Raw genomic sequence first — 107,872 nt, forward strand, 5'->3', positions numbered from 1 at the left:
GTAAATCAACAAATAAAAATCTTTTACAGTTTTTTCGTATGTTTTCATACTTTGCAGTGACTGCTTTTTGTTCCGTCAATTCCATTATAATCTTTGAACAACAAAAACATTTTGAAGGTGCTACGACCAAGTGTTTCATGGCTAGAGTTACAGTACTGTTTCACGGATGCCAATCCGATCATCAGACTCCTTTTATTCCATTTTGTATGTGGTGCTTAGTCTAGTAATTTTTCATTTAATTTGAAAAACTTTTTCCGTCACACTTGAGTATTGAACCTAGACCAAGCTTTTGTTTATCCTTAGCAATCATTTGCTGTTGTTTCCCGTGCAATTTTACTGAGCTAAGTACTAAAAAAAAAACCATTGAAGCTTTTGAGTTTTTATCAAAAGAAAAAAAGTTCGAGAAAAAAAAAAACACTTTTATTGTCTGAAACGGGTCTTGAAATTTTAACACTATCTTTTTAACATAACAACATACTTTTTTGTTGTCCTAGGATTAGGGCCGCGTGTGAACTGCATTAAATAGTTAAGTTAAATAGTGAATACAAAAATTTTAGCTGTATGGATTGTTGTTTAATATTTTTCTCTGCCTCTTTTCTGCCATGATACTCCTTTTTAATAAAAAAAAAATCAAACAAAACCATCTGCAAAAGAAATTTAACCAAAATTAAACCAGGCCCCAGAGCCCATTAAATTTTTAACAGCTGAAAATTTTTTGTTCACCTCAATAGTGACAACAACTTTACACGGGATTAACTATTTAACGCAATTCACACACGGCCTAAATTAAACAAAAAAAAAAAACTTAAAGGTATAATAAAAATTATTTATTTAATCATAACACTTCAAAGGGTTTAACAGAATCAGAAAATAGATAAATTCATAAAAAAAATATTATTGCCAAGAAAAATGACGAAAAAGTTAAGTTTACATTTTTTGAATTTTTCCTTTTAAAACCGACATTTTGACAAAGATCAAAATTTCGATTTATTCGATCGAAGGATCATTACCTGTTGTAGGTATTCTGAAAATTATTTTTTTTTTATTTCCGATAATTTAGACTACAGACATCTTCCTCCAGACACCTTTTTGTGGAGGTCCTCAGCAGTTCTACTAAAGTAACAACGGAATCCCTGTATTTTTTAAATATATGCATAGCGCATTCTTAAAATATGTACTACATTATGTATGTATGCATTTATTAAAAAAAATATTTTAATTTAATAAAAAATAAAAAAGGCCCTTAAAAAAAATTCACAAAAAAACACGTTTTTTCCTTACTTAAAAATCTTCTACCCAATCTTTGTTTTTCGACCAAATTGACCTGATATAATCTTCAAGACGTTTCGTTTTCATCCTTTTTTACTTGGGTACAAAAACATGAAAACAAATCGTGTATTGATATTGAATGAGTTTAGTAGTTTTAGTCAGGACTCATAAGGACCAAGACTTTCATTTCCAGGCAACGCAATATAAATTTAATTTGCAGAGCAACAAAATGAATAAACTGTTAGATCAATAAATTCATTAATCTTTTTACTTCAGAAGAAAGTGCATAACATTATTGAAATAAGAATTTGAAATATAAAAATCTTTAAGCCATGGAAGTAATGGAAGAAGGAAATTTAATGGACAGAGTTCCAATTCTTTTACAAAGAGATTTTCAATACTATCAGGTATAAATGCCAATTTGAAAGTTTTTCCTTCTGTTACACGATTATTATGATGCTTACATAAGGAACACCAAAGTGTCCTTCAGGAACCTATTTGCCCGGGAGTTGTTGGAGGCAAATTGGATTTTCCGCGTTTTGCTTCCTTTGCTGCAATTAAAATAGTCATATGGTAAATGTGTTCATTCCCATGGAATAAAAATTCTAATTGTACCTAACAATAAAAACTGTCTTCAAAGGTGGGAAGAAGAATTCTTCGCTGCATATCGAAAGCATTCCGGCTTATTGCATAGTGAAGCTGAAATGAATGCTGATGCTGATGTAAGTTTCTCTTAATGTTGAAAGTTATGAAAAGTAATAGATGTTTTATTATAATAGTCCTCTCCAGTTGTAGTCAAGAATTCAGATCCTGATAAATTCGTGAATTTGGTCACTAAATCAGCCGACCTCTTGCTAGAGCATTTGCATGTCCTTACTCAAGAATCATTAGATCATGCAGATTTGTCTGTACTGACAGCAACTATAGGTGCTGCAGCATTAATTAAAAACTGCTTGAAAATATATCTATCAGCTGCAACTACGAAGCATTGTCCTCCAAGAGGTGATGAAAAGGGTGGATCCCTAAAGGTATCTAAACTTTCAATGAAATTTTATTAACATACATTCATCACAGTGTCTTCATGTAATTTATTCATTATTCACATTTTATAAACAAAAAAAACGAATAAAATAAAAAACAGATATCGTATAAAGAATATTCCCAAATGGCGGAAGCACTTGCCGAACGTCTACTAGATCTCCATTGTCGTATTCTTTTACTCTACATCGTTCAAGATGCTGACTGCTTGCATTGGGAGGATGAACAGCCGTTCTTTGAATCCGAAAGAGGCTCTTATACTATACAAATGTGGTGGCACTACATGAGGGGCACCAAGGATGATCTATGGAATTCTGTACCCCCAAAGATGGCTCAACGCATTTTTGCTGGAATGCTTAACGAGACGCTAAGTGTTTTAACAGTTCGTTACTCGCATGTACACACTTCAATAATGTTAACGCACATGAATGCCTACCTTTAATTTAAAAAAATATGTTTTTTTTTCCATTTTTTGTATTTTCAATTTACACCTCAGATAATAACAAGCACAGCACGGTCTCAATTGCATTTGGTTGATATATGCAACTTGCTGTTTTGCATATCTGAGCTTTTGCCTCATGTAAGTGAAAGTGGAGAGGCATATGTTGGTAAGTTGATGATGTAAATGTGTAAAAGTATACATACGATGGTGTATAAAAATTGGTGTCAAATTGCTTTTTTTTTTGAGTTAATATTTTTGCAGTTAATAGGATTATTTAAATTAAGTGATATCTGGTTAAAGTTAGTTTAGATGATGTAAAAGAATGTTAGGGGATGTTAAACGAATTTTGGATGCAACATGTTACGAGTAGGTACTTTAAAGCTTTCAGTATTAAAGTTTTAGAAATGAAATTCGAATAACTTAAGAGTAAATAGAGTAAATGTTTAATTTATTAAATGATGGTACTAAAATACTAACACTATTTACTTAAGTAACATTAGTATATTTTTTTTTTCATGTACAAGTCAATTTTATAAATTTCATTAAAAGTTAGGAGTTCTTCATTAAATAAAATGCACGACTGGGTCGCACGAACTTGCTCTTAGAGTTCAAGTTGATTAAATTTTTAAGACTTTTTATATAGAAACTTGGGAAATGTTGGTATATAAAAAACAAAAAAAAAAAATAAAATTAATTTTTCAAAAAAATAAAACAATATCTGAAATCAAATCGCCCCAAAAAACAAGTATGCAGTTTTATTTGATATATAAAGGTGCATTTTTAGAAAAAAAATTTTCAAAATCGTTTGAGCCGTTTTTTAAAAAACTAATTTTTTATAAATAATTTTTTGAAAAAAAAGTTTAAAAATAAAATTGGTATGCCATTTTGTAGAAATCACTAATCAACATCTAAAAATAAAATTTCAAAAAAATTCAATGTCCCGTTTTCAAAAAATTGATTTTTCAAAAAAAAATTTTCAAATTTTTTTAAAAATCCAAAAATTATTTTTTTCAAATTTTATTTTTGGCTTATGTTTAAATTATATAAATGCTTTTGTATAAAAAATTTCGTTGAAATACAATAAGTAGTTTTGCAGAAAATTCGATTTGAAAAAAGCGGTCCTATGGCAGGTACCGTTAATAATGATTTTCAAAAAAAAAATTTTTCTTCGAAAGATAGACCTTGTTAAAAAACTAACACTTGAATTTTTTTATCAAAATCGTTGGAGCCGTTTTTGTGAAATTAAACTTTTCCGAAATTTTTGCATGACAGGTACCGTTATTTTTGGTCCAAAAAAATTAATTCCAAAAACCCCTCTGGAGAGCCTCCAAAAACTGCTACATAGCAAGTTTGGAGTCAATCGGTCCATCCGTTTAGGCTCTTGTTCCTTATACAGACAGACAGGCAGACTGACAGACTGACAGACTGACAGACTGACAGACTGACAGACTGACAGACTGACAGACTGACAGACTGACAGACTGACAGACTGACAGACTGACAGACTGACAGACTGACAGACTGACAGACTGACAGACTGACAGACTGATAGACAGACGGACAGACGGACTTCCGGGACCCACTTTTTTGGGATTGTCTATCATCGTAATGTCATGGAAAAATGTTATCTCAACTTTTTTTTTTTGTACGAATGCATAACTTGATATATAGTACCTATATCGCAAGTAAAAATGAACAAATAAAAACCCCAAAAAGCTTTATTTTCAAGACGCTACAGTCAACTATATTGCCAGTAGAAATTTTTGTCCAAAATTGAAATAAGTTTCTTGGAAAAATTCTAGTCAATTATTCTGATTTACTCAGATTCTGAAACTAAATATTTGATTTTTTTTGTTCAACGTTAATATATTGTATAAATACATTTTTATACAATGCCACACCTGTTACGTTTTTAGTTTTTTATAGAAAACACAGCTTTCGATTTCTAACGTTACATCCATTAGACCCTTTGTGGTGTTACAATACAGGTTAGAAAAATGTAATTTTAGAAATATATTAACAACTTAATACATTAGTCGTTGAAGCTAATAAATACTTTATTTAGTGAATTTTGCACAAACCAGAAACAAAACGTAGCAACTGTGTCACATCCGTTACAATGACAATACATTTTATTAATTTTTTAAAATTTGTTTTCCTAAAAGTTTGTTCTTGTTTATTAGTTTTTGCAAGACTTACAACATTTTTAAATATAGGTTTTTCTTTGAGCATTCTTTATTTTGTTTAAACACTCCCTTTTATTAACTACATAATTTAAATGAAACTTACTAACATTGTAAATATTTGTATAGTACCTAGGTACCTACTTAAATAAAATGCACGACTGGGTCGCACGAACTTGCTCTTAGAGTTAAAGTTGCTTAAATTTTTAAGACTTTTTATATAGAAATTTGGAAAAAAAAACAAAATTCGTTTTTCAAAAAAAAATAAAATAAAATCTGAAATTAAATTGCCCTCCAAAACAAGTATGCAGTTTTGATTGATATATTAACATGCATTTTTAGAAAAAAAATTTTCAAAATCGTTAGAGCCGTTTTTTAAAAAACTAATTTTTTATAAATATTTTTTTGGAAAAAAAGTTTTAAAATAAAATTAGTATGCCATTTGGTAGAAATCACTAATCAACATCTTAAAACAAAATTTCAAAAAAGTTCAATGTCCCGTTTTCGAAAATTTGATTTTTCAAAAAAAAAATTTCAAATTTTTTTTAAAAATCCAAAAATTATTTTTTTCAAAATTTTATTTTTGGCTCATATTTAAATTATATAAATGCTTCTTCACAAAAAGTTTCGTTGAAATCGAATAAGCAGTTTCGGAGATAATCGGATTTGAAAAAAACGGTTCTATGGCAGGTACCGTTAATAATGATTTTCAAAAAAAAATTTTTCTATTGAAAGATAGACTTTGGCTTAAAACTAACATTTGAATTTTTTAAACAAAATCGTTAGAGCCGTTTTTGAGATATTTCAATTTTACTAAAATCGGTATATGACAAGTACCGTTATTTTTGGTCCAAAAAAATTAATTCCAAAAACCCCTCTGGAGAGTCGCCAAATAACGCTACATACCAAGTTTGACGTTAATCGGTCCATCCGTTTAGGCTGTAGCTCCTTATACAGACAGACAGACAGACTGACAGACAGACTGACAGACAGACAGACAGACAGACAGACGGACTTCCGGGACCCACTTTTTTGGCATTGTCTACCATCGTAATGTCATGGAAAAATGTTATCTCAACTTTTTTTTTTTGTACGAATGCATAACTTGATATATAGTACCTATATCGCAAGTAAAAATGAGTGAACCATTTTGATCTTTAAATCCATTCATGTACCCCGTACGCAATGTTTCTTGTGGAAGATTACCATGGTGTAATGGTCAATTCAATAGATCTTCATACATATATTGAGTTTCTGAGTTTGAATACAGGAATTAGGAGTAGGTACTGCTTGTTGCAATTTCAATACATTGACAATATTTGGGAGCTCAGCGCCAAAACGGCCTAACCCCAAAAATTTCGTTTTGAGAAAACGAGTTTAAAGAAAATCATATTTCTGTGGCAATAAGGAAAAACAACATAAGTCAGTTTTTACAACTTTTCAGGAGAGCGTTTTGAAAGTTTGGCTTCCCATTAGAAGTCAATGCTAACGTCATTTTTCTTTTACCTGTAATTCATAAGCCGCTTAAGACAAAAATATGAAAAAAATATGGTAGATAGAATCGCTTATTGTGCATCAGATTTTGTGAAAATCTCAATTTCGACATAAGTTGACTTATGTTGTTATTCCTTGTTGCCACAGATTTTCAGGGTTTCTTTCTTATTTAATTCTTGGTTTGTATTTTTTTTTAGTTAGGAGTGTTGGCTATACTTTTGGGCTAAGGTCTGATATTTTTTTTATTCCGAAACTACATTTGTTATAAATGATTTGGGCAATTTTGTCGCCGAAGCCAAAATGGCGTCCACTAGAGTGACAAAAGTTTTTGGCTCTAATTTTAACTCTATTTAATATAATTTAATGGGAATGTATTTTTATATCAGTTTGATTTTTTTGAAAATGTGGGCTAGGCCGTTTTAGTTCTGAGCGCCTCATTTATTATTGTCAATTGTTCTCAATGAGCTTGTTGGGTCTTAAATTTAAAGTCAAGTTTTGGAAACGACCTCGGTGGGCAGTTGAAAAATTTTTATTTTTGTGATAAATTTGGCAAAATATACAAATTTTGTTTTTTTTTTTCAAGGAGGACTTTCAAAAGATCTTGGACTATTACAGCCCCAATCTTAGAACTACACATGAACAAATCTAAGGCAAGCTTTTCGGTAAAAACTGTTAATTTCGGAATGACTTGGTAAAAGACGTTGGCTCATTGTCGAAGTCTTTCAAAAAAAAGTTAAAAATCAGTTAGGCCACTATGACACCCAATCTCATTATGTATGTGTATTGTGTATGTACTGCCCATAATCTCGTAAAGGCCGTAACTACATTTTTCACATTTCTGAGTTATAAAGAGAAAAACTAAATCGCTTACCGCATTTTGTATACCTAAAGAAATTAAAAAAATTCAAAAAATATTTTGAAACAAAACCCCTAACTCCAAATATGCAAAAAAAAATCAAAATCGAAGTATACGAGTCCACAGTAAAATGTAGTACAAGTATCCTTTGAAAGGTTTTTGAATTTTATGTAGGAAATGTTCAAGGTAATAAGAAAGTTAAAGTGCAATAACAACGTAGTTTTTTTTATAATTTCGGATACAAAAACAACTTATACACTTAAATAAATTGTATATAACATTCAAAATTGTATTAATGGTATGATGTAATTTACTTGTCCGTTATTTTTTCGCAGCACTTTGTATTTATATTTTCTTCGACTTTATATTATAAGCATGTTAAGTCTATATATGTATGTAAGTTTATTCAATTTTTTTTCTTTTATTTTTATTTAAATCAAACAGGACTCCAAATTACTAACCAGAGCATTATTATACGAGATATCCATGCAAAGTGTCGAGAGCTCTTTTATTGTCTACTGCTTCGAGGAGCGCCTCTTGGGGTGCTTTCAAAGGTTTTTAAAATTTGAATTTTTTCGTATTCCTACCTACATATATATGTACATTCATTTGTATATTCGTTCATATAACTCGTACACATTCAAATTAAAAATTGTTGGTTCATATTTTTCTTTCTTAAGGTTTTTCGCAAGGGCTTGGCAAATATGGAAATGTTTTCATCGCGCAAAGGTTTACCAAGTGCTTGGATTATTTTTGTTCTACCTAGATTATTCCCAAAAGATCACTCCAGTCAATGGGTCACTGAATTTTTTGATTTGAATGCGAACACTGCTATTGCTTTGGAATTGAAAGTTCTATTGGCATTTCCAGAGGCGGATTGGTCTTTTCTGGTAAAAGTAAGTACAAGTAAAATAAAATGCACGACTGGGGTCGCACGTACTTGCTCTTACAGCTCAAAGCACTTTTATGTTAGTCTACTTGTAGATTTTAAAAGCTGGATCTAAGTTAAGAAACAAAACTGATATTGGGGAAGAGCCGACATTTAGGGCAACATTTTGTTAAATGAAAAAATTTTTTTTTTGTTATTTGACTTTTTGAGAAAAAATAAAAATGCAGTTTTATTGCCACTGCTTTAAATATTACGTATACAAAGTTTAATCAAAATCGTTAGAGCCGTTTTTGAGAAATTCGTAATATCGTATTTTTTTGTATGGGAGGTATACGTTCTAAACGAGATATAAAAAAACAAAAAAAAAACAACTTTCAGAATTCCATAAAAATCCATCTGTACCAAATTTGAAGAAAATCCATCCACCCGTTTAGGCTGTGGAAATGTGTACAGATGGACGCACAACCGCACAGACGCACAGACGCACAGACGCACAGACGCACAGACGTACAGACGTACAGACGCACGGACGGAATTGCGAGACCCACTTTTTCGGAATTCTCCATCATCGTAATGTTGGTTTTGATTAAAACCTCAATTTTTTTTTCGACACGAAACCAATACTTGCCCTATAGAGCAAGTAAAAATAATTAATATCCGTTTTGAAACGTACATATGTAGGGGAGAGTGGGGCAGTTTTGAACACTTTTTGCTTTCACTACTGCTTGAACGAAATATGTTCGTTTTCTTGATCTGTAAAGTTTACTAACATTGAACAGTAACATTGAACTTCGATTTCAAAGAACATTTGGTTAGTTAAACAAATTATTTATATTGAATTTTGATGTTTTAAAAATATAGGCTCTTATGTTCAAAAGTGCCCCATGTATGGGGCAGTTTTGAACATGGAAGGGGCACTTTTGAACAGCAGTATTAGTTTCGTTGTAATGAATAAATAATACTTATCTTTTTATTAGTTTTTTAATAAGAACATACAAAAACTCCAAATTGATTATTATATCATATTCAATTAACCAACAAATAATAAAAACTCAGAAAAAAATAAAATTAAAATTTAAATTATAGTTATCAGTTTATCACATTTATAAGTTCAAAAGAAAAACAAAAACCAAGAAAAATTCATTTAAAATATATCTTAGAAAAATGGTATTCATACCATTTATGCTTCTCAGAGTAAAATAGATTTATTTCAATATATATATAGACATTAAATCCAAATGTTAACAAAGCGGATGTTCTTCATGTACCAGGAGCATTAATTGGTGTAGGTAGCTTGACTTTAATTTCTATAACGCCTAAGAGGTATATAATCGAGTTCTCATCGAGAACAGTCTAGCAGAACTTGAAGAATTCAGGCATTTTTTTAAATCCTCAAGTATGGCGTACATATTCCCATTTTTTCTTTAATTTTGCTCACAAATGCTAGTTTCATTATTTTTTTTTATAAGAACATTACGATTTATTAAATAAAACACATTCAAGTGTCCTTAAAATGTCTGATACAAACTACTCGCGCGGTTTCGAAAATGTTCAAAAGTGCCCCACCATACTTGTTCAAAACTGCCCCAACTGTGTCAACGACATAATATGTTGAATAAATATTTAACATTAATATATTCATTCAAAAATTCACCGTCAATTAGTTTAAAATTTATTAACCATTAAAAAAAATTATATTGCGTTTTGAAATCACGTACCAATTATTTTTTAAACTCTTACAACTAAAAAACTGAAATAATGCAAAACCACTATAAAAATCACCTTCCACCTATAAATCTGAAAGTCAGCCGAGATAACGATGGAAAGTCATTGACATTTATGGATATCGTGTTGATGGGTTCAAATATCGAAATACTTCTAAAAAAGATTGATATACTAAAATTTTATATGCAGTGTTCAAATGTACCCCGTGTTCAAAACTGCCCCACTCTCCCCTACGTATTTAAAAAAAGATTTAAATCTCTCCATATGTCTCATAACCATACGAAATTCGGCTTACAGTTTTTCAAGTTCATTTGCTTGTCTTTTAATTCTTCTCTTGGTTTAATTAAGCCATATGCAATACAACGTTTTTCCAAATTTATTTCACAATTTTACTAAACCTTGGAATAAGTGTTAAGCTAAGGAATCTTTTTAAGTTTTCCCGTTTTTCTGTTTTATTGTCTTAAAGTTTCTAGGTTAAATTTTCGATCTTTAGTCCTTTTTGAAACTAGAAAACTACATTATGCGGTCCTTCGTGTTTTATAGAATATGGGGATCCCCTGCTGAAGATGTATTTAAGGTTATTTTAGCTTATCATTTAATATCAAAAATCTATTTTTTTCATATTTCACTAAATTTAGAAACTCTTTGGTACTTTCGTTCTTGGGGATAAAATCCATTTTGTCAATTGAATTCAAACTATAAAAGTTAGTTACTTACAAAATCAAAAAATTGACTCCTTTCATTTTATAGATGAAGTTTTAGGTATTGATTGATTATAAGTCATCAGACGAAATTTAAAATCTTTTTTAAACAGATATTTATACTACGGATAATTTAAGGAAAGTCCTACTGTGATGAAAAACCATCGCCAAACAAAAAATTGTTAGAAAATTCCAGTAGCCCTCTTTGCATAGAAGTAAATTTTTTTCGAACGAGTTTAGCAAAAAGTTCTTTACTTCAGCACTTGGCACCTAGAACTTGAAGCGAAGGGGTTTTGTTTGTGTGAAAGCACAAGAAGGAGTTTTGAACTTATTAATTTGGTCAAACTTAAGTTGTAAAGGTTTGCTGGGATAATTGCACCAGTTTACAAAATTATATTTTATTTGCTGTCGATTTTTAAACAAATCGCTTTTTATTTCAAAAGTAGTAAAAAAAAAACCCTTGGTTTTTGCATTTTCATGCATCTCGATCGGTTATATTTCGGAACTCTAAATTTATTTATTGAGTTCCTGAAGTTTGTTGTTCTTTTCTAAGGTTTGTTGCATGTTCATAAGTATTTGTTCTCTGGCTGATCCTCCTATAGTCAAAAGCCACAAATCGTTTCATAGAATCTTATATGCAACACTTAGCAGGAGTAAAACATAAGGCCGCTTTTTTTAAGGTGACCCTATCTCTCTTTCAGCCTTTAAAAAGTTGCTGGGAATTGCTATTTATGTATCTACTATCAGCCTGGGCTTCAATTAATAGCTTACATTTAATATTCATTCCTAATTTTGAATCTGGAAAAGGATGCAAAATTAATTTATTAGCGACAATGCTCTTAGTAAAAAAATTAAAACACCTATCCAAGAAAGTTAAACATTTGAGTATCCTAATAAATAAAATGGTTTACCCAATTCAATAAAAATAAATTACATTATTTTTATGAAAAAAAAAAAAAAAATCATTCAAGAATCGAACTTCAATTCATATAGGTCATCCTTATGCGGGACGCTAAATTATCATCAATAATTCTGCCCCATTTAATGAAATACCTGCCATCACCAGAGAATTTTAAAAATGTTACCAAATGGTCATTTACTCTATCGGAAAATCATGAAAAGTGTTCAGCATTTCTGTGTCGCCAAGAATGTTTCAATCCTGCCGAACTCATCGTTGACGAATTAGGTATCTCTGATGCTGATACATATGCCAACTAAAAATCCATAAGCAAATACAAAATTCATTCATTATTTGCAGACCCAGTTGGACAGACAAATAGTCAAATCGTGCTCTCGTTGACATACATCTTGGTGTCCATTGGAAAAGCAACTGACATCAAAGCATGCCTAATAAGTGCCTTGGAAAATGCTCCACCTAGTTGGTGTGAGTGTCTTGACAAGCGTCAGGTGAGAGATAGTATAATAGTGATTCAAATTGCACAAAATTGTCACGAAGATGGAGATATATGAGTTCTAGGTACATATTTATTGTCTATCATTGAAGGTGTGGAATCAAAAACGCCCACCATGGTTAGAAGCTATCATGCATTTGGTTTATCCTGTCCTCGATTGCATTGTTGAAATGTTGATAGATGCGGTTGAAACTGGAGCAAGCATGTACCAAGCCATGTCACTAGCCTTGACATGTGTATCCGAGATGTACGAATGTATTCCGGAAGGACTTTATAAGGTTGCAGTTCTGTTACAGGACATTATTTCTGTGTCAACGAAGCCCTTGAGTATATCCATCAAAAGTTATACCATTTGAAAGCTGGTGATGAATTTTGATTTTTTTTTTCTCTTTTTTTTAAAGGTGATTCTGTTTTATTGCAATTGGTATTTGGTGCATTGTATACGGAACTTATTAAAAAAGCAGAGACATTCGAGAAGGGTATTTTTATTATAAATGTAATATTGTGTGAATTGTTTTTGCTATGTATAATTGTATTGTTTACAGAGAAGAATGATGCTAAAGCAACTATTTGTTATTCTCTTTCTGAGGCTATTTGTTCACTCGATGAAGATGATAAGCATACGGAACAAATTGATTTGTTTTTAGTTCAAGCTAGGGAAAATATTTTCTACGAAGGAGATTTGCTATCGGAAGGTGGTCTAAGTGGTGCAAGTACGACAAAGGCTGACGATGCAAACGAAAGAAGTGCCTATAGTCCTCCAGTTAATTATCCTTTGGAACTTGATGTCGGAGCAGCCCATTGTATTGCTGAGGTATTGGCAAGTGATATTTTGACATGCAACATTGGAAAACAATCACTTAAGGTAAGTTAGGTATTTGGTAAGTTTTTCATAACCCTAGTACGGTGAAGTTTAAAAAAAGGTTCTGGTTTTTTTATTTGTTCCCTTATAACTTCTAACTCATTATACCTAATTTATCTCACGATGTTTAATTGAAAGCGTTTTAATTGTTCGCTGATGGTTATATGCTTTCTGATAACACATTTAAATGAATACTACACCCTGTCTAGAGGGCATAAGGCCATAAGCTAAACAATTTTTTTTTTTAATATTATCGGTTTTTCTTTTTTGGAGCAGTTAAACAAAGAAAACAATAAATAACAAAAATCAACAAGACAGTGACTCGTTCTTCTAATTTTTCCTTCTTTATCACAGTTGATTTGATTTGGCTTTGTAGGATGGGAAAGCAAAATCAAGTCAATGTGGTTGGAACAAACTCTTCATTTATCCAGGGGCGGATCAATTCACAATTACTGTTCAAAAAGTGTGGGATTTGCGAATAATCCAAATTCATTAGTATTTATCCCGAGCTTATAAAAGTATATTTTCGGAGAAAATTCCGATCAAAATTCAGTCTGATAGTGAAATTATTGACACCGGCGATTCTAATTTTGACATTCTTTTTCGGGTTCGCTTTTCTAGCCATATTATTATTGGATTTTATTAATTTGCTATCCTCCGCTCTCGGAGAAAATTCCGATCAAAATTCAGTCTGATTGCGCTTAGTAGGTACTTCAAATGAATCATTAAAGGATTTGACATTAAGTTCTTCAATAAAAAACACGTGCACTCGAACTTACTTGATTTAAATGCATAAAAAACTCAATGATGTCTTCAATATGTGTATATTGACAACCTGTTGTGGAACGATAATATACTATTAGAACTCTTAGATGTACGTTTTTTGTGCAAATTTGTTTTGAGCTTGAAAATAAAAAAACACACCTGTTATACACTGCTAGCCAGAATTACCGGAACCCTGACAAAAAGTGGTTTAGTTTTTTCATTAATTTAACGTATTTTTTGGATGAGGACTTGTAGCAATTTTTTTTTTCTTGGAAGAAAACTTTTGACTAGGAGGATCAAAAAGACCAAAAAAAGTGATATTTTGCATTGAATAATGGTTTTATTCTAATTTTACCTCAAGGCTCCGTCATAGTTAAGACAAGGGCATTGTCTTCCCTCCGATTGCTCTTAATACTAGGTACATGGCGTGCTGTTATTTAGCCATTGGGTTAATTGGTTTTATGTTCATTAGAGCTTCCCCAAAAGGTTTAAGCATTTATTTTTGTCTCATATATTTTTAGTACGCAGTCTTAATTCTTAAAGACAGCGCGGAAGGCTTTTTACGGTGTAATATCATATTGCTACTTTGCATTAGAAGATAACGGTCTATTTACTTTGGGTAACTAGGACCCAGAATTGTTCTTGATGGAGGTCCTTCACGTGCTACCGAATTTTTAAAGATCCTTTACATGCCTTCGATAACTCTTCCTACAAAGATGTCTGTCAGCCCAAAACCCATTACAGCGCAGCGATTTCAATCAAACTTAGAGTTGTGGATGATTTCAAAAATTTAATTTTTGTACTTAAATGTGTGTGTACTGCTCTAACTATGTATTTATAACAGGACTTTCACAAGAACAATTTTCCAAAATTTTCAAATAAAAACCTGAAATATGAAGAATTGAATATAAAAAACTATCTGTTACATTTAAAACAGAGCATGAGTTGATCAAATAACCAACACTGCTCTTATCTGTTTTGTATTAGATAGACTGCCTCAGTTTATAAACTTTACTCTCTGTTGAATATTTAAATTGCACACTACTTAAAGGCAAATGCCAGTTGCATTCCAACACCACCTCCATCATAATCTCTTGAAATAAATTCTCGTTCTTTCATCCTTGAGTCCATCTTCAATGATCTCAATAAAAATATTAAAAGAGTTTATCCATCCTTAGTTATTATGTAAAAGCATTTACACCCACCAATGTATCAGTATCTCCTTTTAAATGCCACCCACACGCTCTAGGTTTTCTAAGACAAACATAGTTCCTTGATAGTGTCAATATTTACAAGTAAAAAAAAAAAATAAAAAAAAACAATAAATATTTGAAAATGTTTTGCAGGTTGTATACAATTATATAAAAAACAACAAAGATTGGCTATTTCAACAACTCAATATAACTGACACTGAACCCAATGACTTTCAAGCTATCCAAGGTCAAAATATAAAGGAAATAAGACCTTCTATTTTAAAATCAATGTTTTACATAGGCAATACACCTTTTGACCAGGTAAATTATGTCATAATATTCACTGCATTGTGTGTCATAACAAAAATAATAACAATACAAAAAAAGTTATAACTATCAAAATATTTCCTTTTCTAGCTATTGACCGGATCGCTGAGAATAGATTATTCAATGTGGCTGCAAACGCCCATTTCCTTAAACACCGAAAGGGCATGGTTGCACATCGAACGTCGCACTGACTTTCAACCGGAAGAAAAACTGGCACTACCGGAAGTAACCATGGTTGCTGCAATAACAAAACTTTTAAAAAAGAAAAAGGACGACGAACTTTGAGAGTCTCTCATTTAGACAAAAACAAACAAACAAACAAACAAACAAAAAATAAAATTAAAAAAAATAAATTTTTTTAGTCTTTTAAATTTGTACAACACACACATTTTCACACCCACAATCCAGACAAAAAAAAACCGCCTTGTCTGATACAAAAAATAAAAAAAATAGAACCAAAAAAGGGTTAAACTTCGATGGTGGTGTGTAAATCTCAATAATGTTTGGGTTGTTGTACAATGTACATGTTTGTTACTTGTTTAAAAATGTGTCATAGGGGAAAAACCACAAATTATTTTAATCTAGGCAAAACATATCATATCTCAATGTACATAATATGGTTTTATAGCCAGCAAAGGAAAAGTCAAGAATCACCCTGCTTTTCATAAGTTACCCCTTTTCGTTTACAGCTCTACATATGACCCTAAACAACTTAACTTAGGTATAATTCAAATTTTAAATTAATTTTCTCAAAAAGACACCACCAGAAAACATACCAAGAACATATATTAAGATTTTTAAGATTGATTGACATCTCAAAGTCATACTCTTTATCACAGAGAAGGAAGAAAGAAGAAAAAAATTTAAAAAAAAAGAGTACGTATACGCCCCAGTGAACGTAATTAATGAGTTAATGTTATGATGATGCCTGATGTGTTTTTTTCTGCCATTATCTTTATCATACCACCATTCCAAGTCTATACACATATAAGTCTTGCAAATATACACTTCGCATTGGGTATTCATCATTTTATACTCGTTATAAATTTTCCATGCATTCATTTTTGTTGGAGGATGTTATATTAATTTTTCCTTTCGCATCATATCGTAATAATAAAAAGAAGAAAACAATATAAACATCCAAGAAATTTATTTACTTGTGTAATAGGACCGAAAAGTTCAACATTTATGGGGCTACAGATGATGACGATATGAGAATCTGTCTGTATTCATTTTAACCATTGCACAGATGACAGTGTGTGTGTGTGTGAAAGAGCGAGATAGATACTGTATGTGTTTGAAACATACGTTTGAAGCAGCTAAACAAGCAATTTAGGAAACATAACACTTTGTTAGAGATTTACGATTGTTAATGTGGATTTTATAAGTGCTAATCCAACTTTGACCCCAGTTAAGTGGGTAATTTTAAGTTGCAAAGTATAGCAAACAATAATTATATAGGTTGGAACTTAAGTAATCTATTTTCATCAAATAGTGTCTACGCTGCGATTTTCATGAACAAACACAATCAAATGCAAACCTATTTTACGTCATTTTTGTGTCACTGAAAAAAATTGTTATAAAATTCTAATAACTTGCAATAATGGGGTTATAAGTTGAAAAGTAATTAAGCTTACGTTTTCATTTTGTGATTTTTTTATACATATGGTTCTAAAACAATGAATATTATTTTACAAAGATTGTGCATAATTTATGTTATTAAAAAAAAATATACAGGCAAAAGTTGCTTATTGGTACAAATTTAGATAAAAGTTTTTTTCGTGACTGTAGGGAAATTTCTGTAGCAACTTGTTCTTTAGGTTTGTATGAAATAAACAATTAAATTTTAATTTTTTTTATAAGAAAAGTGAGTCGAAATTCAGAGAACTCTCGTAGCTGGCCAGGGAAGGTGCTGTTTTGTTAAAAAAAAACTGAAAAATGTAAAACATTATTTTTTATCATTTAACGATATTTTCTCACTTTAATATTTTAAATCTGTTCTGTAGAGACGACTTACTCTTATAGTTCTAGTTGTTCAAATTTAGAATTTTTTACAAACCTTGGCGAAAAATAAAAACAACATCTTAAATGAATTTGAGCTCCAAAAACAGTATGCAATTTAATTTCTTTTATTAAAATGCATTTTTATAATAAAAATTTTCAAAATCGTTAGAGTCCTTCTTTTAAAAAAAAACTATTTTTTTATTTCAAAATAATAATAATCAATAGATAAAACAAATTGAATCCCCATTTTTGAAAATTTGATGAAAAAAAAAATATAATCGAAAAATTTTTTTTCACAATTTTTATACAAAACAAATTCTTGAAATGGGATCTGTGGCTTGGGAGAAATACAGTATTAAAAAAAAATAGTTAAACGAGGGGACGAATTTCCAAAAATCAAGAATATCTTCTTCTTCTTCCTTTTTCTCGGCGCTGTTATGATCTCGATGTCGAGGGGATCATAACCTTCCCACGTTACTGCTTCACACTAGTGATCCGCCTGTGGGGTTCCCTTGTAAAAAAACTAACTTTTAATTTTTTTTATTTTCATGCAAATGAAAAAAATTTTGCTTTGCAAATATAAAATTGTCTGCATTGAAAAAAAAAAACAATAATTCAATGCAAAATGTATGCATTTTTTTTTTTTTAATATTCGTCGAATTTCTTACAATTTTGACTATTTGAAATAGCTTATGTATGGTCAAATAACCAAAATTTAATGCACAAATTTGGCAGAAATTTTTTTTTTAATGCAAATTATTTGTATTTGCAATACAAATTTTGTTTCCAGTGCAAATTTTGTTCATTTGCAATAAAATTTTTTAAAGCAAAATACTTTTAGTTGCAATATCTTCTTACTTGCGATATAGGTACTATATATCAAGTTATGAATTCGTACAAAAAAAAAGTTGAGATAGCATTTTTCCTTGACATTACGATGGTAGACAATGCCAAAAAAGTGGGTCCCGGAAGTCCGTCTGTCTGTCCGTCTGTCAGTCTGTCTGTCTGTAAACGAAGCTACAGCCTAACCGGATATACCGATTGATGTCAAACTTGGTATGTAGCGTTATTTGGCGACTCTCCAGAGGGGTTTTTGGAATTAATTTTTTTGGACCAAAAATAACAGTACTTGTCGTATACCGATTTTAGTAAAATTGAAATTCCTCAAAAACGGCTCCAACGATTTTGTTTAAAAAATTCAAATGTTAGTTTTAAGCCAAAGTCTATCTTTCAATAGAAAAATTTTTTTTTGAAAATCATTATTAACGGTACCTGCCATAGAACCGTTTTTTTCAAATCCGATTATCTCCGAAACTGCTTATTCGATTTCAACGAAACTTTTTGTGAAGAAGCATTTATATAATTTAAATATGAGCCAAAAATAAAATTTTGAAAAAAATAATTTTTGGATTTTTAAAAAAAATTTGAAATTTTTTTTTTGAAAAATCAAATCTGAACATTTTTGAAAATCTTCTTATAGAAAAAGTTATTGGAGAAATCAAATTGCCTTATCCTTCATTAAATATAGTATGAAGTTTGGCCCCATTACAAATTTGTACCTAAGAAAGTTGACAATATTAAAAACTATTTAATGCTGACATTTTTCATTGACATTATTACTACTTTTTTACTTAAAAAAAAAAAATCAAAATTCGCAGTAAATTAATTTTTTTTAAATTTGTAGAAATTCTATTTGCTGTAACTGATTTTTTCGGGTAAAATCCTTAATTTTTTGAATCCTTCTCATTTGATTCTTTAAAGCTTAAACCTTAAAGTATTATTTGAAAAATTCACTGACCGAAACTGAAGGATGCATTTAATGGTCTAATCCTGCATGGCCATTAAAAAATCGGGGAAATATGACACCTTTGTTCTAACTTTGTTCTAACCTTAAAAGGATAATGATATAAATTATTTTACACCCGCCTGGGGCCATGTCTAAAATCTATACTGGAGTGTTTATGTTATTTATAATTGTCTCAAGGTCCTTACAAAAATTATCATAATTTTTAACTTCCTATTTAGTAGGTTTGACTCATTTAATTCAAACAAAAGAAAATTATAATTAAAAAACTTTTATCTTTCTTCTTAATTAATAAAGTCCTTTATTAAAATAATGAACCAATACTTTATAACTTTAAATAATTTAATCAGTACACCTACAGAGCGTACAACAACTTTCAACCATAATAAAATATGTTCTCGTATTTCAATTTTATCAAAATTCTTTTTATCACCCTAAATATAATAATGAAGCATAACCTTTTTGCTGAAGATAAGGAGATTCGTCCGATTGCTTAGAAAACTTATTATCAAAGCACTTTGAACAAGTTACGGCCCGTACTTCATATGAAAACAGCATCAAAATCAACAACAACAACAAACAAAATATCTTGTTCATGCCGCCAATTTTAAAGGAAATGGTAAAATTTCCTTCTTAGCTGCTATTTTGTTTGTTTGTTGCCGGGAAAACATGAAGCTTTTCTTCTTATTTTTTGTTTGGTTTATGAGTGTGGGCACGAGCAATGAGCACCACAAACAATTTCCCATCAGAAGAGAGCGAGCCAACGACAACGAGAGATGCGCATTATAGGTATTCGTAGGTATAGAAATGTATTTCAACTGAAAAAAAAAATGATATACACTGCCAGAATTTACCATGCCAAGAATCTAGTGTGACAAACATCTACATTCGGAGAATTTTTAAGTTAATTCAAAAGGAAAAGGATGCTAATATGTGTTGCCATCAAAAACACTGTGGATGAATATGTTTTTTTCACTTTCATATAAAAATCACTCATACGCCATACATCATTTTGTAAAGGAAACTTATTAATAAGTCACAAAAGTGTGTTTTTGTACCATGTACTTTGTTGTCTTAGCCTTTTAAACGTTCATATCTTAACATAAATACATTTTTGACTAGAGCAAACCAAACTTTGAAGTGGAATCAAAAAAATTCAATCTAAAAATTGTAGCTAGTTGAATGGTAATTTTCCGCGTAAAAATTAGTTTTGTTATTTTAATTTGTACAAGTCAATGGAGAAATTTTGAAAAAAAATAACCTTTTTTATTTTTTTTTGTCAGTAATTGTAGCTTTTCAAAACATTTATTTTGTGCAAACTCCATATTTTGAAGATTTTAAAAATATTCAAGGCTTTGTTTAAAATAGTTAACTCAAAGCTACAATCAGTTAAAAAAAAATTCAAAAATGTCTTTTAAACTTTTTTCTATTGGTATAACGAACCGGAAGTAGCCTTTTAAAATTCAAATTGAAAGAAAAATTGGCGAAAGGAGCTACAAAATGTTGAATAAGATAAACAAATTTGAAAAAAATGTCATTTTAACCCTTACTTACGAGACAAACCTGGACTTTGACCAACTATATAATATGTAATTGAATTTAATAAACACCCAGCCATTTTTGGTTAAAATGAATAAAAATGGAGCTATTAAATAAAAACGGTACCAATCTCTTTTCTAAGATAGCGGCTGCTTATAACATCCTACCATCCCAACAAAATTGACTTTTATGATAAGGACATTCACCCAAACACATTCCATGAAAAAAATTTTTTCTCGCAAAAAATGCTACTTCATTTACTAATTTGCCTGGGCTATTTCTTAAAAATAAAAATGAATTAAAGAATTAAAATTCATTTTTTTAATTAATAATAATAATTTGGAAGGCACTAGCCACTATTAGTTTGCAATCTGTAAGAAAGTTCAAACCGTAACAACCCAAAAAATGTAGTTTTATTGATTTCCAAATGAAAATTGAACATTACAAACATTTTAGACAGAAAGCATCAGGAGATTGGGTGAGCGTTAAACAATTCATATTAATATTGAAGGTAGCACTATCAGTCATTGAGTATTGGCGTTTTTGCAGACTAGGAATCCATGAAAGACGTAATATCCGGGCCCTAACACCTGACAGACGAACCCGAAAACCCGACCCCGAGCTGGAAATCAGTCTCATTCTGTTGTCCTTTTTTCTATGATCACAAAATTGTACTTTTCGGTTAATAATTACTATCAAATTTACAATTATGGTCTCAATCAAACTAAACAACTAGGAATTCGTTAATAACTATTGAACTAAAGTTTTTTGAAATTGGTCCCGGTTTGAAAATATTTTAGGGATATGTAATGATTAGGCATTCAATTATTTTCCAAAAAATAATATTTACTAGATAAATCAACAAATGCTTTTAAATCCTATAAAAAAAAACTATTAAAAATAAATAAAAAAACATAGAAACATCCATAAAAAAAAAATAAAGCTAGAATGGTCACACTGAAAAGCAGTTAAATTGTTGAGCTTCTAGCTACTTGTATGAAATGGACTATTGTTCTGGCCAAATAAATACCATTCGCATCTCGGCTTCGGAAGTGCCAACATGGTTTCAGCGGAGTCCCTTAACTTATATTCACAAGAATAACGTGCCAGATTTTATGACGAACAAGTTACGCAAAATTCCCTTTATAAAACTATACTAAACGTGCCTATTCCATCCAACTGACGAACGAATGGAAAGAGTATAAATATTTAAAATTCCCTTGTTGTGTCGCGTTAAATTTTTGTTTTGTGCTAATAATAAAATTTATATAACACTACTCTTGTAAATCGTAAACTTTGCTGGGTATAAAGTCGAAGTTGGGTAGGCATACGGGAGTGTTTCAAATAGCAAATAATATAAGATTCGTAATTATTCGTAAAGTAAATTATTTTATGTTTAATGTACAATGTTGAAATGAATGAGTTCAAATGTACAGCGGCAGCGACGGCACGAGGCATCATCTGAATAGACCGACTTAACTGACAACGTAGGGTATCACTATTGTTACCAAAAGAGGATAACCATTCGTTTTTGGAGTGGATTTTTATGTAGTACATCCTTTGGAATCCTTGCCAAAGAAAAATAAACTTGATTTATATTCAACGCATGGTACCGAATGTCGGTAACTTATGATGAAAACTACAAATATATGCGAATTACAAGTTGGACAGGATACAAAAAATTGCAAAAATACATCCTCGGTGGTGGTTGGGGTAGGGGCTTGACGCTGAACTGAAACTGGCACTGCTCCTGGCACTGGCACTGAATCTGGGTGTCCTTTGAATTCTTGGCTATTGGTTTCGAATGTTGTCGTCGTTGTCGACGTCGTCCACAACGACACAAACTTTGACTTGGATGCCGTCGTCGCCTTGGTTGAAGTTGTTCAACTTTTATCGGTTGTGTCGTCCTGGCCGTCTTCATCTTCGTCCTTGCTGTTGTAGTAGTTGTTGTAGTTGTCTGGTACGGAAAACATATTGACTCGGCAAAGTCCTTTGCTTTTTTTGTGCTGATAATTCAAATTATTCAGTTTAGTGTTTGTGTGTTGAGTGAGGGTGGCGTGTGGTATATGGGGTTTGAGGCTCTGAGTTGGCCAGAAAAATAAAATAAAATAAAATTATATTCTCATAGTGTATAAAAAGATATCGTAAAATGAACCAGATAAATCGAAGACGTCGTCAAACTGCAGAGCCCTTTGACTGTCTGAGACCTGTAATACGGTTTTTTGGCATCATAACTGCTGTAGGTAAGTTAGAAATGATACACTCGTTTATTGTATGTATGTTTGGGATTAATTTAATTAAATCGAAATACTGCCAATAAACGTTTCGATTGAATATATTGAATCTATTATTTACACATTTTGCGTATCCTTTGATGTGCATGTGAGTATATTTACCTTTCCGGCAAGGATGTGGAATGATTATTTTTAAGCACACCTTTTGCAGGCTCTACTTTAATATTTATAACTCATGGCAACCTCAGATGTGATTAATTTTTAAAAACTGTTGATTTTTTTCTTGGTGCTGGAGATTGGTTTTATTTATTTTTTTTTTCAATTGAAATCAATGATTGTGAGGAGAAAAAGAAATAAAGGAAACCCCTTTGATTTGGGTTCATTTCGAAATGTTTACAGTTGAGTGCTTTATCTGAACATTTTGATATTTCGAATTCCACAGAAACTTATATTGTTTAAAGATACATAATTTATTAACGGATGTTTACAAAAATAAATGGGAAATCCTTACTTCAGATAGAAATACTAAGGAAAAACCTTATTTTTTCAAGATTTTTTCTGTTTAAATCAGAAATTCTTAAACTTTTAGTATATCAGTGCACACACAAACCTAAGAAAAATATTAAAATAATAAAAATTTTATTATTTTTAAAATTCATAACAGAATAATTTTAATTTGATTTTAAAAGAGTTTTTAGAAACAAAATTTAAAAATCCGTTATTTTTTATTAGCGAAAATTTTTAAGCATTCTTAAGCAAAGTATTCTTAGGAAATCATTAGTAAAAATTTTAAAAATTATTTTCTCAAAATAAAAAAAAAAAGAGGTAAACAAATGTATTTCATGGGAATTTTTGAAAAAAATTAATAAATGCTCGGTTTTGTATACAAAATTATCGGTTAAGGCAGCATCCGATTAATTAGAAATCAAGCAATCGCTTCTTAAATAGGTATCTTTTATAACAGTTCAAAGATAATTCTTATTTCAAAAGTACGACATTATACGCACATTTCTTAATTAAAATTATTTCATTTTCACCTCTAAGGAATCCTAGTATCCACTGATTTATTCTGTGTTTCAACAACCCGTCATAAAAATGTTACACATACACCACAGTGACCCAATTCAATAAGAGATAATATCATCGGTGGTATTTTTTATAAAATATTATATACATATACTCCAATGAGTTTTCAAGAAATAGAATTAAGGGCCAGTTTGTTTACACTCGATCATCTTTAATCAGGGATTGTTCCAGTTGATAATCGTAGAATTCGTTTCTTCACTAAAATTATACTCAAGGAATCTATGATTTGAGCAGTTAATTACAGATTTCGTTAATCAGTTTCCCATTAAATAAAAATATACAATTCCTTGGCTTTGAAAATTAATTTATTGGTTAAATAAAAAGTTGTTAACAGATTTTAATTTTCTTCCATTTTTTGGCTGCCATTATAAAATAATTCAATATAAGATATTTGATATTTATTCAAATTGTAATATACTTTAGCTGGAGTATAAAAATGCCTCCCAAGTTGCATCCTTTCTCCAAATGTATTTCTTCTGCAAGACCATCGAAATAGTTTTTTTTCCTCGGCCTTGGAAAAATTCCATCTTCTTTTCGGTTTTGGCGCTTTGAAATATTTTTGAAAACAGAAGAGTTTATATATACAGGATGTGTATTACACAAATGTTCATAAATAAAAAATAAAAAAAAATATTTTTAATGGTTGTAAATAACAATTTACTTACCTTCCTCGCTGTAAACGATCTTTTCAAATTAATATTCACAAAACGTCAACACAAAAATAACTTAATTCTTGATTAGGTTTTGAAAAAAAAAAAAAAAAAAAAACTGAGTGATAGACTGGAAGATGGAACGATTTGTGAAAAAACGCCCTTTGATTATGACGGATTCTTAATCCTTAATTGAGGGGAATACATAATAATCAAATCGACGATTTAACCCACTCTCAACAAACTGGCCCTAAATATTTAAATAAAATCTATTTTACGTGATCATCTCAACTACGTACAAGATTATTTGTCCCAGAGTAAACTTAGGTAAATTATTCGGACACACATTGTGGCGTAAAAAAATTTATTAAATCTATACATAATTAAACTACTCTCTTTTGTATAATTGTATGTACCCACGTACAGTGTTTTTAAAAGTGGTTTTTATATTTATTTTAAATACATAAGTGCAAAAAAGTTATTTTTATGATGATAAATTAATGTTTTGTTTATTTCTCTCTAAACAAGGTTGTAACCTTTTCAGACGGTTTCTAGTTTGTAGAACAAAAATAAGATTTTCAAGTTTATTATTAATTGACACACATATCAAAGTTCAATTTTTCTTCTCCTGGGTGTCATCATCAATATACCCATTTAAAATCTAAAAATAAAAAGAATAATATTTATTTTATTTTCTCAGAAGGTGAATATTGTGCTTTTTATTACGATCAAAGCTAATTTGTTGATGAAAAAAAAAAAAATAAATAAATAAATACAAAATTAAGTAAACAAAAATAAATCGGACAGTTCCAAGTCCAAAATCCATATTGACAAAACAAAGAAGAAAATTTACATCTGATGTGATTGCTTTGCAGATGAGAAAAATTAATTAGATAATATAAATTCTGACTTATATTTTCGAAAATCATATTAGTTTTCTATATACAAAATAATATGGCAATTTGTTAAACTCATTTTAAGTCTTTTTTTAAAACTAGAATGTCTTGCCAATTTTAGTTATGCAAAATTAAGATCAGCTCAGTTTCCCAAATAAATATGGAAAACAAATTCATAAAAAATAAATAAAATAAATAAACACAGTAGAACCACAGCCGTTCGGCGAAAAAATGCACGTCAAAAAGTAGTTCTTGATTATGGTGCGGCTGTGGTTCAGCGGTGGTGGCTTGGCTTTCAAAAAGACGTGTGGCGTTACTTAGGCGATTGTTGTTCAGCGGAATTAATCGGGTTATGAAAAAGTACATGAATTGTTTTGCCAATCCAAAATTTAAGCTTTCTACGTCATTTTTGTAAGTTCTATAGTCGAAAACCCTTTTCAAAATAAGTTTGAATATTGTCACATTTGTAATTTTGCTCATTTTAAGAATAATTATTTAAGCCTTATATCTAAAAAAAAAATAGCATAGTAAATTTTGACGTTGAACATTCCACACAGTTTATCGTCCTAAAATGTACCCTTCAGTCAAAACGGTTCAGTAGAGATGCATCTTTTTATGATAATTATACGGTTTTTGGTGGTAGAAACTGGGATTCGAACCAGAGTCCTCTAACCTTTGCGCCACGGAGTACTAGAGGCGAACAATGATCTTTCTAATATTCCAACAAGATCATAGCTAATTTATTTGTTGATTTAAAAAAAAACTAGATAATCTTCCTGAATTTTGCACAATAAAATCCTCAAGTGTGCCAAATTCTATTAATTTTGGTCAAAAAATTATTTTTGACACCAAAATCCATAAAAAGCACTACTGCGTGACAGATTCAGTAATTGAAATTATGACCAACAGATTTTCAGTCCCATTCCATGACATTTGGTTTTTATGGTAAAAATATAAAATGAATCTAAAATTAGTATAATCAAAATTCTATCTCCGTTGAAAAGAAATTAAATAGAAATTTGTTTTAAAGTTAAATATTAAAATAAAGCTGTCTAGTACTTCATCGCTTCAATGGATGAATTCAACATCATCAACAGTCAAAATGCTTCAGGCATTATAATACCTGAACAATAAAAAGTAGCTTAAGAAGGATTAGATAATTTAAAAACAATATTAAAGTTTAAAATCATAAACAAAAGGTTCTCAAGAAACCATCAGTATTAGGATTAACTCTATACAATCTCCCTTCACATACAAAAATTAAAACTTAGGTACACGAGCTTATGAATATGGTTTCAAGCTATAATTTACTTTAATTTTAAAGTAGGTATAATCTATAGCACAAAAACTTTTCTCATCCCATTTCCCCAACTCCCCCGTTTACGTGTGTTGACTAAACTTAACAACTTCCTTCACAAATCGAATTCCCTAAATGTAACCTTTTATCACACTCTGATGGTTAAATATTCTCTTTCGAAAAACAAGAAACTTAAGCAAAAACTTCTTGTAAATAGTTTTCCACCAAGGAGTCGTTAAGCAATGAATTTTTGGGCATAAAAAAATTATTAAAATATCCTGACAACAATGAAGCACAAAACTTCAATGATGTTGTTATGCTTTTGTTAAAATATGTATTTGTTTGGGAATAATAATTTTCACACCAAAAAGAAAAGTTACAAGGGAACTGGGTTTTCTTCCAAATCCAGCTCGGTTTCTTTGCGTTTTCTCTCAGTTTATATAACCATGTTATGGAAGTTATGGAATAATTCGCCTTGGGGATATATTATATGGAGTTCGTGCATTAACGAGCTTCATCTTACGTACATAATACATATATGTACAAAAGTTTTCCTTGGATATTGTAAGGATGAAAACAATATGAACTTTTTGTGTAAGGTACAAACACGCAATTATTTTGGATTTATGTGTTTGTTGTTTTTTTGTTTTTGTAAAGAAAATGCAATTCGACTGGTGTATAATGTTAAATATTATGCAATGAAGGGTGCTGCTAGATATGGCTGTTATGACTCTTATAAACCAAAGATGAGGTATATTTTATGTTTGGGTGAAGTAATTTGGGAGATGAGGTTTCAAGTTTTTGATAAATGTGTCAATTAAATTTAAGAAGCGTTAATTATTTTCCTCCTCAGTTAAAATTAATAACTGTGCATCGGTTTATCTTAGCTTAATGAAAAGCGGAAAAGGATTTATGTTCATTTAAAATTTACACTCTAGAACTCTAGGGCATTTCCTTTTTCATAAATGAGAATTTTAATGTTTGGTATCAAGCAGCATTGTAAATTGTATATTGTAAATTGTAAATTGTAAATTGTAAATTGTAAATTGTAAATTGTAAATTGTAAATTGTAAATTGTAAATTGTAAATTGTAAATTGTAAATTGTAAATTGTAAATTGTAAATTGTAAATTGTAAATTGTAAATTGTAAATTGTAAATTGTAAATTGTAAATTGTAAATTGTAAATTGTAAATTGTAAATTGTAAATTGTAAATTGTAAATTGTAAATTGTAAATTGTAAATTGTAAATTGTAAATTGTAAATTGTAAATTGTAAATTGTAAATTGTAAATTGTAAATTGTAAATTGTAAATTGTAAATTGTAAATTGTAAATTGTAAATTGTAAATTGTAAATTGTAAATTGTAAATTGTAAATTGTAAATTGTAAATTGTAAATTGTAAATTGTAAATTGTAAATTGTAAATTGTAAATTGTAAATTGTTAATTGTTAATTGTAAATTGTTAATTGTAAATTGTAAATTGTAAATTGTAAATTGTAAATTGTAAATTGTAAATTGTAAATTGTAAATTGTAAATTGTAAATTGTAAATTGTAAATTGTAAATTGTAAATTGTAAATTGTAAATTGTAAATTGTAAATTGTAAATTGTAAATTGTAAATTGTAAATTGTAAATTGTAAATTGTAAATTGTAAATTGTAAATTGTAAATTGTAAATTGTAAATTGTAAATTGTAAATTGTAAATTGTAAATTGTAAATTGTAAATTGTAATTTGTAAAATGTAAATCACATTTTGTTCCAGTCTTTCTCTAATCACAAATCCTTACCGAAATAGCACCAGTTTTACAACTGATGGAATTGCCTTGTATAAAACACTCTGTCGTTAGCCGTTTTCAATACAAATTTTTTTAAATTGTTGGTAGTCTTTCAAACTACTTAGAGAGTATTGTTATGTTAGTTCTTCAAATGGATGGAAACTTGCCTTACTGTCTTCTTCCTGAATACTTAGTTTGATGTTATTAATCAAAATAATCACAGTTTCGAATAAATCTTAGGTCTTACGAATTGACCGTTCCAAACCAACCTATTTGCATAAATCTCCAGCTGAACGTCCTCGCATCTTAAAAGGGTAGATCATTCAACAATAAAATCCTAAACGAATGTTAAAATTCTTTGTCACATTTTACATACATATACGAGTTTGTATGGTATTACCATGATGTATGATAGGACACGAACTTCTTCTTGAATTTCCATAAAATTTATTATTTATACAAAACGAATAAAACGGTTCAACACTTAAAGTTATTCTTCTTATTTAATTTCAAGGAGAATACAAGAAAACGTAGAAAAACTCCTTGAGATATCAAAAACATTTTCACCTAAGTAACTCCTCTGAGAAATACCTCATCTCCCAATAGTTTTCACGAGATATCATCCACGAGTGTGTCAAGCCAGGCCAGGCGAGTAGATATCCTAGTTGTTGCTCTGCCCGTAGATACAGATATAAGAGTTCATTTGATATGGAAGTATGAAACCCGGAAGGCGTGTCGTCCTGGTTGTGTGTTGGGCTTTTACTTGGTTATTCTGCTCATGTTTATGGATGGATGTCTTTTGGGTTGAGGGCTTCTTCGTTATTGCTTTAACAAAACTTTCAATATGAATGGTGGTTTTGAATTTTCAATAACAATATTTTTTTCTTAACGAAATCGTCCCGGTTCAGGGAACTATAGAAACTTGGCAAATTAGATTTTTCGTTTTTTTTGCTACGTATTGGATTTTTAAGTGAATCAATCTAGCTGTTTTTTTATTTTTTATATACCTACTTTTTTTTATGAATATGAAATTGGTTGTGTTATCTTTGTACTTGTTGTTTTTCAAGAATAGAATTTAAGATATTTTTTTTTTTGACTTGCTTCAGTGCGGACAAGGATTTTAATAACTTGTTCAATTTTTTTTTTAGAAATTGTTGTTAAAGTTTTCTTAAAATACTTCGCCTCTACTGTTCTTCGATTTAGTATTTCTCTACAGAATGGACACTAGGAGATGATTTATGGTGGGTCACATTTATCTGTTTGAGCTTACACAACGAAATTGAATTTAAAAATCTTGAAATAACTTGACCTTAAATAAATCGATGATTTCTTTTTACCATACAATTTGAGAATATAAAAGAGCAAAATAGCCAGAGAGGAAAAACTACAAAAAATTAAAACCAATAAAATCTTTTGAAGTACTGAATATGAGATCTTAAAGAAAAGGACAAACATATGAATAATAATAAAAACAAAATAAAACCCCGTATGTAATTAAATTTAAAACGCTTTTAAAACATAAAGAAATAAAAAGCATGACTGGGTAGCACGAACTTGCCCTTACAGTTGAAGTTGTTTAAAACTTTTAAGACTTTTTACATAACAATTTGGAAAATTTATATAAGAAAAAAAAGTTTATGAAACGTTACATTTGTTCGATAAAATTAACAACAAATTTCATGAAAAATAAAAAAAATGTAAAATCCAAAGAATTTTTTCAAATTTTTTTTATTTAAAAAAAAAAATGAAAATTGAATAAAATATCAGATATATGGGTATTTCGCATTTTCTGAAAGTCCATTAATCTGAATATCCATTATGATTTTTGTGTGTGTGTGATTTTTTCAGAGTTGATTTAATAATGTTTTCTGTTTAAAACACAATTTGAAATAAACGTCGTTCCATTTTAATTTTAAAATAAAATCTGTGAGGCAAAATTCTTCTGAAAAATACTTAAGTCAAAGTAGTTTTCGTTGATTTTAATTTATTTTTTTCCCTCAGTGCATTTTGAACATTTTAATACCAAAATTTATTAAAGGTACATACTCGTACATGTACTTATAAAAAAACGAGAATGGGCAGTTTCGTCCCATTGGCTTAACACATATCGACAAGTTATACAATGAAATGCAATTTTCTTCGACTATGTAGATATAATTCAAATCACCGTAGAACATTCCTAGTGCGAGATATACCCCTATGTTCATACAAAAAAATACTTTGTTCAAGCAGACCTTTCTGGTGAAATAGATCACTCTGTTTAAAAATTATGGGATGCAAGATGCAACCAATACCAAAGTGCTCATTCTCTTTTATATCAAACTGAATACTGGAGCATTCCTTTTGATGAAAATCAAAACAAAACAAAAAAAGTTTAAAATGAATAAAAATAAGGCCCCCTATTAAAACAATAAAAGAGTCATGCTTTCTAAAACTTGGTTTTCTGCAAAAAAAATCGACTAAGAATGATTTTGATTTTGAACCGCATGGAAAAAGAGTTTGAAAAAAGTTCGACATACCTACTGTAAATTTAAATATTTTTAAAATTGAGGTTAGCTATGTTAGTTGTTATATCTGGTTACATCTGTAAATTGTGTCAGCTTTTTTTAGATATATACATATCTTTCTATTTAAAGTGGGTCACTATGGTGTATGCGTAATATTTTTTTTATAGAAATATTAAAACATTTACATATACATATATTAAAAGCTTGATTTTTCTGATATTTTAAGTGATGGGCACACGATGTAACAAATTAATCATTAAACCTCTGCAATCGTGATATTCACTTTTTGATTTAATTTATTTGTATTCCTGTTTCGACTAGGACAAATGAGATAATTTCAAATTCTCATTTTTATGATATGAGCTATGATGAGGTATAATCATTTTATTTCGGTCACTTAATTACCTAGCTCATTTCATCAAAATAAATTGAAAATTATTTCAACTGCCTAAGGTTTGAAATTTGTACAAAATTGAAAAAAAAAAACGAGTGTGTGTACACATATACACGCGACTGAAGTTATACTTCTCACTCAGTATATTAAATGAATTGTGTTTTTTTTTTTAACGTACTGCGGCGTACTTCATTTTTAAATACTAAAGTAGTACCAACTCTAAAGGTGAAACGACAGCCCTGCTGCCCAATTGTCTTGGAGATGGCGATAACGTCATAATCCTTTTGACATTCTTGTCAAAAAACAAATTTTCATACCCACCGTCCCATAAGAAGTATAACTTCAAAAAAAAAAAAAAGAAATTGAAAAAAAATTCTTTCTTTGTTAACTCTTTAACTGCCAAGCTTTTTAACGCCTTGATATTTCACATAAGGTGTCGCTCAAAAATGATCGACATGGCAGCCAAAGGCTTAAAGCATTATTATTGTAATAGAAAGAAATCAAATACGTATTTATGTATGTATTTTAATTAATATTCAAGTTATGAATAAAAAACAAATAATAGGCAATAAAAAGCAATCAAAATTTTATATTCACTTGAAAGTTTTATATCATTTTTATTACCAAAGTATTTATGGGTTAACGACTATATAGCTTTTTCTTTAATGACAAGAAATAAAACGACAAAGAGAATAAACCACCATATTATAACATCTGACACCCTTGTGAATAATATGTTATACCTAAACCAAAAGACCAAAAGAGGCAGAGCGAGGATAGGTCTATCGCACGAAATGTCTTCATGCATATAATATCGCTTGTTTACCCATTAGGTGAAACATAAAGTGGATGCACATTATCTTAAGTCCATGCGAGTGGGCACAAAATATGGGTTGTCTAATAATTGTCTTAACACAATCCAGCTTCCGCCATCATCATATCCATCGCCATAAAGCCACCACCACAAACTGGAATATTGCGAATGCTATAGTATATTTGTATACGAGAAAATACACATATATTCTCGAAAACCGTATTTACACATCCTTTTTTGTCTTCTTGAAAAGAGATTTATAAGTTGCGATGGAGATAGAATTTGTCGTCATGAAAGCCTTTCCCTTATCACACTCTGGGTTTAATAATAATCGTTTGCGTTTCGTCGTCGTCGTCCTCAACGAAATGGTCACATCATAAAATACACACACACAGAAATATGCCATTAAAGGTGATATAAAACTTAAGCAACAGCATTCAATACACCCTCGTCGACACTCATAATAAGGGACCGCATATTATATTCCAAAGCATTCAAATATAGCTTTTGATACAGTATTTCATTAAACAGTGCCGCATCCTTGTTTTGGAAGGTATTGAAGTGTAGAAAAAAATGAGTTTTTTTTCAAAACTAACCTTCGAAAATAGGATCTTGGGCTCTTTAGCAGTTTCAGAGTCACATTGAGTTATAGGACTCTTTGTTTTAAGCTACATATTATACTATATTTGCCATTAAGCAAATAAGAGTTGCGAGCTGAAATGCCTCGTTGGGAATGAAAAACCAACTCCACCCCTGAAAATACCTAAATCAACCTTAAAAGCACGACGAAAATAGAATGGTCCTAGTCCTTTATTTCTAAACGAAAGAGAAATGTACACCCTTTGTAAGTTCGTCACATCCGGAACTTAGACAAGAAGCCATCACTTAAAGAACTTTTACATCCAACAATTAAGTTAGGTGGGTTTTTTTTTTCTTTGAAAACCCTGAAATGACTAGAAACTTTTAGTTAGTCACACGTATTGTGCACGTAACGTGCAAAATGAACACTCGTATCCTTATGAGTGTAACTTTATACTTTTCCTCTTTATTTTTATTTTGATTACTAAAGAAAAAGTCTCGTTAAAAATAAAAATAAAACAGTTTATTGAAAGAATGGGTATACCAACACTATACATAGAAATGTTTCAATTACAAAAGGTCATGTTTTCATTGGTTTTAAAGTACAAAAACACCCCAAAACGACGACAACACGTCTCTGTTGTGGATTTCAATTAAGTTCTTGATTTTGGAAGAGAGAAAATCTTTTTGATGATGAAGAAACAAAAAGAAAAACTAATTGGTCCTTCAAACAAATTGTGGCTTAGTTAAGCCGATTTTGTATGGGGAGGAACGAAACCATTTTTGAAGTTAATTTTAAAAGGACATTAAATGGTTTTGACAAAATATTTTGACGTTGATAAGAAGGATTTAATTAAAAAAAAAATTATCATAAGATTTTGATAATGTCAAGTTCAAGTTCAAAATAATTCTGTTCTATGATGGTTAGCATTGCCTTGAAAACAAAAAAGAATAAAAATAAATCAACCCTTTTGTTGTGTTGAAATGTGAAAGCTTCTTTTCTTAATGGAGGCTTAACTATAAGATTAAGGAATTAAATTAGGTACTTATTTAAAATCTCTTAAATTTATTTCTAATCCAGTCTTTGTTATAGAATTTTTTTTAATGAAATTAGGGGAACATATTTGTTACTGAATTGAAATTTAAATGCTCCTAATTTTTGATATTTTTTTAGTTTGTAAAACTACAAAATTGTTTATAGGTACTTTAAAGCAGTTATAAAAAACAGGGGTCGAACTACGGCATATGTTCGTTAACGTATTGACGCTTTATGTCTCTATCATTTTCTTCTGATTAAATAGAGAGAGCAAACGTTAACGAACGTATGCCGTAGTTCGACCCCAGATTGTTTTAGTCATGACAATGAAAGTTTTAATTTTCTGAATTTAAAAGTTTGAGGAGAGTAGGACACAGAGGACCACTCTGGCACATAGTAGGTTCCTACATAAATCCTTTTTAAAACTATAAAAAATAACTTTGCTAAAAAGTTAAATACAAAAACAAACGTTCCCATCCAGCTGTCCACTTTTTACTGTATACCGTTTGCATTAGTTTTCTCCAGAGAATAAAGTTAAATACAAACATTATTTTTTTTTTAAATATAAAACTTTGCGTGTTATCTACTTAAAATCTTTGCCAATAACAATTTTAGGTTTTTACATCGAGAGCTGTCAGTAAAGTGGTACTTATGCAATTTAAGTTTTTGTGAAATATTAATTTTCAAAGTCGTTGACATCTTTTTAAAAATAATTTGTTTTGGTGCACAGAATTCTGAGGTGATTTCCGTGAAAACAACTCTTTTCGTGCCTTCCATGATTAATTTTTAATGCAAATTGAATGAAAATGAAAACCGAATCAAAATGGATATCAATTAAAATGGAAAGCGAGAACGACAATGCAAAAAAAAATGGGGCTAGCAATTCTATCTGTTTATGGCAAAAGGTTCTACTTTTGTTAACAAAAATCCCTTTTTTTACTGTTATGGTACCAGTAATAGAACCGCTTTCTTGATTTCTGACATTCTCTTAAATGACTTAACCGATTAAGATTTTTTTTATACAAAAGCGTCTAAGTAGCCGTGTATAAACATTTTCAAAACCCTCAATGTTAGATTGAGCACGTTCAGGAAATATTAGGGACTAGTTATTTAGGCAACGTCATTTTCCGAACGGAAATTTGAGCAAATTGACTAAATTAGTTTGGATACGCCATTATTGTCAAATTTCGAAATTTTCTTGAAAATTTTACAGAGCGCATGGGGCAGACACCAATTTCAATTCACTTTAATATTAGTTACAACCGATAGTGCACTTTTCACTCGTTTTTCATACAAATAGATTTAATTCTGTTACCGTAATTCTATAATTAAAAATAATCAGCTTCTATAATTAAAAATAATCAGCTGTCATGTTGACAAAAAAACTATCCTAAATATTTAGGTACAATTTTCTTGTCTAACTTTCCAATCAGCTTTCCAATAAAATTACCTAAATTGGAAGGATTTTTTTTGACACCTGACCAATCAGAGACCGAGAAATTACCTAAATATTTAGTCCCTAACGTTTCTGAAAATGCCCATTTTCAAATAAAACATATTTCAATTTTTTTGTTTGTAGAAAGTCACTTTTTTGAAAACGGGTTGATAATTTTTTTTTTAATGTGTCGAATAATGCAAATTAACAAAAAACTATTTTTTTTTAAAATGGTTGCATTAATTTTCAAAAAAAAAATATAAAAAAATTGTTTTTTTTTTTTAACCCTCTGTCGGCACACGGGTGCGAATTTGGCAGGACAAAAATGAAAAGTGGTCACAGAAAAGTGTCTTTATAAAAGCAGAAACACAATGTCGATGTCGTTTTTTTGTGCAAAATCTATAATAGAGAAACAATAGTTTTGTAATAATTTATTTTTTTTTATTCACTTTTGGCCCAATAATTATGTGGGTGACTGTAACTATGTCTGATAAATGTCAGAAAGCGAGCAAAAGTTCAGTCTTATTGAACTTTTGCTCGCTTTCTTACGTTTCCTTACGTTTGTCAAAAAAAGCGTACGTAGAAAAAGCGTCATTGTGTAAGGTTACACAGATTTCGTATAATTGAACTTTTGGCAGTTGTCAAAATCGACGGCAAAGCGTGATTGTGTTTCTGCTTTATGGGTGAAAATACATTTTTTTGAAATTTTGAATACAGTATTCGAATTCCTCGGAAAATTTTACATCGATTTCATATATGATTCTTCATAAAATAGTGAGACCGAAAAAAGTTCTAGCGCCATGAAAAAGTATAAAACAAATTCGCAAAAAAGAGGTGTACCTACAGAGGGTTAAATTAAATGGCATAGTTAGTTTGGAGATGAGTACAGTTTAAAAATTCGTAGGTATTTTTTATTACAAAAAAAAAAAAAAAACAATTTTGAATCCTTTTTTACATTTCTTATAAAATTATTGATAACATTATATTTGTTTTAAATATAAACAAATTTTAACATTCTAAGCAACTTTTCCCTAAAAGCAATGACCTAGAAAGTGTAAACAGCTAGGATGATTTTAATTTAAAAAAAAAATTATAAATTAGCCATCATGTTATCTCACACTTCTTGGAACTAAGTATAATAAACTGCAACTAAATCTAATTTTATTTTTAGTCGGTTAAAAATTCATATGAAAATTAAATGAAGTTCACCTTAAATTTTACAGAATTGAAGAGGATTCCACTTATTTTAGGCGGAAATCGTATTGTCTTATTTTAAGATGTCCTTTTTCCCACCGTCTAAGAGTTGTGAGAATTTTTTTTGAAAAAAAAAAAACAGTTTTTTACATGCATTTATAAATTTTAAAAACATTTTTAAAATAAAATTTATTATGTCATTTGATCATTGATCCAATTTCCAAACAATTATTTTTCCCAAAAACATTGTAGGTAAACAATTAGGCTATTATTTATAAACGTTGCTTAACTTTAAACAACTGATTTATGAATTTGAATAAGTAATAAATTACTTTTTTTTGGAAACTATATGAGTTTTTTAATTAAATAAAAGATAAAGAATATTTTCTTATACTCATATATGTATTTATGTTGTTTATTAACAAACGTTTTCGAGAATTCTTCTTAACCTGAAGATGAGAAGAATTCTCGAAAACGTTTGTTAATAAACAACATATATTATATATATGAGTATAAGAAAATATGCTTTATCTTTTATTTAATTTAAACAACTGCTTAAATTTTTAAAATGTGTTCAAAAACCTGTTTGTTGTTGTCTTATAGCTGCCAAACTTGTGTCTAGGTTTAGATTGTGTTGACCCTGAATAGTGTGGTATTTATTTTTATTAAATAAAGCTTATTTCCCACTTTTTGAAAAAAGTTAATCAGTATCTAAGTAGACAAAAATCTAATAAATATCCCTGTTAAAGTTGACATGAAATTAAAAAAATCATGTGTGCAACTCACACGTGGCTGAAGTGAAAACTTAAAAATCATTTAAAAAAAATCGAAAAAATGTAACTTTTTTTTTATTCCATCACTTTTTTTATATGACAACCTACAATAAATTTTATACCATCTGAAAGCTTATTGTTTCAGCTCAAAATATTTATATCGACCATGTCTATACAACATCTACAAAAAGAGCTAGAATTTTTTTAACTCAATTAGTTTTCATAAAAAAAGCAAAACAATCAATCTCTTTTCTCTTCTAAAGCCATTAAATCCATTTTTTAAAAGACAACCTATAATAAATTTTATATCAATATTATTTCACCTTTTATATGACGCTTCAATCATATTTCTAACATGCCTACAAAAAAAGTAAGAATTTTTTAAGGCCAACCATGTTGAAATTTCAAACTGAAATTACTGTACTTCCTCTACTGCTGGCTGGTCATCGGCAACAAATCTTCACAGGTGTTTTGAGGTATTTTTCAAGTTTTTCAATTAAAAATTATATAACTTGTAGAGCACGTACCGTTATGTGTGATTTATTAAATTAAAGATAATATTATCAGCATGTGTATTAAAGTTAGATAAATTTGTTATGTGCTCTAGATCAAAAGATATAACGTGTTTAGAAAAAGAACATCTTTTCACCGTTATCTCAGAATTTTGAATATTAAATTAATTGAAATTTTGCACAATCATAATTTATTTAATTACCTATCTACTGTATAAATTTCATTGATCTATCTATTAAAACAAAAAAGTTATGATCTATTGATTTTTTGTGTCGCTTTTTCGTTTCATCTTGTTTCAAATCACTACGATACTAAAGAAGTTTTCACTTCAAAAATCTCTTCAATGTTCAATCCAACATATTCAAGCTTAATGAGTAAATTTTAAGCTATAATTGAATATGCACTACACTTACATAATCCTCTTAGCTTGATCATTGAATAAAATTAGGCCAACATTATTCTAATATGTTATTATAACCCATAATAGGGTCTGAACTTACATACACGTATATTATACAAATCGATGAAACGTTTGTAAGAAACATTTTAATTTAATATAACGTAAGTGCACCTCGCTCATAGCTCAATTGACACTGCCCTCGTATTTCCTATGGCCATTAAAGCATTAACGTAATTTCAAAGCAAGACTTCCAGATGGAATAATTTATTATCATTCATCTTCATTGGATAGGAAGGAACTGTTCAGTCAGAATTGTTCCGTATACCTAACGTTAAGTAAAGGGCATGTCATAAGTATGATGTAAGTAGGTATACACTCTCATACATATACAGCAACCATCAAAGTACCTATACCGTACCTATCTCTATAGATAGATTTAGATAAGAGTACAGCATGGCGAATTAATCAACTCTACCATACCACGCAGTGTACTGAATAAAGATGGTCCTGTTTCCTGTTCCTGTATAATCAATTAGTGATTTCACTTGAAGTGTAATCGTTTGTTGTGGTTCATTACGCATACAAATCATCTTGTTTATTTATGCTCTCCGAATTGTATTTCCGTATTTGCAATATCTAGATTGGGACCAACAACGCACCCAAACCGACCAGAATAGAACCGAACGAGGGTTACATGAAACATGATAATGTATACACCAAACCAGTACCAGCAGAGTGGAATGGTTTGGGTTGTTTTGGTATTCAATGCTTTTTGGACTTTGATTAGATTTTTGTGTTGGATTTTAATAAATTTGATTTGATTATTAAATTAGTTTGGGATCAAGTGCTTTTCTTTCTCTCTTCGAATTTTGCATTTCTTCTAAATTAAATTTATTATTATTTAGTAAAAAATTTAATTTTAATTTACGAAAGAATTTAATGCAGAATTGAAAGTGGATTTTGTAATAAACACAGAGCTTTTTAATTAATTATAAAAGTATGCGGTAGTACTTACCTTTTTTTAACTCTAGAACAGTTAAAAACTGCGTTTTCACGAATTACTAAAGAATTAAAAATACCATGTTTGAATACAAATTATTATTAATGCACAAATTTAGGTAATTTTATTGCATGAAATTGGCATTGGGTTGCATTTACATTTACATTTTATAAGGTTGCTTGTTGACTAACCTAAGAGGAGAAAAAACGTGTTTAAAAGTGTAATCTATTTGCCACCGCATACACTTGATGGAGATTTTTGTAAAAAGTGATTTAAAATAAAATTTTAAAAAATCAAGGCCAGTACTTAAAATAACATTTGATACATTTTTTGTAATAGTGAGGCGGCTTAGCATTAAAAACCAGCTCAATCGTGCACTTTGTGATAAAAGCATGAAATTTACATCGTTGGTAGTACTCAATATAAGAGTTATTTTGAGATATTGGGCCACCTTGTATTCCATCCGGAAGGGTAGATACAAGACTTTTTCTGTGTTGCACTCGATTTGTTGCATATCATAGTATATAGGCAATGAAACATTTTTATTAATATGATACATGATTTCGAGGTATTTTCTAACACTCGATCGATCAAAATCATTACCAAAATGTCTTGGCCATCATGTAAAAAGTTATTGGACTCTTAATGAATAGTCTTTTACTTAGGCCGTGTGTGAATTGCGTTAAATAGTTAACACCGTGTAAAATTTTTGACACTATTAAGGTGAATAAAAAAATTTCAGCTGTATGGCTTATTATTTGATATTTTTCTCTGCCTCTTTTCTGCCATGAAACTCCTTTTTAATAAAAAAAAAAAAACAAAACCATCTGCAAAAAAAATTTAACTCAAATTTAACCAGGTCCCAGAGCCCAATAAATTTTTAACAGCTGAACATTTTTTATTCACCTAAATAGTGTCAACAATTTTACACGGTATAAACTATTTAACGCAACTCACACACGGCTTTAAAGAACAAGAATCAGAATATTACCAATTGCTCTTTGAAAAAAAGTGAGAGGCTGATAAAATTTTGCATGGACGTTTCAAATACCATAGAAAAAATAATAAAATATTTCCATCAAAATATTTCGGGTGTTTTTTTCTAACGATAAAAACACTTTTGAAATGCTAACATTGCACCATATAGAAAATGTATGCATTTTTATGAAATGCATATAAATTTCATACAGAGTATGAGAACCAAAAATAAAAAAAGATTTAATTATATTTACCATGGAATATTTAATTTTCATGAAAAACTTATAGAGCTTGCTTTTTTTGAAGTTATACTTCTTATGGGAGGGTGGGTATGAAAATTTACTTTTTGACAAGAATGTCAAAGGGATTATGACGCGATCACCCTGGGTAGCAGGGCTGTCGTTTCACCTTTAGAGTAGGCAGTACTTTAGTATTTAAAAATGCAGTACGCCGCAGTACGGCAAACATAAAACACACAACACGTGGCAAGTTACATGTTTCATGTGGCAAGTTGCATGTGGCAAGTCGTATGTGGCAAGTTGCATGTGGCAAGTTGCATGTGGCAAGTTGTATGTGGCAAGTTGCGTGTGGTAATTTCCATGTGGCAAGTTGCCAGGGTTGCAAAAAGCTCACATTTCAGCTCAGCTCACAGCTCAGCTCAAATTTGAGCTAGGTACCATAGCTTAGCTCATTTGAGCTGAGCTGAAAGTGAGCGCCCCAATTTCCAACGCCTATATCTCGGAATTTTGAAAAAAATGAAAAAAAATTTTTTTGATGCCAAAAGGTAGCGGGGACTCTAACCTACATTTGGGTACAACTCTCATTCCTGTAGGTCCACGCGTTCTCAAACCGGGAGAACTTAAAAGTAAAAAAAAAATAGGCACGATTCTGAAAAAATAGGCATGATGTGGCGGTTTAACATGGAAGGCGATTTTTTAAAAATCTGACAATGTGCAAAGCGTAGGCCCATGACACAAGCTATCATTTGGCATCACTCCCAAAAATTGCTCTTAAGCGGTTTAGCTTCCAGGAGCGTTCAAAGATTCGGGGATTTTTCGAAAAAAAATTTTACTCCAACTTTCTAACGCGATTTTCTCGGAATTTTGAAGAAAATCGAAAAACCGGATTATAACACTATCAAGCTGAGAATATAAGCTTTCATATGGCACCACTCCACTGTCTCTAGATCAAAGCGTTCAGCTCCCAGAAGTTTTTTCGCGCCCCCAACTTCCAACGCCTATATCGCGGAATTTTGAAGAAAATGAAAATAAAATTTTTTTATGCCAAAAGATAGCGGGGACTATTACCTACATTTGGGTACAACTCCTATTCCTGTAGGTATACGCGTTCTCAAACTGGGAGAACTTAAAAGTAAAAACAAATAGGCGCGATTCTGAAAAAAAGGCATGATGTGGTGGTTTAACATGGAAGCCGATTTTTTAAAAATCTGATAATGTGCAAAGTGTAGGCCCATGACACAAGCTATCATTTGGCATCACTCCCAAAAATTGCTCTAAGGCGGTTTAGCTTCCAGGAGCGTTTAAAGATTCGGGGATTTTTCGAAAAAAAAATTACCCCAACTTTCAAAACCGATTTTCTCGGAATTTTGAAAAAAGTCGAAAAACCGGATTGTACCGGAATTTTTTTTTATGATAAAAAAAGAAATATTTTACTAAAAAATAGAAACATATTTACTATCAAAAACACCAAGAGAAAAGATCACGAAAAATTATCTGTCTTATTTATAAAAATATCTATGTGTTAAAATAATTCCATTAATAACTAGAACCAAACATCTTAAGCTAAGGTGTTTTATAAAAGTTTAAAATATCTTCATATTTCATTATACTTTCCAAATAAAAATCAATGTATCCTCTCACCCAACAGCTCAGCTCAACCATCAGCTCAGCTCACTTTCAGCTTAGCTCAAATGATCTGAGCTATGGTACATAGCTCAAAAGTGAGCTAGCTCAAAATTTGAGCTGAGCTGCGAGCTTTGTAGCAACCCTGCAAATTGCATATTGCTACTACTAGTGCTGAAGCACACACAATCCTCATAAAATTACCATATAGCATATTTTATGCGCAATTTGTTTACTTTCGTTAAGCATATACCGTACGTTCTGAGCCGCACAACATGAGTAAATTTCACAGATTAAATTGAAAACTACATGGACGCAAGGAGGATGAAAGAATTAATTTATTGTTCACTTGATAAAAATGTAAAAAACGAAATGTGGATTAATTAATTATTGAATAATAGAAATTAAAAATATCAAATGAAATTCATTTATATATGTATACTGAATGAGAAGTATAACTTCAGTCGCGTGTACATGTGTACACACACTCTTTTTTTTCATTGAGTTTTCATACAAAAAAAAATTTTGAAGGAGTGAGGTGCATCAGTAAAAGTATGAAAAATAATTATGCAGTTTGTGATAAAGGGGTCAAATTAAAAAGATTGTTAATACAATATATAAGACTCATTTAAAGATATTGAGCCACTTAATATTTTACCTAGAAGGGTTATAAACACAATGCACAGAAAGCATATTAAATGAATTTACGTAAAATCTTGTATATAAAAGAGAGTTCGTTAAGTGTGTGTGGCCGATAAACTTGCGTTTGGCTGCTACGATTTTGGTAATTTTTTTTTTGTTTGAAAGGTATTAATAAGAAGATGGTTTGTATAAAAAAAATTATACTTTTTCTACCATCTTTACATAGATGTCAATTTGTACGACAGAAAAAACACTCTCGCTTTTTAAAAAATTTAACTAAGCTTAATTTGTATAAGCAAATTTATTAAGACAGACTTTCAAAATAATGATTATCGTTTCAAGTCTGATTTTGAGTAAAATAAATATTTTTTAACAATATTCAAAGGAACTTATCGTGGTAAGTAGTAAAAATATTAACTAAGTCAGAGTTTCCAAATAAAACCCGTTTTCTTTTGAAGTGGGACTTTGAAAGAACTTACATATAGTTTTAATCAAAGGATTTTACCGAGGTAAAAGTGATTTCCGAGAATCGCTTAAAGCAAAGTGAGTATAGTATAGTGTATTTACCGTTGCTGTTTTGCAATGAATTTTTATGCGTACAGGTTAATGGTTCGCAGAAATGAACTAAACCAGATTTTGTTATGTCGTAGATTTTTTCATCAATATGTTGTGGATTGAGAAAGAACGGGATTCTCTAAATCAATACCACATATTTTTAAAGATTTAAAACTGCTGTTGAAAATTCAAAGGCGAAGAAGTTTTGACTCCTCGAATTCCAATGATGCCGTCAGATTTCCCATTTGATTTAAAGCGTCTTCTGTTTTAAATCTTTAAAAATATGTGGTACATATTGATTTTTCTGTTTTTTCTCATGGACAACTTTATATGTTGGCTGTTCGCGTGTAGGAAAACCATCTGGTCAATTTATATATGCAAAAAAAAATAAAAACAAAAAAGGTTGTATATCAAAAAGCATTGCAATAAATTGGTTAATGTTAACTATAATGGAATGCGAGCGTATTGGAATCCCGATTTTCAATATCGCGTTTTCTAAAATCCCGAAAAAAAAAAATTTTTTAATCCCGTTTTCAAAGTACTGTTTTTTTTTAATCCCGCTTATAAAAATCCTGTTTAAGCAAAATCCCGTCTCTGGAAAGCCCACTTTTTAAAACAACGTTTATACAGCAAATCCCAATTCATAACTGCTACTCAATATGGTACACTATCAGTATTACCTATCAGTTCCTCAATTCGAAAAAAAGAAAAAAAAAAATGCATTGAAAAAAAATTCAATGGAAAATTTGGTAGGTAAATATTTTTTTTTAATAAAGCTAATGTAAGGTCAAGTAGTCAAAATTGTAAAAAAAAATTTTTATGAAATCTACATATAGTAGAGAGAAGCTGACATAAATCTGTGAATAGATAACCGCTTACTCTTTTTACCTGCTCTATAGGGCAAGGATTGGTTTCGTGCCGAAAAAAAATTTTAGATTTTAATTAAAACCAACATTACGATGATGGAGAAGTCTGAAGAAGTGGGTCTCGCGGTGATTTTTAAAATAAAACACCTTGTGCTGATTCCAAAAGCGGGGTTATAAAAAGGGGAGTTTAGTAAACGGGATGATAAAAAACTTGATTTTTAAAGCGGGGTTTAAAAAAAAAAACAGTATTAAAAAAAATCCGGATATTAATGGCAGCAATTTAAAAAACAGGATTATGAAAATCGGGATACCGAACCCAACCCGATTACAATAAACAAGTTCTCTTTTTTCGGTTTTAATTTATTTTCAAACAGGTTCCATTCTTTTCAAAAGTGCACTCAGCAGAGCGGGTGGGGGTTAGCTAGTTTGTTATAATTAGAAGGCCCATATACATTGTTTTTATTAGATTTACAACAAAAGCAGGATTTTGTTTTGTTATTGTTTCGCAAATAATAAATTAATGATCTGATCCGGATCACGAGGAAAATAAAACACAGCTGATATTAGAATATATTTTTCTAAAAATACATCTCAATAAAAGAAATCAATTTCCGTACTTTATCTTGAACTATAATTTATTTAATTTACGTAAATTTACCAAATGTTTACGTAAAAAGTTTTACAAATGTAAGCAATTTATTTATATTTTAAGTCAAGTTTCGAGTGGAAAAAACTTCCAACTAATTGGAAGTGCTGTATTTTAAGAAATTTTGGACAATCTCCATTGCTGCGGTTTTACTGAAATTTTCCTCAACGTTGTCCTTTTTCCCTAGCACTTTGTCATTTTTTCCATAAAATTCGTCATTAAGAAATAAGAAGCTTAAAACTAAAAAAAGTTTCCGAAACTTCGCCCCACATTTAATAAAAATAAAGGTAAAGCGTCTTAAAAAAGGTTCACGATACCTAGTTTGCATTTTGTTTTTTAATTTAAAGGTTTAAAGGCATGTTTAAGTTTTCCTATAGAAAAAAATATTACTCATACACCACAGTGACCGTACATTTAACGCTCGTAAACACAGTGACAGTAATCGCTATTATTTATTATTAATTAATTGAAATTAAAATAGAATATAAGTTAATTATATCATTTAATGGCTGTTGGATTATGTAGGTTGTTGTATCTGCTTTCATTTGATAGTTCAGCCTTTAATATTTAAGGAAATTTGTTGTACTCCCAGTCAGAATAGATGAAAACTATTTGACGAAAAGACAAAAAATTTTTTGCCAATGCCAATGAAAGGACAAGATTTTTTCACAGATAACTACTTTAACACCAACTTGTATGCCAATAATCAGCCAGTAACAAATTTTCTATATGAACAAATTTATTGACCATATTTTGGCAAAAAATTAGAACATTAATCAAGAAGCAAAAATAAATAAATTAAAAAAATGATACATAATCTAAACTTGCACTTCAATTATCATGTGCTAATTGGATGGTTTTAAAAGAAATCTGAAAATGTGTCTTTTATCAACAAAAACAAACAAAGCTTACTCGTACATTAAAATTCACCAGATACTTCATCTTCTATCTTTTTTCACATGTTGACTACTTATATTGATTTAAAAAGAAACGTGAAATGATTAAAGATAACATTAGACACAGAGAGTTAATTCAATGAGTTCTCTACGAAGATGAATTTTATCAAAAACTTTGTCCTATAATCTCTCGCTGTATATAGAATTTATTTTGTATGTAACAAAGTAATATAAGCTGGATAAAAAGAAATCATCTTATATTTATCCGATCACTATTATATTCGTAGAAGTCAACATGACAAAGACATTTGATTTCAGAAAATCCAACTTTAAAGTTTTTACTCTCTCGTTAGATTTACCTCGAGCAACAAAAGGACAATAGGAAAAATTCTTTATCACCCCTTAAATGAATATCTGATATGCATAGTTTATATTTCAAAGATATTTTTATTCAAAAGAATATAAATTCTATAATGGTTGGTCTAAGGTTCATGCTGGTTGGTCTGCTGGAGAAACCATTCCGTTTTACTTACATTTGTCATTAACATTTTATCTTTCTGCTTTTGAAAGGCTATCGGAAAAAAATTATCTCAATTACTCGTAACTTCGGATACTTTATTATTTTTTTCTTTCTTCAAATCAAAGTTTCTCTTTTTTTCATCTATCTAATGTTATAAAAATAGAAAAGCTACGTTAATAGACTATTACGTCCTGCAAACTTGAAATCTATATATAAAAATGTATATGAAGCCAATTATTTCATTTATTTATCACATCATTATCTCTATCCCAATCAACCCAAATCCCGCAGACAATGTAACAAAGGGGCACTTTGTTAAGTAAAAAAGCAAAAAAAAAAATAAATAAAACAATGTGGCTCTCTCTACCACCCTCACCCTTAGTCAACCCTCGGGCTTCAGTCTTGAAACCTCAGTCTTTGTATCCTTATCCCAGGAATATAGAAGACAAAAAAAAAAAAAATGATTTCTCTAGTGTTTTTGCCATAGTTGACTTCATCTCGAGTAACACATAATGGCGGTATAAAATTAATGGCTTACGATGCTGGTAAACAACTTAATTTAGTGGAAGAATTTCGAAAAATTAATTGTTCAGTATGCGGCATCAGGAGAGCCGCAACACCAATGAACGCCACCGCAGGCGTTGTCGTCTACGTCGGTCGCGTATATATCCTTCTTACACATTGAGATGCTTTGTTTTGTGTCAAACCATGAAAAATCTTTATCCTGATTGCTGCGGTACCTACCTACAACATTATATCCTCGTAGAAAGAACAATTCATTATCCTCTTAATGTGGTGAGCTAAATGAGTGAATCCTTTTCCGTTGCCCGCCCCCTTCTTCCCATCCAACTGTAACTACTTTATTTTTCACTTCCTATATTGTTTGTAATAATCATCAACGACAGGCTAAGTATTTTGTGTAGGGTGCCAGAGACAACATAGAAAAAATGGGGAAAAAAACAAAACGTCTGCCTACATTTTTAACACACTTATGCCAGAAAGAAGAAACGTGCTGCAGTGCAGTGCATTTTGCAACGTAATCTCCTTACAACAGGATTCAAGAGTGGATACGTTGCACTGCACATCCTAATTTTTCATCACAACATGTTCTTGCTTTATGTTTAGTTGTGGATGTGGCGCCACAAATCCCTGAGTCCCTAAAGTGTGAGGATTTCTTTTTTTTTTTCTGTGTTATAGAGCGAGCTTTGTGAGCTCGTCTCGTATAGGTATATAGTTTGTAGAAAATCTATCTATCGATTTTTGCGCCATTCAATAAGTTTAATAAGTTTTTTTTTTTGTTTTCATTTTATTTTCTGTTTTTTTCTTGTTCGCGTACAGAGAGCCATTGTCTGATAGAATTATATAGGGCCGACGAGGGAGGCGTAAAATTAGATCCTTGGATGAAGGAAGTACCCAGGACATCGTTTGAATTTTGATAGCTCCTTTAATTTCCTTAATTGGCCGCTGTGCTGGGTGTTATGGTGTATATAGTAGCTTACTATACACTTGAGAAAGTCAGACAAAATCTTAAAGCCAGAGTTACCAATATGCCAAGGAGAAATCATAAGGATATTTCTCAACACTCACCAATTTGAGAGTTTAGATTTTGATAAAACGAATGATAAAAATCGTTTTATCGCAGAAGCCAATTTAAAATATACATTTTTTATCCTGGTTTAATGGTTTGGGAATTGGTATCTACTGATTCAACAACTCCAATCAACCATGAACAATTTAATTAATTTAAAAGTCCATTTGATTGATAAATAATTGCAAAAAAAATTAAAAAAGTTATTGGGAAAAAATCAATTAATATTGCGTCGTTCTCATAAAAAAATAATAATTAAAACAAAAATCGGAATCAGTAGTTAATAAATTAGTACATACAAATTGTGGTTTAATTAACATCGATTTCTGATTATTCTTGTATTTGGGAGAGCTGCAAAAAACCGTAGTCTTTTTTTTATTGAAGTCACTGCGGAGTCACATTTAATTGGCTGAACTATTGACTTCAAGTTAATTGTGAACAGGTGCTTTAAATGCAAAATTAGCACTATAACTTCTGACTGAAATTTTACAGTAAAAGTAGTTCTTTTGCAAGTTAAAAGACTTTTATCAGGGTTGGGGTCAAAATTCTGCCGGGGTCAAAATTCTTTTGTCAAAATTCTGCTTTCAAAATTCTGCTTTACAAAATTCTGCTTTCAAAATTCTGATTTTCAAAATTCTGTTTTTCAAAATTCTGTTTTTCAAAATTCTGCTTTTCATAATTCTGTTTTTCAAAATTCTGCAAAAAATTAAAAAAGGGTTTGGAAAATGTTAAAAAGCGCGCGCTTTTTAACATTTTCCAAACCCTTTTTTAATTTTTTGCAGAATTCTGTAAAATCATCTTCTTGAAAAATGATCTGCTTATTTGATTACTTACCTTAGTAATTTGTCATTCTTTGAATGCATATTAATTCTTGTTTTATAAATGAATAAATTTGAAAATATTAAGAAAAGGTTTTTAATACTAAAAATTTCCGAAAATAATTCAAAATTTTTTAATTTATCAAATAAAGATGAATATTCAAAAATTTGAATAAGAAAAGGAATATTTTGTATCAAACAACATCGGCTCCAATAATTTATAGAATTTATTTAAAGAAAATCAGTCTATGCATTTTAAAAAATATTTGCGACACTTAAACAAAAAAATTTAGGAAAGTACCAATGTTGAATTACATCGTATTTTTCTTTAGTCAAGTCATATGCTATAAAAAAAACAGAATTGGCAGAATTTTTTTAGTTAAGTATAATAATGGCAGAATTTTGAAAAGCAGAATTTTAAAAAGCAGAATTTTGAAAAGCAGAATAGAAAAAAACAGAATTTTGAAAAACAGAATTTTCGTTAAAAAAGCAGAATTTTGAAAAGCAGAATTTTGAAGCCAGAATTTTGACCCGATCCCCTTTTATCAACCTACTACAGTTCCGGGAAGATTGCAATACTTATAGAGAAAACAAAAATAAAATAAGTAACAAAAAGGTCGACTTTAAATCTCACATGCTTTATTTTAATCGATGCTGTGTTGGGTTTATCACACACATATTTAGACTTTCAACTTTTCTAATATAAGTGATTCAAAGCATAAATTAACCCATTAATTACTTTATTATTGAGAATCGCAGGAGAATTTTAAATTACACCTATGTACCTACCTATATAAAGATGGGTTACTGGGGCGTATGTTTAACATTTTACTCTATAAACAAAAATTAAACTGTTAATATGAAACTTTCTATAGCTGACGAATTAAGCGAAACAATTGATTGTTGTATGATTAGTTTTTGATTCTGTTAATGTTGTTCTTAAAAGTCATTAAAATCATTAAAAATTGTATATTATGATTAATAATAAATTACTTGAAAACTTGTGTGATCTATAAAATCTTTACTTGTAAAATTTGTTAAAAACGAAAATGAACCCAACAATAGGATTTTTGTAAAGTTAACGTAAATTTGAACTTTTATTTAAAACCCTTGCAAAAATAGTAATTACTTTTTTTTAGAATTGTATTTTATAGGAGTTTTTACTGATATGTATAATGATTTTTAGATCAGAGAAATGTGGAGTAACTAAAGCTCAAAAATTGGCAATATTAGGGAACCCGGCCGAACAGCTTAGATTTTGATGATCTTTTTTTTTCAAATGTCGGTAATTAAAAATACTTTAAAGTCTATAGATTAAAAATTGCCGGTGTTGCCGTATTGATTTTTTAAATTTAATTGAAGATTTTTGTAAACAAAAAAAAAAAATTTTTTTTTTAATTTCTTAAATTTATTGATGCCAAAAGATTGTCTAGGAAATTCAAGGAAAAAAAATATATGGGGGTGAGGGACAATTTTCCGTCGTTCAAGCGATAGGTGCAATTTTCTTATTAATTGACTTCAAACACAAAAAAAAATATTTGAACACAACGGCAACACCTACAATATTTAAAAATACATTTTTAAAAAGCTAAAAGCTTAGTCACATTTGTAAAATTAAAATTAAGTAAATTGAATGAAGGGCTTTTGAAATAATGGTAACTGAACTCAGATTTTTGAAAAAAAAAAAAATTATTGAAAAAATTTTAAAATGTCGTTTTTTATAACTTTTTTGTAATATAAAATGCATTTAGTTTCAATTTTTTTTGGCCACATTAATTATGATTTGAAATTATAAAACGAAATGTCAATATTTATTACGGTTTGTGAAAAAAATTAAAAAGTATTTCATTTTCGAAGAACTTTTTTTAATAAACTATTATTAGTTTTTTTTAAAGTTCAACATTTAAATATAAAGTTATTTTTTATTCATTTAATAACACTTAGTTGTGAAAGTTAAAAAGCAAAAGTTTAAAGTTCTTATTTACCAAAGTATTTGAAAAAATTAATTATTTCAATGCAAAAATTCAGTTTTTATCAAAAAAAAACTTATTGAAATTGAAGTAATTTTTAATTTTTTTTTTCAAAATTCGGAATTCAACTGATAATATTTATGGCCAAAAACTTTTTAAAAACAAATTGATATTTTCTTAGAAAAAGTTTGGAAAAAAGTCATTTTAACTTTTTTTAATGACATTTTTTTTTTTTAATTCTGATTTTGAGGACCATTTTTTCAAAAACTCTTCATTAAATTTAGTGGATAAAAATTTAAGAGATAAGAATGAGCTTGTGGCTTTTTAAAAATGTATTTTAAAATATTGTAGGTGTTGCCGTTGTTTTCAAAATATTTTTTTTGTGTTTGAAGTCAGATTGTGAGAAAATTGCATTTATCGCTTAAACGATGGAAGATTGTCCCTTACTCCCTTATATTTTTTTTCCTTCTTGACCTTCTTGAAATTGATTCAGATAAATGAATAACAAATTTGAACCATACTGTCATTTTATTTTATTTGAAAACCTTGTATTTTGACAACCATTATTGAAGAAAATCGATGATCATTAGAAAACAAAGGATCGAAAAAAAAACTAAAAAATTACTATGCACCATCAATGTCAGTTATAAGTAATTGCATCTGATTGTCAAAACTCAACTATTGATAAATGCATTCATTGATGCCACGGCATCAATTCGTTTGGGCGACCTAGAGATAAGTTTGAGATATAAAGATATAAAAGTCATGAATACAAATAAATGAAAATGGTGAAAACGCAAGATAACACAAGATATTCAGAAACATTGTCAAAATAAATAAGAAAGAAACTAAAAAATAAAGAAAGCTTGTACAATTTTAAACGATTGATTGATTAAAAAGAAAAAACTTCTGCTCAGTTTATTAAAATCTAGAGTTCGTTAAAAAGAAATATAAAATATAGAGGAAAATCTAACTTCTGGAATGAATTTGAGATCCGAAAAAAGTAAAAAACCAGATGTCTTTATTTTTGTTGTTTTAAAGAAAAAAAAAAAAATTGTTGCAAAAGCCATTTTGTAGCAGTTATTTTATCAATGTATAAGATTTGATTTCTATTAAAATTATATAAAAGCTTTTTTATAAAAAAAGTCATTGAAATTCAAAGAAAGTCATCAATTAAAAAAAATGTCCTAAATACCGGCCTTTATTATGATTTCCGAAAAAAAACCTTTTTCAAGATTCCGCATCCTCATCCTAATTTTCTCACATGTTTAGATATATAGTACATTCCTAAAGAATTTAACGACTGATGCTTCAACCGATTTTTCACTATGGAAAGCAGCCAAGCGCCTGAAAAGACCGCAGTTACTAAACTCTCCCTTGAAATCTCAAGATGGGAAATGGATCGGTAACCCAAAAGAAAAAACTAACCTTTTCGCGGAGCATCTTGCGAATGTTTTTAAGCCATACCCAACAAACGCGGCTGAAAATAGCTTACAGTTTGTTGATAAGATAGATGAAAGTGAAATACCAATTGTAAGATTAAAAGAAATAAAAAGTATGTGTTTACATCAACTAACAAATAAAAAATCACCAGGTTACGATCTTATTACTGCTCAGGTTATGAAAGAAATGCCTTTGAAAGCCTTCATAAAACTCCAATATATAATAAATGCATGCCTTAAGCAACGGTATGTCCCACACCATTGGAAAATTGCTGAAGTTATTGTCATACCCAAGCAAGGTAAGCCACTTACAGAAGTGACGTCTTACAGACCAATATCGCTTATACCAATTATGGCAAAAGTTTTTGAAAAACTGCTTCTGAAGAGACTTAGCAAAATTATAGAAGAAAGAAGGTTAATCCCAAATCATCAGTTTGGCTTTAGAAATAAACATTCCACGATAGACCAAGTTCATAGAATAACGGATGTAATAGAAAAAGCATTAGAAGAAAAACAAGTATGTTCAGCTATTTTCTTAGATGTTGCTCAAGCCTTTGACAAGGTTTGGCATGAGGGACTTGAGTACAAACTGCAAAGGGATCTTCCCAGAAAGTACTATGAAATATTAAAATCGTACATCTCAGACCGATTGTTTAGAGTAAGGTACGATCAAGAATATTCGGAATTGAAGAAAATAGAAGCCGGTGTACCACAAGGAAGTGTCCTAGGTCCTACCCTGTATTTACTATACACAAGGGATATCCCAGTTGGGAATCACACCATAATGGCTACTTTTGCAGATGATACCGCAATTTTGGTACCCGACAAATGTGTCTCTAGGGGAGCAGTATAGCTGCAAAATGCCGTCGACACAGTCAGAGATTGGACCGAAAAATGGCGTATCAAACTCAATGAAACAAAATCTTCACATATAAACTTTACAAATAAAAAGATAAACAATATTCCAATATTCATTAATAATCAAGCTGTACCTTACGCCAATACGGCCAAATACCTTGGAATGACTTTGGATGCAAAGCTAAAGTGGAAAGAGCACATCAAAAAGAAAAGAGAAGAACTAAACTTGAAATATAGAAAAATGTACTGGTTACTTGGTAACAACTCTTATTTATCAACCCAAAACAAAATAATGCTGTATAATCAAGTACTAAAGCCTGTTTGGACCTATGGTATCCAATTATGGGGCTGTACAAAGAAAACAAATACCGAAATCATCCAAAAATTCCAAAACAAAGACCTTCGTGGAATAGTTAATGCACCTTGGTACATAAGAAATAGCGATCTACATCGTGACTTACAAATAGAAACTGTTACAGAAGTTGTTAAAAAATACGATGTATCCCATAATCAGAGACTGCAATGTCATACCAATTCTGAAACCATGTTCGGAGATTAAGAAGAACCAAGCCTCATGAGCTTATGGTCTAAAAAAACATGGGAAAGTATTAAAAGTTTAAACTTCCCCCAAAGTGATTTTACAAAGTTAAGAAAGAAAAATCTGATGTCGATCTCTCAAGATTGGTCCTGATAAAGAGGTGGTTTTAGTGGTTAAGAGTCCCACACTACTTGGTGTCGAATACTGCCAAGTGTCTTTTGAAGATTTCCTCCCGTCAAAAAAAAAAAAAAAAAAAAAAAAAAAAATGTTTAGATATACGAAACGTTTAAGCACAGATCGACGGACGGCATGACGAAAACAATTTTTGTTGAAATCACAAATATATTTGGTTCAAGAATGATAGTAACTAGAATCAGAAAAATTAATAGATGAATTTTTATGATTTGTTTGTTTCGACAAAGAATTGTAGTATTGTACCCTCAACTTATTAGCTGCGTTCCTTTGGAAACATGTTTATCTACTGCTTAGTACTTAAAACTACTTTGAACTACTTTTGCTATATTGAAAAAGTAGTTCATAGCAGCTTTAAGTACTAGATAAATATTCCCAAAGGAACGCAGCTATTATTTCAGAAAAGTCTAAAATACAACATTTATTAAAAAATGAAAGAGATTTGAGAATGTCAAAAGTCCTTTTATTCAATGAACATTTGTTTAGAAAAACTGTTTTTTCGTTCCCCAAATTCAGATCTTAATATCCGAAAACCCTCAAAACCAATTCTGAAAATATTTGGCAAACATACCTATTAACTAAGCTCAATGCAAGCAAAAAATTGTTCATATCCTTTGAATTTGTAAGCGATTTGACAATTTTTAAATTTTTAATGGGGATGTATATTGAACTAACTGGGATATAGGCCCAGTTTATTCACACTCTATTTAATTTAAAGTCTCATTTAAAATGGCAAATTCTGGAGGTTTTGGTTAAGCATATCTCAATTTCAAAATATGATTTCGTTTATTATTTTTTTAGTTTTCTAAAAACAAAACTTATTAAATAAATATGCATGTTTTGCCACACTTTAAATATCTACTTAAAATAAAGTTCACTAAAAAAATTGTATGGCAACCATATTTTCATTTATATTTTATCATATAAAACTGATTTTCCATAAATTGATAGAGCTTTTACAAAAGAAAATTTTCAAATTTTTGCTTACGTTTTCCAATATTTTGATATCTTTACAGTTATATGCGGAGTTGGAGTGGATGTTTACGTACATGGCTATACATCGGGCATCTTTATATTGTAAGTCCCTTAAAACCTATATAAAGAACCATCATACCAGTTTCTAATAAATTGATGTTTTGTAATTTGTTGGATATTTCAGATTAGGATCTTTTTTGGTTCTGATTTTCGAGATAAAGTGGGTTATAACACTATTCCTGCATCTACTTTTTGCTAGGTAAATATATATCCGCTTACTTACTTATATAATATAGATATAGATATGATATGCATGTTAGTATAAAACAAAGCAAATTATATTTGATATTCACCCAAGTTGAAAGGCGAAACCAAGGCCACACTGTCACCTGAGGAGACATTAAGGATGTTTAGAGTTCAGAGCGTATGGTGTGAAGCTTGTACCATGTACTAAGGTTTGCATGTTGAAGAAGTGTCCTTAATGAAAATAAACTGCCGTTCGTATAAAGACTATGCAGGTATTTGAAATTGTTAAACAAAGGATTTCTTAATAGATTTTTAGTTTAAGTTTTATTGAAGAGCGCTTAAGGTGCATGGTTTGAGCAATTGCCTGTTAGACAAAGGATGCGAGGAACTTCATATACACATGTATGCATAACTATACAAAGAAGGGATTTAATAATTCAGTTTGCATTAGCTTTGAATTTGTTGTTTGGTAATTAGAAGCTTAGCGAAGATTTTCATAACAATGCACACATTATTTGCGTAATGATATCTAAATAGTTTTGGACTTTGAATAATTAAAAATTAAAAAAAGCACAAAGCACTCAAAAAATAATGATTTGATGTTTTGGTTCAGTCAATGCAGAAAAAAAAAATAGAAAAAAATTATTTAATCAGGGTTATCATTAAGCATGGAATACACGGTACAATTATCGTACCGATTACACTGGTCTACAAAATTTAATTTTTTTTTTGGTGCCGAGAATATGATATACTTTTCTATAAGTTTTTGATGTGCTGAACTCGAATCTGAAGTCAGAAATATCCTATCAGCTCCCGTTTTTGAAATATTACCGTTAGAAAGTTCGAAAAAATCGTTTTTTGACTTTTTTGGAGTTAACAAGATCTTCCCCACATGAACCAAAATATACTTTTCTGAAGGTTTTGGGTGTGTTGAACTCGAATCTGAAGTCAAAAATATTCTATCAGCTCCCGTTTTGCGTTTTTTTTACCACTTTTGATGTTATATGCCTTAATTTGAAGAATTTTTTTTAAATATAATTCATAACGGTTTCTATAAGAACTATATTTTCCTTCTTTCAAGACCTGTTTAAATCTTTGCAATATCTTTTTATCAAGAAGGAGATGAAAACGTGATATCTGTTTGATACATTACAATAACCCAAAAAAAACTGACGATATCTCGAACAATAAAAAAGATATCGAAAAGATTTAAAAAGATCTTGAAAGAAGGAATATAGTTCTTATAGAAACCGTTATAATTTATATTTAAAAAAAAAATGTTTTCACATAAAAGCATAACCTCAAAAGTAGTTTTTTTACATCTTATAACGGTAATATTTAAAAAACGGGAGCTGATAGGATATTTCTGACTTCAGATTCGAATTCAGCACACCGAAAACCTATAGAAAAGTATATCATAGTCTCGGCACCAAAAACCTTGTAGACCTGTGTTATCGTACAAAATTTGAATCGCATTCGATAATTGTATCGTATGTGTGCACCAAGGTATCCGCTGTACCCATATCGCATTGTCGAATGCTGAGGATGGAAAACAAGAGGTAGTATGCGATTGATTAGATTGGGGTTCTACGTTCTACCGTGTGTGCGCTTTCAATTCATCTTTGATTTAGTTTTTGAAATGATATAATTTTTTTTTTTAACAAACAACCAAATAGTGGATAAAAATGAGAAAAATTGTTTGACAGTTAATGAAATCGTAAATGAATCGCATGGTGTATGTGTTTTCTTTCGATATTGTTAACGATATCGGTACAACGCAAATCGTGTGCGGTGATTGTATCGTATATTCCATGCTGTAGCCCTACGAACGCATAACGTGTCAGCTTTAGGCAGGGATATTCCTTTTCTGGGTTTTTAAAATCAGCTTCAAATAAATAAAGAAAAAGTAAAAAAAAAATTACTCCAAAAGTCAACCAGAGTTTAATTGCATCTAAATGTTTATTTTTTTCGGAGGCAGATAACTTGCGACAAAAGTTTCGGAAAAAAGTTTTTGGTTTACAGATATGAGTCCACAGTGAACAGGGCTATGCATTCCGTTAAAAAAATTGAATTTTTTTTTCATATTTTTGAGAAAAAAATCATGGTTAACCCCTTGCCAAAAAAAAAAATCAATTTTTGTAAATTTCCTCCAAATCTATCGAGTGAGACATCAAAAAAGACGTTTCTTTTAGCTGTGTTCATAACTGCAAACAAAAAGTTTCTTGAAGGTCTGGTTCCTGAGATATTTCCAACGAAACATTTTTTTTCTGTCTCGAAAAAAATTTTAGTTTGCAGATATGAGTTCACAGTGAACAGGACTTGTCTTAAAATAAAAAAATTACAAATTAATTTTTTCCAGATTTTTGAGAAAAAATTAAGGTTAACCCTTTGCCAAAAAAATTCAATTTTTAAAAATTTCCTCCAAATCCATCGAGTGAGATATCAAAAGAAAGGTCTTTTTGAGCTCTATTTATAACAGCAGTTCCTAAGATATTTCCAACCAAACATTTTGGTTTCTTTCTTTTCCTTATATTCCGAAGCCGATATCTTTTGACCAAAGTCTTGAAACAAATTTTAGTTTGCAGATATGAGTTCACAGTGAACAAGCCTATATGCATTTGGTTAAGAAAATTACAAATTTATTTTTTTTCAGATTTTTGAAAAAAAATCAAGACTAACCCCTTGCTAAAAAAAAATGCTTTTTGGAAAATCTCCTCCAAAGTCCAAACCCATCGAATGATGTTTCAAAAGAAAGGTATCCAAACATTTTTTGGAGGGCTGGGCGGTATTCCACTTTCGGGAGACGGACAGAATCCCGAAATCCAAAAACTAGAAAGACCAAAATCCAGAAAACCTAAAATCCCGAAAACCCAGAATCCCAAAACCCAAAATCCCGAAAACCCAAAATCCCGAAAACCCAAAATCCAGAAAAGCCAAAATCCCGAAAATAAAACAGAAAAAATATAATATTCTTCAAAATTGTGTTTCACTGAAATTTTAACTGAAACATAAAATTAAAACCAATTAAATAACAATTTAAACATACAATTATTATAAGTTAAATATTAAAACTCATAATTCTTTTGAATAAAAGAGATATTAACGGAATCATACACTTCTATTGTTTTTTACGTATTAACACCTTAATTTCACACTTAGAATTGTATTCGAAACCGAAATCCCGAAAAATTATATAAAATGAAAAATTTGCGCAAATTCTTCATTTTATATAATTTTTCGGGATTTTGGGTTTTCGGGATTCTGGGTTTTCGGAATTTTGGGTTTTCGGGATTTCGGTTTTCTTGATTTTGTCCCCAATCCTCTACTTTCCTCTTCTAATGCTAACCTTTATCTTTTTAACACCTCTTTTGGTATGACAATTCTACAAAACCTTCCTTTTTCCTTTCTGTAGAGGTGACAAAGTACTCGTCAGTACTCAGTCCTTTTGTAAGCGATATGCTCAGAGGAAGTCAAAACAAAGGCAATAAATTCTCCGGTCCGAACACCGAAGGGTATTTTTTTCAGCTTATCCACCTTCAAAATAAAGTGGCGATAATAATACCGCCTCTTGAATAGAGTTTTAGGTTTCAATCTTAAGTTAACAGGTCCTTCTGCTAAAATTAGTCATCTGAAAATCTATGAAAACATTTAATATTTTTTATCCTAACACTCAATTGTACATTGTATAATATTTTTTTAATTTATTTTCATTTCAGTGATGGTGGATATTCGGATTGTGTTCAATGTTGGAGCGTTTGTAAGATAGCTGGAGGTTGGAGATTATCTCCATTCTATTTTGCCTTTGGTACTGCATTAATCATGTGGCCAAATAATCTATGGTTAAGCTATGTAGCTGGAATATTATTGATGTTTTTGGCCTCATTGAGACTCTGCACACTGTTTCGCCTTAGCAATAATCTTAAAGATGAGGGTCTTTTGCCACATTGTGAATTTGAAAAGTAAGTCTAGTTTTTGCATTTTTGAATATTTATTTTATATGCACCGGTAGAGTTATTCTTTTGATTTTCTTATACCAGTTGCATTGTATGTAAAATGTACATGTTAACATGGTTCATTATACCAGTTGCTTTATGCATATGATTTACATGTCAACATGTACTCTTGAAAATGAATATGCACTAAACTTAATGTTGTTTTTTTTTATTAAACAGAGTTGATGGTTTTGCGGATGTTGCAGATGATATAATGCAGGAAGGATGCCAAAGCCTTGAAGATGAAGAGCCCATAGATGATGTTTGCTAACTGTAAAATGTAACATGAAGAAGGAAAAAAAAAGTGTTTTTGTACAAAATTATCGACTATCAAATATTTTTATACCAATTTAAAAGACAATAAAAACCAAAAAGTTTAATAAAATGTTAAAATAATAAATAATTTGCATTAAAATTATTAATTTTAAAATACAGATTGAGTATAAGTTTATTGATCTAAAACATGATCAGAAAGTAATTTCAACTTTTAAGAATAGCAAATTTCTTTAAATTTTATTCATTAAGGCCCATTTGCTCATACGGATCATAAATTTGATTCATAGCTAGGTCGAACATAGCTCTTTTTTTTTGCTTAGTTTATTCCAAGTTTCTAAAAAATATTTATGTTCAACCTAGCAATGCTTTAGTTTCATGCTAGAAATCCCTGGGAATTTTAATTCAAATGTCAAATAAATTTTAAACTCAATTATTTTTCATGTTTTCTGAATTTTTTTGATTAAATAATAATAAATGTGGGTAAATATTGAATTGTTTGTGTGTTCTTTTATCTTTTTTGGAAAAATTACTAATATTTCGAAAATTTAAAAATTTTTATTTGACACAAGAATAAAATTTAAAACGTCACATAAACCTAAAATTTTGAATAAGTTGGATAAACTGTCAAATTTGTGTGCTGCAAAATCTTGTGTAGAAAATTTTACCCTCCACGGATGATTAATATGGAAAATATGTTTGCACGTAAGTTAAGTTCAATTTTAAGTAATCTTTTTTACTACCCGTTGCATTTTTTAAGCTATATTCCCTCGTATTTTGTAAAATAAATTTGCTTAGGTAAAACATAAACTGCTTAAGTTCTACAATTTCTTCCACCTAAGTTATGTTAAACTTAAAGGAATTTATGACACAATTTGAAGTTCGTGCAAACCATTATGTAGAACTTTAAGGTTTATGTTTCACAGAAATATTTAAGACTCGTTTTAGCAAATGGGCCTAAATGAATGAAAAGGGCTTTAGAAAAAATGAAAAATTCAACAAACTTTTATGTGATTAACAAGTTGTATTTATTTATAGGTACCTATGTACGTATGTAAACGGATTAATAGAGTTTTGATGCTGACTGCAGAATTGTTTGCCTACTAGGGGAAAGTGGCCTAAAATGGCACCCCAAGGTAAAATGGCCCCCTTGCTAGAAATCGTAGAATCGAAAATAATTAGAAAGTTTTATGAACGCGATTCTTTAGTTTATCTGGCAAAACCAACATATACGAAATTTCAGGAACTTCAAGCCATTATTTGAAATTTGACAGGTCAAACTGTCTCTATCCACATCAAAAAGTACACTCGTTAAAATTTTGTGAAATTTTTTTTGCAAAAAAAAGTATAAAAAACATTGTATTTTGGAAAAAGAAGTTAATGTGTGTACGCATGAAGTATTTCTTATTAATTTACTAAAATAAGTTGGTTTAAAACGATTTTAAATTTTTTGGTGTAAAAATTAAATTGAAAAAACTCAAAATGGGCAAAACGGCCTACTTAGTGCTCGGGTAAAATGGCATACCTATTTCACATGTCATTTTAAATTTTTTTTCACATTTTCATTTTTTTAAAGTGAAAATAGTTGCTATTTATGAACGATGTACAGAGAGGAAGTCCTGGACTGAGGAAAGCCCTTGATTCCGTCAAAAATCTAGAAAAAGTCTTCCAAAACACTCAAAGTTGCAAAAACTAAAAAAAAGAGACGAGCAACCAACATGAACTGGGTTTTGAATGACTCGATGAAAGATCTGGGGGGATTAAGCACCCCTTGTTCCAAGAAAATGGAAAAGAAGCCCTTTGATTCAATTTTGCATTTAAAATTACGTATGTTTGGACAGTGTGCCATTTTACCCGGGTAAATTTGATCAGTGAAATTTGTAGACGTCTTGAAAATTAAAAAAATTAAATACTTTTTGGAACTTTTTTAACTCGCAAATGAAAAAAATGTGAGAGTAATATATTAAACTTTGAAAAGTATATAGCATTTAAGTTTGAATGCTACTGTTTTTCGAGATATAGGACATTTTCCTTAGGGGGGCCATTTTAGGCCACCTTCCCATTGCCACTAAATTGCTCTCTTCGCTCTTGAAATTTAAATTTCTCTCATGATATGCAGATGCACAAAACCTTTAACCCCATTCATGTTGTTCTTTTTATTTTTTCGAGTTGAACTTGGTGCATTGTGTTTTTGTTAGTTCCATGTTCTAACTTCATTTCAATTGAGATATATTTTTTAAATCAAAAGTTCGTGTAGATACACAAAAAATAAGATATTTGTTAAAACATGCTAACGTTTTGATTAAAAACATTTTGCAACCAATTTAAATGCAACAAAAAAAGGTTGAAACAATAACCTAGTTTTTCCTGAAATTCACTACTCATTTTTGTTTACGTTAAAAAAGTTACGAATTCGCCACAGTGACCTAGTTTACCATAGGTCGTCTTTGTTAAGACTATGTAAAAAAAAGTGTGTTTGTTTGTAACAATACTATGTGGCATTTTTGAGGAAAAGTCCCCTGAGCTGGGAAAAATATTTTTCAGTATTTTTACTGTTTTTAACAGTATTCTTCCTCATATTTTAAAATCACAACAGATCCCGTTTCGGAGGAAATCATCAACTCAACTAAAAAAAAAATTAAAATTATGTTGGATTTTAAAGTACAATATTTAACAAATCAGGGACGGCAAGGCTAAGACAATTCTCATTTTTATATGGGAATTTTAACTGATCTGAACCACTCGAATAAAATAAGATATTTTGTTGTTTGTTAATTTCTTTTGGAACAAACGTTGTTTATTTTTTCTTTTTGCTTTGGAAAAGCCCTGTTTCGTTAAATTGAAATTGCAATATCTTTCGTTATAAAATCTTTGGATACTTTTATACTTTTTTCAAAACAAAAATAACGTCCGACCACCAAAAAATCAAAATTTTTTTAAAAGTCAGCTATTACACGAAGCCTCAATAGGCGCGCCTCTTTTCAAAACTAATGAGTGCAAAAGATGAAGAAGATAAAACAAAAAATTATCCGACCGGAGAGTCGTGGGTCGCAATTCTGAGACTCTTTTTTCACGTTTCTTTTTCCACTTTTTCTTTTTTCAACATTCCCTTAATTTTTTTTTGCTTTTTGGTGCAATACAACAACAACAAATTTTAGATCAAAAGAGAAATGTCAAATTTGAGTCTTTGACTCAAGAGGCATCGTGCATTGAATAAGAAGTACAGGAAGGGGTGTTTATCCAAATAAGTGAAGCCGCTTTTTATTAGTGTGAGTTGTACAGATGCACATGTATTGGTAAAGGGTCGGAGTGCAGATATATTGTTCACTCAAGGGGCGCCAACAGAAATGTAACTGGTCTCGTGAGAGACTTCCGTATAAATGCTATTTTTCATCATAATTATATATGAATTTTAAACTGTTTTTTTTTTCCTAAACTAAAAACAGACTGAAAATTGTTTTAAAATCATCAAGAGTAGCTGAAACATTGGCGGTCAATGATTGCATCGCCTTGTCATCACCAATAAGAGTGAGTTCGCCCCTGGAAAAAGAGCTCGAAATTTGACAGATTATATAAAATTTTTGACAGTTTATATAAATTTGTTTTTTTTTTTTAATTTTTTTGTGGCTTCACTCGCCAACTCTATAGGTGTGATATACACCCCTTCCTGTACTTCTTATTCAATGGCATCGTGTAATAGTATGCGCCTCACAGAATGATTATAAAAAAGAAAATTTGAAAAAAGAGTCAAGCCTCTTGAGGCTTCGTGTAATAGCTGACAAACCATCCGGCAAATCGGGCAGGCCCAGTGCCGGATTAACCATTTCATGGGCCTCTAGGCAAAATAATTCTTGGACTCTTTTCCGATGCTTTTTCAATATCATAAGCTATTTTTAAGTTAGGTTAGAAATTTGTGCAGGTAACTTACTAGAGACTAATCGGATATAATCTGGTGTCCTATCATGTCATTTTATAAATGTAAACTAAAAGTTTTGAAATAACTATAATAAATATTGTAGTGATATCTCAACAAAAAAATTTAAGCAACTTGATGGTTCACAGATAATTTTTATTAACGATAAGTTATTAGAAAATATATTAGATTCAAAAGGTATAAGTAGGTATACCTATCCCGACTTTTCACGAGTCGATTTTAACCACATGATATGCCTCACGGCTTAAGTCGACTAGGACTCTAGTATGGGGATTGTCACTTTAGTCGCGTGCGGCTTACGTTCACACGACTCGACTGACGCCAAAAAGCTTCACCGCACGGCGAAAATCGATCGTTATAAGTCGGCATTACGATTTCATTATAAAACTGGAAAGAGAAATCATACGAAAAAGTTTCAATTTTGATTTTATTATTATTATAGACAAGGCAAATTACTCAAAACAGAGATCCGCAAAACAGTTCCAAAGCCGGAACGAACATGGAACGGTTCTTTTTTCGGTCCGAACAAGTTCCTGGAACTAGTTCCGCGGAACTATCTAGAATTTAAGTTTTTTTTCAATAAAATGCATCAAAATAAGAAATAGTATGAATTTGAATATTTTTTCCTGATCCTGGAACTTTAACTATTAATGTAGTTCCATGTCCGTGAGCATGATTCATAAGAAAGTAGTTGTGGTTTTGGTTTGTGAATTTTTGGCGCTCAACTCGTTCGCATCCATGTGTGTTGGCTTTGGATGAGAATTCTATGACATGCGTGTGTGTATTGTGTATTTCAAATAGAGGCATTCGTTTTGTTTCTTGTTCCTCTTCTTCTTTCTTTCTTTTGTGTGTGGCTGTGTCTGAACGATGGAACTGTTTAAATTAATTTTGGGGAACTAGTGGAACTAGTTCCGAGTGAGGAACTAGTTCCAGGAACTATTTGGCTCCGGAACTATCCATCACTAGTCTGAAACGCGTCTGAAACGCGACTGAAACGCGTCCGAAACGAGTCTGAAACGCGTCCAAAACGCATCTGAAACGTGCCTAAAACAAGCCTGAAACGAGCCCAAAACGCGTCTGAAATGCGTCCGAAACGAGTCTGAAACGCGTCCAAAACGCGTCTGAAACGCGTCCAAAACGCATCTGAAACGCGTCTGAAACGCGTCCATAACGCGTCTGAAACGCGTCCGAAACGCGTCTGAAACGCGCCCAAAACGCATCTGAAACGTGCCTAAAACAAGCCTGAAACGAGCCCAAAACGCGTCTGAAATGCGTCCGAAACGAGTCTGAAACGCGTCCAAAACGCATCTGAAACGTGCCTAAAACAAGCCTGAAACGAGCCCAAAACGCGTCTGAAATGCGTCCGAAACGAGTCTGAAACGCGTCCAAAACGCATCTGAAACGCTTCCAAAACGCATCTGAAACGCGTCCAAAACGCATCTGAAACGCGTCCAAAACGCATCTGAAACGCGTCCAAAACGCATCTGAAACGCGTCTGAAACGCGTCCATAACGCGTCTGAAACGCGTCCGAAACGCGTCTGAAACGCGCCCAAAACGCGTCCAAATCGTGTCTGCAACGCGTCCAAAACGTGTCTGAAACGCGTCCAAAACGCATCTGAAACGCGTCCAAAACGCGTCTGAAACGCGCCCAAAACGCGTCCAAAACGCGTGTGAATCGCGTCCAAAACGCGTCCAAAACGCATCTGAAACGCGTCCGAAACGCGTCCAAAACGCGTCTGAAACGCATTCAAAACGCGTCTGAAACGCGTTCGAAACGCATCTGAAACGCGTCCGAAACGCGTCTGAAACGCATTCAAAACGCGTCCGAAACGCGTCCAAAACGCGTCCAAAACGCGTCTGAAACGCATTCAAAACGCGTCCAAAACGTGTCTGAAACGCGTCCGAAACGCGTCCAAAACGCGTCTGAAACGCATTCAAAACGCGTCCAAAACGCGTCTGAAACGCGTCCATAACGCGTCTGAAACGCGTCCGAAACGCGTCTGAAACGCGCCCAAAACGCGTCCAAATCGTGTCTGCAACGCGTCCAAAACGTGTCTGAAACGCGTCCAAAACGCATCTGAAACGCGTCCAAAACGCGTCTGAAACGCGCCCAAAACGCGTCCAAATCGTGTCTGCAACGCGTCCAAAACGTGTCTGAAACGCGTCCAAAACGCATCTGAAACGCGTCCAAAACGCGTCTGAAACGCGCCCAAAACGCGTCCAAAACGCGTGTGAATCGCGTCCAAAACGCGTCCAAAACGCATCTGAAACACGTCTGAAACGCGTCCAAAACGCGTGTGAATCGCGTCCAAAACGCGTCCAAAACGCATGTGAATCGCGTCCAAAACGCGCCTCAAACGCGTCCGACACGCGTCTGAAACGCATCTTAAACGCGCCCAAAACGCGTCCAAAACGCGTGTGAATCGCGTCCAAAACGCATCTGAAACGCGTCCGAAACGCATCTGAAACGCATCTTAAACGCGCCCAAAACGCGTCCAAAACGCGTTTGAATCGCGTCTAAAACGCGTCTGAAACGCGTCCAAAACGCGTCGGAAACGCGTCCAAAACGCGTCCAAAACGCGTCTGAAACGCGTCTGAAACACGTCTGAAACGCGTCCAAAACGCGTCTGAAACGCGTCCAAAACGAATCTGAAACGCGCCCAAAACGCTTCTGAAACGCGTCCAAAACTCAACTGAAACGCGCCCAAAACGAGTCTGAAACGCGTCTGAAACGCGTCCAAAACGCGTATGAAACGCGTCTGAAACACGTCTGAAACCCGTCCAAAACGCATCTTAAACGCGCCCAAAACGGGCCCAAAACGCGCCCAAAACGCGTCCAAAACGCGTCTGAAACGCGTCCGAAACGCGTCTGAAACGCGTCCAAAACGCGTCCAAAACGCGTCTAAAACGCGTCCAAAACGCGTTCAAAACGCGTCCGAAACGCATCTGAAACGCGTCCGAAACGCGTCTGAAACGCGTTTTATTTTGTTCAAGAGCTTGGTGATCATGTCGATTTGTTTGAAGACAGAAAAAAATTTGATAGTCATGGGAGATGTAAACATTGATGTAAAAGATGATAGAAATAGCTCTGTTTGTAGATAGCTATCTCACAAATAAGGGATTATGCAACTGCATACACTCATACACACGCGTAGATTTAATTCGCAATACAAAAACCCTGATAGACCACATTTTGGTAAGAGTAAAAGATGCTAAATTAAAATCAGCTGTTTTAGAAGTGTGTATATCAGACCATTATGCAATATATAGCGGCACTGAAACAACATCATCTATAACTAATGTAATACTACGTTTCCACCTACCCTAAATCCGAGATTTAGCTAAGTAGATTTAGCTTAAATCTCGAGATTTATTCTAAATCTCGGTTTGAGGGTAGCTGAAAATCTTGGTTTTAGGCTAGGTGAATCTAAATCCACCATTTAGCGAAGTAGATTTAGAATAAATCTCAAGATTTATTCTAAATCTACTTAGCTAAATCTAGGATTTAGGTCAGGTGGAAACGTAGTATAAAAGAAGAAGAACATCAAATTCTCAGTCACGTTGTTCAACAAAAGATAGGTGAATTTAATTGGAATAACCTGAATAACTGCACTGTATGAAAAATTATGCATGCAATGAACACGATAGTCACTTCGTCTACAGTAAAGGTATAACTACATTGGCTCAAAAAGTGAAAAAGTACAAAAGTGAAAATTTTCAAATGCATTTTTGTGTAGTTTTTCGGGCTGGAAAATTAAAACTAATGATGCAGAAAGCTTATTTTTTGGTCTAAAAAACAATTTGTATACTCTTTTTCACAAAACAATTGCGCTAGCGAGAAAAAAAATATTTTCACTTTTGTACTTTTTCAAAAAGTGGTGTATGTAGTTAAGCCTTAATAAAAAAGAAAAGAAGCACAGAACATAGCTGGATAAACACAGAATTAAAGAAAGACTGCATAGAGCGTGATAGACTTTACAGACGATTTAAAAACAATAGGCTAAATGAAGACTATCAACGAGAGTTCAAAAAGTTTCACAAATCGCAACGAACTTAATACTTAACTTAACAACGAACTTAAAAAAAAAAAAAATAGATCAGTGGTAGAAGTAGAAGATCATGTGGTAATTATAGTACTAGATCAACTCATGAGTAAACTACCACCTCCAATGGAACGGGGCTAATGTTTAATGATTTGCAAACGTTTTTTTATTCTTCTTTTTTCTTATTTTTACAAATACAAATGTAATGCTGTTTTTTATTGAAGGTACAACTCCAAGAAATTTTGTTTGTTCGTAGTCGGGGCGAGGGGCCCCTAGTTGAAGTGGGGCCCCTAGGCAGCTGCCTAGTTTGCCTTGAGGCTAATCCGGCACTGGGCAGGCCGTCGGATGTGTGTTCACATTATCAAAAAACCATCCGATCAGACCAAATAGCAGCTGGTCTGTCCGGTAAGTTGGTCAATCTGAACCCCCCTTATCGCTTCGCTGAGCTACAAGCTACTGTATTTTGTTGCCGATGGGTGACTTCCATACAAATTTCACATTTTTGACAGCTGCCATTTTAGTCGCCGAGCGACGCATTCTGTTCAGCTCTTAATTTGCACTTCTTTTAAATAATAAAAATAAAATGCACGACTGGGGTCGCACGAACTTGCTCTTAGAGTTCAAGTTGCTTAAATTTTTAAGACTTTTTATATAGAAATTTGAAAAAAAAAAAAATTCGTTTAAGAAAAAAAAAATTAAATAAAATCTGAAATTAAATAGCCCTCCAAAACAAGTATGCAGTTTTGATTGATATATTAACATGCATTTTTAGAAAAAAAATTTTCAAAATCGTTAGAGCCGTTTTTTAAAAAACTAATTTTTTATAAATAATTTTTTGGAAAAAAAGTTTAAAAATAAAATTGGTATGCCATTTTGTAGAAATCACTAATCAACATCTAAAAACAAAATTTCAAAAAAATTAAATGTCCCGTTTTCGAAAATTTGATTTTTCAAAAAAAAATTTTCAAAATTTTTTTAAAAATCCAAAAATTATTTTTTTCAAAATTTTATTTTTGGCTTATACTTAAATTATATACATGCTTCTTCACAAAAAGTTTCGTTGAAATCGAATAAGCAGTTTTAGAGATAATCGGATTTGAAAAAAACGGTTCTATGGCAGGTACCGTTAATAATGATTTTCAAAAAAAAAAATTTTCATTAGAAGATAGACCTTAGCTTAAAACTAACATTTGAATTTTTTAAACAAAATCGTTGGAGCCGTTTTCGAGATATTTCAATTTTACTAAAATCGGTATATGACAAGTACCGTTATTATTGGTCCAAAAAAATTAATTCCAAAAACCCCTCTGCAGAGTCGCCAAATAACGCTATATACCAAGCTTGACATTAATCGGTCCATCCGTTTAGGCTGTAGCTCCTTATACAGGCAGACAGACAGACTGTCAGACAGACTGATAGACTGACAGACTGACAGACTGACAGACTGACAGACTGACAGACTGACAGACTGACAGACTGACAGACTGACAGACTGACAGACTGACAGACTGACAGACTGACAGACTGACAGACTGACAGACTGACCGACGGACTTCCGGGACCCAGTTTTTTGGCATTGTCTACCATCGTAATGTCATGGAAAAATGTTATCTCAACTTTTTTTTGTACGAATGCATAACTTGATATATAGTTACTATATCGCAAGTAAAAAATTATACAGATGTCTTATTCATATGGAGAGAAATGATATGTATATGAAATGTAATTGACCAAAAAAGAGCTTTCCAAAAGCTTTAAAATATTCAGTAAATACACAAAATCATCTCGCTTATCTTCTTTCTTGAAAAAAAACCTTTTCTTCCCTATGAGAGTGAGTGAGAAAAAAATGTCCAATTGAAAAAGAGCTTTTTCAGCTTTATTTTTGAAAGCTCCTTGTCTGGTAAGGCTTGTCTGGTAAGGAAAAAAAAATGATTCATATTTTTCTGAGCAGACAAGCTGTGTTCACTGACGCTGTGCTGGACTGTCCCTTCAAGCAAACAAGTCCGACCTCGGTCCGAATCCGCTCCACAGCAGGCGGAGCTGAGTCCGACTTCAGCTCAGAAACGGGTCCGAAGTCGGCTCAAATTAGTATGGAAATTATAATCACCGCGGAACCGATTTTATATGTATTGGTTTTTTCACCACGATTTCTCCTTCGACTTTGTGTTCATACACAAAAAGTTGCAAGTGTGTGAGTGCAACCCCGTTTTTCTCGGTCGGAGGTCGGAGTGTCGTTTCTGAACTCCGTTTTCTTGCTTGAAGGGGTTCTAGGCAGAAAAGTACAGCTTTTCATTGAGTTTTTACTGTGCTGAACTGTTCTAGTTTGCTGTTCATTGACAAATCTAGAACAGTTTAGAACAGGATTTTCTGTTCTTGCTTTTGAGTCAGATCAGGTTAGAACAGATTCGTGAGAAGTGTCAAAAGCAAAGCTGTCATTTTTTGTTTTTGTTTTGATATAATTGTGCGAATATTTCTCGAGTGCTCGTGGTTTTTATAACTAAAAACAATTTTTAATTATATTTTTTCGCAGTAAAAACACAAAAAAATAGAAAAAATAAACTAGAAACGATAAACAAAAAAATCGTATAAAGACTTAACATACACCACTTTTTGAAAAAGTACAAAAGTGAAAATATTTTTTTTTTCTGTCCTGTTCTGATCTAGAAAAATCCTCGTTGAACATACTTAAGATATCTGTATGATTATATTATCTGTGCTCAAACGGTTCCAATTCCAATAATTAAAAAAAAAAACCAAAGAATTGTGTAGAAAAGCTCTCGTAATGTAACGCTACGTTACGTCAAAAATTTCTAAAGCTTTCCGTCAGTTGCATATGTCAAAATAATACTTTTCAGAAACGCCACTGATAAGAATTAAATTAATAGCGCTAGTGTATAATATATTTGACACTGACATTTATGTCATACGATTTATCTGATTCACCAAGCTCTGTTTTTTCCTACGGCTACAACGACCAAAGACAAAAAACGAAAAATTATAATTTCACCTACCTCCTCTTAAAGTAAACGTGCGTCGAAAGTAAAACAAAAAATAAAGTAATAAATAATTAATTCATTCTCCTTGTCCTCATACAATCACAATAATCACATATAAAAAAACATTGTCACAATACCAACGGGTTAACGTCTGGGATATCTTATTCTTATTTTACCCAAGAAAAAAAAAGTGAATTTTTAACGAAAAAAAATACGATAATTTAATAAAACTTAATAAAATTATCTGACCACTTAAAACAATTCATAAGTAAAAGTACGTGAACAGTGGAAAAGTTGACTGTACTTGTTAATAAGTTCATAAAAAGTGCGCTAACCATTAAAAATAAATATAAAGTCCAAATTAAAACTTGGTGTTTTGCTTTTTTTTTTGTAAAAAGTTTCAACGAAGATTTAAATAAAAAAAATGTCGAACGAGTTTCCACCGATGCGAGATGGAATACAAGTAAGAAGAGAATATCTATAATTTTTTTTGAGAATTATGCAAAACATGGTTAGATTATTGTAATTTCTCTTGTTTTTGATTGTGTGTTAGGTTTGTCTGGTTTTTTTTTTTTTGTTTTTTATTTGTGACTTGTGAGCTTTGAACAAAGTAAATTCCGATTTGCGCCAAAGCCACTTAAATGAAAGTTGAGATTTTTATTGATTTTACAATTTACCAACATCACATTCAACCTGCAACCTGCAATATTTTTTCTTTTCAAACAAGAACTTTTGAAGAGGTTTCGTTATGACGTCAGCAAAGGTCTCGGTCAATTTCAAGTGTTTTAGTACGCTAGGGTGACCAGACTTAGCAAATCACTTAAAATGATTGAGAAAATAAGTTTGTACCTTTATCATTACCTTCAAACATTATTCCAATGTTGTTAGTATTTCAAAACTGATGAAGTCAATATTCTTGTCCTATCTTTTCAATAAACAACGTAGTAAATTGAAAATTAATTCAAAATAAGTCTAAATGACTGCGTTTATTCCTAACAGCTCCAACTTCACCTCCTTAAGTGGAAACCCCACTTTGAAAGTAACATAAAATAGTGCCTTTGGTAATACCTACTTCGTCTGTCTTGTTGTTAGTTCATTTGATTTATAGGTAGCTTCCTCTTAGTTCATTTATGAAAGCCCTTGAATGTATTGTATTGAAGTTTATCAATATCAGGTGTTGCCACTACAATGGTAAAAGTGTAACAAAAGTATCACACTTTTTAAATATTGAATAATTTTGTTACGGTGCAGGGAACTAACTTCACGGGAACTACCTTCACGGGAACTACCTTCACCTGGGAAATAACTTCACCTCTAGTGGGAAATAATTTCAATTTTTCCTGGTGTAGTTATGCCCCACTTAAGGTGTGAAATAAGTTCATCGAGAAATTTTGTGAAGATATTTCCCACCTAAAACTGCATTTGAAGAATATAAGAAATTTGAACAATGTGCAAAAAACTAAGTTTTAAATGTGGAAATACATTTTGAAACTAATCATAAGATAAAAGCGTAAAAATTCTTTATATTAATAAAGTATGGAGGCTTCATAGCTGTACTGAACCGAGTCAGATTCAGAGAAAAAAATGCAAGGGAGTTTTGAATTTATAGATTTTCAAAACGGACATAAAAATGAAATGTGGAAACTTGGAACGTGTTTACCATAATAACCTTTTGTAACTAATTGTTATCATTTAAATTGGTGAAAATAAAAAATTCGCGCGAATTTTTTATTTTCACACCTCAAAATTGATTCTCCCGTGGGCAAATTTTTTTTCCGCTTCGCGTTTGCACTTTGAGATTAAATAGAGTTTACTATAGTAACCCCAGCTCAATTTATTTTGAAGGTAAATAAATTCTGTTGTTAATTACTTCTAAAGAGTAAGGATTCTGAAAAAAAGTAAAAAAAATTTTAAACTTTATTATTTCTCATTTTTATTTGTCAGTCCTCACAATTGCAGAAAAGAGAAGTTACCACATTGCTCATAAAATAAATTTTGTGGCTGCAATTGAATCTCAAAAGTTAATTACAACAGCCTATCCTGTATTCAAAAGTGAAATTATTTCCCCACTCCGTGGGTAATAACTTAACCCAAAAGTGAATTTCATTCCCACGAAAAAGTGAAATTGGTTCTCACATTCAGTGGGAATTAGCTTCACTAGAAAAATGTGAAATTATTTCCCACTAGAGGTGAAGTTATTTCCCATGTGAAGGTAGTTCCCGTGAAATTAGCTCCATGCACCTTTTGTTTCCATGTTACTTTTTGTTCCGTTTTGTTACACTTTTTTTCAAAAATAAATTTTGTATGTTTTTTTTCCGTTGAAATAGATTGAACAAAATAAAAAAAAAACATGTAGGTTAGGTTAGGCTATCATCAACAGAGCTGATACACTTAGACCATGATTGGTCCGTTGTGATACCACAATGAATCTTTGAGATTTTTTTCTTCCTATTCGTTGAACCATTTAGAGCTTCTAATAAAGCGAGCGAGACTACCTATGTCTATATTTCCTAGCTCACTAGGACTGTTATAGTAGAATTCTCCCAAATGGAGTCTACGTCTTTGAGATAACGCAGGACATTCACAGAAAAGGTGTGGAATCGATTCCACCTCCTCCTCATCCACGTAGCTTCTGCAGAAATCATTGGAATAGATTCCGAGGCGTTCCTCCTGGACGTTCCTCGGCCACGGCCAGCAATGAATTTGTTATTTTTTGATACAATTTAGTCTTACATACATTGTGAAGAAGTCTTGTCCTTCTGAAGTATTTCACAAACGGATAAAATGCATTTTTGCATTTTACACTTTATGTAGATTGTTTCAATGTTATAACTTTAACGTGTATTTCAAGTGCAAAACATGATGCTATGTCATTTTCCCTGAGTATGAAGATCTTTATCTTGGATGTTTAACCATTAGAACCCAAAATATTGGCTTTTTAATAGTTTGACAGTTTTTTCTTCAATTTTTTTTTAGTTTGAATCGTTTGAAAACTCTCAAAGAAAATCTCGAAGATGATGACATAGCATCATATTTCTCTGAAAATAAAATATAATTCAATTTTTCGGTCGCAAATTGAACGAACTACACTAATAAATGCAATATCTTCCATTCTAAATGCAAAACAACAAAAAGGCCATAGTAAAAGTTTTTCCTACGTTATAATTCTTTCTTTTGATGCCAATTTCATTTATGGCCGCCTAACGTCCAAAATGCCCATTACAGTTATCAAACTTTAAACGTATCGATATTTTAAAAGGTTTTGGGATTTTATTAGATCTTTAAAAATGATCAGAAAAGACAAAGTACTTAAAATATGGCGGTTTTTTTCAAAAAGCTTTAAATTTTAATAAATAGCTAGGTACATTACAGCAAAACGAGTTTTCTTAAACTTCATTAATTAAAACTTATACAGGGTGTCCCAAAAGTAATGGATCAAACGAAATATGCTGATTGGGGAACTTAAGGGCTCTCAGAATTTGGTAACTTGTTCATCCCAAATCCTTACGGTTTTCGATTTAATGCAATATTTGTGCAATTTCGAAAAATTCCTACTTGGCAACAGTATTTTGCTTCCTGCGCCCATTATTGATTTTTGTTTTTTTTTTTAAATTCTTTTACCAAAACATTGCCAAATAATTAGGAACCATTCATTTATCAAAAGATTTTTTATTCCATACGCCATTTGGCTGCAAATTAACTAACAGTTTCAAGTTTTATAAAAAATCTATTTCTAACTTTTATTTGAGAGCAACACCGCGAAAAAATTTTGTACGGTGTGACACTGGTTTATTATTTTAAAAACTTGTCCCAGTATTGCAGTTTTCAAAAAAGTATAAAAGTTTCCAAAGTTGAAGCTAGATCGCAAATTATTACAATTTTAATTCAACAAAACAGGGCTTTTCAGAGCAAAAAACAAATCAGAAAAATGACGTTTTTTTTTTTGTATTTTTTTTGTATTTATTAAAATAAAATATAACTTAATATTAAGATTATACATCTTTTAGTTAATTAAGCCTTGTGAATTGGAAAATTATACAATTATATTAACATTAACATGAAAAAATCAAAATTTAGAAAGAAGCGATAGTAAAAAGAGAAAATAGAAAGAGAGAGAGAGAGAGAAAAAAAAATAAAATAAAAAAGAAAGAGAAAAAGAGATAGAGAAGAAGAGAAAAGCAATTTTAATTAAAAAAAAGTTAAGTTAAAATGACACCCGCGCAAGTAGCACAGAACCATAAGATAGTTTGAACCTTAAATCGTTCGGAAGTTCATTTATCTACATGTATCAATTTTAATGATTTGAGAACATAAAAAAGGTACAATTTTAATGATTTGAAACATAAACTGGTTCAATTTTAATGATTTGAAACATAAACTGGTTCAACTTAATAAGTTGTTAAGTACTTATTTAACTTCGTCTGAAATATTTTCAGATTTTCTGTTCTTCTTAATTCGCGTGGAAGCAAATTCCAAACACGAGCCGCGCCAATGAAGAACTGGCGCTCAGATGTAAGACATGTAAACCGAGGAATAGAGATAAGGTTGGTTCTATTTGATGACAAAAACTGAATATTGTTGAAGAGCCCAGGTGGTTGCTTGTAATGAACGATTTTAAACAACATAGTCAGTGTTTTGAATTTCAAAAGATCGGTGAAATTTATGCCATACAAGCTTTTACTGTAGTTGGAAACATGCTCATATCTTTGCAGTCCAAAGACGTAGCGAGCAGTATTGTTGAAAACAACATTGAGTTTACTTAGAGACACAGAATCCAAACTGCAATAAACTTCACATCCATAAGTCAAGATTGGAACTACTAATGTTTTGGCTAGCATCTTTCTGGTTTCAATGGGCGTAATTTTTTTCGTGACGAATAATGTTCTTAAAGCGCCATACGCCTTCCCTACTGCAGCATTTATATGGTCATTCCATGTTAAAGTCCGATTAAAACAAATTCCTAAGTTTTTCGCCTTATCAACAAATTCCACAGGAATATTATTCAAAAGCACTGTAGGAAAGTATGCTAAATCAAGCGTCTTCTTAGAGATGACAAGGCATTTCGTTTTCAAAGGGTTAAGGACAAGACCGCACCTATTAGACCATTCCAGAATTGCATTCAAATCTTCGTTAAGATTGTATACACAATTTTCAATAAGACCAAGCTCAGTACTTTGGAGATACTGGACATCGTCAGCGAACATTTGGACATCTCCGTGTCTTATAAGATTAGGAATATCATTTACATAAGCAGAAAATAAAAGAGGTCCTAAAATGGATCCTTGAGGAACACCTCGAGACAAGGAAAGCAATTCAGAAACCGTAGTTCCTGATACAACTGCTTGGTGCCTACCGCTTAAATAGGATGATATGAGCTTAACTGCTTCGCGACTAAATCCAAAACTAGAATATAATTTTTGGCACAAGATGTTATGGTCGATCGTATCAAATGCCTTGGAGTAATCAAGAAGAACCAAGAACGTGACTTTATCATCATCCAAGGCCCTCCTTACCCGCTCAACCACGTCCAAGAGGGCAGTAGTACTGCTGTGCTGGGCTCGAAATCCAGATTGCTTAGATGACAACAACCTGTTAGATTTAAAAAATTGGTTTATTTGGTTATGTATTAATTTCTCAGCCACTTTTGATAAAAATGGAAGAATCGATATTGGGCGATATTCTGTTCCACTGCGATTTTTAGGTACTGGAATAATTTTGGAAAATTTCCATTGATATGGAAAAGTGCTTTTGGTAAATATAGTATTGATAGCAAACGTTAAAAAAGTTATTGTTATTCACTCATGTTTTTCTGTGCTTATTTCAACTCTTCCTTTTGAGGTGCTACTGCAAATACTTTACTAAAGCGATTTTTAAATGTAATCACTTTTAACGAAACCAATGTAATTCTCATCTACGCGAGCAGAAGAGCATGAGCAGATCTAGTATTAAATGTACTTGTTCATGTACTAAGTACTGAGTACTTACCATATCCAAAGCAACAAGATTATTAATTACTTTTATTCTAGGTAGTATTTTTGCTTTGCTGAGATTGCACACGCATTTCGTTGTCCGGGTGGAACCCGATGAAAATGTTTGTTTTAATCAGCAGCAGTCAACTAGGCTTCATAATAATATGGCTCTAAATAAGATAAAATTCGATTTGACATGGCCGTAAGTAATACACCCGAATTTGACAAAACTAGATTTAAACAAAAAATAGTAGTTATAAAACATACATCTCGCTACTAAACTAAGGATTTGCTTAGAAGCAGTTCACCTTTATATAACTAAGTCAATTTTAAAATGATAGCATTTTTTTAGTTAACAAGTGATAGATAGTTATAACTACTGACTTTTTGTTCAAATCGAGTTTGCGCTAGATTCGTGTCTATTACTACTAAGGGACCATGATTTTTATTACTTTTTTAAATTTGTTCTCATTTGTTACCATTTTAAAAAAGTCTGCGACAACACTAAACACAATTATTGACAACTTCGAGCCTAATTTTACAACTTTTCCTAATAGTTTAGGCAAAAGTTTGAAAAAAAAAACAAAATTCATTATTGTTTACATAGATCTCCCTATCATCTAGCTACTTTTAATTAATATTGTGTATTATTGAGTCATTTTCGAAACCAACAATAAATTTTAAAAACTTGATTATAAAATAAATGACACTCTCTCTGAATGTTTATTTTTAAACTGTTTTTATTTGTTTTTTTTTTTTTTGTATTTTTTTTTTCTAGTAATTAGATAATTTGTAATAATAAGCACGAGAGTAGTTTTATATAATTAAACCCTTTGCGCGAAATAATTGTTGCATTAAAGTAGCAAAATTGTTGTGAAATTATTATCAAGTTGATGGCGACAAAAAAAACTTTTATCATTTTTATTCCACACACCAACTAATACTTTTGCAAAAAAAAATAAATTATTATCGGCTTTCGCACACGACTACCAAACGTTACCTACATGTTTGTCTATAAAATTGTTTCTTGTCATTTTTATAATGATGTTTTTGATTTTTTGTTTCGGAATGTATTCCGGATGTTAATGAGAGTGCTTTATTGATTTCTTAGAACAGTTAGATATTTTTTTTTTGTTTACGAAAATAAATTTGTTGAATTTGAATTCATCAAAAACAGAATTCGGTACCAGGCATAAAGTCGCACATTTTGTGTTATAGGTATAGGTACCCATTTTGTTTTTGATTTGCTGATAAAGAAAAAAAATATTTTTTGCTCAAGTAACGGATTGGATTTGAATCAATTTTTTGTTCGTTCAACAAGTTTGAAGAACTAAATAGCAAATTTTGCCTTTTCTTTAGATTCGGTTGGTAGGTAGGAATGGTAGCTTCTAGAGCACTTGCTCAAAATAACCCAAAAAACGCTGATTTATGCCGTTTTGATAACATAACTCTTGTGACCTTAATTGTGTCCTAACTGGATCTCCAGGCCGTAAGACTAGGCGTAGTCTCAAATGACTTCTGCAGAAGTTGCTTTGATGAAAAAGAAGAAGAAACAATCGAACGCCTTCTTTGGTCAAAAAGTGATCTAAGTGTGTCATTTGTTTTCCTGACAGCCATTTCTACGTAACCTAACCTTATAATTGTTTGTGGAATGGTTGTGTCCAAGGAAGACAAAAACTGTGAGCAATGATATTTTGGTTATGAAAGACTGTTGGCCTTAACCTACCGTGGTCAGATACCTTTATGAGCTTGGTAGTGTAATAGATGTTTACTGGCTGGAAGGATGCTGGATATTTGCCTTTGCCCAGTATCACATTCATCCGCTTAACGGCTTGTCACTTTGACGACCGCCTACGTAGCAGGCTTTTTTCTAAAACTTTGGTTCCTATTCAGTACCGCAGCGAGTTCATTCATCAGAATACTCAGTATGCAAGTCTCTTACTCAAAAGGATAAGTTGTTAAGATATGCACATCAAATTTGTGTAAGTTGTTTTCCACTTGAAGATGCTGATTTTAGTTTGAATTGGCTAAAATAATGGGAGAGGATAGAAAGATTCAGTCTATCTGAGTGCAACCTCAAACGATATTTGTCAAGTCATTCGTATAAATCTCTTCCTCCCAAACTGATCTTGAAAGAAATCGACTTAAAAGTTTTTTTTTTTAGAAAAAAAAACGTTGGGTGACTTGGGAATAGTGGAAACAATTCAGGATGATTATGTGGCTAACAGGAATGATACAAATAGCCCTTGACACATATTTTAACAAAATCGATCAATTAACTAATTTAACCATCTACGAGATAAACAAGAGTAAAATATGGTAAACCAATAATAGTTTTACTTATTTTTAGACAAAATTATGAATGAATTGTGGACCATCCCATATAAATTTCAGGAAATTCAATACATTGGCATACCTAGAGTGGAATATTTTGCATACGTAAATGTTTATTTCTATTCATTGATTATTGTAAATCAGTATGAAATAACCATACTAACATGTGCAAAACCAAAGCCTTTTCAAACATGTAGCTGTTAATTATTAAAATATTAACAAGATACTAGTATGATAGTGAATTCATCAAGGTTTGCTTTTTTATCGTTCGCGGGTTTAATGCCTTTAAGCTGTAAATACTATTCTTTTTTTGCGATAGTGTAACTTTGTTTCCAAACTACTCCTTAATTATCTTTTTAATGGCTTTACTTAAAGCTAAATACAAAATAAAAGATTATTTTGGAATATTACAGACGACAAATTTGTACCTATCAAGGGTAAACATTATTCGATTTGATAAGACCCCAGACACGTACGAACATATCTATACAACAAATCAGTTTGTAATTATTTTTTTTTAATTTACAAAGAAATTGTAACAGAATCTTATCATTGGCAAATTTTTTAATTAAAATATTAGGTATTGGAAATCACTCATTGATTAAGTCGATATGCATGTATTTTTGTTTGAATATTCATGTTTTCTTTTTTTTTTTTTAACTATAACAAAGTTAATTGTGGAATTTTTTGTTTTATATTTTTTTCATTCAAAAATAAGTTACATAAATAAGAACAACTTAACAACAAGATAGCAATATGCTTTCAATAGTGTTTGTGCTTATCTTGTTTATTTAAATCAGTAAATCTTCAAGTTTCTACCTGAAATATACATAAGTTCTCTCTCAAGTAGTTCTTAGATAAGAAATGTTTTTTTTTTTAATTATATTTGTCTTTTTATTTAAAACTCTTCTTAGCTAGTTTGTTTATTTTAATAAGCGTGCCATATTGATTATGCTAAAATAATTGATAACAATGATAATTTAAAATGTATTGTGATATTCAAAAAATTCCCAGAAAACAGATCGTACAATGACATCTGTTGAGGGCAAAAGATTATCATTTATTGCTCACCTATCATCATTGACTCATTTTCAATAACATAGATCATTTCGTGAGAACTACCTATTAGACTAACTTTTATTTTTGTAATATTTAGAATTTAATTAAATTTACTATGTCATGTTTTTTCAATTATCATATTTATATTTATTAGAGAGTGCATCGAGATCAGACTGTCATTTATTGATTTTCACTAGAAAACGCAAGTATTGATAATGTTACAAAGCGTTGAACTTTCACTAATAATGTATCCTTAAAACCATGATAAATCTGTCAAAACATCATAACATGAACCAATTTTTTTCAGTTTTTTAAGAATTTATTACTTAGTTCCTTGCCTAGATGGCAACTTAAAGAGCGTTAAAAACTCTCCCAGTAAATAATCAATTTATAGTTAACCGAGCAAACTTGAGTCTTAATGCTTGCTACTAGGTTGAAGTGCTGATAATATTGATGCCATTCAAGCATCCGACGCAAACACATGTTGATTTTATTGCGTTATCAAGAATTGCTCATCATTACCACCAATGGGCATTTTGCGAAAACATTTTGTTCTGCCCTTAAGGTGAAGTTAGCTCAAGCATTACAGGTATAAAGCGATGTCGTTTTGGTCGCCTAATTTTAAAACATTGAGACTTACGTTTACATTTTGACTACCTATGTGTTGCACATTCCAATTTTATTAATTCCCAATTGGGATGTCGCGCCGTAGTCTTCAAATCTAGAATTCGACTGTTAAAAACGTCCCGCTGCTTAGATCTTTCTCGATATAGGTAAATGGAGGCGTAGTTAATATATATTAAATCATTTAAGATTAAATTTGGAAAATAACCCAAAGAAAAATGGTTGAAAATGATTATTTATTATCTCTCCAAAAAATATTGATTTTTTTTTAAGATTTGTTTAATCAAAATAACTACCTAGTCTTTGAGAACATTAAATAAAATATTTAATTTGAAGATACCTAACATTTAAAAGAACAGTTATTAATTATAAACTTTATCAGACTATGATCAATTTGAAACGTAGCTGCTGACTTGTTTACTTACGTTCCTATGTGTATTTTAAACCAAAATTATTAATCTTTCGGAATTTGTCTCGAAATCTTGTATAGAGAAATGTTCAATCAAATTGACTAAGGTCCAGATTTTCAGTGTAAGATGATCCTGATTAAGGTCAACTCGGTGTTTACTCTTTTTCAAAGACAGAAGCAAACAAATTAAAGGGACAAGAGGATAAAAATACGAAAGAGAAACAAAACGAGTAGCTAGAACATTTTTTGGCAATAGATAAAAAGATCACAATATACTTGCTTTTTGAATGTGTAGCGATACATTTTCAAACTCGAAAGTTTAGGACCAGTATTCATAAACCTCCCTTAAGTTATGATTTTTGCTCTAAAGGGATTCTGAGGAAACTTTTGTCCACTTGTTCTATTCATTTTATTTACTTTAGAATTTTCCCACTTCATACCTGACCATTGTACTTTTTTCAATGTGAAAGTTCTAGCGATCAAGAAAGTCCTACATTTGTAAAGAGAAAACTTAATATCCAACACGGATCTTCCCCGATAGACAAGCTGTTTTCAAATCTCTTTTTTCCATCTCTACAAAATCATCACGGTCCAAGATTGTCAGAAATATGTGTGAGAAATGTCACCAAAGTTCAACATTCACCTTTGGTTGAACAACAAGCTACCTAGGCTTAGAAAAATAAAAAAAGTCTAACATCTTCATTAATACCACCAGTGATTTAGAAAAAAAATCAGTTTCTGTAAAATTGGCAACCAGAGTTTCGGGGGACTCCCGAACACGGAAAATTGCTTTAATTTGACATTACAATGCTTAGAAATTTCAACAAACCTTAGTCAGTTCAATACACGTTGTGGTTGAGAATAGCGGACTGACACAAGCGAAAATATACTTTGTATAAGCTTAAGTCAACCTAAAGTGGCATCTACCACTAAAATTTTCCTTTTCATGCAAAACAATTTTTTGGATATAAATATTTAAAGATCTTAAAACCCACTCCTTATGGCATTCTCAAGGTAGCCTCATCCTACATTTAAACAAACAAAAAAAAAAAGAAGAAAGAAAATACAAAATCCAACAAATTACGTCTTTTCAAAAAAATCAAATAAAGAAAACATCTTCCGATAAAAAATGTATATTCATAAATTGAAATTCGAAGATTTTCCCAGTCGTCACAAGCCACACTAAGAAAAGAACTGTTGCTGCAACTGATGTCACTAAAGTGAAATAAAATTTAATGGATAATTTTAAAATTGGCCATCGGGTCAATGGCATCACCTTCGAAATGTTCTACATACTCGTACACACATTATACCATGCATATTGTGTTTTGTTATTTATTGTTGCTGCTACGTTGCAATAATAATATTTTTTTTATTATTATTATTATATTATTTTTTTAATTGAAAGAGTGTAGAATAGCTTTGTTTAGATTTCCAATGGAATGTACAAAAAAGAAAAATATCTTGACATGATTAATTTTCTAGTTAATTTGATTTTATTTTTGGTATAAAAACAAGGTTTCTCATATAAATATAAAAAAATTAAAATAACATTTACCTGGAAGTTTAATCAATTCATAGAAAAACATATTATTTGTGATATGATTTCATATCTTCTTCTCATATTTGATTGATTTTCAAAATGTAATGTCAAACAATGTTATTGTTCTTGTTGCTATTTTATTCTAACCTTCGTAATCGTAATTATTTATCAGTTAGTTTTAATGGAATAATTACAAAGCTTTCTTTTATTATTATTTTGTTTTTACATACATATTTGTGTGTTACATAAAAACATCTTTATCGGACAAATGGTTATTTTGTGTAAACAATAAAATATCACCCACGTTCCGTTTAAGTTTAATCACAGGAATCATTTTTGCGTTGTAAATTTGACTTCAATAAATTGATATTGAAGTGAAATAAATGGAAAAAATGAAATCATTAGATATTGACTTAATCAATTAATAAGATCTACGTTTTTCTCCAGGGTTAATATTTTTTATATCAATTATTGTTTTATATTTAATTATTTTTAAAATAAATTTAGCAGTCAAGATTAAAAGTTAAATCATTTGATGATTTAACTTTTAATCTAAAAAGATTGATATACTATTCCTCTTTAGACTAAAAAAGCAATTTTATTTACTAAGAAAAGTACATAAAGATAAAGCTCATGTGATGGCGAAAAGGCTTGTCAGATGAATTGATATTAAATTTGTAAGGTATCACGTACATCATTTGAACTTTACTTCTAAAGAGATGAGATCAACCGGGTAATACTACATGGCAAAATTTGTATTATTTTCAGATGCATTTTCGACTGATTGTTAGGAGTATTTACTATTATAGAGTTCCAAAAAAAGATGTTAAACAAAAACTCATGATTTTCCATTGCTTTAAAATGTACTGGTATACTATTTTGTTAGTTCATGGAAGGATAAATCTCTCGAAATAATTAGATTTTTAAAATTGTTTTGAATTAAAATAGTGGTTGCCCACGTTAAAAAAATGAAAACCAATTTTTTAACAGACTTAATCACAAATAAGGTGATTTTTTCACCTATGGAAAACCCCATTAAAAACTAAACTAACTAAAATTTATGTTTCTTTTTTTAAGCATTCACGTAAATGATAAGTAGCAAAAATAAATGATGAGATAAAGAACTATAAGTTTTAACTCGTGTACGCTAGTTCACACATGCTTTTTAAGTTGTTGAGATAGCAGGGATTAAACAATACATGTTAGGTTGACTCTTACCACTTACGTAAACTGTACAGGATTAAACTGACTTACAGGATTGTTTACACCATATAGGTTAAATTAAAAAACACATAATGAAAAAAAAAACAGAAAGAATAGGCATAAGAAAAGCCACAATGACAGATACTCTTCTGCTGCAAAAAAGCTATTGGAAATTATAGGGCACTGTTCCCAAAAATAACTCACTGGTTAAACCACGTTCATCATACTTACCCCGTAAGTGGACAGATTGGTGAACTGATTTGGACATAGCAACATATCGCGACATAACATAACAGATGTACGGTCGTTAGCTTCTACAGTACATCTTTCGGCCTACATGTGTATCAGCTGAGTCCTACTGGAAAAGTAATAGAAACACAGAAGGAGTTAATATATCTAGCTATTACACTAGATCAGTGTTTTTCAAACTTTTTGAGATCACGACCCCCTTGAGAGGAAAAGTATTTTGGCGACCCCTTCACACTATAATGTGTCTGTATTTTTAAATAGCTGAATACACTGTACCCGTTCAAGACTCCGGATTTTTTCCCGTGTTGGACATTTTATTTTGTTAAGCTCTTCCTTATTACACTAATGGCCAGTGTTTGTACCACATGTTTTTTAGAAAGCTGTCGCGAGTCGTGGCTACGAAATGGATTTTACAAACTGATTTTGCTTTTGTAGCAATGGTGCCAAAGCTTTGACCGGCATCAAAAAAGGACCAATTACAAAATTGAAACTCAAATGCAAAACTCTTCATGAACACACTGCTTTCTTCATCGACAAGTTCTTGCATCGAAGGTACAGCCTGCAGAATTAAATGATGTGCCTAAAGCTGTTATCAGAGAAGTGAACTTTATGAAAGGCAAGGCCTTGGAAAGTCGACTGTTTTGGATTGTATGCGATGAAATTGGTTCACTACACAATAATCTTTTTTACCACACAATTGGATGTCAAAAGAAAAAGTATTGACACATGTTTTGGAATTACGAGCTGAATTATGTTTTTTTACAACATTCAAAATCTGATTTTTTTTACCACTTAAATATCCTTAATAAGAGCCTACAAGAAAGAGAGGAAAACATTATAATTGAAAAAGACAAAATCAGGTGGCCTAGTTATTGACTTCTCGGAAAACTTCGGTAATGGTCCGTGTCTTTACAAGCAAACAAATTTGATTCTTTACCCTGCGTTCAAAAGATGCATAGAATCAATATTTGTTAGCTACCATATTCATCTAATAGTACAGAGTTTATATATGAAAAACTTTGATGCAGGCTCCAGGTCAATAATTGACCTGGAGCCTGCATCAAAGTTTTTCATATATATACTATTTGAAGAGGTCACTACAAAAATATAATAGTACAGAGTTTATTAAATTTTGAGATGAAAATTATGAGTTACTTTCAAGAAATGGACTCTGAAAGTGAAAATGGAACTAATATGGAATTGAAATACATATTTTTTTGAATAATTCAGTTGAACTTGCTGATCTACCGTCTGTAAAACTGAAACCTTATAGATTTAGCTGCCCAGGGGGTCGCGACCCACACTTTGAAAAACACTGCACTAGATAGTAAACTCCCTCTGGAACAAACACGTTGATATAAATATTGGAAAATCTACGAAAGCCTTAATGGTATGCAAAAATTAACAAGTTATTCATGGCACTGCAAACCACTTATCCTAAGTAGGATGCCGACCATAATGAAAACCTTGGTGCGGTTGCTTGTTGATCTTGCAACAACTAGAAAATCACTAATTAAAGTACAAGAATCGCATGTGTCTGCATCACCGGGGCAATAAGAACATTCCCAACCGCACCCTCAACTCAACATACCAATTGAAAGTGCTGCTAAGAGGGCTTGGATGAGATTTGCCAAGCAACAAACTGGGTCTGCAAAATGCAAACCACTGAGAAAACTGAGAAAAAGAAAACTTTCCAAGAGATTCCATTTCATATAAAATACACCTTAATAATAAAAAAGATTAGGCACGTGAATCTATTAACTATCCATTAAAAAAAAACTCCCAAATCGTCGGCACAACACCAAAACCGCGGATCTACATTTTTGGACATTTTCACTTTAATGCGTCATTTTACTTGTAATTGGTACCTCTTATTACTTCGTCGATCCAAATCCTCTAAAAAGCGGGAGCAGTTCCCCCTTTAATGGGACCCGAACCGTATTGCAGACCAGAAAAAAAACGAGTTAAAGACAACCTCAGGAAAACCAATGGTCTCACTCAATTTCCTGAAAGGAATTTAGTCAAAACCTAATTTGAAAGTCAGCTTCATTTTTGTGTCATTTGGGGTACCTCTGAAAATTCAATTAAGACCTTAAATTTGACTTTTTTTTCTTCGTAAATTTGATTAAGTTGTTTTTTACGTTTAAATCGCCAAAAATGTTGCTCATCTCCAGACTTCACAAAGTTTCATCAAAATCAGATAAGCCTTTTTAACTGAAATACCCCACAAACAGACAGATAAACAAATCTTTATATAGTAATATAAAATATTATATCAAGATTAAGATTAAGTTAAAATTTCGCAGTAAATAATACGCCCGTTTTTAATAACTTATCTATTGATAAGTTTTAACATGGCAATAGATTATGATTTGAAAAAAGATAAGGAGTTCACGTTCTAATGCAAGTGGTCAAATATCACTGCAAAAGTATTAAAGTGCAAGATTTTCTAAAATGTTCCAAAATGTTTCGACTATTTGACCAATGTTCCAAAAATATAAAAAATACTGAAAATATTAATTAAATTAATTTTTTTTTTTTACTTAAAAATATTTATTCCAAAGACTAAATATTTATTTAATTTTTTTTTCTAGGATGTCGAAACAGGAGAAGTCGAGTACATTTTTGCAGAACGTGATCCCCCTGCCCAACGGCAAAGTATTGAAGTTGATGCTGAAACTGGAGAGCCAGAGTGTTCAAAAATAACAGTTCGCTACTTGAAAAGAAAATCGTTTCAAATTCCCAAACAATACTTGAAAACTCCTCCAGAAGATGAAGATTTTGATGGACCATCCTGCTCAAAGAAGATTGCTGCATACAATCCATTCGATAAGGAGGCATTCATAAGAATGGAATGTGTAAATAAGGTAAATAAAATAATATTATTTTACAACTTGAAAAAAGTTTAATAAAAATTTTAATTTTTTTTTCTTTCAGGATATCGTTCTTGGATTCACAAAATCAAGCTACCTGCTCTTCTTAGTACCTTCAGTCTTCTGTTTCACAAAAATGACAGCTGTATTTATATTAGTTTGTGAATCAGTCCTGCACTATTTGGCACACTACAAAAATCGAAATAATTCAAATTCAAATATTTTCTATCGAAGTCCTTTACATTTGCTTACGTCACAATTTTGTCGTGAATGTTGTGCAGAGAATGAAATGGATTCAATAAGAAAACTACATAAAATCAGCACTTCAAGACTTAACATTAGCCTCAAAGATATGACAAAAGTTATTGGATAGTTAAGGGATTTTGCTAACTAATGTTTTAATTTTGTTTTGTTTTGGTTTTTGTGTATTTAGTTTAGGTTATTATTTTCGTTATTTCTTCTTCTGTGAAAATATTTCGTACGATTATTAATTTTAGTTTTCTATTTCTATATATTTTTTTTTTGTTTAAATAATCTTAACATTATTTATTTTGTAGATCATTTAACTGTATTAAGTTTTATTAATAAAAAATATGAGTAACAAAATAAACTTGTCTTAAGAACAAAAATATATTGTAATTTTATATTTTCAAACTCTTGCCTATTGTCATGTACAACATGAAAATAGGTCTGTTTAATGAAAAAAAATCTAGGGCAGAAAAGATCAGAGCAGTACAAGTTTGTAAATACTGTCAGAACAAGAAAGAACTGAAAAGTTCAACCTCGTATTTAACAAGATTGACAGTTGTCTATATCAGTTGCAAAATTTTTAATTCAAAAATCATTTCTTGAAATGATTTTTCACTAAAATAAATGATTTACTAAAACTTTTAATACTCCCGTAATTTGTTGTTACTATTAATCAGAAATTTTTAAGAAATTCACTTTTTAAAATCTTATTTTTTCACAATCAAACAAACATCTGAACATCTGACACTTTTCACTCACTTGCTCTACCACAAAAGTAGGAGCAGAAAAACTTGAACTTTTCTGTGCTGAACAACTTCATAAAACATAAAATGACAGATTGTAGAACAAGTTGGGCGAGTATTTTTTGTCATGAAACACAAAAACTTGTACTTTTCGGATCCTTTCTGTACGGATCAGATTCATTAAACAGACCAAATGTTTTCGAATATTATTACTTATTTTTAAACATGTATAAACTAATTCCCAACAATTAGAGTGAAAATATAGTCATTCTATCCATCCTGTAAGTACAGATCATAGTCAAAGGTGGATGGAAGGTGTCCAGTAGACAAGTCCAAGACCAAAAATTCTTGTTAGTTTGGTTCTTTTGACGAGCCTATTGGACAACCGTATTAAAACGAAAAGTTAAAATAGGTTTAGAAGGAAACGACAATTTTGAACAGACTGTCCAAAAGTGACGAGTTTAATTTTCTTACCTAAATAAAAAGGCCTGTTCACTGTGAACTAATATTTGTAAGCTAAACTTGTTTTGAGACTTGAGACCAATTCCAAGATATCTGCTTCCGAAACTACGAAAAATAAAATATTTGCATGCAAATAACTCAGCAACCAGACCTCCAAGAAACTTTAGGTTTTCAGTTATGAATAGATCTTAAAGAGACCTTTCTTTTGATGTTTTACTCGATGGGTTTGGAGGAAAATTTTCAAAATGTACGTTTTTTTTGCAATTTTTTTGGAAAATCTTAAAAAAATAAATTTGTATTTTTATTACCAAAATGCATAGCCATGTAAACTATGAATTCAAATCTGTTAACCAGAACTTGTTTTGAAACTTTGGCTCTAATTTATCAGCTTCCGTATGTTAAAAAAAAATATTTTTAAAAAGACCGTTCTTTTGATATAATGTATCACTTCATTAGCAGAAAAAAATTGTTTTTCCCCGGGGACCTCGCACCTCAACGTACGCCTCTAGTATGAACTTTCAATTGATTTCCTGATATGGGTTTTTTATTTGCTTGTGTTTTAGAAAGCTCGATAGGAGAGGTTGCAATCGGCGCTACAAAGGTATCCTCCGAGCGGAAAATTTTCCGATTTCATACGAATCATGCATCGATTTGTATTTTCGAGTGTATCTCCGATTTGTATGAAATCGGACAAATTTCTGCTCCAACGGATACTTCGCTTGGGCCGAATATAAATGAATCTATTACTTTGAAACGGAAATCTTCTCCTTAAACCATATTGATAAATCAGTTTTATGGTTTTCTTTTGTGTTTTGCGTACCCCTATAAGTTACTCTAATGTGCATCTCTAAGATATTTGCAAAAAATAAGAAAGAATATGTGAAATGTACGAAAACAAATTTGAAGAGTATTATTGTCAAGAAAAAGTGCATCTCTGCTTAGTTGTTCGAACTCGGCGGTGAATTGTAGTTCCCTTCCATTCTTGTTAGTCATTAGACCTTGCTCATTAATAGGGTGTTGCATTTTGTCTTGCAAAGCTGTCTTGTTCCATTCTCCCACATCAAAAGCTTAAGTCGTTTATCAGTAAATGAAAACTATCAATTCTTTTTTTTTTAACAAAATAAATGCATTTGATCACTTTAAACATTTTACAGTACAGTTAACACTTCCTTACCCTGAATTAGTAATAGAGAAAAAATTAAGTAAAATATAAATTCAACCTAGGAGCTTTGTTATATCATTTAAGTCCTTTGTTCCTTGCTAACATGCTTCATCAATCTGACCCATTTTCTTAACATTAGGTGAGACCTTGAATTTCGCTCCTGTTGATGCAATAACATCATCAACGGTCAAACCTTCAGCAACTTCTATCAATGTGAGCCCGACTCCTTTTTCAACTTCAAATACAGCCTGGAAGGAAAGAATACTTTAAAAATATGTAATCGTATTAACAATGACCTTGCAACCTTTTCAGATATAATCAAGTCGACAACATGTTGTCCCGTTAATGGTAAAGAACATTCTTGCAAGATTTTAGGTGATCCATTTTTCGTATTGTGTTCCATTGTAACAATCACTTTAGTTGGTGCAGCAACCAAATCCATAGCACCTCCCATACCTTTTACTAGTTTTCCCTTCAAATATTACAAAAAATTATATTTTTAATTTGAATTTTTTAAGAATTAATAATTCTTACCGGAATCATCCAGTTGGCTAAATCACCAGTAGCTGAAACTTCCATAGCTCCTAAAATCGTCAAGCTTACATGTCCCCCACGAATCATAGCAAAACTTTCATCTGAACTAAAGAATGAAGCACCTGGCAATATGGTAACACTCTCTTTGCCAGCATTAATCAAATCAGGATCAACTTCATCTTTTGTTGGGAATGGACCCAGACCAAGAACACCATTTTCTGATTGTAACATTACATTGATTCCATCGGGAATATAGTTTGATGCAAGTACAGGAATACCTTTAATTTAAGAGAAGTAAGTCAAATTGAGGAGAATACAAATATAAAGTTTATTTTACCAATTCCTAAATTAGCGTACATTCCATCGGTAAACTCCATTGCTACACGTTTTGCAATACGCTCTCGTATTAACTGAGCTGGGCTAATCTTCTCGTTAGATTCGTCATTTTCTTTTCGAATTTTAAGCTTTTCAACACGCTTGTTGTAGTTTGTACCTTTGACAATTCGTTGTACATAAATACCAGGAACATGAACCTCATCAGGTTTAATAGCACCAACAGGTACAATTTCTTCGACTTCTACAATCGTACATTTGGCACCTTTGCACATTGGTGCGTTGAAGTTTCTTGCAGCCTTGTTGAAAACTAAGTTTATTCAAAAGTTAGTGTTTTGTTTTCAGGAAAGATACAATATTTACTAACCAATATTTCCATATGGATCTGCTTTTTGAGCCTTAACCAAAGCATAATCAGCAAAAATCGATTCTTCCAAGACATAATTCTTGCCTTTGAATGAAGCCACTGGTTTAGGATTACTATAAATCTCTACTTTACCATCTTTGCCGTATTTTATGGGAGCACCACCTTTCTGAATCAGTGTAGCATATCCAGTGTGTGTATAAAAAGCTGGGATACCTTTTAATTTTCAAAATTATGATAAATATAACGATGGCACAATATAACAATGAAAATACCAACCAGCACCACCAGCACGTATTTTTTCGGCTATAGTTCCTTGTGGAGTCAACTCTATAGCAACTTCACCTTGGAGGAATTGACGTATCAACTCTTCATTTTCCCCAACATACGAAGCAATAAATTTTGCCAGTTGTTTATTTCTAATTAGAACACCAAGACCGGTGTTATCAACTCCTGTAAAAATGTTGAAAATATGAATTATTTTAAAAGAATCCATTTTTTAATTGTATTTTAAAGAAATTACCTCCATTATTCGAAACAGCAGTTATGTTTTTCACATTCTTCTTCTTCATAGCATCAATCAGCTTTTCTGGAATACCACAAATTCCAAAACCTCCGAACAGAATAGTTTTTCCATCTGGAATATCAGCAATGGCTTCATCGGCGCTAGCGAATATCTTTTTTGATTGAGTGACTTGTGTTGAGTAACTAACAATCACCTGGAATAAAAATGAAGACTTTTTGTTACTTTTTGATGTGAAACACTCACTCCAAACAGAGGTTTAACTTTCACAAAAAAACGGTTCTAATTTGATTGTATCATTTGACTTTTAAAAAAATTCATGTTCTTAAATCATTACTAGTTGACCCGATAGATGTAGTTTTGTTAAAATATCACTTTTGTTTAACGAACCGGTCTAATCGATTCAAGCCATATAAAAGGGGTTAACCAGAGTGCAAACATTTTATAAGTTAAACCCCAAAAAATGATTTACTACAAAAATTATTAACAAGACTTTCTTAACATTACACTATTCATTGAAATGTTGCTTTTATGGTAAAAGGTGCTTCGAACGTTAAAGCTTTTTTTCTATAAAATTAATAATTAGGAACAATTAATTAATAAAAAAAATTAGTTATTTCGTTAGCCATTTCGCTAAAAACTAGTTGACAATTTGAAGTTTTAATAAGACTCAGTGTCTTACTTTTATTTGTTAGCAATATGTAGGGTTGGACATTGGTTTATCATTTTAAAAACTTTACCGGGTTATCACACTTTTCAAAAAAGTATAAACGTTGTTTAAAGTTGAAGGTGGAACAAAAGATATTTCAATTTGAATTCAAGAAAACAGGGTTTTTTATAGTGCGTGTTCTCACGAGTTCGATTGTTCTTTTCCGAATCCCAAACTTGCCCTATTTGTCAAAGATATATAGCATGTAAATTTTCCCCTCTCTTGCCACCACTTCAATTTTTCAAATCGATTTATTGTATTAAATGTATTACGTGCGTTTGTGTGTATGATTTTAAGCCAAACTCGATTAAGGTAAACAAAAATCAGTTTTTACCTTATGCCAACTCTGGCTTCTGTCGCGGTTTAAAGAAGGAATCCGATTAGCGACATCGACATGGTTAAAAAGCTGAACAATATACGGTCTTGGATAAAATACACTACGACCCACTAACAAAAAGAAGCCCTGAGAACCTAATTGAAACGTCAATATAATACGAAGAAGAAGCTGGGTCAAAAACTGATGGAGAAAAGAAATGCAACGATAATTGCTTTCAATTTAACGTACATGGACCAATTCAAACCCGGAAGGCTCGCCGACGGACGTTTTCCGTGGTCAACATGTTGAGTTTTAAGATAAATCAGTAAAGGGGGTGAGGCGTGGTTCTATTCTAGATCATTACTGTCGTCGATAATGAGGAAAAAGAAAAATCAACTTTATTTCAATGTAAGATAAAAGTCACTTTTAATAGATGGAATATCGAGATAGTCAAGAAGTGCACCTATTTTGGAGTAAAAATCAATTCTAAGAAAGAAACTTTAATAGAGATTCAACAAAGAACTTGCAAAACGCTGCTTTTTCGGTAGTCAATGCATTCAAAACTTCTTGTTTGGAAGACTAAGTGTTTAATCTACCAGACACTGACTGTCAATCTTGCTTCATGGCCCCGAGTGTGGAAAACAACTAGAAATAAAAAGCTAACACTTCTTGCGGAAGTTACTATTATCATGAAACCTTTGTAAACCTTTGAAAAAGAAGGTGCTATGCACTTGAGATACAAGTTGTATGTGCATCCTCCAAAACAACATCAGCTTTGATGTTGTAAGTCAGTGACTATCAATCAGCGGCTAGCACAGGCTAAAACAACGACCATAGGCTGACTAAATTAAACATGTTTAATATGTTTAAAGGATAGGTAATTTTGTAATCCTATTTGGTTTTGTGTTCAATTTTTATTTGAAAACCTTCTGGGGTTTAAAACCAGCGATTGGAGGCCGATATCATCGCACCACCACCGCTGTCACATGATACACCCTAACCCATAAAAGGTTATATTTTTCTTCAAGCTCATCAAGTGTAACCTTGGTAGTCGAACCGGTGTAACATGTTTATTTCAATTGCAGACAATTTACCTATAAATATACATACTCCATTTATCTATTAAGAAGATTTAAGTGTTAATATATATAAAAAGTTGTTAGAGGGTCGAAGATGTATGCTATGCATATAATATATAATTGCATAATAAACTTGAAATTAATCATTTTTTTTCTTACCCTTAACGATTGTTGATTACCCCAATGTCCAAAACGTAACAGGTGTTTTGGGATCGCGGATAAGATCATTTTTAAACTATATGTTTTTAATGGATCAACAGATTATTGGAAAATTGAAAATTTTATATAAATAATTAGAGATGGAGCGTATAATAGACAATCCAACCGAGCAATTGCAACTGGTGGCTTTTTCAATAGAAAATTAATACTTAGCAAATATGTCGGACAGTCGGATGACAACTGTCTAACGTTTTAAAAAGAACTTGTTGTGATAGATACTAGGTTAAAGTGGCTCATTTGAATTAAAATATTTAAATTTTATTGAATTATTAACAAAACAAGATAACAAATCAAATCATAACAAAAAAAAAAAAAAAAAAAACAACAAAAGGCCAAAGAAAAGCTTACGTCACAACGGTAAAATTGACAGATGACAGTTGAAAAAGCTTTTTAAGTTCTTATACCCCGCCCACATTAGCAAAAGTCTAAGGCACATAATAACATCACACCTAGCTGCCCAGGGCCCCTGTTCTGTAACTGACGATAAACGCTTTTGAATGTCTAAAAAATCCACTTTCTTCTATAAATAAAGCAAAACTTCTTTCAAATTTCAAAATTATGATGAAAGATAATATGGTTTTGAACGAAATTTCTTTAATTTTGATGGTATAAAATGGATTTTAGAGTCGTTCAAAAATTTTATCGCCAGTGATAAAAGAGTTACAGAACAGGGGCACAGCAAACTTTGCAATGTACAGGTCCAGGAAATCATCTTAAATCAAAAAGGAATTTTTTTTCCGTTAGAACACAAAAAATTTGCGCTATAGTGAGAACAAAAATATTTTTCTTTCGTACTTTCGAATGTTGCTAACGGCCATATTATTCACTAGTTTAAAAAATACATCTGGATGTAAAGAAATTGAAATGTCAAAAATAATCGATAATATTCACAATCACACAGAGAAAAAAATAGTCATTTTTAACTATTTTCGTAACTTTTTCATAGTTAAAATCGGGATAACTATTTTGGATTTGGATTAATTTTTGACATTTGACAATTTTACATCCAGATCGTATTTTTTAAACTAGTGAATAAAATGGCCGTAACGCAATGTAGTTAAGGCTTCATTTTAATTATAATAGGTGTGTTTTTTATTACCACCGGTCTTAACTGCATAAAAAAACGCCTCGGATCTTACCGAGAAAAATTGGCAGCACTGCATATTAAATGATCCGAAATCAGCTGACACAAAAAAATATAAGGGGTATTCACGATCCGATGCAACTGGTCTTCTATCATTGCAAAAGTGTAAAATCTTACAACACTAAAACAACAAAATATACGGATTAAAATTTTACAACAGTCTTGCTTTTTTGCTATACCCTAGACCTATTGCAAAATAAAAATACAATAGAGTAAAATTATTTTTGACAGATGGCAGCTCACCGTCGCGTCGCCCATGATAAACAGTTTGTCTTTTTTATTCTGTTTATTATGGTTGTCGGCTTGTACTCATGTCCCGTAATTTAGTTTCTTTTGATGGAAAATAATTTGTGAAAATTAATAGGGGTATTCACGATCTGGAGCAAAAGGCCTAGTAAAATGTAAAATTTTATTTTTTTACAATAGATCGTGAACGCCCCTTTTCTATCTATAGTAAATGGGTGCGTTCACGTACGCACAGATACCCTATCCAAGATACCTAAGTATCCGCTACGTTTGTGAACACGAATCAGCTGTTCTTCAAATCTCCCATAAGATACACAAGAATCCAGAAATTTTTAGGATACCTTTGGTTTTTTTTGCTTGTTAAAACATGTGTTCGATCAGCTGAGATTTTATATGGGATTACAACAACACAAAGGTATCCGGATACCCTTGGATCGGTACGTCAACGCACCCAATATTGAAGCATGAATGAAATTCATGATGTTTTTTTTTTAACAGGGTTGTTCCTCCACTGTTGCTTCTTTTTTTTCCATTTTTTATAATTTAATTCTTTGTTTTGTTCGGGTTAATTAAATTTCACAAATTATTTTACATCAAAAGAAACTAAATTACGGGACATATGATTACCGACAAGCCGACAACCATAATAAACAGAATAAAAAAGACAAACCGTTTATCACGGGCAAAGCGACGGTGAGCTGCCATCTGTCAAAAATAATTTTACTCTATTGTATTTTTATTTTGCAATAGGTTAAGGGTAGGTATAGCAAAAGTGCAAGACTGTTGTAAAATTTTAATCCGTATATTTTGTTGTTGTAGTGTTGTAAGATTTTACACTTTTGCACTTTTGCAATGATACAAGACCAGTTGCATCGGATCGTGAACACCCCTAATTAACCAGAAAAAAACAAAGAATTTAATTATAAAAAATGGAAAAAAAGAAGAAGCAACAGTGGAGGAACAACCCTGTTAAATAAAAAAACATCATGGATTTCATTAATGCTTCAATATTTACTATAGATAAGAAAGAGCGTTCATATCTATTGTAAAAAAATAAAATTTCCCATTTTTACTAGGCCTGTTGCACCAGATCGTGAATACCCCTATAGTAGCCGTTTTTTATTATCACTTGATCCATATAGATCATTACTTAAAATGTATTACAACAACTACATGAGATCTTGCTTTTCATCAGGATCACGAATCGTGATCTTGCTTTTCATCAAGATCACGAATCGAAATCTTACAAGATCTCATGTAGTTGTTGTAATACATTTTAATTAATGATCTATATGGATCAAGTGATAATAAAAAACGGCTAGTGTTGTCATATTTTTCGCTTTTGGGTTTTCTTGTGTGTTTTTGAAAAAAAAAAGTTTTACTAACTATTAAATAAATATTTAAAATAATAATTGTCATTCCAAACATCAGTTTTGATGTTTTTAAACAAATTCTAAACAATTTACGAACAAGTTAATTTGGTAGCACAGATTTAAATCTGTTGAAAAAGTTAAGCCCAGAGAATTCTCCGGGCTAAACAACTAAGCCCAACGGGCTAAAGTGTTGTTGCATTTAACATGTAAATTGCTTAGCCCCGACTGCGTTTTTTTTGTCCAGTTAAAGGCTTGGCCACACCGGAGGGTACGCGGTAGAGGTACAGGTAACGGTACGGGTATTTGTATGGAAAAAATTCCAAACTGACACATCAACGTTCGGGTGTGGAATTTTTTTAATACAAATATCGTTGCCGCTACCCGTACCGCTACCGCGTACCCTCCGATGTGTCAGTTTGGAATTTTTTCCATACAAATACCCGTACCGTTACCTGTACCTCTACCGCGTACCCTCCGGTGTGGCCAAGCCTTTAAGACCGGTGGTAATAAAAAACACACCTAATATAAACCAAGTTTATCCGACGAGCTAACTTAAATTTGCACAGGAGCAAAGTGAAACGTCAAAATGAGTCTCAAAATTTTCATATTCCCGAACACTTGCACTTCTTCGTGTAAAAGCAGACCAATCGTTTCGCTTCAGAAATGTATTAAAATGGAATTTAACTTTGACCAGGAACGCACAACCCAGCTTTCACACTACCTTTTACTACTTTTCTTCATTTTGAACTGGCAACACTTTCTGTGATGAAATCACATCAAAATCAACTGTCAGCTGTTTTATGTTTTCGTTTATTTTCTGCAACTCGACTGTCGCTCGAAGTGGTTCGTTGTCTGCGAAGAAAAAAAAAAAAAATAACAAACAAAGAAACCATAAATTTTGTACCAAAAATTATCAAAAAATAAATCTATCAAAAATTAACTTATGAAATTCTTTAATAAAGAGACAAAATTTAATAATCATTTACCTTCCTGTAAAAGAAATTTTTTTTTAAATATCAATCCCATTATACTTTATACATACCTATAAAAATATGCCGTGGTTTCAATAAAGATGGCGATTTACTGTAATTTTACACCGAAATAAAAAAAAAAACATCCATATGCCTTTTTGCTTTTTACTATCAAATTGAAACAATTCTATAAAATAATGTTACGACCAACAATTTTTTCTTATCTGCAACATTAACAGTAATTAATATAATAATTGCCTTTATTATCATCAACTTGAAAACAAAAAAACTTTCAATATTGAATTGGTAAATAAAATAGAATACGCAATTATATTCCGCACTCCGCAGCAGTGTGACGAGTGACGACCTCCAAGAAAAAAGATTAATACAAATATATTCCGTTCCGTAGGGTTTCAGTTCAGTATGAGTATTGTATTGTGTATTGAGTAATTTTACAGCCTCGGTGATCGATGCACGTCGTTGTCGTCGTCGTTTACACCAAAACCAAACAGAAATCAGAAACAAAATCTATTTTTATAACAACAACTTGGTGCATGTTGTAAAGAGTTGTTGAGTACAAGTAGATTGTTCAAGTTAATTGTACACCGAATGATTACGAGTAAGAAGATACTGATAGCAAGTCGTCGTCGTTATTCTGGGTACAGAAGAGACGTTATGAGTTCGACCTCTTCCTAAGCATATCAAAAAAACAGCTGCCGATTATCTGGCATTCGATTAGTATTAGCTAAAGCAGTAAAAAGCTAAACCTTCAGTAAGATGGATGAACTGTCAGTCGATCAGGAATTGCTCAAAGAACTCCAAACCTTGTGGACAAACTATGAGGAGGAGGAAAAAGATTCATTGCAAAAGGTTAACATTTTTTCCTCTTATCTCTTATTTGAATAATGTACTTGATGGTGTTTTTATTTTTAGGAACAAGCACTTAAACTATTTCTTTATAAATTTCAATTTGTTAACTTGGAGGCATCACTTGAAGAACCAACACCGATTTCATGGTATGTTATTGGAATATGTATTTTTTTTAATGCCAACCTTTATAGCAATTAGACCGCAAAATAGATTTCTAAACACTTTTTGTGGTATTTATTCTGTTGGTATGAATTTAGTTGTGAATGCGTAGTTACATGAGAAATAAATATGTAATATTGAATTTTTTGTTTCAGTTTTGTTCAATGTGTTCTGGAAGAGATTTGTTCGTTTTTATTAGAGAGAGTATATGACATCATAAGTAAATCTCATCTTACAACATCGAATTCATCGTCAAAAGATGATATCGGGGGTGATGATGATAATGATGGTGTTGGCAGTGAACTCACATCGGAGTCCATAAAAACTGCTAGTTCAGTTAAATGGCCAAAAGACAAAAAACACAATTTTGCACAAGTAAGTAGAATTTTAATAAATTTTATGAGTTAAGTGAATTATTTACCAAATTATGCATAAAATGTTATTTGTGAATATTGTAGATTTTTTTATTTATTGAAAATTGATATTATGAAACTTGAATGATAGAACAAAAGGTAAGATTGTGGCTAAGGTAAAAAATACAGAACAGACTTTGAACGTAATGTTATGGGGGAAATGAATATGTATGTAAAATAATTTTTAATGTTCCCTGAGGGAACGACTAACATGAGGTGACAATTAAGATAAGAAGGGTTTATAGATAGACATAATAGCTAAATAAGTTGAATAGAGAATATACTAAATATGAATTCAAGAAAAAAATAGGTATACATATGTATGTATGTATGTATTTATATTAAAACAGAATATTGAAGACCATAGAAACTTTGAAAGAAAATCTTTCTTCAATTCAAAGTCTTATATTTGCATGTAAATTGTTTCTTTTTTTTTTTAGAGATTGACAATAATTCTAAAGGCAGTTAATTCTTATTAGAACAATTGATTTCTATGAAATTTATTCATATATTTTATATGAAAAGCTGTGGAATTTAATTGTCCTTATTCCAAAATCGTAAGACCTTTTATTATAAGAGCCCATAACTCGTGTGATTGATTGAAAAAAAAGCTAGTATTTTTGAAAAGGTCTTTAAATTGCATGTTTGAGATTTGTAATCCTTGGAAAAATATTTTGAAGTTGAAGTGTAATCACTCTGCAGATCATGAAATAATAATCCAAAACGCGCACCAGCTCTCCGACAAATGGAATTACTTCTCTGTTACAAAAAGTCAGTATGCCGCTAAAACGTTAACGTTGGTTCGTCACATCATTGTAACATACAAAATTTCGGAATACCCGAAATGAAATCATTTATTGCACAAGACAAGATTTTTTTGTTTAATAAAACAGTGGAAGTTTTTTCTATTCACAGATTGTATGAATGTTCAATTTGCAGAAATTCTGAAAATTTTCAGTTCAATTAAAAAAAAGTACAAAAAGAATTTTCGTGTTCAACACGCAACGGTTCATTTTTCAACAATATTTTTTCTTGATATTATCAAAATTATAACTTTGTCAAATGATAATACTACATGAAAAGATTGTAAAACTTTTAATAATCCTGATTTTTATATACATAGTATAAAGAATATTTTATCTATGTGTACAAATGTAATGAAAACGATAGAATGGCTCTATTTTGAATTTTTTTTTTCAAAAAATGTAATTTAGCCTTAGTTGCAGTAGATGCTCAGCAAACCAGTTTTTCAACATTTTTCCCAATTTTGAGTTCGACATTTATTCGTACCTCACTCTTCCCTCCAGGTCTGCAATTCTGGCTATTCAAAAGTCGTCTTAACTATTCCCACTGCTTTATAGTATCTAACAAGCTGAATCCATAATTTCCAAAACTTTCTAAATAACCTCAAAATGAATATTAATTTTTCTTTTTCTCATGAAATCAAGCAAAAAAAAATTATGTAAAAGAATGTTGTTTTCTAAAGTATTCTTTGCTTGATCAAAAATGAATTCAGCTCATCCACGTTTCAAGTCTATGGATATGATCAAAGCTATATTTTCATTTCATATATGCATTAGTACATGTTTTCATACATTAGATAACTCACGTAGGCCATCATGTCAATAGAAAACAATAATCTATTTTTATTCCCATCATAAACAGGAAAACAAAATATGCCTACGTGACTTAGTATGTGATAGTTTACGAAATTCAGGTAGCTTTCTTTAAATAATGGAAACCTTCTTTAGTGAGAGGTGCAAATATTTATATAATCAATCTTGTTCAGATAATAAACGATTATCTCAAAATTTCATTGATATATTTAAAGCCCTCAACACTCGCAATACAGGATTTGGGGTATGGCCACTAAAATCGGGTACGTGCAGGGTAAGGTTAGGTTAAAGTGGCTTACGGGTAAAGATCCGACTTGTGTTTTGCTCCATATATCTACTGAGGTACAAAAATCAAAACTTTTTATTTGAAACTACAGCAAAAGACCATCGGATGACAATTTTTGCGCTATTCTTTACATCAAAATAAATTTTTCTTTTCATACTTTATCGCGATTATAATTAATAGTAGCCATCAGCTCCATCAAAAACAGACTTAAAGACGACACATTTCGATTATTTATGCTTTTGGCTTCAGTTGTGGGTTCTTTTGTTTTCAATGTCTTCAAGATAATTATTTATTTACGTCATAAGTAGTTCAAGGAACAATAATATCAGTATAATTGGAGTGAAGGTAAACAAAAATATTTTTTGTTTATTTTTCAATACATATGTACATACATTTTCGTAGTTAAAATTTTTCCTTTAAGTATAACTTTTTAAACAAAAAAAAAAAAAATATCTACCATGTCAATTTGCCTTGAAAATATCCACCATTTAAAAGTTTTATTTAAAATCGAATATAACCCTCTTTTGAATGTAATGACCCAAATATTAAATCATTAAATAATTATTTAATTGTTTTCTTCTTCTGCAGCTAATATTACGTGCTCCTAGTGATTACAGCAAAATTGTTGCCTTACGTACTTTCCTTACCCATGAGATAGGACACCATATCCTGTATTTTTTACGACGTGTTGATATTAAGGTAAATCCAACCCCTTTTATCAAGTCTATTTCTTTGTATTAATTTTGTATTCTTCTTCTTTTAGTTACTTGCATCACAGCTCAGTCTGTGTAATATATGCATCAACCTCTTTCCCAACTGCCAATGGAACAGCGAAAGTCAAGTTCAATTGAATCCATCGAATTCGATAAGGGAATTTCTAGACAATCTTCTTTTACATCAACGTTTAAAAGCACTTCGTTCACGTGACTTTAGTCAATCCTCAGAATTAAAATCAACCCTAAATGACAGTACCAAGCTCTTCTATATTGAGCATCAACCAAATGATTTTGATAGTTATGCCAATCAAATCAGAACAAGTGACGAAATTGCTGTTGTCTTAATTGATTTGTTAGAAAAATTAGTCGATATTGAAACCGATATGATCCTCAATGACCAGTCAATTAGTGTTATTTGTTGGAAATTTGGTGTAGAAAAACTATCTATCAACGAAGAAGTATTTTGCTCGGCCAAAAATTGCGAAATTATCAAATGCAAATTATTAAATCTCGTTGGTAAAAGTTTCAACAACATCTGCTGGCAAAGAGATAATTTAGCTTCCATAAATTTACACGAAACGATTAATAAATTAATGAAGGCTCTGGAAATTACAACGCACCCTGAGATTATATTTGGAATTATTTATCTTATTTTTGGACTTATGAACAACATAATTGCACTGTCCTATGGAAAATTTCATAACGCGTTAAAATTCATCGATGAAGACTCATTGGATATGTGCGTTTTCAAACTTTCCGATTTATTGGCAAAGAATTCAAAAGAACTTACACCATTTTTTCCGAAAATTGTTAAAGTACTCCAGAAAATTATTGAAAATCTAAACAAAAACTCACCCAGTAAATCTAAAAAGCATCGCAAAAAATTCAAAGGCATCTTACAACAGCATTGCCTGCGCAATAACTTTCCCTGTTTCTTTCAAAAGATCCTCATTAACATAGTACAACATCTTCCAAGTGACCTGCAAAACTATGTCCTACGTTGTCTTCAACGGCAAGGAGTCTGTTGTTGCCTATGCAACACAGATACCATGAAAATATTTCTCAGTCAATCTATCGAAGCAGAAAATCAAAAGTATGCCTACAGTTTCGTTCACCAAAAACTATTGACTACTGTTTTTCTGCGTAATAATTGTACCTGTTGTGAATTCAAACTAAAATCGAATGAATTTCATAAAGAAGTTTTCCAACTATATCGCAACAAATACGATGAGATAAGCAATTTCGATGAATACAAAAGATTTCTTAAGCATCTCAAGCACATATCACATTTAATCAGCTTCGACATATCAACAGGTTTATTAGCAAACATAGTTTTGCCAATATTTAGAACTTATAAAGAGCAATCATTGACATGTGAAAATAACAATCGAATACTCATTGAGTGTCTAAACATTTTCATAACATATCTAAGTGACGTTAGACTGATTAAAGCCTTCTACAATGGTGAGAACATATCACATCTAGAGGATCTTTTGCATCGACCCGAACTAATTCGACCCATTTGTGATTTGATAAAGATTGGCATTGAAAATGCGGCCTTTTTAGGCGATAACAGTCAGGAACAAGTGATATTGAGTAAGCGTCTAATAGCATTGCAATTAGATGGAAGCGTTACATCAACAAAATCAATCAATGGAATGCTTAGACACTTGATTAGCGATAGGATGATATGGCTGGATAAGGAAGATGAATGCATTGAAATTGCGGAAATAAATGCCTTGCATACATTACATGTTGCTTCAAGGCATTGGTATTTAAATTATCAGCTATTGAAAATTAATCAACAATTTCAGATTGAATTTGCTGAGCGATTTGAACAGATAGATCTTATTAAATTAGCATGTAACACTTTGAGTTGTTTTTTGTTGTTTTCTAAAGAAATCAATCAGGAGGTTTCATCTCCCCAACTAGAGGAATGCCCAACAACTCCTATGTTGGATTCTTTGCCTTTGGATAGTCTTCTATCAGCATCTTCGGTACAAACTTCCATGACTGCTTCAGAACCATCAAATTTTGATGATGTTATTAAGTTTTATAATGATTATGAAGTGAAAGGATTTTTAAACAAACTTCAGAGTAACAGCAATACAATGGACGAAAGTATAGTTCTTTTTGATATTAGGAATCAATTAATGGCATTGCCACGTGATCAATTGATTACGGAAGGAAAGCAACTCTTGGCCATGGATGACTCTTCTGTGACTGAAGATCAAAAAAGTCTACTGGGACGAATATTTGGTTATATCTTTGGTTCACAATCAACGAGTTCTACGGATAACCTTAAGGAATCTGAAACTACTGATGACAATGATGTAAAATCAGAACTACAATGTCTTTGCAAACCAGGTGACTGCAAAAATCTGCTGCTAAAATTGTTTGAGTCGGCTATGGCTGTGTATGTTCGAGAAAATAAAGAAGATTGTAAGTATTTTTATTTGTTCTATAGATTACTTTTTTGTTTAACGCAAAAAAATACAATTAAAAAGAGTAACTTCTTCCAATCGCTTAAATGCTGCATGTCCACGCATAGACTGTCAATGACTGAGATTAGCTACTTTTCACGATTTTCCATTTATGTATAAAAGCAAGTTTTTGCGACTCAGTTGAACATTGTATTCGTTCATTCGCGGTGTTATTAGCCGTTCATTGATCTCTATCCGTTAGAGATGCACGATTTGCTTATTTTAATACTCAAGCTTATTGTTAAGTAGAAGAAAGAACATGCAGAAGGAGTGGTTAGATTTACTTTGTTTTTCTTCTTTTCACACTTCCAGTTCATGACTGAATGGAGAAGTAAAGGAATAGAAATTCCAATTGACCGAACTCATAATAAAAAATAAAAACAGACGCTCTAAGTCAATTCTATTTTACAATGTCATCTATTCTCTGACTTTGTGGTTCATAATAGACTGAGATTAAAGCTATTAGGAGTTTCACTTGATGACTTTGTTTTATCAGTGGAAAAAATCCCAAGTGACATGATTTAATCACTGTATTTAGTTATTATAAATTTAAACTGTGTTTAAATTTATTGAAATAACGTAGAGACAAAGATGCAATTGTTATCCCTTTCGGGAGATAAAGTTACATCCGATTCTCTACAGTTTTTGTAATGTTTTTGTTTTCATATGTATATAATTTCTTTAGGTAAATATCGTCATAATTTTGTATTACCACAACAACTAATCTAGTGAGTTGAATGTTGATTTAGAGCTTAGCACTCCTAGTTAAACAAACGATTTTTCTTTTCTTTTCTTAATCGTTTAAGCGAAGTATTTGAAGTGAGGTTAAAGTAACAGTTAAAATGCATGGTATATTCTAAGGAAGTGCCACTACTAGATGACTATTGGCTATACGGTTAAGATATGCGAAGTTTCAAATAGTTTGGTTGGAATTTATAATTAATTTCTCAAGCAGGAAAACCCTATAATCATTTATGCCCCTAAACGATCATAATTTTCTTATGTTCCATAATCTTGTATCAAAAATACATATTAGACATTTTATTTTAGGCTTTCAATTTATGCTCAGCGATTTTAACTTATGTTGTTTTAACGTTTAACGTGGAATTTATACCTCACTTGCACTGGAATAAAACTTCTAGGTATCACTGGTCAGGATGTATTCGCTGGTGGTTGATCAGGTTCTGTAGGCATTTTCTGCTATATTGAATGAGATATCTCTAGTTATACACAATTTGGAGAAAACTTCTGAACAAAGTTTTATATCACGAATAAATTCGCTCAACATCTTGTGTAAAATTGGATACATCGCGATCAACTTCGGAGCATTCATAGGTTTTTATACGGGTCACTTCAAGTGGGTCAACATTTTTGGCTGAAAAATAGTACTATTAGCTGATTTTGGGATGAAAACCAAAGAAACACCAGCCCATAATAAATACACCAAAGTGCTAAGTTCTTTTCTCAGAAAAGACTGAACATTGAAAGCACATATATACCTTAACTTCTTGTAGCCTCTTCTAGCCCCTTGTGACATTTCTGTTACAAATCAACAAAGAGCCCATAAAAGCTGTAAAAAATATATTTTTTTCTTTTGAAACTTATATGATAATTTTTAAGTATTGCTATGTACATATATCGAAACAGTACACAATATTTCTAATAAATAGCACCAATAGTTTTTAATTGCCAGTTAATGTTGAAAGTTCGTCTTTTTTGAAAATAATCAAATTTGTGTAAAAACTAAGACTTTATGTTTCGAAATGAATTTATAAAAAATCTCTCGTGCCACATCGATATGATTAAGAACTAACTTATCTTAAGGTACAGACACTTTAACGTACCAGCTTGGAAGTAGAATTTTAAGTTTCATCTTTCTTTCCCCACTATAATGATGCATCCACTCATTTTACAGTTTTTAGAGAACCACTGTTGTATGGGCTCGTAAAACCTCCCTACACTACATACTTAAGTATCCTAGTGATCGGGCTATACTTAATCGTTGTAGTGTGCTCACTTTCATATATTTTCATACTGATTAAGAGACCGACTAAGCTGGCGACCGATTAAAAGTTTGTAGTGTGCGGGGGCTTACATTTCTTTTCGTTTTTGTTTGTCATCAGGAATGAAGGAGACCTAAAAGGCGCTGTATCATGACAAGACACACTATAATAGAATTTCTCAGATTTTCTCAAGTAGCTTCGAACTCGAATAAAAAAAAATTTTCTTCTTCTCGACCAAATTTAAAAATCATGTAGTTTTTTTTTTTAATTAAAGTTGATCCACACTATATAAATCTGCAAAGCAAATAAACAGCCCGGTCCCACATTCTTGTGTTGACAATTTTGCGGCAAACACCTTAATCGTTCCAAAACAAATACAAGTTTTACATTGCACTTCTCCATCTGTTAGCTGCTTAGTGGTTTGTTATTTTTTTTTTCTTTTTGCATTACATTATTTTTTCTCCACATCACACAAATTCGCATGCGCATACCAAACCTCAAGAAGCCATATAAAATAGAAGTTCAACCTACGACAATATTCTTTAGAAAAAGATTCTATTTCATTTAGTGCTATTCTAGCAGCAGTTCATTAAAGGTTCTCTTCTCAGTCGGTTGCCTGTTGCGTGCAGTCAGTCAAACAGTAAATGACAACAATAATTTACAACCTTGTATTTCATTTGTGTCTTAATCTTATCTGATGCTCAATCGGGTAAGAGAGTGATAACAGAGGCAAAAAAAAATATATCATAAAAATCCTTTTATTTGATTTTTGTTTGATAAAACTGTCTGATGAAAATTTAAAAACTTTTATATAGCCACCGACACCATGCAGAATAATCTACAAAGACTCAAGTTGATAATACTTTCTCGTGCTCTTCAAGATTGGAATCAAACTGATCCCAGTATAACTGCTGTTACATTAGCTCTGCAATCTTTGCTGAAAATTGCCGAATTAACTGGAACATTTTCAAATGAAGAATCACATCCGATCAATCAAAGAGATGAAGTTACCGCTCATAGAACTCACGATAATGTCGATGAACCAACCTTGGCCTCAACGGAAAGTGATGCAGACTTCTATTCGACCAGAGCCAGCTTGATATGTGCTGACAGCGAAATAGATTTAAGTGAGAACGATACAGAAGAGTTTTATTTAACAGCAGATGAGGGTTACGAAGCCGATGGCGAAATACCCGGAATGTCGGAGAGTGAAGAAGAAATCGATGATTTGTGGGTTCCTTTTACACCATCCTCACGATATCGTACACATGTTGTGCATAGTGGAATTTGTAAAATTGTCACTGAGATTTTAATAGAATTGTCGTTGAAGTGCTCGCAAAATCCAAGTGCTGCATGGGCCAATAGCTTGAGTCAACTTGCAGCTAGGATGTTTGTTATTCGTGAGTTTCTTGGTGGGCCTTTGTTTATTTTACAAGGATTTCTTCCACTTCTTCAGAGCAATGATGCAAAACTTAGAGGTAAGTTCTAGTTTTCTTTTTATTTTTGAATATTATAATAAATAAATTAAATTATTTGTTATCTAGAACTGCAGCAAACGATACTGGATCTTGTGGTTGATCTCAATTCCCCTGATGTGCTGTCAACATATTTTAATATATTGGCATCGAAAAACCCTCCCGTTGATATTTTGATTAAGTACATGTCATATATTTGTTCGAACTCGTTAAAGAAACAGCCCACTGTTGAAATTGAATTCCCAATGTTGAATGGTAAGTTGAATAAAAAATTTGTTAACAGAATCTTTTATGAAAAAAGAATTCTCTGTTTTAGATGGAAAATGTGTATCATCAACTGATCCACTGATAGCTGAACAAATCGAGAGAGTGCGCAACTATCATCTTTTCAATCATGCCAATACTGCCTTTCTACGGTCAGCATGTGTTCTCCCAATAACTCATGCTAAAGTATGGGGCAGTGATGGTTTGACTGTATCGTTGTGGATGCAAATGAAAAGCAGTATGCCACACAGAAGTGCCAGTCAGATAATTGATGATGATATAAAAATCTCGTGCGATGAGAGTATGGTAAGTTGGCTCTCTTATTTTATCTCTCTTTTTCTTACATATTTTCTCTCTCAAACAGCGAACTCATATCCTTTCGATTGGAAGTAATCAAGCAATAATAAGTGTCTACGTCAATAGCAACATGAATCTGGTATTCGAAAGCAGTAAACCAAATGCAGAACTCTCGCCAAAGAGTCCAAACCACGAAGATAATGCTTTCATGAATAAAGAGAATGTTTCTACAAATACATCGCCCCAGTCAATTAGTCCATCGCCTTTTCGAAATGCTCTGAAACATACAAAGCTTGTCATTTTAAACAGCTTCAATCAAATGCATTTCTTTCATGGACACGGTGTTACTGATGGGTATTTTGAGGGTTCCAGTGTTGAGTTGAAATATTTCCGCCTATGTCGATCAAAATGGACTCATTTATCTTTCTCCGTTGATTTGGCATCGGATCGATTCAATTTAACAGTTACTTTGGATGGTTTGGAACAGCATGCTATAAGTTTACCTTTCCGAAATGTCCGTAATCTTACAAGAACATCAACTTTTCAATTGCTTTCGCTTGGGGATAGTATACCAAAAGCAAATTGTAATGATTCTCTAGAATGTGTTAGTGGTATTCCATTAAAGTTTTCAATTTCGAATGTGATTTTGTTTAATCGAAAAATACCCGAAAAGGAGATTATTC

At 31.3% G+C, this 107,872-nt stretch overlaps 5 protein-coding genes and 1 long non-coding RNA gene across 7 annotated transcripts in view; 4 read left to right on the forward strand and 2 right to left on the reverse strand.

Annotated features, from left to right (window-relative positions):
- The first annotated feature begins 1,571 nt into the window (after positions 1 to 1,571).
- Positions 1,572 to 15,473, forward strand: LOC129912111 (uncharacterized). Its single transcript, XM_055990232.1, has 15 exons — positions 1,572 to 1,676; positions 1,739 to 1,842; positions 1,910 to 1,991; positions 2,049 to 2,297; positions 2,411 to 2,704; positions 2,804 to 2,915; positions 7,727 to 7,836; positions 7,963 to 8,178; positions 11,591 to 11,783; positions 11,856 to 12,004; positions 12,102 to 12,336; positions 12,411 to 12,488; positions 12,555 to 12,874; positions 14,983 to 15,150; positions 15,247 to 15,473. The coding sequence occupies exons 1-15, from the start codon at positions 1,602 to 1,604 to the stop codon at positions 15,439 to 15,441; spliced, it is 2,580 nt and encodes an 859-aa protein (XP_055846207.1). The 5' UTR covers positions 1,572 to 1,601; the 3' UTR covers positions 15,442 to 15,473.
- LOC129912113 (uncharacterized) lies at positions 14,559 to 14,986 on the reverse strand. The gene is made up of 2 exons (XR_008771747.1): positions 14,842 to 14,986; positions 14,559 to 14,777 (listed from the first exon to the last, which is right to left on the reverse strand). It is a non-coding gene; the product is annotated as an uncharacterized LOC129912113 (long non-coding RNA).
- A 6,044-nt stretch (positions 15,474 to 21,517) lies between the features above and the next one.
- Positions 21,518 to 59,058, forward strand: LOC129908404 (uncharacterized). Its single transcript, XM_055984864.1, has 5 exons — positions 21,518 to 22,746; positions 54,474 to 54,534; positions 54,617 to 54,691; positions 58,395 to 58,637; positions 58,851 to 59,058. The coding sequence occupies exons 1-5, from the start codon at positions 22,653 to 22,655 to the stop codon at positions 58,939 to 58,941; spliced, it is 564 nt and encodes a 187-aa protein (XP_055840839.1). The 5' UTR covers positions 21,518 to 22,652; the 3' UTR covers positions 58,942 to 59,058.
- A 10,787-nt stretch (positions 59,059 to 69,845) lies between these two features.
- LOC129908403 (uncharacterized) lies at positions 69,846 to 88,435 on the forward strand. Its single transcript, XM_055984863.1, has 3 exons — positions 69,846 to 70,380; positions 85,902 to 86,174; positions 86,245 to 88,435. Exons 1-3 carry the CDS (start codon positions 70,342 to 70,344, stop codon positions 86,551 to 86,553), a joined length of 621 nt encoding a protein of 206 aa, XP_055840838.1. The 5' UTR covers positions 69,846 to 70,341; the 3' UTR covers positions 86,554 to 88,435.
- A 306-nt stretch (positions 88,436 to 88,741) lies between these two features.
- Positions 88,742 to 93,166, reverse strand: LOC129908405 (succinyl-CoA:3-ketoacid-coenzyme A transferase, mitochondrial). The gene is made up of 8 exons (XM_055984865.1): positions 92,814 to 93,166; positions 90,551 to 90,746; positions 90,307 to 90,480; positions 90,031 to 90,243; positions 89,668 to 89,973; positions 89,331 to 89,608; positions 89,101 to 89,268; positions 88,742 to 89,044 (listed from the first exon to the last, which is right to left on the reverse strand). The coding sequence occupies exons 1-8, from the start codon at positions 92,880 to 92,882 to the stop codon at positions 88,895 to 88,897; spliced, it is 1,554 nt and encodes a 517-aa protein (XP_055840840.1). The 5' UTR covers positions 92,883 to 93,166; the 3' UTR covers positions 88,742 to 88,894.
- Positions 93,167 to 96,448: 3,282 nt separating this feature from the next.
- Positions 96,449 to 107,872, forward strand: part of LOC129908490 (lysosomal-trafficking regulator) — a 20,989-nt gene continuing 9,565 nt past the window's right edge. The window contains exons 1-10 of one of the 2 annotated variants that reach the window (XM_055984984.1): positions 96,449 to 96,913; positions 97,017 to 97,477; positions 97,541 to 97,623; positions 97,792 to 98,011; positions 100,540 to 100,650; positions 100,715 to 103,109; positions 105,969 to 106,631; positions 106,698 to 106,883; positions 106,945 to 107,198; positions 107,257 to 107,872. The exon at positions 107,257 to 107,872 is cut by the window's right edge and continues 50 nt beyond it. In XM_055984984.1, the coding sequence (XP_055840959.1) occupies positions 97,385 to 97,477; positions 97,541 to 97,623; positions 97,792 to 98,011; positions 100,540 to 100,650; positions 100,715 to 103,109; positions 105,969 to 106,631; positions 106,698 to 106,883; positions 106,945 to 107,198; positions 107,257 to 107,872 (4,621 nt within the window). In that variant the 5' untranslated portion in view covers positions 96,449 to 96,913; positions 97,017 to 97,384. Of the gene's footprint in view, positions 97,478 to 97,540; positions 97,624 to 97,791; positions 98,012 to 100,539; positions 100,651 to 100,714; positions 103,110 to 105,968; positions 106,632 to 106,697; positions 106,884 to 106,944; positions 107,199 to 107,256 lie in introns of both variants that reach the window. The other variant, XM_055984985.1, reaches the window with a different exon arrangement.

Source organism: Episyrphus balteatus, chromosome 2 (genome assembly GCF_945859705.1).
Source record: "Episyrphus balteatus chromosome 2, idEpiBalt1.1, whole genome shotgun sequence".
Taxonomy (NCBI): Eukaryota; Metazoa; Arthropoda; class Insecta; order Diptera; family Syrphidae; genus Episyrphus; species Episyrphus balteatus.

What these genes read in the sequence shown, in the direction of transcription:
- LOC129908404 (XM_055984864.1), top strand. Translation starts at nt 22,653, where the DNA reads ATGAACCAGATAAATCGAAGACGTCGTCAAACTGCAGAGCCCTTTGAC. An exon ending in CTGCATCTACTTTTTGCTAG is followed by an intron (nt 54,692 to 58,394) that starts GTAAATATATAT and finishes TTTTCATTTCAG; the next exon opens with TGATGGTGGATATTCGGATT. An exon ending in CCACATTGTGAATTTGAAAA is followed by an intron (nt 58,638 to 58,850) that starts GTAAGTCTAGTT and finishes TTTATTAAACAG; the next exon opens with AGTTGATGGTTTTGCGGATG.
- LOC129908403 (XM_055984863.1), top strand. Translation starts at nt 70,342, where the DNA reads ATGTCGAACGAGTTTCCACCGATGCGAGATGGAATACAA. An exon ending in CGATGCGAGATGGAATACAA is followed by an intron (nt 70,381 to 85,901) that starts GTAAGAAGAGAA and finishes TTTTTTTTCTAG; the next exon opens with GATGTCGAAACAGGAGAAGT. An exon ending in GAATGGAATGTGTAAATAAG is followed by an intron (nt 86,175 to 86,244) that starts GTAAATAAAATA and finishes TTTTTCTTTCAG; the next exon opens with GATATCGTTCTTGGATTCAC.
- LOC129908405 (XM_055984865.1), bottom strand. Translation starts at nt 92,882, where the DNA reads ATGATCTTATCCGCGATCCCAAAACACCTGTTACGTTTTGGACATTGG. An exon ending in TGCTGTTTCGAATAATGGAG is followed by an intron (nt 90,481 to 90,550) that starts GTAATTTCTTTA and finishes ACATTTTTACAG; the next exon opens with GAGTTGATAACACCGGTCTT. An exon ending in AATACGTGCTGGTGGTGCTG is followed by an intron (nt 90,244 to 90,306) that starts GTTGGTATTTTC and finishes GAAAATTAAAAG; the next exon opens with GTATCCCAGCTTTTTATACA.
- LOC129912111 (XM_055990232.1), top strand. Translation starts at nt 1,602, where the DNA reads ATGGAAGTAATGGAAGAAGGAAATTTAATGGACAGAGTTCCAATTCTT. An exon ending in AAATGAATGCTGATGCTGAT is followed by an intron (nt 1,992 to 2,048) that starts GTAAGTTTCTCT and finishes TTATTATAATAG; the next exon opens with TCCTCTCCAGTTGTAGTCAA. An exon ending in ACTCATCGTTGACGAATTAG is followed by an intron (nt 11,784 to 11,855) that starts GTATCTCTGATG and finishes CATTATTTGCAG; the next exon opens with ACCCAGTTGGACAGACAAAT.